This window comes from Phyllostomus hastatus, unplaced genomic scaffold, assembly GCF_019186645.2.
Source record: "Phyllostomus hastatus isolate PE091 unplaced genomic scaffold, TTU_PhHast_1.1 phas_scaffold_55, whole genome shotgun sequence".
NCBI classification, from domain to species: Eukaryota; Metazoa; Chordata; class Mammalia; order Chiroptera; family Phyllostomidae; genus Phyllostomus; species Phyllostomus hastatus.
In genome coordinates this window covers 13,067,894-13,209,448 of record NW_025334035.1, presented here as the reverse complement: position 1 = coordinate 13,209,448, position 141,555 = coordinate 13,067,894, and the positions used below count along the sequence as shown (strand labels likewise).

The 141,555-nt window shown below is 49.7% G+C and overlaps 2 protein-coding genes and 1 pseudogene across 4 annotated transcripts in view; 1 reads left to right on the top strand and 2 right to left on the bottom strand.

Moving 5' to 3' along the window:
- LOC123809392 (GRB2 related adaptor protein) overlaps positions 1-14,325 on the bottom strand; it is a 23,150-nt gene extending 8,825 nt beyond the window's left edge. The window contains exons 1-4 of the mRNA XM_045824547.1: positions 14,195-14,325; positions 13,898-14,106; positions 6,855-6,952; positions 2,286-2,408 (exon numbers count right to left, since the gene is read on the bottom strand). Of these exons, the coding sequence (XP_045680503.1) occupies positions 2,286-2,408; positions 6,855-6,952; positions 13,898-13,975 (299 nt within the window). The 5' untranslated portion in view covers positions 13,976-14,106; positions 14,195-14,325. The remainder of the gene's footprint in view (positions 1-2,285; positions 2,409-6,854; positions 6,953-13,897; positions 14,107-14,194) is intronic.
- Positions 14,326-14,899: 574 nt separating this feature from the next.
- LOC123809135 lies at positions 14,900-15,345 on the bottom strand (annotated as a pseudogene).
- Positions 15,346-58,295: 42,950 nt separating this feature from the next.
- EPN2 (epsin 2) lies at positions 58,296-139,377 on the top strand. 3 transcript variants are annotated; one of them, XM_045824284.1, is made up of 10 exons: positions 58,296-58,455; positions 97,766-98,588; positions 100,436-100,606; positions 117,368-117,480; positions 118,749-118,841; positions 119,768-119,942; positions 131,438-131,611; positions 132,211-132,297; positions 134,538-134,753; positions 136,759-139,377. In XM_045824284.1, exons 2-10 carry the CDS (start codon positions 97,994-97,996, stop codon positions 137,055-137,057), a joined length of 1,923 nt encoding a protein of 640 aa, XP_045680240.1. In that variant the 5' UTR covers positions 58,296-58,455; positions 97,766-97,993; the 3' UTR covers positions 137,058-139,377. The 3 variants fall into 3 exon arrangements, with proteins under 3 accessions (XP_045680240.1, XP_045680241.1, XP_045680242.1); XM_045824285.1 differs by lacking the exon at positions 100,436-100,606; XM_045824286.1 differs by lacking the exons at positions 97,766-98,588; positions 100,436-100,606.
- Positions 139,378-141,555: the final 2,178 nt, after the last annotated feature.

Genomic DNA, 141,555 nt, shown 5'->3' with positions numbered 1-141,555 from the left:
CTCCCAACTACAGTACTCCCATTTTTTAATTGGGAAGCAGAGGCTCAAAGGGGGTCAGAGCCTGGATAAGCAGCCTGTTTCCAAGGGGGGAAAGGGAAGTGAAGAAAGCTGACAGCTGGTTTACACAGTGTGGAGGGGATCAAGCTGAGCATAGTGGTCCCCCACTTGGGTGCCTGCCAGCCCAGACAGGGAGATGGCTACCTCCTGGGGTTCCAGGGTGCTGGTCACACCCCACCATGAGCTCATTACAGACAGGGGCAGCAAGCATAGTAAAAGTCACAGAGCTCACAGCGGGGCCTGTGGGAGCCAGGAGGTGTCAGCGTGGGCTACATCTCTGCAGAAAGGAACCTCATGTGGGCCGTTGCAGCCCACAGTTTCTTTGGAGTTGCCAAGGACACCATGGATGCTCCCCGGCCAAGTCTGTCTTTCTCTGCTTCACTGGGACCCCCGTGACCCCACACCCCTCCCCCAAGCTCCAGAGGAGCCCTCTGTTTTTTTGTCCTTTGGAAAATCCTCGAGCCATTGGCATGAGCCACATAGTCACTGGCAGCCACTGCTGCCAGAAGCCACACTGCTAAGCTCCCGGATGCGCCACTTGTCCTTCCTCCCAGCGGCAGCCTGGCCACCCCAGCACTGCGCTTGGCACTGTCAAGGCTGGCACAGCAGTGCCTCCTCCATGTGGCCTTGGTGCCCGGGCCTCAGCAGTCCTGACAGTTGCTATTGCTGGTGGTTCCCACTTCACAGATGTATGCCACCTCCCCAGCCCAGCCACTTTTCCTCCCCCAGTCCCCGTGGGGGAGGTGGTCCCCAGTGTCGGGGTCTCCTCTGGGGTCCTTGCCGGCCTCCCAGCACTCCTGCTGCTCCTCACAGCAGCCAGGGGCATTGTCTGAAAAAGGGAAGCTGATCACACCTGCTGCCCAAAACCTTCCCGTGGCTCCCTATTGGCTGAGACAAACCGGATCTCCATGTCAGGGTCTGACAGGCCTGTGTCTTTGACTGTAGCCTCTTGCCCTGTCCCCTTGACCCCTCTGCTCCAGTCGTGCCCCCCTCATGTGGGTTCCAACGCATCCTGAGCACCTTTCCGCCTCAGGGCCTCTGCACCTGCTGTTCCCTGTCTGGAAGGCCCTCCTCCCAGGTCCTCCTTCCTGGGGACCTGGGCAGCTTCCCCCTCTGGTTCCATAGATGCCACCTCCTCAGACGGGCTGTCCCTGAATTCATGTGTTTTCTGTCCACAGTTTCCCCAACTACGACATACACCCACAAGGGCAGCAATGCTGGTTTTCCCATCGTTATTTCCCCAGCCCCTAGGTAGCGTGGCACAGGGCACACCGCTGCACGGGTATCCCTCGGATTTAGGCATCTCACCCTGCTGGTCTGGCAAAAGGGAGCAGACACCATCACCACCAAGCATGCCTCCTTGGGAGAGCAATTGTTTTAAGCTGGTTATTTTTAATAAACAAAAGACTGAGGAAGAGCCTTTGACATTCCCTCAAACTGCTTAAAAGAACTTAGACAGAGGACCTGCCCGGGAAGTGGGCAGCCACCACAGATAAGTACGGCTTCGCACAAACAGATGTGGCAGACAGAGGAGCCGAGCTTGGCCCTTTGACCAGGCCCTCTCCAGGCCCCCTTGTTAAAGACCCCATTAATCATCTGTTTCCCAAATGTTTGGGTTGCCACCTGCACAGAGGCAGGCACAGAGAGGTTAGGTGACTTGTCCAATGTTACACAGCCAGAAAGTGGCAGAGTCAGAATCTGAGCCCAAGCAGCCTGGCCCCAGGGTCCATCCTCTCACCTGTGTCCCTGTAGAGTGGGACCCTGTAACAGGTACATCCTGAAAACCCGCCCTAGTGCCTTTGTGTCTCCTGTCCTGGGACTGGGGACAGGAAAACCGCTGGCATCCTCCTTCCTCCCTGGTGACTAATCTTTTCTTTCTCTCTTTCAGTCTTTTTTTCTTTTCTTTTTTAACGATGAATCTTTGATGGCTTCCTACTGATCCTAGAATAATGTCCAGACCCCGCCCCCCCCCAGCCTGGCACCTGAGGCCTGGCATGCAGCCCAAGCCTGCTTCCAAACACACCCTTACTGCTCTGGGCTGCAACCTGGGGTGTGTGTCTGCCCCCAACCCCCAACGGCCACCTGCTTCCAGGCATTTGCAGGGTGTGCCTCTCTAGGGATGCTGTTCCTGCCACCCCAACCCATGAGCCTGTTGCTTGCTTGGAGACTCAGCTCAGATGTTGCTGTCTGGCCTCCCTGTCCCATCCCCTGCTGTGGTCACCACTCACTTCACAGAGATGGAGAACTCCCCTGGGGAGCTCTCGCTCTCCCGGATCAGAAAGGCTCCCAGGAAGTTCCTCTTCATCAGAATCTCTTCGGCCAGCTGCCGGGAAATCCTACCCGAATACCACCTGCAGAGAGGGGGACAGGTGAAGGCTGTGGGGAGGCAGGGCTGCCTTCTTTGTGCCCAGGTTTTCAACATGGCTGACCCTCATTATGGTCCCGAGACACTGGAGATTGCCCCCATTTCACAGGTGAGGGACCTGAAGCACAGAGATGCGAAGCAATGAGCCCAAGATCACGTGCTGCGGCAGGCAGAAGCTAGGACCCAACCCCAGCATTTCAGCTCCAGAGTCCAATCCTTTCCCACCAGGCTAGGCAAACGTACCATTAGGAAAACATAAATAGTGAACAAGCCACAGTAAACTTCCCCCCAGACAACCCCAGCTGAGCTTTTCCATTTTAGATGATAGAGACTTAAAAGTGGAAAACAGAAAAAGAAAAAACAATGACAAAAACAATAGTAGCTTTGATCTGGTGATGAAGGATTTCACCCTATACCCATTTCACAGATGCACAGACTGAGGCCACCTAGACTTTTTCTCACAGGTACAAGTTTCTTTTCCCACTGACTGGACAGAACTGGGTATACAGAAAGTAACTGATAAATGCTTGGAGTCTTGCAAGAACACCCCCACCGACCCCAGGATCTGGGAGTGAGTGTCTGGGACCCCGCTTCTCCTGCAGCCCTGCGGCCCTGGTGGTGCGGCTCCAAGCACCTCCTCACCCCTACCCCAGCCCCTGCTGACTTGGGCCTCACCCACCCTCCAAGGATCCAGGTGGTCTCTGACTGGCTTCTCAGCCCCAGGCTTTCCACCTGAGACAGGGTCGGGGGAACTAAGACCCACGGCGGGACCAGGGCCCACAAAGGGCAGGCCTGGATCCTCCATTCCCTTTCATGTTTCCCTTCCATGTTTCCTCTCTTCTTTCAGCAAACGTTTAATGAACCTGAGCTTTGCCCCGGGGACAGGTGCGAGGTGGCAGGTTTTCTGTCATCTCAGGACATGGACATGCCCTCGAGCTGAGAGCAGAGGACATCACATCAGGTGCAGTGGCCAGTGGGGTCCTGTCCCCACCACTCCCCACTCATGCCCCACGTGCCCCCTGTCGACGAAAACCCTGGGGACCCTGCCCAAGAGCTGTTTGTTTCTGGTGACTAATGTGCTTGGCTTGTGTGCCAAGCCCCTGGCACATTCTCAAGTGATGACTGAGGGAGCAGGTGGATAAATAGCCAGCATCCCCCCACAATACTCTGGGTACCCCTGCTGTCTCCCAGCAGTCTGGTCACTAACACTCCCTGTCAGCTCCTTCCCTGCCCACTTCTGTCTCCCAGGTAAAGTCCCTGTCCTCAAATCAGGTCTCAGGTGCTGCTTCTGCAGGAGCCCACACCCTCAGAAGTGAAGTTCTAGCCAAATGCTGTCCCCAAATGGGTGAGGACCCTGGGGCCATCTCACAATGGGTGTCCCCAGGAGGAGCAGAGGCCAGGGGGTTGCTGTTGCTGAGTTTGGGGAACCAAGGCAACCTCCTAGAGAGCTCAGCCTGGGGCTCTGGAGTTCAGGAGTCCCAGGCACAGGCTCCTGGTCAGTGGGAGGTTGAGCTGTGCTCGGAGCTCCCGGGCTCATGGGGGCCTGGGAGGCGGCGCATGTGCCCAGAGGCCCAGTAGCACAGAGCGCAGGGCCTGCTGCAGGAGCAGGGGCCCAACAGGTCTCCACATGGGCGGTTCCTGAGGACCTGCATGTCTCCAAAGAACCCACAGAACCCCACAGGAGGCATCAGCATGTGGGTGGCTGTCACCCTCAAAGGGTTCTGCAACCGCACCCTCCAAGGAAGCCGCCCTGCCCCCACCAGAGGGAGACAGGGCTGGTCCTCCCAGGGCTCCTCCCTGGGTGGTGCCGGCACTTCCCGCTGCCCTCCAGCCCAGCTCTCTACCGCCGGTGCCACTCCACTGGAGGCCAGCTAGGCTTGTCCTCCCTTTTACCGATGTGGAAACTGAGGCTCAGAGTCGGTCAGGGATCACCTGAAAGGTTGTACAGCAAGTCCCTGACCTTGGACTCTACCCCAGTCCCAGCTGCTCTTCAGGGATCCACCAACCTCCCTGGTGAGCACCGTCAGGGGCCCACAGCACTGGCTGCAAATCCCCTTCCCCCTCTTGCGGCCATGGGGCCCTGGACAAACTACATGCGCCAACCCCACCCCCGCCCCGCCCCTATCTCCCCAAGAAGGCCCTCAGGAAGACGAGGGCACTGTTGCATGCAGTGTTTCCACTGCTGCCAACCTGAGGGGGTTCCCAGCCCTCCTCCACACCTCTGGCTGGGCCTGCCTGTTGCCCTCCTAGGCATACTTCTGCTCTGACTTGCAGGCCCAGCAGAGCGTGCCTTCCCTCTGGGTGGTCCTCCTTGACCCTCACTGTCCATGCAGCTGGGGCAAGTGCCTTCACGCCCTGCCCCCCAGGGGCTCCCTGGGCAGGCAGTAGCGGCAGTGGGTGCTCAGGGAAAGGGTGGGCCTGGTATGGGGACAGGGCTTTTGAAAACCCAGTCTTCTTCCCATCCCCACACCCTCATATCCCCCACACCCTCCTCACACCCTGGGGCCTGATGGGTGGAGTCAGGCACTGAGCTGGGATTTCCCCACCGCTATTTTGGGGCCAGGGCAAGTACTGAGGTTAGCCAAGGACAAAACTGAGCATGGCCTTCAGTAGGTTCGTGGAGACCCTGACCCCCAGTTCCCACTCTGTCTGAGATGGGAGTGGCCAGAGCTGGCCTCAGGGACCCCAGGGGCACTGCAGCCTGGACCCCACCCCAGCCCCCAGCAGTCCCAGCATTCTCTTGCCTCAGCTACCCCATCACCCGATGGGCCCAGCCCAGCACCACACACTCTCCTCAGCTCTTCTCCCCATCTGCTCAGGGCTTCTCAGCAGCTACTCACCTTCCAGGCTTCTGGTCTCGGCTAGATCGCTGCTTCTTCCAGGAGGCACCCACCAACTGGCCAGCCCCCAGGGATGGCCCTGCCTTGTCCCCACCTACCTGTGGATGCCAGGGAGCCGGACCCCTTCCCGACGTCACATAGCCCATAAGGACCCTGCAGGGCCTGGAGCCAAGGGCTGCAGCCCAGGGTGTCAGCCAGAGGCCGCAGCCTCTGTGGGAGAGGCTTGGGTGCCCTGAGCCTAGGTAGAGCAGGTGGGACCCTGGGTGGGATGGGGCCTTGCCCAGTACATGGAGCAGGAGGTGTGGCAGCTTTGCAAGTAACTCAAAGACAGAGACAGAGGAAATACCCTCAGGCCCCACCCTGGCCCTGCACTCCCCTCTCCCCGACACTCACACATGCACGTGTCTCCCAGGTGGCCCACCCGGCCTGCCTGGCCTGGTCACTTGCCTCCATATCTGACTAACTCCCTCCCCAACTCAGAGGGCTCCCTGGTGCCCCACCACCCTGGGCCTGGTATTTGAGGCCCTCCCTCCAGTCCCACTGCCATGGGCTCTCCCTCACTACTTCCCCTGTCCAGCAATGTCTTTTTCCTTTTCTCCTTAGCTAACTCCAACACATCCTTCAAAGCCTCCTCCTTGCCACCTCCTCATTGCCACCTCCTCTGAAAAGCCTTCCTCGGTTAGGTGCCTCCATGCTGTCTGCACTCCAGGGCTGTGCTCTTTATGACCTATGTCTCCCACAGGACAGGGCTGCTCCGACCCCAGCCTCTCACACATGTCCCCAGCTGCACCACGGCTAGCTTGTGGTGAGTGGCTGGGAGCAGCTATATTTTGAGGCTACCTCAGCTATCATTTCAAGCATATGTGGTGGGTTTTCCATAGATTCTTGGCCCCTTAGACCTCCCATTCTCAGGGCAGTGGCGTTGGATGCTGCCTATGGACAGCCTGACTGGGGGCTTCCCTGGGCCAGCAGGTCCCCAGCCATGGGTACTGGCGCCCTGGACAGAACTGCCACTCTGCCCTGGCCCCAGATCCTGCCTGACCAATGTCCAGCTCTCCCCTGTGCCCCAAAGGCAGGGCCCACAGAGTCTGCTTCCTGCTTGCCCTCCACCGCTCCACTGCCAGTGGACCTCTTACCCTCAACGCAGGGCTGAGCTGGCCTCTTAGAGAGATCTCCAGACCCCCCAGAGGTGGGGCCCTCAGCCCTCCTTGTACTTCAAAAGGGGCCCTGAGGAACAGGGGCAGCGGGACCTGCCCAGGGCCACCCTGCAGGCAGCAGCCCAGATGGCTGAGAGCTGGGGCCATCCTGTCCAGTGCTCTCCTGGGCATTCTCTGGCATTCAGTCCGCAGTCTCGTGGCCTGCACTGGCCCTGACCCCGCCACCATTTTAGACAAACCCTTGAATCTGCATCCTCTGTCCCCAGCTTGGAGTAGAGCCCAGAGCCCCAGAGAGATGGATAGGGGCTGGGAATGGGGAGGTTTTATGCTTAAGGGGTAGACCAGGCAGCATCCAGGCCAGGTGGGGACATTTGGTGGTGGTAGTGGGGGTGGGTGGTGGCCTGAGGTCGCAAGGCTGGGGTGATGGCAACTTACGGGTGGGGCTTGATTCGGATGTAGTTCTTGGGAATAAACCCCTCGGTGCCCCGGAGCTCAGCCTTGTACCAGTTCTGGTCATCCTCCATGTTCAGGATCTGCAGGCAGGAGAGACACTGACACTCAGTCTCCCAGGAGAGGCAGCTGTTACCTGCTGTGGGTTCGTTGCTCAAGTGCCCCGGGCTTCACCAAGCTAGGCCTGGGGCCTGTTTCACAGAACAGGGGGTGGGGACCTGGCCGAGGTCACAAGGGCCATAGTCCCAGATAGCCTGTCCCCAGGGGTCATCAGGCACTAAGCTATTGGCATGGGCCAGAGTCCCCAGGGAGCTCAGACAGCCTCAACCTGAGCTCAGTGCCCTGTGGTAGTCACCTTGAGTCACTTGCATTTAAACAGCACGTCTAGTCTGAATTCAGGGGTGACAATGCAGCAGGAGGTGGTGGCTTTCAGGCACTGGGGAGCATGAGGAGCAGATGAGGGAGACCTTGGTCTGGGCTGAGGCTGAAGCCTGGCCTGCTCAGGTCACAAGGGCCCTCATCCAGGGTGTCAAACCCCTGCGGCCCCACAGTTGGGCCCAGAGGAACTGAAACAGCCAGAGTGGGGGTGGCAGCCGCTGCAGTGAGCGACTGATTGGCTGTGGGAGAAGCAGGCAGGCCTGCAGCGTGGGCACAGCGTGTAGCTCCGGACTCCCTCCTCCCTTCCCTGGGCGAGCTGCCCATGCATGGCCCTGGCTCTCCCATGAGCCTCTGAGGTCATGATCACCAAAGGCTGTTGCTCAGGTGAAGAAGCAGACCTGGGGGTTGGGAGTGAGCCAGGCCAGCAAGAGCCTGAACCCTGTGGCCTGGGGTCTCAGACTCTCACTGCACCTCCCACTTTGTCTCTGGACCCAAGCCTGGAAGCAGGGGCATCTCTCCTGTGAGTCTCCCAGCAGGTCCCAGTTCCATCCTAGTGGGGACACTTGCTGACAGAAAATGCTGGAGGTAGGACAGCATCCCAAGGAGAGTGCACCACGAGAGTCAAGGCAGGGGGTGCTGGCACAAAGGCAGCTGCTCAGACAACTTGTTTTTGCCAAGAGGAACTGGGATGGACTTCCTTGGGCCCAAGCCAGGGCCCAAGCCAAGCCCCGAGCCATGCAGGCAGGCACCCCTCCCTGCCTCCCATCTGTCCGCAGGCCCTGCTGGGTCCCTTCCTTCCTGCCTTTGCAGCTAGAGCAGGGTCAGCAGCCCTGGGGACAGACGGAAGCAGGTGGCTGACTCAGGAAAACTTGCTCAAAACAAAACAAATCTTCCAATTTATTAGAAAATTAAAGCCTGTGGGCCTCCTTCCAAAGCCACAGATTCAGCAGAGGAGCCCTGGAGCCCGGGGCTCCAGACTGCTCTGGCTGCCCCTGGCTCCCTCTGGAGCTTTGGCCTGTTCCATCCACTGAGGAATGGGCACATCTGGGGCCTGCGCTGCATGGGGCAGTGTCTTGTGAACTACGAAGTCCTGTGTGGATGTGTTGGAGTAATCATATACCTGATCGAGGCCCTGTTTTGTTGTATGTCATTCTGGTTTCCTATTATCCTTACTCCAAGGACCCAGAAATGTTCTCACTGTTTATGTTAGCTGAATTCTCATTGTCAATGTGGTTCAAAAGCTCTGGGCCCTCTGAGACATGGGCACTCCCACAAAGCAGGGAGAGCCACACCTCCCTGGGGAAACCCTGGCCTCTGCCCCATGGCGCCCTCTGCCCAGGATGCGGTGCTCCTGCCCTGGGCCCTGGGCAATGCAAGTGCTCATCTGCTGTTTACTGAACACTTATGGCATGCCAGGCGCCGTGCTAGGCTCTAGCAATACAGCAGGAAACAAGGGGCTTCCACCCTCCCGAACACAGGTAACAGTACAAAAGGAAGAAAACAAGTTCACAAGGTAAGAATATAGCAGTAGGTGGTCTGAAAACTCCATAACAGGATAGCACAGACGGAGGATGTCTGGTTGGGGGCAAGGAGGTTTGCAACAGGAGTCAAGAAATGCCTCTCTGAGGAGGAGACCTGAGTCACAGACACAGACAAGAGAAGATGTAGGGGTGGTGTACAAGGCAGAGGGAACAGCCAGCCAGTGCAAAGGCCCTGCAGTGGGAGCAAGCCCTGTCCCTGGAGCAGGAAGGAGGCAAGTGCATCTGCAGTCGAGGCAGGAGGGGCAGTGAGAGCAGATGAGTGGGGCGAGGCTGGCAGGACAGGCAGGGTGGGAGCATGTAGGTCTTGCAGTCCAGGGGAAGCAGTTCAGGTTTTGTTTTAAGAGCCTCTGGGTACCATCAGGGGACAGCCAGACTCTGAGTTATGGTTGCTGTGTGGAGACTGGGCTAAGGGAGGGGGACAGAAAGAAGCTTCTCTCTAGCCCAGGAGTTGAGGGTAGAGACCTGGGGGCCATGGTAGAGGGGTACTGAGAAGCACAGGATTAGGTGTAGATGTTGGCAGAGTCCCTGATAGGACTTAACAAGAGGGTGCATGCGAGACAAACAAAGAGTGGCTGAGACAACTCTGAGGGGCCGGGCCAAGGCTGGCAGGCTGTGGCAGCCGTGCACGGCTGTGGCTGTGTACGGGGCTGCAGGGAGGCCAAGCTCAGGGTGGCTTGTACAGGGTCTGAGGTGCTGTTAGCCTTCCCTATGGAGATGCCAAGGCAGCTATGGGCTCCCTGAGTCTGGGTCTCGGATGCCAGGTTATCCATGGACAGATGGGGTGAAGCCACCACCCACATCTCTCCTCCATCTAGAAGCAACAAGGTGCTGTGCACCCCGAGATGCCCAGCCTGTCAGGGAATGGGGCTTTGTTTCAGGGAAGTGATGTCTGGGGCCATTTTTCCAGGACGGATGGAGGTGCCACCAAGTTTCCCTCTAGGACCAGGGCTGCGAGTTGTTTGCCAAGGCTCCTGGGGGCTGGGGCACCTAGCGGGCACCTCTGTGACCGGGCCTGGCCCATGGGCAGCAAGCACTCAGGGAAGGGATACACCGTGCAGTCAGGCTGCACCCCAGCACCACCTGGAAAGGGCTGGCCCTCAGACCTGTGCGCGGGGCCCTGGCCCAGGAGAGGAAGGGGCCACAGTCACATTTTTATAGTTACCAGAAAGCAAGCCCCAGACTAGTGTGGGTGGGCAAGGTGCCTCGGGAGCAAAACTTAAGGGAGCTCCAAAAATCTCAGGGATCAAGATCATATTTAAGACAATATGTTAAAAAATAAAAATTAATACTCAAACTCTGAATATGGTCATTAGTTAATAATTTCTCAACATGGACACTTAGTGTAACAAATGTACCAGCACAAGATGCTCCCAACCAGGGGAGCTGAGTGCAGGCAGACAGGTGTCCCTCTGCACCATCTTCTTGATTTTTCTGTAAATCTAAAACTGTTCTAAAAAGTAAATCTATTTAAAAATGAATGCAAAGAAGATCTGCCCAAGATCTGAAGTAAAGGCAGTACCTGGCCTCGCACCTGCCCTGCCCTGCCCTGAGAGTGGGAGGGCAGCGGCCCACGCCCAGCCCCGCCAACAGCGACCGACAGCTTTTTGGTTGTCGGGACTTGCTTTCCAGTCTTCCAAGCACAACCCCGTGCACGACGGTCAGCTTTCCCTCTGCGAAAGCAATGTCTGTTGGTTATTTGTCTAGAGTTGACTCTGTCAATGTACATACATTTACATTCTGCTTGATGCCACTTAACATTGTGTCATGAGCATATTTATATCATTAAACATGCTCCCCAAATCACATTTTTAGGGCTGTGTCATATTTTTTGCCATTGCTGATCAGGTTGTCCAGCTTGGTTCCATGCGACAAACCGTCACCAACATTCCCCTTCCTCGCTCGAGCCATTCTTCTCTGCGTCCTGCTTCCAGCTGACGAGCTCTCTGTTTACTGGTTTATCTGGCCTGTGGCCCCAGTGACTCTGTGTTTTCTCCCCACTGCGTCTCCGAGACTGAGACCGGACCACCGCATACCCGTGAGTCCTGAGGCGGAGGGCGCACACACATCTTGGCTTGTCTCAGTTTCCCAGACACACGGTTCTGGGTCAGAGGGCGTGGAGATTTTTAAGGCATTTTATGTTTCCCAAATGCCCTTCAAAATGATTGTGTCACTTTACCCGCCCACCATCACATGCGTAAAGGTGCACATTTTCCCACAACATCGACAACCTTGGAGATTGTTTTAAAAATGGGATTTTGCTTATCTGGTGTCTTTTGTCGCGGTGACATCGGCCGCATGCTCGCATCGCTTCTTTGGCAGTTTTCCTTCGCCCATTTTTCTATTCTGCAGTTTGTGATTTTTCTGTTGACTTACAAGAACTCTTTCCATATCAAAACCATTAATACATTGACATTTTTTGTCAGGCATTTTTTCTTAGTTTAAGCCACCTTTACTTCTTATCCTGGAGACTGCCACAGCCCCTCCCCCACCCTTCCGTGGTAGCCCTGAGGCACCCCCGGCGAAGCCCTCCCGTGGGCTGGCGCACTTCCCACTCTCGGTGGCACCAGGCTTTCGAGATCCTGCTGCCGCCACCCCAACCCCACCCTCACCTCCTCCCCCACTGTCCGCTCTTCAGCCACAGACCTTCCTCTCAATTTCTCGCACTTGTGAGCAGGTCCTGCGTCTGGGCCTTTGCACTGGCTATTTCCCAGCCCAGAGCTCTGGGCTGTTTGCTTGGCCACCCTGTGCATCCCTCAGGGATCGCCTCTTTTGAGAGGCTGCCCTGATGACCCACTGGTCACTGAGCGTCCCATTTCCCTGTGTTGTTTCTTCAGTCTACCCAGCACCTCGTGATGCCGCTCACCTTCTGGAGTGTCAGCTCCAGGAGGTCAAGGGCTTTGCCTTGTTTGTTGCTGTGTCCTCAGCACTCAGAACAGTGCCTGGTAAACAGCAGGTGCTCAGAACTCAACAGGGAACAGATTGGTGGCTGGCTACCAGAGGCAAGGGCTGGGGAACGGGTGAAGGGGCCAAAGGTACAAATCCCAGTTATAAGGACACTAAGTTCTGGGGACATCATGTGCAGCAGGTGACCACAGTTAGTCCCTCTGTGTTGTCTGAAAGTTGCTGAGAGTAGATCTCAAAAGTTGCCACCAAGAGAAAAAGTGTAACCATGTAAGGTGATGGCTGCTGCCTAAACGAACTGTGATGATGGTTTCACAGACTTGTGTCAAATCACCAGGTATACACCTTAAACACACTCAATCTCATATGTTGGTGTCATCTCAATAAAACTGGGAAAAATAGCCCCACAAACGTTTGAGAGAAAATGAGGGAAAAGGCAGCCCTCCCACTGCCTGCATTCCTCTGTCGTTTTTTTGAGCTTGAAAAGTCCCCTCCTCGTTCTCCACCCACATGAGGGACAAGTCCCACTGGGAGGGCAGCCCCTCCACCCCCCACCCCCACCCCCCACCCTCGACTCTGCTAACACTTTAGCCCTCCCTCCCTTTCCTTCTCATTTCCCTTGTCGTATTGAAAGCCTACTATGTGCTGGCACTGTTTTAAGTCCTGCAGCTCCAGCATGATCCCCTGGCCGGGTAGCTCAGTAGGTTGGAGCATTGTCCCAATATGCCAAGGTTGAGAGTTCAATCCCCAGTCAGGGCACATACAAGAAGCAACCAATGAACACAACAATAAGTGGAACAACAAATCCATGTCTCCCTCCCCTCACACTCTCTCTAATCAGCTGCGATGACTAATGACTCCCTTCCTGACCACTGACCCATCAGTGGAGACCGGAACCCTGAAAGGGCACACCTGGAGAACTGATGCATATTCTGCTGAGACCCTCCCCTGAGACCTCCCCTAAGGTTCCGCCTGCAAGAAAGAGATAAGCCCCAACATGTGGTTCAGTCGGTTGGGTGTCATCCTGCAAAGTGAACAGTTGTGCATTCGATTCCCGGTTGGGGACATGCCTGGGTTGCAGGTTTGGTCCCTGGTGGGACGCATATGACAGGCACTGATATTTCTCTCTCTCTTTTTCCCTCCCTCCCCCTCTCTGTAAAACTAAAATTAAAATCTTAAAATTCTCCTAAACTCTAAGGCAATGGGCAGCTGGCAGCTCACCCTAGGCTAACCCCCTAAACCTGTCCCCAAGGCCCCCTTTTCTCTGGCTTCTCAGGGAGCTCAGGCAGCCCAGCCTGGGCTCTCCTGTTGCTTCTTCTGTGTAAGGCTCTTCCATGTTTCATTGTCCCCAGCTTTAATAAATGTGCCCCCATAGTCACTTGGACTCACGTTGTAAAATCTTTCCTGTAGGAAGTCAAGAATCCACACACTGCAGCCCCGCTCCAGCCCGGTCCCCTTTGCAGTAACGGGGGCACATCCCGTCAAAGGCCCACTGCTGCTGTGCAGACTCAGGCCCTGGGGCAGAGGTGCCTTTCTCAGCTTGGGGCAGCTCCAGTGCCCGAGTCTTGGCATGGCCACTCCTGAATCCAGCTCCTTAGCAAATTTGCAAGCAAAGACTTTTCCGGGGAGAGAGACCCCCACAAACCCTTCTGCCTGGACCACCCTTGGAAGGCTGCAATGCTCATTTCAAAAGCCTGAGCAAACAGAAAGAAGTGATGGTAGGACTGACTCTTTTCCCTTTTCTCCATTCTGCTGGGAAGCTCATTCCTGACACTTAAATCACAGCCATTTTTACCCCAATAAGTTAATGTGTGTACTTTTTACTTTCCGAAGAACTTCCTCTTTCCTCCTTCTTTCCCTCCCCCAACATCTCTCTCTCTCTCTGTCTCTCTCTCATTTCAACAACTATCTTCTTAAATTCTTCCCTGGAATACTGGGCATTGAACCAACTCCTGCTAGGTGCTGTACTCATGTCTCCTCAAATCCTCACACTGGCCTTCAAAGGAGCCAGTCCATTTCCTCTCCATTTCCTGGAGGGGGAACTGAGGCTTGGAGGGAAGAGGTGGCTTGTCCTGAGTCACACAGCTAATGACTGGAGAAGCTACCCGTTTTCCTCCACACACGGGACTCTTTTGGGGGAGCTGTCCTGGGCCCCTGGTTCTTAACCATCCCTTGTGGGTCCCATTCAGCCCACTCTGGCCGTCCTACCTTAAGTGTGTCCCCCTTGTTGAAGGCCAGTTCGTCGCTCTCTGTGGCCTGGAAGCTGTACAGGGCCACCGACTCCATTCTGCTGCCCGGGAGCCCAGCAGCCCAGTTCAGAGCAGGGCTGGCAGCTTCCTGCTTCCTCTGCAGTCGGGGCTGTCTTCCTTTGTTTTGAGAATGTGTTTGTTCTTTTGAAGCTGAGACTGAAACTGCCCCTGACAGGGGAGAAACAGGAAGCACAGATATGTCACAGAGCCGGGTGACTGGGGTGGGAGGTATAGGGGAGAGGTGGCCCACCCTTACCTTAGACCCTGAGGCAGGTGTGGCTCCTGGGGAGTCTCCAGCAGCCCTGAGAGTAAGTCTCTCTCCTTGTACCCATATCGTAGACAGTGAAACTGAGGTCTCCTGAGGAGAATGCTGCAAGGCCATCCTGGCACTCAGGCATTGGGCCTTGTGGTCCCAGCCACCCCCACCCTTCACCACTCTGTCTGCCACCTTTGCTAAGCTCTGGTGCCTCCGTGACTTCCCAATGCTTACTACCTCAACCCCAAACTCGTTTCCTGGCATTCAAGGCCCTGCCAAGCCACTACCCCACACACCTGTCCAGACTTACATTTATTTCTTTCCTTTTTTTTTACATTGTACTATCATGTTAAATTTTTAATAATAAAATCCCATTAAAGATTATCTGTCACATTCACGCCATAATTAGCTTTCTACAAACAGCTTTGCTTTCTGTGTACAAATCAATGTCAATGAAATTAAAAAAACTGTACTAGGCAAAGAACTTTATTAACCTTTGTTTCAAACTTTATTCCCAGGCTTCTTCAGCTTAGTTAGCTGAAAAGGATGGCTTGTGTATAAGCAAAACCTGGAAAGAGCTACAGTAGGCAAGGGACTAGGGCTTAAAAATATGAGAGAACTAGATTTTGTCAGATCCATGAACGGAATTTGAATATAAATGATATAAAATAGCAGGTCTCAGTAACTTCTTCAAGTTTATCCTCTTCAGAAGTTGACTCTATTCAAGTTTGCTTCATTCTTGGAAACCTCTTCAAAACTCTCCAGAAGAGCAGGAACTTCATCCTCCTCCTCTCCTGTCGCAAATGGTGCTTTTCCATCCACAGGTTGCCGAGGCAGAGCTCGGCCGGTCTCCTCCAACGGATGGGCTGTGTGCACCGCGCGGCGGCCAGAGTGTTCACTGCCGGAGGTGCGTGACCTTTAGGGTTGTTGAGGTCAATTACCATTCCTTCATTTGTGAATACATTTACCTCTTCAATACCAGAGATATTGCTCACCCCTCACTTCTGTAAGGACAACTGAAGATTTTTATCATCTGCTGAAGCTGTTCCGTGAACCCCTTTCTTCTTTCTACAAGCAGTTCCTTTCCCACCAATGTGCCCATATGCCCACATTCAGGTGTGTTTCTCCCGGCTCAGGATACTTCCTTCCATCTTGTTGGGGAGGGAACGTGGCTGCGTGGGGACGGAGGAGCCCAGCTTGGTGCTCAGAGGGTCTTGGGCAGACCAGCCAAGAATAAGCGTGCACATGGGGGGACGTAGGGTGGCAGCTGGGGCCACATGTTGTCACTCACCTTCCCTCCAAGCAAACCTGGGCTCAGCCCCACAGGGGCACACACCACACTTTCACATCGCTCCCCCAGCTTTGCACTTGCAGGTCCGTCCATCTGGGGCTTCTCCCTCTCTCTCCCTCCGGGAGACCCCCACCCATCTATCAAAGCCCAGCTCAGAACCCCAGCTCCTCCTTCCCAGCAGCAGACAGACAAGGTCAGAAAGACCTGCAGGTGAACCTGGACCTTTGCTCTGGGATTTGTTACAAACTGTGTGTCTGCATGGCGGTGCTGAACCGTTGTGTGAGTGTGGGGGAAGCGATGAACATGGGGCAGGCACTGTTTTCTCTGGGGAAGAAAGGAGACTCCACCTGAGGGGGGACAGCGAGGAGCCCTGCGGTGTTCGGTGGGAATTAGGCGGATCGGTGTGAAGCAAGATTAATTTTTCCGGTAAAAAAGTTTTTCTTCCTTCATTTATGTCAATATGGTTACATCATGCTTTCCTATTTTATCAGTGGGTAATAATCCATTACTATTGTTGTGTTTTTGATGCTTAAATTGTCCCAGTTTGGGCCAGGGGGACCCCCTTCGAGCCGCCTCCTTGTCCTTGTGACAGGTCCTCATTGTTCCCTGCATACTCGCCAGCTCTCTGACGATATGTTCCAGGCTCACCCAGGACTTTTTCTGCCCCAGCCCTGGAATTGGCCTTCTCTCCAGAGAGATGGAGGATGGAATTTCTAGTGGAAAATGGTGTTTTGGAACCAGGACTGAGCTGGTGCTACGGGTGCTCAGTACTCTCCATGCAGGTGTCGTTGCCCCTGGCCCATCTCTGCAGACAAAGGGAGAGAGAGCGTGAGAAAAAAATATATATACTCATTATGTAAACACATATACACACAATTTGTGTATATTCACTTTATATATGAACGTATTATGTATGTTTTGTATATATATATATTATATGTATAAAGAAGTTTTAGCCCTGGCTGGTGTGGCTCAGTGGACTGAGTGCCAGCCTGCAAACCGAAGGGTCTCCAGTTTGATCTCCAATCAGGGCAGATGCCTGGGTTGTGGGCCAGGTCCCTGGTTGAGAGCGTGCGAGAGGCAACTGGTCGATGTGTCTCTCACACATCAATGTTTCTCTCCCCCTCTTTCTCCCTCCCTTCCCCTCTCTCTAAAAATAAATAAATAAAATCTTTTAATAAAAGAGTTTTAGTAATGTATTTCCTAGGGAATAGAGTATGTCCATATTTCCATATTTATGTCTATGTGTATCTCAATGGTTATGAATAATAGATTAAAAACTGGACTCCAACAGATATGAATTAGTGAATGCAGGTGAGGGGTATATTGGTGTCACTGTACCATTCCTATAGTTTTTCTGAAGGTCTGAAATTTTTCTACATAGGAAGTTGAGAAGATGTATGTGAATCTGCAGTTATCTCAAAATAAAAGGTTTGTTTAAAAAAAAAGTTGAAGGGAAAGAAGGGGAAGATGGCAGAAGCTTGTCCCCAGCTCCAGAGCCCCACGAAGTCTCGGCAGGTGGCACTGCCCGGGCTTTGGCTTAGCCCCGTCCTGGAGCTCTGACCCCGCTCACCTCCCTGCCCCTCCCCATCTTCCGCCTGCCCTGGACCCCAGGGCGACAGGATGTTACAACAGGACTCTTTCCGCTCAGCTTCAGCTGAGGCTTCAAGGCCTCCACACGGTGCGGTGGTGGTTGGGATTTACCCCACCCCAAGGCTTAGGTGCCGCAGGCAGGAGTGGGGGGGGGGGCTTCCTCTGTGAGGCAGCACCTGTCCTCTGGGGCTTGTGTGCCAGGTGGCTGGTTTGGTCTGGTTTTCAAGGTACTTTTTCTGTGCCAAGTCATGCACTAAAAGGCAAGCTGTCCTCCCACGAGCCTATGGCTGGTAAGTGGCAGGACTGGAGTTCAAATCCAGACAGCCTGGAGCCCGGGCCTCTGCCACAGCTCCTGGGCCACGTGCATGGAGCCTCGCCTGGGGCTGCCTGCGCCCAGTGAGTTCAGAGAGCCATGTAGGTGAGTGGCAACTCTGTGTTGGAGGGCAATGAGCCCAATTCTAAGACCAAACAGGACCCTACAAATAGGACTTGATTGGGAGGACCCTTGAGGGGTTCAGGCACCCAACCTGAGCGTGGATGCTAGGCCTTGAGTGAGGGGACATTGGGGCTGGTAGCTGGTGGAGCACCAAGCCTCTTCCTGGGAGCTGCAGCTGGGGTCCCCACAGGCGGTCCCACAAAAGCTGCCACAGGAAGAAAAAGTCAGCATTGGCTGCCGGCCATGGCAGGAACCAGGTTCGAAAGACTGTCTCAGTGCTAATGGGGCAGGATGGAAAGAAACTCGGAAAATTCCTTGGCAAGTGGACTAGGGAAACCGAGGCAGCCAAACAAACTGGCTGGGCAATTTACAGCCAGATACAGAAAGTCCCTAGGCGGAAGGCCCCAGGTGCCTAGCAATGGGCGAAGCTGCTGCCAGACCTCGCCCCAGGGTGACCCCAGGGGAGACCTTTCCTGCTGGCCCTGCCATTTACACCTGTCAGTGCAAGAGACATGCAAACTAGTAAGGATTTTTGTGAGTTTATTGGAGCCAAATTAATGACAATTGCTGGGAAACAAAATCTCAACAGATTGAGAAAATGCTCTAGAGAATGGCCATTTTGCTCCTTGATTTATACACGGCAAGAAAAGGAGGAGCCCAAGGGGGTTCCTCGAAGTCCACTGGTGATGGATTGAGGGGCGGGAAGAAAGCAAAGTGGGGAAACCTCTGGGGTTGGGAAGAAAGTAAATAATAGACACATCTTCTACAGAGGCAGGTACAGGATAATTAATAGTTAACAATTAACATGATAATAATAACAATGAGGGGATGGAGTCCTGAGCTTTGGTGGGAGGTTGTGCCCTGAGGGGTCTGGAAAAAGGGGTCACTCAGACCTTCCAAAGGCCTGTTACGGCAGATGCAAAAAGACAACAGACAGGGTCAGTTAGGGTAAATACTGACCTTTGTCAGGGAAGATGCTGACCTAGATGTAAGTGCGGCCCATCACTCACTTTTAGTTGGGAAGTTTTCATTTCAAACCATCCTGTGTGGTTACTTTAGCCTCTGAGTTTGCAAGGCTGCCACACAGGCCTCTCCTGAGCTTGTCAGGGTTAGTATGTGGCCCCCTTTTCGTCCACAGGCCCCCTGACCTTTCATATTACTGGTCATTTGGTTTAGACACCGCCCCACCCCTCTCCTCCCTGGAGACATCATCTAAGCCTAAGCCGTGTTTCAGCTCCAGGCCCAGAAAAGTAGCAAAACCAGGTGGGCGAGGCCAGGACCAGCTGTGATGACTAATGGCCCCCTGAAAGGACACACCTGGGAAAGCTGGTGACTCTTCTATGGAGATCCTCCCCTGACAGCTCCTCTGAACTCCCAACCTTTAAAAACCCTCCAGACGAAGGACCCAGTGCGCTCTGTGCTCTCCCTCCTGGGAGTCTGCGCCTTTCTTCGCCCGACAGGAGAGCACATCCTAAACTCTGAGGGCCCCCATGAGACTTGCAACCAGGTGAGCAGGGTCTGCAGCAGCTCCTCCCAAGCTAGCCGTTCTAGGGAGCCAGAGCAGCCTTGCCTGGGCTCTTCTGTTGCTCCTTCTATCCTAAGCCCTCCCCCAGCTTTGAAAGATGTTGTGAAACCTTTTCTGCACAAAGTCTAGAATCCACACACCTTTCAGCAGAGTCCCTCCCTGGCGACACTTAGACCCTACCTGCTGTGGCAGGCTGACTCACAGTCCAAAGACACCCAAACCTTGATCCCTGGAACCTGGGAATGTTCCCTCACATGGTACGGGGATAGAGAAGGTGGCAGCATGGCTGATCCACCCCAAGATGTGCCTCAGTGGTAGGTAGATTACTTTGAACCAAAGGCAATTTTAGTTTCAGGTTCAAGGGAAATTTCTGCCCCTTCCTTCAACTACCTAGAACTTGACTTAGGGATTTTGTGAATAATAAGAGATTATCAGAGATAAACTTTTTTAAAAAATTATTTTATTGTTCAATTACAGTTAGGGATAAACTTTTTGACCTGCCTATACGTTCATTGAGACTTCTACTTACTAAACATCTGCTCTTGTTATCATCCTGCAATTGAAACGGGGTGCAAAGCAAAAAGGACCCCAATATAGAGCATGTTCCCCGACAGCCCATGGTTGGGGGAAGGGGAGAAGCAGACTATATGGCTTAAGATACATTTCACAACAATGGCAAGGTGGCAACTGTCCTGACTGGAAGCTGTGCTGCCACCCAAGTAAAAGGTCTACATGAGCTTCAGAACATATAGTGCCTAGTATGAGGTCACATAGGAAGCTCCAGGTCAGCATTTAAAAATTAGGGCAGCCAGCCATGAGGAGGGAGCCCCGAGAGAGGGAGCCATTCGGTTTGAAAAGATGTAGAAGGGCTCCCCCTCCCCCATCCACCATGAGGTCTGGTGTGAAAGGAGGTGCCACGTGGTTTTGGGTTAAGAGCTGGAGTAAGAAAGAGGAGACCTGCTGGGAAACTGGCCCAGAGAAGGTGCAGTACAGCTGATGGGACTGGAAACTGCGGGAACCTGCCTGACCAGGCTTGGATCAGTGGGTGACGGCTGGAATGCTGGTCTGGGGCCAGCAATGTGGAGCTGCGGACTTCTGATTTTCTGGGAGCTGGTACCTCTGCCTGGCGTGTTCTGAAACTGGCCTGGGCTGGTGAAGGGAGGCAGGACTATGAGTTTCTGGGTATTTTCAAAAGAGTGGGACTTTATGGCAAGAAGTCTGCCAGTATTCTGAATCTGTACAAAGTTGAAACAAATCCCCTTTCGTTTTTTACCAAACTCTTGCATTGGGAGTCACGCTTCTTGGTGGCAGGCAGTTGGACCCCACAGCTGTTCCAGAACAGCACAGGCTAGGGTTCTGAAACACAATGACCCTTTGAAACCCCCAAGGTTCGTTACCTCATCCCTAGTTCAGAATGCCTTACTTCTGTGCTCCATGTTCCCTTTCTGTCTCTGAACCTCTTCCCTTAGTCATGTGGGTCTGACTCTCTCATGTTTCCCGGGTGCATGTCTATGGGATTATTAGACTAGCCAAAAGAACATGAGGGTGGAACTGCATAGAAGCTTCATTTCTTTGATATGTCCTTTTCTCCTTTTCTTCCTTTTGACTCAAACTGGCCTCATTTAGCACCCTGATGTGCCTGCCTCCTTCTCTCTTGCAGGACCACCCACTTAATTATTAAGCCTTAGGACCGTGAGGTCAGATCAGCATCACATAATCTTAGGAACAAACTTCTGGTCTGTTGACCCCAAAGACAGAGTTTTGGTCAAACTGGAGATGACATCTAGGCCTCAGCTGTGTTTCAGCCCCAGGCCCAGGAGACCAGTACGACCAGACAAGTGACGCCATTGCTGATGTTAGGACCAGCTTCCCTGACCAGGGGTCCCCCACCCAGATGCTTACCCATCAATAGAGATCATGACCCTGACCAGGACCCTGACTCCCTTAGTCGTTGTGGCTAATGATAGGTCCCCTGTGTAGCCATCCCCTGGAAGCCATAGGACAGCCAGGTCTGTAAGTATTAGCCTGTCTTCCTGCGTGTACCACTTCCTGGAAATAAACTCTTTCTTTGCTGCACATTCCTGTTTGTGCCTTATTGGACTCTGATGTGTGCGAGCAAATGGACCTGTTTAGTCTGGTAACAAGGGAATTTTCATGCATATGTGGTTTCCCCATGCACATGTATTAAAATATTTTCCTCCTGTTAAAAAAAATTCAACAAAATTGACAAAACTTTAACTAGATTGAACAATAAAAAAAGAGAAGACTCAAATTACTAGAACCAGAAATTAAAAAGAAGACATTACTACTGACTTTACAGAATCAAAAAGGATTATAAAGGACTACTATAAACAACATCAACAAATTAGGTAACTTAGTTGAAATGTACAACTTCCTAGAAAAGCATGAATTATCAAAACTGTATCAAGAAGAACTAGACAATCTGAAAGACCTATAAATAATGCAGTGTTTGAAGTAGCAATTAAAGGGAATAAAAACTATCCACAGAGAAAAGCCCAGGCCCAGATGTCTTCATCACCAAAATCTTCCAAATATTTAAAGAAGAATTAATACCATTTTTTCACAAGTTCTTCCAAAAAATACAAAAGGAAAAAACTCTTTGATTGGTTCCTTCCTCTGAGCTCCTGGGGCCACGCCCAGAGGCCCCGTTGTGCAGCCTCAGCAGCTGGTGTCACTGCCCTCCCTCCCGGCCTCGTCACCCCAGCTCTGCAGCCCAGAAGCCACCCACCAGCCACTCACTCCGCCGGCCCCACTATTCCTCCATCAAGGGTCACTATTCCTGAAGCCTCACTAACTGCACGTGATTTGGGTCTTAAATTACATATGAAACTATGATTCATAGAAGAAATTTTACTTCTGGGTATTTATTTGAGAAAATAAAAACACTAATTTGAAAAATATGCATCCCTTTGGCATTATTTACAATAGCCAGGATATTGAAACAACATAAATGATGAATGGTTTAAAAAAATACATATGTATATGTATACATGTATGTAAAATGGAACATTATTCAGCCATTAAAAGAAAGAAATCTAGCCTTGGCTGGCGTAGCTCAGTGGATTGAGCGCGGGCTGGGAACTAAAGTGTCCCAGGTTCGATTCCCAGCCAGGGTACATTCCTGGGTTGCAGGCCATAATCCCCAGCAACTGCACATTGATGTTTCTCTCTCTCTCTCTCTCTCTCTCCCCCCTCCCTTCCCTCCCTTCCCTCCCTAAAAAAAATGGATGAATAAAATCTTTAAAAAAAAAAAAAGAAAGAAAGAAATCTTATTTGTGTACAGAACTTCAGGGCATTATGCTGAGTGGAATAAGTCAGGCAAAGACAAATACTGTGTGATAAAATTTACATCGAATGTACACCAACTGAACAACGACGAAAACAAAAACAATACGGGGAACAGATTGGTGGCTGCCAGAGGCAGAGGTGAGGGGGGACAAGATGGGCGAAGACGGGCATGGGCACAGACTCCCAGCCAGAAGGCAGACGGGTGATGGGGATGGGATGCAGGACATGGTGGGGATGGCTGAGGAACCGTGATGCGTATTTGAATGTTGCTAAGCGAGTGAATCTTAAAAGTCCTCATTACAAGAAAAAATGTTTTACATAATACGAGTGCTGTTGTAGGTTATATGAATGTCTAATTACTATGACATTCACCTGAAGCCAATACAATATTGTGTGTCAAGTATAATTGAAAAATAAGTTTAAAAATTAAAAAAAAAAAGGATGCCCTCTTGTTAGCCCAGCAGTTCCAGACTAGCTCCAGCCTGACTAAGCCTGAGCATCTCTCTGGGACCCAGAGGGTGAACCGTGCCTTCCCCAGTGAGGTCTGAAGCGTTCCTGTGCATCCTTCCTGGAGTACTTTCCTCAGCACTAGGGCAGCATATGGAATTCCCTTACAGGTACTCTTTTATCATAGTTAGTAATTTATCAGAGCAAATTTCTCCTGTTTAATCTGCGGAGTCCATTCTCCCGATCAGACTGCTGCATTCGGTAAATACATCCTTCAGGCCTTTCTGACAAAAGTACTCAATCATAAAATCTGGCTAGCCTACAGATGACTCAGAACCTGATAAGCTGTGTTAAAAGAACTGGATATGAGTAGTTAATGCATTTTGCCACAGAACTAAAGCTCAACTGGCAGATGCATGGCTGCAGGACAGAATGTGAATATGTTGTAAATGTTGAAGTTAAAAGCAATGCAATTTGCAAGGACTCGGCCTAAAAGAACCAGTCACCTTATTTTTTGTTGGAGAGAGCTATTCAGATTGTCTAAATTTTAAACAGATAGTTAGAAAAAAAAACTCCAGATTGTTAATGACTTTTATGAACTGCATATAACCCACATGGGGATTCTTTTCAAGGGACTCATGTTTCTTGTGCTTAAAAAAATTGCCCCATACTTGAACAACAATTAAAATTTTTAAAAATGTTATAAAAAATTGTCCCAAATTCAGGATTTATTGTATCACTCTTACTTTCCACCTTCTAAATTCCAGTGAAATTGCTTTTCAGGCTTTCATGTTAAGAACAACGCAGGCTGGATCCTGGCTTGCTGTTGGGCATGTTGAGGAGTTCAGAAGGCATCCCTGTTGTGCTGACCTCACAAGAAGGAAGATGAGCAAACTGAAAACCTACAGCTCTTCTTAGATCCCACAGGCGACTGAGGCCACAGGACAAACCATGACCCTCAAAACTGGATAGAAAAACAGGCAGATACAGAGAACCACTACTTACTGGAGCAGAAGCCAGGAAGAGAAATCTCTGGGGACCTGCCATCAGAGTACGGAAGCTTGAACAGTAACTGATGGATTGCTGGAGGCCCAGCGGACAGGTTTGAGAGTTAAAAACTCCAGGGGCCTGGTCAACAGGGGCCTCCACATTTTCGTGAGCTTCACCTCCAGGACATCAAACAGGTTCCCACAATGAATATTGGAGAACTATTTTCTTGTGCTTCCAGCAGAAGGAGAGCAGAGTAGCCACTTGGAAATATGATGGAGTGTTCTGCTCTTCTTAACTAGGTGACTTGCTATCTTAACAAGGCCCCAACACTTATCAGTAGGGCTCCTGTAATAACAAGTGGTTACAATGAGAAGAACTGCACATCTCAGACCTTATTTACTGTCTCTAGGGGACCCCAAACACAACAGAGAAGACAAAAAGAAGGGCACCCATGGAAGTTTTAGCCTCTGACGCCTACAGCTACAGCACACAGCAAACACAGCCTGACCCCCAGCCAGATAAACCTCAGACTGAGAGCCTAGTTTGCTCTGTTATTTCACTCAATACGTAACGTATGGCTACGGCTTTCAACAACAGTTACAAAAATTTGCAAGGCCTACTAAGGACAAAAACACAGGTTAAAGAGAAAGAGCAAGCATCAGAACCAGACTCAGATATGGCAGAGATGTTGGAATTATTAGACCGGGAATTTAAAAAAACCATGATTAATATGCTAAGGGCTCTAATGAAAAAAGTGGACAACATGCAAGGACAGATAGACAATGTAAGCAGAGGGGCACACTGTAAGAAAGACTCAAAAGGAAGTGCTTGAGATCAAAAACAGTAAGAGAAAGAAGGAGTGCCTTTGATGGGCTCATCAATAGAATGAACACAGGTGAGGGAAAAAAATCAGTGAACTTGAAGAAATGTCAATAGAAACTTCCAAAACTGAAATGCAAAGAGGAAAACAGGTGGAAAAAAACCCCACAGAACAGAATTTCCAAGGACTGTGGAACAACTACAAGAGGTATTACAAACACATCATAGAAATATTAGAAGAAGAAGGAAGTAAGAAAAGAAATATTTGAAGCAACAATGATTGAGAATTTCCCAAAATTGATGTCAGATGCTAAACTGCAGATCCAGGAAACCCAGAAGCATGAAGCAGGATGAACACCAAAAAAATACATTCAAGCAGGCACATTGAATTCAAATGGCAGAAAATCAAAGACAAAATGAACCTTGAAAGAAGCTGGGGGTGGGGACACATCTCACCTAGACAGGGACAGCCACAAGAATTATATGAATTTCTCTTCAGAAACTATGCAAACAGAAAGAGAGTGTGGTGGAATATTAAATTGTTTAAAGAAAAACCCCCCACCAACCTAGAATTTTATGTCCATGAAATTATCCTTTAAGAGTTAAGAAACTATAAAGATTTTCTGAGACAAACAAAAATTGAGGACATTTGCCATTCCAGAGACTTTGATTTATTTAATATGTGGTGGGTCCAGGCATGGGTATATTTTAAACACACCTCTGTTGATTCATTCTGCAGCTTTTTACTGTCTTATGGGATACTCATAAACTCTGCTCAGCAATGAGTCCCATGCCTGAAATGTCCTCTTCCTATTTTCTGATGAAACTAAATATACCACATTTCCCACAGTCCTCATACAAGCCTTTTTGTTATGAAGTCTTCCCAGACCATCCCAACTATTAATGATCTTCCTCATTTCAAGATTTCAATAATGCTTACAAATGGCACTATAAAATCCAGTCCTTAATTCAATTGACATGTACCAGGCACTTGCTTAGCTACTGGGGGTCCATATGGAGGGGGGAGGTATTTGAAGCCAGTGGATTTTCCTTATAAGAAATGTTAAGCCCTGACCAGTGTGACTCAGTTGGTTGAGTATCATCTCACAAAACAGAAGATCACTGGTTTGATTCAGTCAGACCATATGCCTGGGTTGTGGGTTTGGCTCCCAGTCAAGGAGCATGCAAGAGGCAACTGACCGATGTTTCTCTCCCCGTCTTTCTTCCACCCTTCCCCTCTCTATATAAATAAATAGATAAGTAAATAAATACATCTTTTTAATTTTAATTTTAATTTTTAAAAAGATTTTATCTGTGTATTTTTAGAGAGAGGGGAAGAGAGGGAGAGAAACATCAATGGGTGGTTGCCTCTAGTGCACCCCCTACTGGGGACCTGGCCTGCAACCCAGGCACATGCCCTGACTGGGAATCGAATCGGCCACCCTTTGGTTTGCAGCCTGCACTCAATCCACAGAGCTACACCAGCCAGGGCTAAATACATCTTTTTTTACAAAAAGAAATGTTAAAAAATTCTTGAAATTGCTGGTGGGCAACTGAAGATAACTGTACTCAAACATCAATAAAAAAAGAAATTATTTGGAATAAAGAAAAATTATATAGGTCAGAAGCTTGGTTCTACATAAAGAAAGTAAGAACCTTAGATTACAAATCAATGAGTTTTGGCTGGTGTGACTCAGTCAGTTGAAGCTGTGTTCCATAACTGAAAGGTTGTAGGTTTGATCTCCAGTCAGGGTGTGTATTGGAAGCACTAATCGATGTTTCTTTATCTCTCTCCACCCCCACCTTCCTCTCTCTCTAAAATCAATAGAATATATCCTCAGGTGAGAAATTTTTTTTTAAAAAAGGATAATAAAGAAATACAATGAACAGCTCTATGACCCCAAATTCGAGAACTTCAATGAAATGGATCAATTTCATGGAAGACATAATCTACCAAAACTCATTTAAGAAGAAACAGATCATGTGAATAGGCCTATATCCATGGAAGAAATTGAATCAATAATTAATAACCTTCTCAAAGAGAAAGCACCAGGCTCAGATAGATTCACTGGTTAATTCTACTACACATTTAAGGAAGAAATTATACTAACTCTCTACAATCTCTTCTAGAACATAGAGGTAGAGGAAATACTTCCCAATCCATTCTATGAGGCCAGCATTACCAAAACCAGACAAAGACATTCCAAGAAAAGAAAGCCATGAATGTAGATGAAAAAGGTCTTAACAAAATATTAGCAAATCAGCTCTGGATGATGTGGCTCAGTCAGTTGGGCATCATCCAACAACAGTGAAGGGTCACTGGTTGGATTCCAGGTCAGGGAACAGCCTGGGTTGTGGGTCTGGTCCCCAGTCAGGGTGCATGTGAAAGGAGGCCAACTGATGTTTCTCTCTCACATTGATGTTTCTTCAGAAAAAGAAACAACTGATGTTTCTTTCTCCCTCTCTTCCCCACTCTCTAAAAATAAATAAATAAAATCTTTAAAAATATATTAGCAAATCAAATCCAGCAATGTATAATAATTATGGGCTTCTGGCTAAGATGGTAGAGTAGGTAAACACAGTACTGATATCCTCTCATGACCACATGAAAATTCTAACTAAACTACAGAAAATCTATTATTGAGAACAACCTGAAATCTAGCTGAGAAGAAGTCCTATAACCAAGGATATACAGAAGGAGCTACAATAAGACCGGTGGGAGGAGTAGAGACCCTGAATGGGCTGGTCCCACACCCCGTTAAAATTCTGGAGGGATATCTCAGATGAAGAATTCTCCCCTTGAGGAGCAAGAGGTCCTAGCCTCACACCAGCGAAGGGTTCCAGTGCCTGGAAGAGAAGTCCCCGTAACTTCTGGTTGTGAAAACCAGCAGAAACTGTGGCTGAGATGAAGGGCATGTGGAGTCCCAGACGTTCCTCGTAAAGGGCCTGCACTAACTGACTCGGGCTTTGAGCTCCAGAGCCCCGGAAGCTCAAAAAGCACCAGGGACATACAGGAAGGAACTGAATTGTCTGGCTTTAGGGAGAGGGCTGAAGGGACAGCTTTCCCCAAGAGAGAAGTGCTGACAGAGGCTATTGTTCCTCTGCTAAGCCCTCTCCCTGCAGAGCCAGCAGACAGATGCCATATCTGAGTCTCCTTCCATCTGGTTATCACTCTTCATCCTGTTCTGGTGATTACCTGAGACCCTGTTCCATCCAACTTATGATCCCACGCAGTCCATTTCCAGGGCTTTTTAAATACAAATAGCCTGTCTTGGCTCATGGTGTGAACTTTCCTAAAATCTCTCAAAGGTTCACAAACCCTAAGCAAGTAGCACCTGGCCTCTGTGTGCCCCATACTTCTTGCTAAGTGTCCCAGGCCCAGCACTAGCAGCAGGTGGCCTTAGTCCACAACTTGGCCTCCCTGGAGTATCTCCAAGCCCAGCAAAAGTAGCAGCCATCTGCAGATCATTTTGTAGCTCATGCCAGGTGGCCCTGGGCAGGGTACAGGAAGCAGCTAAACTTGGCCTGTACCTCCTAGAAGGCCCCTGAGTCAGTGCACCCAGTGGCCAGCTTCAGACCACACCAAAGCACCACCCAGCCACCTCTGTGAGTGACACACTTGAGTAGACTCAGTGAGCAACAGAGCCACTGTGAAGCGAGTCCTGCTCCATGGGGTCAGTCCTTACACACAGCTCCTCCACTGTGGTCACAGCTGGTCCTCATAGCTGATAAGCCTGGGGGATCAGTCCCTTCATTAACATGCCAACAGCAATCAAGGCTCAGACTACAACAGGAGGGTGCACACAGTTCACACAGTGGGCACTGGGAGTGCTTGGCTCGGGAGACTTGGGAAGCTGAGCCACTGGAGCCTACAGGACACCTACTATATAAGGCACACCACCAAGAGATGGAGTCATAGCAGCTCTATCTAATACATAGAAACAAACGCAGGGAGGCTGCCAAAATGAGGAGACAAAGAAACATGGCCCAAATGAAAGGACAGAAAAACTCTCCAGAGAAAGAGCTAAATGAAATGAAGGCGAGCAAACTACCAAATACAGAGTTCAAAACAATGGTTATAAGGATGTTCAAGGAGCTTAGTGAGAACTTCAACAGCATAAAAAAAGAACATATAAATCATAAAATAGAACCAGTCAGAAATGAGGAATACAATAACTGAAATGAAGAATACACTAAAAGAATTAACAGCCAAAATTAGATGAAGTAGAGGATGGAATCAGCAATTTGGAAGGCAAGATAAGTGAAAACACCCACTTAGAAGAGCAGAAAGAAAGAAGAATTTTAAAAAATAAGGATAGATTAAGGGGCCTCTAAGACAATAGCAAGGGTACAACATTTGCATCATAGGGGTACCAGAAGGAGAAGAGAGAGAGCAAGAGATTAAAAACTCATTTAAAGAAATAATGACTGAAAAGTTTCATAACCTGGTGAAGAAAAAAATCACACAAGTCCAGGAAGCACAGAGAGTTCCAAACAAGATGAACCCAAAGAGGCCCACTCCAAGACACATCATAATTAAAATGCCAAAGGTTAAAGATAAAGAGAGAAACTTAAAAGCAGCAAGAGAAAAGCAGTTAGTTACCCACAAGGGAGTTCCCATAAGATTGTCAGTTGATTTCTCAACAGAAACATTGCATTGGCACAACATATTATAAGTGATGAACAAGGACCTAAAATCAAGATTACTCTACCCAGAAAAGCTATCATTTAGAATTGAAGGACAGATAATGTGCTTCCCAGACAAGAAAAAAACTAAAGGAGTTTATGAACACCAAACCAGTATTATAAGAAATGCTAAAGAGTCTTCTTTAAGAAGAAGAGATAAAAACATGAATAATAAAATGGCAATAAACACATATCTTGATATGTGTTACTTTAAATGCAATTGGATTAAGTGTTCCAATCAAAAGACATAGGGTGCATAAGAAAAGAAGATCCTGCCCTGGCTGGCGTAGCTCAGTGGATTGAGCGCGGGCTGGGAACCAAAGTGTCCCAGGTTCGATTCCCAGCCAGGGTACATGACTGGGTTGCAGGCCATAAACCCCAGCAACCGCACATTGATGTTTCTCTCCCTCTCTCTCTCTCTCTCTCTCTCTCTCCCCCTCCCTCCCTCCCTTCCCTCTCTAAAAAAATAAATAAATAAATAAAATATTAAAAAAAAAAAGAAAAAAAAAGAAAAGAAGACCCTTACATATGCCACCTGGGGTGGGGGTGGGAGGGCTCCACCCACAGGGCCTCCCCGGCTGCCACAGATGAGAATAAGTCTACCAAGACATGATCTGCTTGGGGAGAAAAGGTGGCCAATCTCTCAAAAGAGGAAGGCCAGGAACCTTTTCCTCAGTGAGATTTTATTGGGTTCAGTTTGCATAGGAATACAGGTAAAGCTCATCAATCATTGTCAGGCAGTAAGGATCAAACAATAGATAACATTCAAAGAACTACCAGGGCTTATTCTGAGTCAGGGTCTGTTAGCCAAGGGGCTACAAAACTTTGGGAAACAAACTCATTTCCTGCTTGGACCCTTATTATTTAATTGAGGGCATTCTTAGCAAAGCAGGTTTCACAGGATTTTACATATTCTTTCTCAGGCCTGATCACCCGGGGACCTGCCCTTTCCAGCACAGGGCTGCACTGCCCTCTGTCATTGTTTCAGGCTTAAGTCAGGCAGGGGAAGTAAGGCAGCCAAGAGATTAGGAGACTTCTCACAGACAGAATGAGGACTCGGGCTATGTCAAAGCTGAGGGGCAAGGGTCCATCACCCCCTTTTTCTATAGCCCCCCAAGTCCTTCCCTGGGAGCTCCCTGTGATCACACCTGTCTTGGGTCATTCCTCGAGGAATCTTACCCATCACTGGCTAACTGATCAAGCACTGGGGATCAGGCAGGGTGAAGTAAAAGGGGCAGAGGCAGCACCCCTGCCAGGGAGATAAGCTTTGTCTCCTTGGTGGCTTATGGTCCGAAGGTTGCTCACTCAGACTTATCTATGGCAGGGGTTACAGCTTCTGGAACCAGGCAGGGCTGTTCCCAACAGCTGCCTATGAGACTCATTTGAAATTGAAAGACACACATGGACTGAAATTAAAGTAGTGAAGAAAGATATTTCTTTTTATTTTTTATTGTATTTTTCCATTACCATTTAGTCAATCACCAGGAAAAAGATATTTCATGCAAATGAAAACAGACAAACACAAAAAGCTGGGTAGCAACACTCACACCAGACAAAATAGACTTTTTAAAAAAGGCTGTAATTACAGACAAAGAAGGACCCAGTAATTCCACTTTTGGACATTTATCCAAAGAAACCCAAGACACTACATGGAAAAGACATATGCATCCATATATTCATTGCAGCATTTTTTACAATAGCCACGATATGAAAGGAGCTAAAGTGTCCATGAATAGATGAGTGGATAAAGAAGAAGTGATGCATACATACAAAAAGAATGAAATCTTGCCCTCTGCAAACTGTGGATGGACCTAGAGCATGTTGTGCTGAATGAAATAAGTCACGCAGAAAAAGACAAATACCATGTTATTTAACATGTGGAACCTAAAAAACAAAATAAATGAACAAGCAGAACAGAAACAGACTCACAGATACAGAGAACGTTTTGAAGGTTGTCAGATGGCAGGAGTAGGGGTGGGGGCTGGGTGACAAAGGTGAAGGGATTGAGAGGCACAGATTGGTGGTTACATACAGGACAGTCACAGGGATGTAAATAAAGTCCAGCACAGGGAATCCAGCCAGTAATAGTGTAATAACTGTGCATGGTGTCAGGCGGGTAGGAGTCTTATCAGGGTGATCATTTCATAAGTTATATAAATGTCTAATGACTGGGTTGTACACCTGAGATTAATATAATATTTTGTTACTGTAACTGAAAGGTAAAAATTATTTTAAAAACTAAAAGTAGAAATACTGAAAGCCCTATCACACACACACACACACACACACACACACACACACACACAAGCATTACACATCATGACCAAATGGGATTGTTCCCAGGTATGCAAGGCTGCTTCTACATTCAAAAATTAATTAATGTGATTCATTATACCAACATGTTAAAGAAGAAAAGTCATGTGTATTGTGTTATTTCTAGGTCTTGAAAGTAACAAAACCATGTCTTTTCGAAGTCTCCTTATGGTTTTTGCTGAAGGGTGTCTTGCAGTCATGTGAACCACAAGGCCGGCCCAGGTGTGATGTTGGTCTAGAAAGGGGAGACGTCTGTGGGGAGGTCACCAGGGTGCAGTGAGCTCTCCCAGCGTTTCTAGTCCGTAGCATTATTATCAACAGGCTGAGAATGGTACAAAACAGGAGAGCTATTCCATGTTCACAGACAGGAAACTGAATAGTATCAAAATATCACTTCTTTCCAACTTGACCTATAGATTCCATGTAATCTGAATCAAAATCACAGCATATTGTTTTGAGGATATCAACACAAAATAACTTGATTCTAAAGTTTATATGAAAAGATAAAAAACCCAAAATAGCTAATACAGTATTGAAAGAGAATAACAAACTTGCAGGACTCACATTATCTGACTTCAAGAGTTACTGTAAAGCTACATTAATCAAGACAGTGTGGCTGTGAAAAAAGAACAAATAGACTGATGGGACGGAATAGAGAGCCAGATATAGACCAACACAGATACTGTCAGCAGATCTTTGACAAAGGAACAAAAGTGATTCAGTAGAGAAAAGACAGTATTTTCCACAAGTGGTCCTGAAACAGCTGGATATCCATACGCAAAAACAAACAAATAAAAACCTAGACACAGACTATATACCTTTCACAAAAATAACTCAAAATGAATCATAGATGTCAATGTAAAATTAAAAACTGTAAAATGCCTGGAAGATATCACAGGAAAAAATCTAGATGACTTTTCCAATTATATGACATTCTGGGAAGGGCAGCACTATGGAGACAGAAAAATATCAGCGGCTGCCAGGAGTTTAGGGGGAGGAAGGGGGGGATGAACAGATGGAACATAGGGGAATTTTCAGGTGATGAAACTATTCCGTATGGTATATGTCATTATAAATCTGTCAAAATTCACAGAATGTAGAACACAGAGTGAAACCTAATGTAAACTACGAAAGTTATTTAATAATTACATTTCACTATGGCCTCATCATTTGTATCAAATGTACCATGCTACAGTGCAAACTTCTAATAATAGGAAAACATGCGTGCGTGTGTGTGTGTGTGTGAGAATTCTCTGTACTTTCTGCTCAATTTCTCTGTAAACCTAAAACTCCCCTCACAAAAGTTTATTAATTAATTTAAACACACACACAAGCAATCCATTAACAGTACACAGAAAAAAATAGCATGATTTTGATACCAGTCTTAATACTCGTATCTGTGCACCTAACCATTGAACCTGTAGAGATGAGATGAGGCTGAGTAGAGAAAATTCTGTAATGATATTCACGAAATATAAAATCTCTCTTATGGTGATGATTTATTGCCTATATTCTTTGTACTTTCTCAATCTTTGTTTCAGTGTCGAGTATGTATTACTTCTATAAAAAACAAGTCATATTTATCTAAAGTAAAAAAAAGATGAAGTAGTATGACATTTCTTGCACCCCTGAGTTTGTGGGCAAATATTCATATCTTTATATTTGTATGTATGTGTTTATAGCGAAAAAAAAAAAAAAAGACCTCAAAGCTTTATACTGATATCTCCTGTGCTTATTGATGAGGAGTCATATTATAGGTAGCTTTTTTAAAGTGCATTTTTTCTTTTTCTTTCTTTCCTTTCTCCCTTATTTTTAATCATGCCATTCCACTGCTCACAAGCTATCGGTATCACACACCTGCTAAATAAAAATTCATCAAGTTCTTTTAGCTCACTCATTCAGTCTGACCTGTAAAATTGGAGAAAAACGGAGTCATAAATGGGGTGTATTATTGTTTAATCCTTGCAGGACCCCTTTTGCTGGGAGAAGATTAAAGCTGAGGAACGAGAGTTCCAACCCACGCCATCCAAGTGCCAGGAGTCGCGGTTCTTCCCAGGGACTCCGTTTCTTTGTCCTTGTCCCCAAGCAGCGCCTACCTACTCACAGCTTCTCAGTTGATGGCTGCCTCTGCCATCTTGCGGCAACTCGTGGGATTACAAGTCTGCGTCTAGTCGGAGGCGAGAGGGTGTCAGCCGCTGGGGGGGCGCAGGGAAGGAGGGACTCCTGCTGATTGCCCAGGCCGCGCAGACACAGGACCCGAGAGAAAGGCTGAACCCAACACCAACACCCCCCACCGCGCAGTGCCCAGAAGCTGAGACCACGGCAGAGGGAAGGAGGTATGGGCCGGAGGCCGGCTGCACTGCGAGCCAGAGAACCGGCCTGGCCCCTGGCCCCCAGGATGCCTCTCTGCCGCGGGGTGAGCTGCCAGGGCAGAGCCCTAAGGAATCTGGGGCTCCCAGACCCAGGCCTGCGCCAGGCAGCGGCCGCCTTCCCCTTCCATTCTCCTGAGGCTCTCGGATCTTTTCCTCAGCTCCCGGAACTATTACTGCTTAATAAAATTGTGCTACAGACAGGTGATTCTTTTAAGGATTTCATTTAAAATGTCAGTAAATGTACTTCTCTTAAGTGGAAAATTTGTGTCTCTTTACACATACAATGAAACTAAGATAAAAGCAAGGCAGTGTTATTGAAAGCTGTTGGATACTGTTTTTCACGAAGACCGTGGATGGCCTGCTCCTTGTTCAAAGGGAAGATTGGCAGTGAAGCATCACAGAAGGGTTTTTCGAACACATTTACATTCCTGCCTAGGAGACATGCACGGAGATGAAACAAAATTGTCAAAAAGTAATGCCCTGGGACTTCCGGCCAATCTGGAGGCATAGGTAGACACACTGTGCCTCCTCGCACAACCAAAAGAAGGACAACAAAAATTTAGAAACCAAAAAAAAACAACCAGTACTGACAGAAAACTGAACTGTATGGAAGTCCGACAACCAAGGAGTTAAAGTAGACATATCCATCCAGACCAGCAGGAGAGGTGGAGTCAGGCAGCCCAGTGGAGAGGGGTTGCGGCAAAAATAGCGGTGGCTGGAAGACTCCAGGAGCAGGGTGGTAGTGGGCGGACCCAGCAAGGCGGCAGCTTGTGGAGGGGAGTGGTGTGCAAGGCAGCTGGCAAACTGGGTGGACCCACATTCTCATGCAGATAAACCAGGCAAAACTGGGGAACCAGACAGACCTCAAAACCCAGGGCCCCAGCTCTGGGAAATAAAGACTCAAAACACCAAATGAAAACACCTGTGGGGGTTGAGGTGTCGGGAGAGACTCCCAGCCTCATAGGAGAGGTCCTTGGAGAGACCCACAGGGTCCTAGAATGTACACAAACCACCCACAAGGGAATCAGCACCAGGAAGGCCCAGTTTGCTTAGAGGAAGCGGCAGAAGTGATTGAAATCTGGGAGACGGCAGAGCAAGCACCTTTGTTCCCTCTCAGACCCACTGCCCCACATATAGTGTCACAACCCAGCAACTGGGTTACCCCACCCTGGTAAACACCTAAGGCTCCGCCCCTCACTATGTAACAGGTGCATCAAGACAAAAAAAAATGGCCAAAATGAAAGACCAGATCAAAGCTCCAGGAAAAATACAACTAAGTGACGAACAGATAGCCAACCTATCATGCACAGTTCAAAGCACTGGTGATCAGGATGCTCACAGAATTGGTTGAATTTGGTCACAAATTAGATGAAACACATTAGATGAAGGCTACGCTATGTGAAATGAAGGAAAATGCACAGGGAACCAATAATGATGGAAAGAAAGCTGGGTCTCACATCAATGGAATGGATCAGAAGGCAGAAAGAAACAACCATACAGAAAAGAAGGAAGAAACAAGAATTCAAGAAAATGAGGAGAGGCTTAGGAACCTCCAGGACATCTTTAAACATTCCAACATCCAAATTATAGGGGTACCAGAGGGAGAAGAGGAAGAGTAACAAGTGGAAAAGTTATTTGAACAAATAATAAAGCAGAACTTCCCCAATCTGGCAAAGGAAACAGACTTCCAGGAAGTCCAGGAAGCTCAGAGAATCCCAAAGAAGTTGGACCCAAGGAGGAATACACCAAGGCACATCATAATTACATTACCCAAGATTAAAATGAAGGAGAGAATCCTAGAAGCAGCAAGAGATAAAGAGACAGTTACCTACAAAGGAGTTTCCATCAGGCTGTCAGCTGATTTCTCAAAAGAGACCTTGCAGGTAAGAAGGGGCTGGAAAGAAGTATTCCAAGTCATGAAAGGCAAGGGCCTACATCCAAGATTGCTCTATCCAGCAAAGCTTTCATTTAGAATGGAAGGGCAGATAAAGTGCTTCTCAGAGAAGGTCAAGTTAAAAGAGTTCATCATCACCAAACCCCTATGATATGAAATGTTAAAGGGACTTATCTAAGAAAAAGAAGATAAAAAACATGTACAGTAAAATGACAGCAAACTCACAGCTATTAACAACCACACCTAAAACAAAAACAACAAACTAAGCAAAGAACTAGAACAGGAACAGAACCACAGAAATGGAAATCACATGGAGGGTTGGCAACAGGGAAGTGGGAGGAGGAGAGAGGGGAAAAAAGGTACAGAGAATTAGTAGCATAGATGACAGGTAGAAAATAGATAGGGGGAGGGCAAGAATAGTATGAGAAATGTAAAAACTAAAGAACTTATAAGTATGACACATGGATATGAACTAAAGGGGGGGAATGTGGGTGGGAGAGGGTATGCAGGGTGGAGGGGAGTGAAGGGGGGGTGGGACAACTGTAATAGCATAATCAATAAAATATATTTAAAAAATAATACCCTATTTTCCTGATATTTCTATTTTATTTTATTTTTATTTTGTAAAATATCAAAGGTAAGTAAATGTATAAGTATAAAAACTGTTGGTGGGGGCTTTAGCTGAGTGAGGGTACATGGAAGCTTTATAGGACTTCTCACTCTCTGCATGTTGGGAAATTGCAAATTAAAGAAATTTAAAGAACAAACAAACCTGGTTTGGCCCTGGCCAGGTAGATCAGTTGGTCAGAGTGTTGTCCTGATACACCAAATTATGGGTTCGACCCTTGGTCAGGGTGCACATAGCAACCAAGCAATGGAGCATAAGTAAGTGCAGTAACAAGTCATTGTCTCCCCCACCCCCAATCAATACATTTAAAAACACCGGTTGGATTTAATACATTGATTTTACAGCTTACTAAGGGGTTACATCCTATAACCAGAGAAACTTTGAAAAGATTTGTAAATGCCCTAATACCATGCAGATTTCACCTGGATGTAATCAGCAGATTGAAGGAGAATTAAGAAGGAAATGCCTTCCCACTGTAGTTAACGGTCTCTCAAGGTGGCCATCACCAGTGTCTCCCCTTCCTGCACACATCAGGAGGTGAGGTCTATTTTCCCGCCCCTGAAATAGGGCTTGCCCAGACCCATAAGGCACACCAGAGGTAATGTGGCAGGACTTCTGAGTCAGGAGAGCTAGAGTTCTATGATTCCCACCGCTTGAAATACTCCTTGGCATGAACTGCCATGTTGTGAGAAAGCCCGAGAAGCAAGGTGGAAAGATCCCTGTGGAGGAAGCTGAGGCTGCTAGCTAACAGTCCCGGTCCACGCCTGCTTCCAGCCTTGTAGTTCCTATACGTGCTCATGGCTTCTCATCCCAAAATGTTGCCAGATCAACCACAGGCCACCCATATAAAATCTATTTTCAGATAAATAACGAGTCATTCTTTAGGATATATATGTCTCAAGTATTGCATGGGACATACATATACCAAAAATTATTGTTAACCAGTAGTTCAAATTTAACTAGGAGGACTGAGTTTTTATTTCCTACCCTCAGCGGCCCTATACCTCAAGCACCCAAGTGCTCTCTTGGGTTGCAAGAGCCCAGGTGAAGGGTACAGGAGCAACCTTCAACCCAGGAAGACAGGTGCCACCTTCCCAGCCCTTGATGGGACAACTCTGGGGTGTGCTCTACCAGTGTCTTGCAAACCCCAGTGGCACTGAGCAGCAGCTGCTTGCAGCAGGGACCTGATCTCTCTTTGCTCTTGTCTTGTCCCCACCTTATGCCCCACACCCCAAGAGTCACCTCCCAAAGAAACTCCTTGCACCAAAATTCTTGTCTCGGGGTCCGCTTAGGACAACCTAGTAACAGTAACAGTTCAATGAAGATTAACTATAATCAAAGTTATGATTGCTTCCCCACATCTGCTCCCACAGGGGAGGAAAGTCAACCCAAATGTAGTCATCACGGCTACCTTTTTTTGAGCACTTACCGGATATATGCTCCAGATGTATTTCCGGGTGTAATCAACACCCTATTAAGTCGATTTTATAGATGTGGAAACTGAGGCATTGAGTGGTCAAGTGATTTACTCAACATCTTACTGCTGGGAAGGAACAGAAACAGGATTCCCACCCAGGAGGTGGGGCTCAGTACCCATGTGCTGACCACTAGTCCCCCATGTCTCTCCAAGCCCCAGGACGAAATCCATGCTCTTTGCCCTTTGGCCTGGTTCTCAAGGCCTTTCCTGACCTTGTCCCTGCCTGGCCTCATCCTTGCCACTCACACTCCCTTCTCCAGCCACCTTGAACCGCCTAAAGAACCTCAGTGCCCTGTGCCTTTGCATCTCCGTCCCTTCTGCCTCGGATAGCCTTCATCCTTGCAGCTGCCAGCCCCTCTTTGATCACAGGAGATGTTTCCACCTCACAGGGTGGGGCCCCTGGTACGGACATGGAGGTGGACACACCACAAGGACGCTTCAAAGCAGCAGAAAACCAAGTTAAACACTTTCAAGAAAGATAGGTCAGTTATTGAGATGTAATGTGTTTCACTTCGTTACATAATATTTCGTTAATTCATTGTATTTACTCACTTTATCCTCTTAGGAAAGTTTTCTAGTGAAGTCTCACGTGCACACAGGAAAAGGCGCCACCCTCTGCGGACAGGTCGAGGACTTTTCATGGAGCGACCAGCACCAGATCAAGACACAGAATCTGCCCAGCTCTCTGCCCACACTGCGCCCGCCTCTCCAGCACACCCCAGGTGTGACCAATGTTCCTGACTTCTCACAGCATGGGCCAGCTTGTCAGGTTCTGAGCTTCTCATGGGTGGCCTCAGTGTGCCCTTATCTGTCTGGCTGGGTAGCACCTGTTCTGCTTGCTGGGCTGTCTGTGGTGTGAAGAGGTCGCCACTTGCCTGCTCCATGTGCTCTGCTGATGGGCAATTCAGTTGACACCAGGGTGAGGCTATTATGAACAGTCCTGTAAACATTCTAGAACTTGCTTTTTGGTGTACACTCCTGTAGGTGTTGATGCTGGGGAACTGCTATCTCAGAGGGTGGCACTGTGCTCTAGTACACTGAACACTGCCAAGCTGCTTCCAAAGTAGCCATACCAGACAAGGAAGTTATCTTACTTGTATTTGGTTAAGACCAATCTGTTCCACTCTGACTCCCCATTCACCTCAGCTTCCCTTGCTTTGTATTTGTAGAGTTATACTTTTTTAAAGGGCATGGGCATGGTACTTTATAGAAGCCCCATGGCTGGCAAAGCGTGGCTTTGTAGATGCAGCAAGGGTGTGAGGGAGCAGAAGAGGGATGTGGGCTCTGGGGGGGCGGTGGGGGGGCAGGCTTAGCAAGGGGACACAGGTGCAGGGTAGGGCTGCCTTGCACTAGAGTGTCTGGGCAGAGGGGGTTTGGAGCTGTCGGGCTGAAGTCCTAGTGCATTCTCCCAGGGAGTCCAGGGGTTTGCTGGCAGATCAGATGCAGAGAATGAGAGAGATTTCTTGCCCTTAGCAACCGGCAGGAGGGGGTTTTACAAAGATGGAAGACAGCGTGGAATGGGTGTGGGAGAGAGATGGGGAGCTGGCTTCCAGATGTGGGGATGCTGGAGCTTGGGCCTGGAGTTCAGGGGCGATGACAGGTCTGAGGATGACATTTTAGGGATCGTCAGGGCCCAGCTGCTGTTTGGAGTCTTTATACTGAGCCCCTCCCCCCTCGCACCTCAGAGTCAAGGAGGACACAGGAAAAGCTTGGGTCAGAGAGAGGAGGAGGAGCCCATCAAGGAGGCCTCGGGAAAGTGGGAGGGGAGACCTCTGGGAGGAGTGAAGAGCAGTGTGCTGCTCAGTGGTGCCACCTCAGGGCAGCCCGTGTGCTGTGGACGCTGATGTCTTCATTTCCCTGTGGGGCTGCCCCTGCATCTCACCCGAGTGTCACCTCAGGCTCGTTTGGTCCCCTCCCAGTTCGTTTTTAAGAAATTTCTTTTCTTTTATTGATTCTAGAGAGGGGCAGGGAGAAAGAAAGGGAGAGAAACATCGATTGGCACTTGCCCCCACCAGGGACCAAAACCACAATCCAAGCCTGTGCCCTGACCAGGGACCGAACCCACGACCTTTCTATTTGCCAGGGCCTCCCAGTTCATTTCTTCACAGCACTCAGGCTGTGCAGGAGGACTGACATCATGCTTTGTTTATTGCCTGTCCCCTCTGCATGTACTCCCTGGGGCAGTGACTTTGACATCTTGTCACTGCTGTGGTCCCAGGGGCCAGTTCAGTACCAAGCGCATGGTAGATACTCAGGAAATATCTGGGAAACACATTTTGCACAAGAGGAAAACGAGGCTCAGAGAGGGAAGGGGATTTGAGGCTACGCGGTGAAGGCAGGAGAGGGATTTGGGTCAGAGGGCGCTCTGATGCTCTTGCGGGCGTTTGGACCCTCAGACTCGGCAGGGCGGTGTCTCCGGCGGCTCCGCTACCTGGAGCCTACGACAGAGGGCGCTGCCCACGCGCAAACCGCGAGAGGAAGGGCAAGGCAGGCTGAACTCCTCAGGGAGCAGACTGTGCTCTCTGGGGCCGAGGTTGGGGCAGGATGGGACATCCAGGGCAGAGAGAGGCTAAGGGAGCCCGCCCGCACACCTTCAACAGCCTGGGCAGGGAGGCAGGGTGAGGAATCCTTCCTGAGGGGTGTTTCACCTGCATCCCGGAACGTAGTGGGAGGGGCAGTTGGGGAAGGGCGGGCCAGCAGAGCCAAGGTCAGGGCCCCAGGGGCATGTCTCCAGGACTGGCTGAGTGCACCTTGGGCAGGGGGCAGACATCTGTCAGAACCACATGACTGCTTCCCTGCCAAGCTGCGCGCAGCCAGGCCCTGACGGGTCTACAGGCCGAGGAGGAGATGGAGAAGGTGCCAGCTGGGCGGCTCCCCAGCCCTGTCCGCCCCCCCACCCCTCCCCGCAGCACTCCCAGGGACGCAGGCACTGGGCCTCTCCTGAGAGCTGGATTGGAGCAGCTGCCCTGAGTGAGCGGGTGCTGGTGCCTCCCCTAGGGGGGTTGCCTGCCAACACGAGCCCCCCAAGTCCCAGCTCCATCCACCCTGCTCTGAGGCCATCTGAGCCGAGGGCCTAGACAGTGTGATCCATCTATGTCCCATGGCAGGGTGCCCTCACAGACTAGAATTAGGGCCTGCAGGCTGGGGGTCAGGGCTGGCAGGGGATGGCCTGCACTCACTGCCCACCAGAGAGGCCAGGGAAGCCCATCCTGAGAGGGGAGAGATGGAGGTGGAGAGAGGCAGGGGGCCAGAGGGCCTGGCAGGGAGGCAGGCGCCATGCACTGTGTGGTCTGGATTTAGGGGTGCCTCTCCCCAGGTGTCGGTCTCATCACCTGTGGGGTAGGTTTCAGGGAATGGTATGAAACCCCTTCCAGGTCCTGGATCCAAGGTCAACAGGAAGGATTGGCTCCTAGGGCCCCCCTCCCAGAAAAGTGTCCCTCCTCCCACTCCCTGCTGCAAGATCTTCCAGGAACAATGTAGTCAATAATGATAACAATGATGGTGATAATCTCTCTCTCTCTTTGTTATGTTCATATTTCTATATTCCAGGAACTTTCTTTTCCTAAGTGATGTACACAATTTATTAGATCAGTTAATCCCCCAACAGTTCCATGAGTGATGAGCAATTCCTGACCCCCCTTTTGCAGATGAAGAAACTGAGACCCAGAGAAGGAGGTGAATTGTCCAAGCCGAACAGCTGGGCATGAGCAGTCTGGCTCCAGAGCCTCTGGTCCCTTAGTTCAGTGAGTGCCCCATCCCCATACCAGGGATTAAGAGACCCCAGACCTCAGCCTGCTCTGAGCACAGAGAGGTCTCCCCCCAGGCAGACGGATGGTGGGGGGGGGGTGTGAAGGGGACCTCCTTCAGCCCTGGAGCACAGCTGACTGTGGGATGGCTGGGATGGCTCCTGGCTGCCTGGACACTGATACCAGAGTGGCAGCTGTGGGTTAAAACCCCAGCTATACCCCTTTCTGCTGTGTGAGTCCAGGCAAGTCACCTAGCTACTCTGTGTTCATGACAGCACCTCTCTTAGAAAACTGTTGTGAGGATTAGATAAAACAATTCAGGTAAAGCACTTGACTGCTCCTGCCCTATGGGCTCTCCTTGGGTACCCCCGTGTCTCCGAGTTTTAGAAGTGCTCTCTTCATGTGTGGTAGCGTGGGCAAGAGACCTGGCCTCCAAGCCTCCATGCCATCATGAACCAAAGCTTGAGTTCTCCCACTGGTTGTCTGGAGTTGGTATTATTAGTCCCATGCTAGAAAAGAGGAAATGGTGGCTCCAGAGCAAGAAAAAGGACCACAGGAGGCGTCTATGGATTGAGAGGAGGTGACCTCCATGTTAGATTGTTAGATACTGTAAATTGGAGGAAAACAATCTAGTGCAAGACACTGTGTAGTATTCACTCACATTTGAGTTGAAAAGGGGGTGGGAAGAGAAAAAATGTAGGTAAATTTGCCTGTAAGTGCATAATGGATCTCTAAGTTTTTAACAAGTGATTGATTATATCATTTATCCCTGCAGAGGAAAGGAAACTTTGGGTGAAAGGAAACTTTTTGCTGCATATCTACAAAATACCTAACAGGGATATTTTTGTGTGTAAGTTCTCTGTAATGAGGGCAGGAAGGGGAAAATAAACACATTAACTCTGCACCTCAAATTCCATCACCACCAAGGGCAAGGCAAGAAAGGTGAATGAGTGAAAGAATCAACTATGTATATTAGGGAGTGGTGGAGACTGAGCCAAACAGTCTTGTTTTACACAGCCCTACTCTGCACCAACAGACTGTTGCCCTATGAAGTGCAGCCCAGAACTGCCAGAGCTTTGAATTTCCAAAGAGAAATGGAATGGGGTTGGACGAGGGAGGAAGGCAGGGGCGAGTACAGAGATCAAGGCCAGGGACTGGTGGGGCTTTAGGGAGACGGAGGGGAACGTGTGGCACACACCACGGGCTGGCGGGCCCATCTGCCCTCCGTGTCCCTCTCTGCTGTTGCCTTCCACTTTAGAGGCTGGACAAGAGAAATGACTTGCTTTTCCAGTCTCTCTTGCAGTTAGAAGCAGTCATGTAACACAGTTCTGGCCAATTAGATGAAAGGAGTCTGGGGGTGGGGGGGGGGGGGTGGTTCTGGGAAATTATTTGTCTTCATGATAGAAAGGGCAAATGCTTTCAGTTAACCTTAACTTAACATTCCTCTTACTTCCTGTCTTAGATGTAAATGCGGATGCAGTGCCAGGAGCAGTTCAGCCACCTGGCCAACCACAGGAAGAAGCCGAGAGAAATGAGATGCTGGCCCCAACAGCTTTGGCCTGGTCCAACAGTGCCGGCCACAGCGGATCTCCAAGCTCCCTGTGCTGGGGCAAAATAAACTCCTGTTGTCTAAGCCACTGTGATCTGGCTACTATGTTTTGTAGTCAAAAACACACTTGAAGCTGGATATTTGATAAAATTGGGAAAAAGAGGGAAAAGGAGAGGTTGAGCAGGGGTCAGTGAAGGGTGAAGTCAAGGAAGAGACTTTTCTGTTGGAAGGTGGGGAGGCCCAAGCATGCTTCTATTGTAATAACCAACATGTATGGAGCATGCACTACATGCCTGGGCACAGCGATGTACACAGGTGAACTTACTTCCCACCACAGTCTTCTGAGCCTGGTGCAGCTTTATCCCCATCATGTAGAGAAGGGGATTTGGGTCCACAGAAGCAAAGTGACTTGTCCAAAGTCTTATGGCTACTGGGCAGTGCAGGCAGGATTTGAACTTGGGCAGATCCAGTCCAGCCAAAGGTGAACTGGACTCTGACTCCTCAATCAGCGGAGTGGGTGAGTAACTGTGAACAAACAAGTGTGCCCGCCCGTCTTGGGGCCTCAGTTTCCCGCGTGTGAAACAGGGCTGCCTGTCTCACTCTGTCACGACACACAACGAGTCTGCCTTTCCGAGGCCCCTCTTGCGAGGGCCAAGGCCAGAGGGGGCAGCACTGGAGGTGGGCAGGAGGCTGAGTGCGCTGGCAGGGTGGGCCAGGGGTGGTGTGCTGTGCTCCCTGGTGCTGTGGGTCAGTCAGTCAGGCCACCACCTTCCCTTCGGACTCCATCTCCATGTCCCTCCACCCTTCCAGAAACCCTGCCAGGAGCAGCGGCCACCAGCTGGGATGGAAGCAGTCTCTGAGTGACCCAGCTCTGATAGGGGCCAGGGACCAGCAGACAGCAGCCTGGCCCCAGCAGAATTGCTGAAATGCTGGAGGCTATGTGGCTCCACTGGCCTGCTCTGCGCCTCAGCGTCTTCCTCTATGAAATGGGGACTGAAGAGCACCTCCTGGCTGCTAAGAGGATTCACAATGGTGATCACAAAGCACGCTGCCCCCACCACCTGCACCATGCTGGGGGAGGTAGGATGCAAGGCAAGAGAGGCACATGGGGAGGAATGTGCAGACCATGGCTCCCTCCCAGGCCAATCCCACTTCCTGCTGCCCAATTCCAGCCCCAGGCATCTCTGGGCCAGCCTTAGGAAACACCAGATCCCGCCCCACTCCGTCCTCTGTCACTGGCCTAGAGCTGCATTCCACCTACTCCCCTGCTTCTCGTCCACCACCACTTGCCTAGTCTCATCTCTCTACCAAAGGGAGTGCCAGCCCTGCCACCACTGAACCTTCCAGACTGCCTGTGCCACCTCTTTCCTTTTCTCCATCTCTATTCCCTTCCTGGAAAAGACCAACGGAGGGTGCAGGGCTGGGCTCTAGGTAACTGAGCTGCCACACCCATGAGGCAAGGCTGTTGTGAGGCAGAAAAAGACTGGGAAAGAGTCTGGAAACCTGGAACAGGAACCAGGAAAGCAATCAGGGAAGGCTACCTGGTTAAGGTGACATTTAAGTGTGCACTGGAAAAGCAAGGCATTAACTAAGGACAAGGGTTCATCCAGATAATAATTCATAGATTCAACAAGCATTTATTGAGCACCTGCTTTTTGCTAGTCCCTGTGCTAGGCCATGGGATTTGGGGTTCAGGCAAGAGGCAGCATAAGTTTGTGCTCTGGTGCGGTTTGGGGGGGTTGGGGAAGGGTCCTAGGAGGGGGCAAAGGAGTAAATACCATCTCACCAACTGGGCTCAGAGCTACTGAGCAAGAGCAGCATAAAGGGAGGTGAAGAGGGCCCCATGCTGCTCTGAGGGAGGTGGTCAGTAGGGCTTCTGGCCCTGTGTGGGGGCGTAGGAATGACTTCTGAAGCGTGAGCTGGGATTGCTTAAGTGAAGAGGGAGGGGTGGGAAGGAGTTCTAGATGGAAGAGACAGCAAGTGCAAAGGATGGAAGTTAGGAGGGTACAGTAAGGCCCCGCTGCTGGAGCTGAGACCCCAGGGGTGGGGGTGGGGGGACAGTGGACTAGTGGCTCCATTTTGACCTGTGAGGCTGGCGAGAATCAGGGCAGTGACTGATTTGCCCAAGGTCACAAGTGGAGGGGGGGCGGTCCCGCTGCTGCACCTTCCTCTAGGAGCAGCTACCAGCCTCCCCTGCAGGAGCCTGTGTGGGGTACTGTACCTCCGGGGCAGGGCTCCTCAGAGGGGACAGCCAGCTGTCAGCAGGAGAGGCTGCCCTGGGGGTGCGACCGTGGAAATCGACGTGAGAGGGTGAGGGCTGCGGCTGCCCTGATGTGGTTTCTCTGGGGCCCCTGTGATGCCAGCCTAGGCCCTGGGCCTGCCTCCTGTGGCTTCTTTGCCCACAGAGAGCCCTCGATCCGCACGTTCTGGCTCCCAGAGCTTGGGCCGGGAGCCCTGGTGAGACTCTTCCGGGTGCCTGGACCTCCCAATCACGCCGACAGAAGGGCTGCAGCAGCGCCAGCCCGGCCACACTGCAGCTGTTGGCTCCTCTCCTTCCCTGTTTCATGCCCCCCATGCCCCTTGAGGTGATTTCTGGTTCACATCCAAACAAACACCTTGCACTTGAGTCCTTGTTCTCTGGGCTTCTGGGGGCACCAAATGCAGACATGCAGTCAGCTGGTCTTCAAGTGTGATTGAGCTGCTACCCTGAGCCCTGTTCCCGAGCACATGGGATGGGCTCTAGGAGGCATTTATGTGAAGGGGTTGGGTAAGAGCTGACTCTGGGGGCAGGCCCCCAGTCTCACACCTACGCAGTCTGTGAGCTGTGTGTCACTTTGCCTTCTCACGCCTCAGTTTCCTCACTAGCAAAAGCAGATCATGATCGTGCCTTCCTCACCAGATGGAGATAGAGGTTAAGTGAAATAACGACAGTAAGTGTATATATAGGTCAGGGGCTGCCATAATGGTCTCTATGTGGGCATCGCTGTTATTGTTGGGCACCTCCTCCACGCTGTGACCTTGCACAGAGGGGTCAACCTGCGAGGCCTGGTCGGTCTTGGCAGCCACCTGTAGGTACTCTCACACCTCTGCCTCACAGCAGCACAGCAGGGGTGGCACCAGCACAGGAACCTGCCTGGGGCCTCCCTGGGGGCCGGGAAGAGGTTGGTGCTCCCTGCTAACAGGACGGCTGTGACTCAAGTTTGCAGGACCCAAGTCAGGAGGAGGCTGGGGTAAGCCAGCACTGAGAGAAATCCACGACCTCTCTTTTCTCAGAAATGGAAGAATGTTTGGCAATGTCTGTATGTGGTGCAGTTGGGGTTGGTGTAGCCAAGAAGCAGCCAATGACAGGCCTGGAGTTACTTACACAGCTGGCTAGACAAGAGTGCAGGACAATGCCTGGCCTCTAGCATCAGCTGGATTTCAGCCTGGGCCTTGACACCTCAGCCTGGCCACAGCTGCCACTTGGTCTCAATCCTTGGCAGTGGAGGGGATGCCCAGGCTGGCACAGGAGTCTGGAGTCCAGTGGCTGAAACGAATGAGTCCTCCAGCCTGCCGGACCTGGAGGTCTGTGAGCACGTCTCTGGATCATTCATTCAGTTCATCCAACCTGTGCCAAGCAGCCACTGGGTGCTGGGCCCTGGTCTAGGTGCTGGGAACAGACACAGACAGAAAGTCCTGCCCTCTCAGAGGGAGGGGAGGGAGACAAGAGCAGAGAAATCAGTGTGTAACAGTGTCAGATAGTGATCAATGCTGCCAGCTTCACACAACTGCAGGAGGAGGGTAGAGAGGGGTGTGGGGGAGGGGAGGAAGGCACCATCTCAGTGGTCAAGAGACAGGCTGGAGGGAGTGAAGGGGCGTCTGCATGTCTGGGGAAGAGCAACCCAGGTCTAGGGACCAGTGAGGGGATTGATAAGGGAGGCTCGGAGTGGGATGGGAGAGAGTGGGGGGCGGGGCAGGGTAGGCAGGGCCTTCCAGTCATAGGAGGGGCGGTAGATTTGATGCTAAGTGTGATGCAAAGTCTTTGGAGGGTTTGATCTTATTTGGTCTTCCTGACAACCCCTGCTGGCAAGGGACAGTGCCCCAAACTACAGTGAGGAAGCCAAGGCTCTGGGAACCTGGGTGCCCACATTTAAGGTTTTCCCTTTACCAGTGTTGCAACGCAACTTGAACCTGGCTTGCACTTAAATCTGCTGTCTGTGTGAGGTGCCAGGGCAGGCACAAGCTCCTCCCTACCTGACAGTACTCAGTTAATCAGGGGCTGACCGAATGGCTTCCACTAGGGATGTCTTGTCTTCCATTCTTGACTCAACAAACATACTCTGATATTACATTATGTTCTGTGGCCAGAACCTTGCAGTGGTAAGAGACACAGATAAGTAAGGGCTAGTCCCAGCCTTCCCTCAAGGAGCTGCCAGACCACAAACTGCCAGAACCTAAACTGTCTGTCACCATCCAGTGGCAGGTGCTGGGATGGTGAGCAGCCAGAGAATGCCCTGAACGTGGCCCGTGGCCATCAGAGAGGCTTCAGTGCAGGTTGCCGACTGAATCCTGCAAGCCTGAGTGCAGCCAGGCCAGCTGCTGGGAGGGGCCTGGCTGAGGAAGAGGGAGCTCCTGTAAAAGGAGCAGCACACAGGGGCGCTAGGTGGAGAGCATGCACAGGCTGCAGAGGGCCTCCAGAGAGGGTGGGGTTGCAGTGCAGGTTGGTGGGAGCAGTGCCAACCGAGGAGCCCAGGAAGGGCAGTGAGTGCCTTCCCCATTCTGGAGCTCAGGTCCCAACCTGTTCGATGAGTGATCGCTGGTCCCTGTTGGCTGAGTTGTCCCTCCTGCCTTTGTCTGAGTGAGTGGGGGACTTGAGTCCAGCAGCCAGATAAAAGGGATGAAAGTACAATTTTGTTCTCATCTTTCTTTTCAGTGCCTCTCAGATACAAGTATATTTACAAAATTTATGACAATATTTGTTTTATTTTCTATTGCCTCTATTTCCCTTGGATTAAAGAAGGAAAGAAGAAAGAGAGGGAGGGAGAAAAGGAGAGGGGGGGAAAATAAGAAAGGGGGGACAAAGGCAGAAAGAAGAAACATTTAGGGAAATTTTTTCTTGCCTTTTTTTTGGACTAAATGAGCAGACCTTTACATATGCTCACCCCTTGGAGTCACTGGTCTGCTGGCCTCTTTTGGGACCCCCCACCCCATGTCTCACCATTTTGCTGCTGTGTCTGTGTCAGCCTCCCGCACAGCCTAGTGGTTTCTGGGTCGGTCCTGCTTCAACTTCAGTGCCCAGCAGCACGTAGTAGGGGCTCAGGGAACTATAGTTAAATTAACGAGTAGAGGTGAGTGGGAGGAGCAGATGGCAGGAAGAAACAGTTGGAATATGATTTCCAAGGTCACTGGATAGACTGATAGCTCCTGATACTCCATTTTATCAGCCTTGGCCTAGGGCCTCTTCCAGCCCTGGGCTGGCCTTCTTGGATTCTCCCAGCGACACTGCGTTATGAGTGTCTACTCTGCACTGGGGCCTGGAACACATACTTCCCTCTCACCATCTCAGTGCCATCTCAGTATCAGGGTGCAGGTAAAGATGCTTGAGGCAAAGAGAGGAGCAGTGACTTGACTGAGGTCCTCCAGCTGAGAAGTGACCAGGTCAGAATTCAAACCCAGGCCCCCTTGTCCTCAGAAGCTATTTTTAACCACCGGTAAAGTCCCTGTAAGGGACCAGATTATGAGTGTGTCTTCACAAAGGGGAGAGTATCCAAATGGAAAGACTGTAGAATTCAAGCAATTTTCCCAATATATCAGAATGTCCTAATTCTGTCCCGCTTCCAAAGAGCCCTGGATTCTTCTTAGGGCAGCGATTTCACCGGGTATACTGTGGCTCAGCAGTGCACTGCAAGAATTTTTAAATCATGTGATACCTGACTATGTAGGTGGGGCCACTGACCTCTTTTCCCTTAGATTGTCAAAGAAAAGAATGACAACAGCCAACACCACAAAATTACACCTATTTTGGTCAGATCAGCAGTTTGCTGCACTCCAGAATTTTAGTAATTGGTTTGTGTGTGCCATGAGATGAGAAACGTGGACAGTCTCTGTCTTGGGCCTTCAACTTTTTCGTCTGTGGGGTGTGTTGTGTGACAACACTTTGGGCAGGGCCAGCCTCCGGAGCACGACAGCGGGGGCAGGAGCACCCCGATTCCCTGGGAACGGCCAGGGGTTTGGGCTTCCGAGCTCGCCACAGCTCTGTGTGGCCCCTCCCAGGCCTGTGTACATCCTTGCTGCACAACACATTCATATCTTGGGCCTCCCCACCATCGTCTAAAGTGGACAAGACAGCAGTTATCACCACCCTGTCCAGTTTATAGTTGAGTAAACTGAGGCTCAGAAAGCCAGAGTGATGTGCTTTAGGTCACAGAGCTGCCAAGTCCTACCTTGCACGCTGGTTTTCATCATTCCAAGTCTCTGGGGTATTGCGCATAGTCCTCTCACACTGGCTTGTGTACCATCTTTGTAGCGCCCTCAGTTTGCTCTGGAGTCCTTTAGGCTTCAGGCTCTCTCCTTAGTCCACCACTCTCTCTGTTTTTTCTTCTGGGGAAGAGGGGGGATGAGGACTGGAGACAGAGGGAAAGGGAGGAGCAGAGCTACAAGGGCAGCAGGCACCCCACCCTCCCCCCACCTGCACTGTCCTCATATGACAGTGGCAGAGACTGAGTGATGGCCACAATATTTGGGTTAAGAAACATACAAGACTACTTGAAAACTTAGGTCCTCAAAAAGGTGAAACCGCTTCATGATTGGAGGAGCTGGGGCTTGAACCCTGGCTTTCTGACTCCCAATTTTATGCTCTTGGCATTGGAGAGAGGACCACACACCTTGAAAGTTGACTGTCATCTCAGCCTTGATTGGGACTTTTGCCCAAGATAACCAAAGAGTGTGATGCAGGCCAGGAGTCATCAGGCACAGAGCAGGGATCCCGCATTGTGACACATCTTCTCTTTCTTCTCTTGGTATTAAAGACAGCAATATTTATGGAAGAGAAATAGAAAGTGGTTTACTATTATGCATATAATATGGTTGGGAGGGCACTGGATGAGTAAAATTAAGATTTAAGAATGACTTTAACAGATATGTATTCAGAGCTGAATCAATATCAAGGCATAATAGAGAAGTGCTCAGAATGGGGAGTGCATTGCACAGCTAAAAGCCTTGGTACGTCCCCTTATGAATGGAAGCACAGGGTAGGGACAACTGTTCATTCATTATTGCATGATTTAAAACAGGGATGGAGACGGTGTCAGGCAGGGTTCTTTGGTTAAGAGCAACAGAAATGGATTCTAGTTAAATAAAGAAAAAAATAGAAGGAAATTTGAGTTTAATGGAAAGAAATGGAGTAACTCAGAGAATCAAAGGCAAGGCTTGAGAAAGCCACCACCTTGCAAGGCAGATCCAGGATTTCAGCAGCAAGAATTGATAGCAAGCTTCTGAGGACAAAACTGCTGTGGGGTGGTCCACAAAGGGAGGTCAGATGCTGAGCAGTTAGTCCAATGGAAGACCCCTCCCGGTGGATAGAATGTGACTGATGGCATCCAAACCCTCAGAGAGCTCACCTGCAACTGGCAGGTGGGGCCTGACTGAACAATAAGTAATTTTGCTGAAGTAAACTTCAAATCCTATCTTTGAATCTGAGAACCCAATATAGGTTGGGGATACCTGGCCTTGGAGTAACTGATAGACAAAACTCTGCAATTGCTCTGTGAGAACCTCTAACAGGAAGCTGCAGATAAATTTACACAGGCGTGCAAAGACATGTGATCAAGGACACGCTAGCAGAACGCAGGGGATAATGTCTGCCATTCACTGGGGACTGGATAAATACACTAAGCCATTACAAATAAGGCAGTTATCTTTATGTTGAAGTGGAAGAATCTCCAAGAAATACATTATTAAGTGAAAAGAGGTTATTACCATTTGGTTAGAACAGGGTGGGGATGGATGTATATAAAGCTGCAAGTACGCACAGAATACCTGTTACACTGAAACAGTGGTTGTCTCTAGGGAGGGGGACTGCAGGTCTGCAGGGACAGCAGGAGGGATAGGTATTTTTCACTGTATGTTCTGATATACTGTTTGAACTTTTTCTGTGTGTATATTTTGTTTTTAGCATCACTTGAGGACATGCTTATCGAGTTTAGAGAGAAGGAAGGGAGGAAGAGAGGGAGAGAAACATTGATGTGAAAGAGAAACATTGGTTGGTTGCCACTTGTACCCACCCCAGCCAGGGACCAAACCCGCAACCCAGGCATGTGCCCTGACTGGGATTTGAACCTGTGAGTTTTCAGTTTATGGGACAACATTCCAACCAACTGAGCCACATTAGCCAGGGCTGTGCATGTATTTTTTTTTAAACACTTTTACTTTGGAGTGATTCAGAGTTATAGAAACGTTTCAAACATAGCAGAGAATTTTCCTCCACCCCATACCCTAATTGCTGTACATTACCATTGTCTCTTTGTTAAAACAAAGGAACTACCATTGCTACAATACTACTAACTAAGCCATAGAAATTATTCAGATTTCACCAGTTTTTCTACTAATCTCCCTTTTCCGTAATAAGACCCCATCCAGGACACCACACTATTGAATTGTCTTAGTCTTCTCTCATTGGTGGCAGTTTCTTAAGGTCTCTTGTGTTTCATGACCTTGGCGGTTTTGAAGAGCACTGGTGAGGTACTTGTAAAATGTGTGTGTGTATTTTTTAGGATTATTTTACAATATATTTATTAAATAAAAATAGAGACAGAAACAAAGAGAAAAAAGATATGGAAAGAAAGTGAAAGAAAGAAGGAGTATAAATAAATGAAAGAAAGAAGAGGAAAAGGAAATAAAGACATTGAGGTTTCTTTCAAAAGAGAGCTCTGCTAGAAGCAATAGTGTCCTTCCAAAAAGGTAGGCTGAGGCCAGCCTGCCCCAACATCTCTGGTTGCCTTTTCCTCTGGGCCCATCTGAACTGGGGGTGTGAAGTGTATCTGTGGGGTGACAAAGAGGGCTCCACCCAGCTCCAAGCCTCCGTGACCCTTGGCACCTACAATCTCATACACAGAGAGGGCCTCTTGACTGCTGCTTTTATCTAAAATCCTGGGTAAAGCTCTTATTGGTTTGGCTTCAGTCACATGCTACCCCTGAACCCATCACAATTGCCATCAAGATATGCATTCTCACTGGCCAGCCAGGGGTATACCCAAACTCTGGACTGCCAAGAGTCCAGAGAGGGGCTGATCTCTACAGCGGCAGAGCAAGCATAAATATACGTGTCCACAGCACCTTCCAGCTATTTTCTCCTGAGTCACCCTTCTCTCCCAGGCATCCTGCAGTCCGGCTGAGCTGCACCACTGGTCTGTGGTTTCCCACCTCTTTGTCTTGGCTCAGCCTGTCCCCCTCCCTGGTTGCTCTCCCCCACTCTCTGTATAGCTAATAATTAGCCATCCCTCAAGACCCAGCGCAAATGCTGCTCTTCTGGGCAGACTTCTCTGTTATCATTTTGAGTGGTTATATTTCAACTCTTGACCTGAGCTGAAATCTTGATGAAGGTGGTGTGTGTCCAACTTGTCTGTAAATTTTTTGAGGAAGCAAGTCTCTGACAGAAGAGGAGTGTGCACATTTCTGAGAAGGGGCCCGGAGATGGTACCACTCCCTGCTCCCACGGAAAGCTCTGCCCTGCCACTCAGCAGCGGGCCTCCAACTCCTGTACTCTCTGCACCTCGCTTCGCTTGTCTGTAAAATGGTGACAGCAAGAGCACCTGTCGTACAGGGTGCGGGTGACTATTCCCTGAAGTAATGCGTGTGAGATGTTTAGTCCTTGTGGACCCAAGAAAATATTTCAAAGAGTGGCTTTTCTTGCTTGGAATCTTCACTGCTAGAGGGGGAAAAGCCTAAAGATGCATGGTCAATAAGAAACAGAAATGTTGTGAGTAGAAACTGTATATTACCATATTTTGCTGTATATAATGGGCACCCACGTTTTTGGCCCAAACTTTCAGGAAAAAAATCTTTTGTTTTAATTTTTTAATTCATTTACTTATTTATATTTAGATACTTGTTTTTTGTATTATAAAGGAATTTTAGAATTTTTTGAACATTTTTGATACAAGAAATTTTATGTAACAAATAACTACAAAACACAAGGACAGATATAAGGCATTTCAGGTACTACCCATGTAAATGCACATCCTTATTTTCCCCTCAAAAATTTGGGCAAAAAGTGTGCACTATACATGGCAAAATACAGTAAGTGGATGCTGTGTTTTTAGAGTTACACATACCACCTTAGCAAGGAAAGCTGATGCAGGTTATGGAAACTTGTCCTTGAGATGCAATGAGAGCTTTGGATGAAAAGCATTACATAAATCCCAAGCAGAATGAACAGTTTATTGATTGATTTAGTAAATATGATAAGTATAAAGACTGGAGTTGTCAAAAAATTAAATGAAAACTCTTTGGAAATGGGGTTGATCGTTACTGTCAGGATCTGGGTACAGAAGAAACTGGTGGAAGAAGAAAAGGGAGTCCATCAGAATGGCGGGCATTGCTGCGCACCTCCCCGGTCTGCTCTGCCTCCTGTACCTCTGCCCCTGACTCCTGGGCAGGGCCTGACTGGCCTGTGCCGATCACCTTTATTCGACATCAGACTCCTTGCGGCTGGCTCCAGGATGAGCAGGAGATCTAAGTTCTTCCAGTCAGAGCAAACCTCAGGGATTAGTTTGCTGGTTGGGACACAGAGACACTGCTTCTGGGTGGTGTGGCTACTGATGTAAAGCAAGAATCTGCTGCAGCCAACTTAAAGCTGGTCAAGACACCAGCTGAGGAAAGCAGTAGCATGCCCAGGAAGCACGTATCAACAATGTGGAGCCAGGGCCTTGGCCACATTGCACCTGAAGTCCCAGCTCGGAAGATTTTATTTTAGTTAAAAGAGCCAATTGATTCCAATTATCATTTCAGCCAGTTTAAATTGTGTTTTCTATCAAAATAGTTCCAACTGATGTATTGGCTTGTGTGTTAAAAAGTCCAGGATGAAAGCTTCAGGCATGGCTGGTTCAAAGTGCTCAATGGCAGCAGAAATCTGTCTTTTCTCTCATCTCTGCCCCTCATTGTGTTGGCTTCATTCTCAGCCCAACTCTATCAGTGTGGAGCTGCTCTAGGCTTAAATTACACCAGCTCAGTAACCTGATGGAAAGAGAAGTGTCATTTTTTCAATGGTTTCTACAGAAGTCCTGGTTTTGGGGTTCACTGGCCCATCTTGAGTCATATGACCATTCCTGAGCCAATCACTATGACTAGGGAGAGATGTTCTGATTGGCTTAGCCTTGGTTATACACCAATCTCTGGGGCTGGAGTGGAGGGGGAATCTCTCCCCTCTGCCTATTCAAATTCTTCCTAAGAGTCTGGTTTTGAAATCTGACAGGACTGGGTTTTCTAGCATTGCCAGTTTCTAGCTTTGTGATCATGGGCAAATAGTTGGATCTCTCTGAACCTCATCTGTGAGTTAAGGACAGTGATGGTCTCAAATTCAGAGTTGTGATGAAAAAGAAATGAGATAACCTATGCAAAGCATTTGCACATCGCTCACTACTTAGCTGTTACTGTTAATGTTACTACTATTTCCTAGATCCGGCGCCTCCACTTCCAGAAAGTTTGCCCTGATCACTCCCTCTCCATAAACTAGAAGGGAACTTCCTTCTTGAGCTCTCACAGCCCTTCCTCTTAAGATTCCCCTTGTAATTTCAGAGCCTCAGTTCCTGCTCATGTTCATGACCTCCCTGACCTTTTAGACTTCCAGGACCTGCAGGGGCCAGAACAGCTTCTTCTCTGTATCTAAATAGGAATCACCGCTAACACCTATCTAGGGCTTTACAGTTTCCAAAATATTTCCTCCTCTACTTTTTCATTCTGAACTGTAGTGCAATCCTATAAGGTGGGAGGGATTATTATCCCATTTCCAAGATGGAGAAACTGAGGCCTGGAAGGAGCAGTGGTGTGACCACGGTCAAGCAACAAATCAGTGGACAAGAACTTAGGTGTTTTTGGATTTCCAGCACAGGGGTCTTTCTGCCAGATATGGTTTTGAATCTAGGGCTCACCCCTGGGACCTCCTTCTGCACCCTTACTCAGTGATGCTTTTCACTCAGCACATCTTCTTTCCCTGCCCACAGTTCTTTCCCCCCTGAAGCCTCCTTCCCTAACTCTGGAGATACCCCTGACCTATAGAGCCATCTCCTTCTGCATCTGAAACACAACACTCAAGCCAGCCCCAATCACTCTGCTTCATTATGCATCTGGAACCAACCTCCAAGTCCTAGGAAGGGCAGATGAGTGTCTGCTCTAGCTCTGTGTCCTGAGCTTGGACAGTCTGGCTTATCTGGCACCCACCTCTGCAAGACTGCTTACACGCTGTGGACTTTGCAGAACCTGGGTTTGAATCCCAGCGTTACAGTATGCTGCCTCTGACTTTCCGTTGGTAAAATGAGAATAGAGCTGCTGACCTTGAGGCTCCTCAGGAGGCTGCATTAAGAAAGGGAAGTGAGAGGGCAATATGTTTCAAAGCGGGTACAGGAAGGAGAAATGATTTCGAGGAATGAAGAAATGTTCTCTTTGATTGTGCACATATGTGGTGATCTTTCAGCTTCTGGAAACTGTCTCGCATGCTCCAGCCTGGCTCAATCTCATGCCCTCCAACTCGCTTCCTGGGCTGTAGTTAACTTATCATCGCTTTACCTGCATCCAGCTCTCTGTCCAAAGCTTGCATCTTATCTCTGTGACTACAACGACTTGCTAGCTAAGTGGGGAAAGGAATGGGTTTTGCATATAGGAAAACCAGCCTCACTGACCAAGACTTGGCATCTACCCAAGCCTCAATTTCTTAGTCTATAAAATGTGAGCAATAAGAATGCTCACCTTGCCCTGGCCAGTGTGGATCAGTTGGGCTAGGCGTTGCCAGTTCCATTCCCCATCAGGGCACATGCTTGGGTTTCTGTCTGGTCCCTGGTGGGGTATACAAGAGGCAACAGATCAATGTTTCTCTCTCACATCAATGTTTGTCTCCCTCTTTTTCTCCCTCCTTTCCCATCTCTCTAAGAATGCATAAATAAAGTCTAAAAAGAAAAAGAATGCTCACCTTCTAAACCTTCTAGGCCAGCACTGTTCGGTGCGTGGCAGCATCCAGCTACTTAAATTTATTAATTAAAGTTAATAAGGTCTTAAAAATTCAGATCCTTGGTCACACCAGCCTCATTTCAGTGCCCACATGTGGGTGGCATCACTAGCGAACATCCCATCACTGCACATGGGAGGTGGTCAGGCAGTGCTGGTTTAGCTCATCTATGTAAGGCACTCAAGCCTGAACTGGGCACCCAGTATGTGTTGGCATAATTCGCCTGAAGCTGAAAACTTCCTGAGGCTAGGGGCCATGATTTCATGTAAAGTTCTTCTCTTCCAGAAGGGCTAGGAAGGCCCAGCAAACAGCTGTGGTTTACAAGGAGTGTTGGACTGGCTGAGTGTCTTCTCCAGGATGGGGAGCTTGGGTTCCTGCTGCAAAGCAGGCAACATAAAACTTAGTTCACTCTCCTAGAGGAGAAGGGACACTGAGCAGTGGGAGGGTCAGGGAGCCCATCAAGAGCAGGAGCAAACTGTTGGAGGAGTTTCTAGCATCTAGAACCAGTGTGGGACTTTTCAAAGAGAAAATGGCTGTGTAGGATTGCAAATGTGTTAGTTTCTTTCTCTTTCTCTCCCCCGCCCCCTTTCCTTTCCTCCCCGGTCTTCTCCTGCTTATATCTTTGCCAGAGAAGGGAAGTCTAGTCTAGATCTCAGCTTGTGAGAACAGAAGGGACGCCTTGGTCCATCTGGCTCCTCCATAGGGAGGAGGAATTTGAGGCTCAGAGAAGTACAGAGACTTGCCTAAGATCCCTTAGTGAGTGAGGGCAGAGTGAAAGTTCTGGACACAGCTTCCCTGAAACCAGAGTTTGGCATAATGTTGATGTCACCTGGGCAACATGGATGGTGCTGTCTGCCAAGCCCTGATCCATTCCCCAGATCTGCTGGTAGGAGTCTCTGAAGTGCCTACCCCTGCTGGAGCAGGTTTGGCAGAGGTGAGGTCCTGAGAAACTCTCCAGGGTCTGCCTTTTCCTGGCTTTGTATTTGTCTCCTTCAGTGCCAAGCATCACGTAGGGCACATAATAGGTGCCTTGTGGGTGCTGGTTGAATCTAAAGGAAGAGGCAATTCCTGTTGCTACCTTGAGACTGTGAGGCCGTGTGAAAGGCCAAGGCTGCACCAGGGGTATCTAGTAACCGCTCCTGTCGGGGCTATGCACCTCAGGGCCAGGAGGCCCCACCTTTGTAGTGTCACTACACCTTTGGTAACCTAGTAAAGCCTATGCATCCCTTCTCAGAATAATTTTGAGCGTGTTTCATTAAAGTATAACACACGTACATTAAAGTGCACACATCTAAAGTGTACATCAGTTAATTTTCACAAAGTGAACACTTTTGACCCTGGCATCCAGCTCAAGAAACCAAGCGTGGCCAGCGCCCCAAGCAGCCCCCTCACCGCTCCCAGGTGTCTCCTGCCAAGAAGCCTCTATTCCAGCAATAGTTACGAATGCGTATTGCAAGGCGCGAGAACGGGAGTTTTAGCTTAGGATGCGGCTGTGTGAGTGAGGAAGGGTGGCGAGGAGTTGCGGGATGTGTATAGGGTGGAAGGGGATATTCGGTGGACCTGAGTGAAGCTGCGGAGTGCATGGTTTTGGGGTATGAATTTGCCAGGTATGTGTGGCATTTGGGATAGTCGGGACGCATGTGTCGGGGCTAAGAGGTTGTATAGGGGATTTCGCAGTAGGTTCCAGCTGTGTGGTGGTGGGAAGGTTGGGTGGAGGCTGCAGCGGACTGGGGCGTGGGCGGTGCTACTGGACTAGGCGGTAAGCGCGGGCGGGGCCTGAGCTGCACGGGGGGCGGGGCCAGCGGGCGCGCGCACGCAGCCGGCGCGCCCCCTCCCGGCCGCCATGTTGGCTGGTGTGTGGGTGTCAAACGGAGCTGGACGCCGTGGTGGCGGCGCCGGCGGCTGTGGCTCCCAGGGCTCCGGTCGCTCCCGCCTCCCCAGCGCTACTGACGGCTGTAGCCGCGCACCTGGGCCGGCCTGAAGGAGCGGAGGTGAGCCGGGTTCGGGGACCCTCCCTCGCCCCCAGGAGCCGACGCCCCCAGAACACAGGCTCCCCGGGAATCGGCCCCCCAAGCATGCATCCCTGCAGCCCAAGCTGGGTCTGCGCCTCTGGCGGGACCCCCATCTATGGAACCAGACCTCGCCCCACAGGCTCGAGCATGGCCCCCTCCCAATCTGGATCCCTCTCTCCGCTGCAAGGACCTCCCTCTTGCCCCCGAAACACACACATACACACACACACATACACACGCTCACTTGCACACATTTCCTATCTGAGAGCTTTTCATTTTCTATCCGGCGAGTCTGGCGCTCCCCTGATCCTGCCCCAGCTCCGGGAGCCCCTCCTGGTCCTCACCCTCTACCTCTCAGCTCGGAACAACCCCGCCCGTTCTCCCTAGATCACTTTCCGCCCCTCCCGGCTTGGGTGCCCCGGTTCTCCGGAGCCGAGTCTGCTCTCCCTCTCGCCCCCGTGTAGAGCCCGGACTCCATACCTCTAGGAATTGGGGGAGGGGTCCTCTGTGTTCAGGATCCCAGCCCGACCCCGCTCTCCTTCGGGCTGGAGCGGGGCTCCCTTCCCCTCCCTAGGGACCAGGCTCCCTCCCCTTCCCACCCCCACAGCACAGCGGGGACGGGGGCGGCAGAGCCGGGCTCCAGCTGCCTTTGTTCCGCGTGGGATGGTAGAGACCCCTCCCGGCAGTCCTGCTGGGCCACTGCGTGTGGGTGAATGGGTGCGTGGGGGCCCAACTCTTCAGTCAGCTTGCGTAGAAAGAGACCCTTCCTTTCTTTCCCAGTGGGGCGGCTCCCCGGGAGCCGAGCGCGTCGGGAGAGGCTGGTCCTTCCTAGAGGAGTCCTTGCCAACAGGTTTTTGTTTGCGCCCTGGAGTTGGCCAAGTGGCTTTGCAGAGGGGGCTATTTTCTCTCCAGAAACCCCAACAGGGGTCTGTGAAAGGCCATTCCTCAGCCCAGGGGCTCAGTGTGGGGCCCCTTCACAGTTTTGCTGCCCTGGGAATGCATCTGGTCTGTGCTTGAAGACAGGATGGAGGCTTAGCCACCTTTGGGGTTGAGATGGGGAAAACTGAGACCCAGAGATGCAGTGATTTGCTCAAGGTCACACAGCGATTCTGTAACAGTGCCAGATCTACAAGCTCCCCCTTCCAGGGCTCTCTCCATGGCATTTTAGGTTTTTGTTTGTTTGTTTTTAAGAGAGAGATGTTCAGGATTATCTCCCTCTTTTATTTTTACCATTCACACAAGAACATGGTCAGGAGAAAATGAGAATTAAGTTCTTAATTTCCATTTCTAGAATATGCCCTGTAAAGAAGGGCTTGGAATAGAAAGTTAAAATGATTTTGAAGAGTGAATTTTAATATCTGTGCCCTTCTGTCTCCCTCCTACCCTCCAATTATTTGTGTATTTTGTAGCTCTAGATACCAGATGACAGGTGCTGACAAAAACCATGTACTGAATCCTGCACAGCAGTGATTGCGTTTGCACTGATAATTGAGTTTTCCTCTGTATTTAAACATTCAAAGGGACTGCAGTTTATTTCTGAATAGTACTTGTTCCAGTGTTTGTGTTGGGAATAAGTGATTGTGTTGGAGAAACCACATCTTCTCACCTTTCATTTATCTGTATTTTTATTTGTACATTTTAAAAGTTTATTTGTTTCTTTAGTTTTAATATTGAGTTAGTTATCCTTACCAGTCTCACTGGGCTATTCTTTTAGAAGCATTGAATGAGATACTGGCTGTTAAAGAGTTTGGTAAAGTGCAAATGATTGTTAAGGCATGACTCAGGACTGCATCCCTCTAGCCCCTGCACCAGGAGTGAGTCTGGACTGTCCTGTGGGATGTACTGATCTCTTCTGGACTTACACAGGCTTTTTGCCTCCCTGAACCCTGAGCTTGGCAGGTAAGGGAATTCTGTGGAGAACTCTCTCCCAGCAAGGTGTGTTGTGCCAAGCACCTGTGTGAGGTGTGAAAAAAGGTAAAACTTCCAAGTCATGGTACCTACCTCGCTAGGATAGTGTATGCAGCCTTGAAAAATGACCTATCCTTTGTAGACATTCTCTGTAGAAATACACTTGCCTCTTTATGTCTTCCATATTGTAATAACGTATGAACTTCCTGAGAGTCAGGATTCTGATGAGTCCTGCAAAAGTAGATGAAAAGTGTTTGGCGCTCTCCTTTGTTTTATGGCTTGGCTTTCCCTGAACTTAAAGGGTAGGTGGTGGCAGCTTCCGCTGTTGTTCTTCCTCCTTTACTCCCTCTTTTCTTCTTCTCCATTTCATCAGGAGGAGTGGGACCTTTCAGTTCTTCGTGGACTAAAGCACTAAGAGATTTTCATGGATGGGATTGTCATAGTTATACTCTTGGGAAGCACATTAAAGTTTTCAAAGCTTTTTGGTATTTGTTCTCATTGTGCCCTGAACATTCCTGTTGGGTTGGTGGGGCATGGGTAACCATGGCAGTTGTTATTTTATGGCATGAGTACCTGGTGACTCTGAGCCTTGGAAAAGTCAAAGGACTTGGATTTGGGGAATTTGAGGTTAGTGAGTCTGTGAAGAATTATCTAGTCCTACTCCCAGTTTTCTGATGGACTTTCAACTGCTATCTTCAGTTTAAACAAACTTTCGCCAAGCCTTTGCCAGCCAGCTGCATCAGCGTTTGGGCCCTGCTAACTTCTCTCTGAGCCCTCACTACCCCAGACAGTCTGTTGGAACACTTATCATGTTGTCTGGGTTTCCAGGGCTCTTGTGACACTGGTATTTTTGAGATCAGTGACTGTCCCGCCTTTCTTTGTTTCTCCAGCACACAGCTCTGTCTCTGATCCACGCATGGTAGGTGCTCAGTGCAGATTTGGGTTGTGAATAAGTGGTCCTGGGGGCAAGGGAACAACATTTCATTGTTCTTACTACGGGCTCCACTCTTCTGTCTTGTTCTTGCAAAAAACCACTGCTCTTTGTCCAGCAGTCTTGTATCAACCAGGTGGGTATTATCCCCAGGCTGCAGATGAGGAAACTGAGACTCAGGAGCTTAGGTCATGTGCTCAAGGTCACTGACCCAGTAAGTGATGGAGCTGTGATTTGAACAGATCTGCTGGATTCCAAAATAGTATACCTATTACCTTATTTGAAAAACCCAGCTTCGTAGGAATGAAGAGACTTGCTTAAAGCCCTACTGATAATAGACTGATAAGAGACTGTGAAATGATGTAATTAAGATTAAGGGTGAGTCTTGGCCAATGTGGCTTGCTTGGTTGAATGTCAGGCCTGTGAACCAAAAGGTCATAGGTTTGATTCCTGGTTGGGCAAATGCCTGGGTTGTGGGTTCAGTCCCCCGTCAGACCATGGGCAAGAGGCAACCGATCGATGCTTCTCACCCTCTCTCCCTCTTTCCTCTCTCTCTAATAAATAAATAAATAAATAAATACATAAAAAAGGAAAATAAATTTGTATCTCCTACCTCAAATAATATCTATTTTTTTAAAAAAGATGGCGAAGCCCTGGCTGGCGTAGCTCAGTGGATTGAGCATGGGCTGTGAACCAAAGTGTCACAGGTTCGATTCCCAGTCAGGGTACATGCCTGGGTTGCAGGCCATGACCCCCAGCAACCGCACATTGATGTTTCTCTCTCTCTCTTTCTCCCTCCCTTCCCTCTCTAAAAATATATAAATAAAATCTTTAAAAACAAAAAGTAATACCAAACTAGTAAGAATAAATGTTAAAGTTAGAAATACAGTGTGACTATTAAAAAATTGAAGTTCTAAAAAAAAAAAGATGGTGAGGGGAGAAATCACATTGTTGAAATGACTGTTTACAACCATCTTTTGAGTTTTTGAAAATTGACAACCTTGCTGATAAGTTAGTGGAATTTTCTTTCCTCTTAATTAGCTTGTTCAAGCTGTCTAAAAATAGAAACTTAGAAAACAAAAACATGAAATAAACTTGCATGTGGTTTTGTGAGTGTATTCAGTGGCATCCATCTATGGGCTTGTTTGACCATACCTGTTTTTTAGTCAGGCAGTCAAATTTTTGATGCCTTGAAATGAAAAGCTGTTACAGCAGCCTTTTTTCCCCCCTTCATATAAAATTGTATTTTGTCCTTACATATAACATAGGATTACCACCCATTTGTGAATGGAAAACCTGAGGTCCAGAGGAGAGGTTAGGTAACTTTCTCCCCATCATCAGTATTTATTGAGCATTTATGGTGTACTAGGCACAACAGGACATATAAAAAACCATTGTCTCTCCTCTGGAGAAGCTTCCATTCTAAAAGAAAAAAATACACCTCTTCTGTTCTGTGCTTTTGCACGGTACTGAAAAAGTAGTCTGTAGGGTGAGCTTTTCATACAACTTAGCTCCATTACTTAAAGAAGAGAGGAAGAGGAAGAATTTAAAGACACACTGCTCAGGATAGGTAGCGTTTACAGGGAGACAACACAGTCTCCTCAGCTAAGGAGAGATTTGCTGGAGGAAATAGGATGAGGGAGGTAGTTCGAGGGATGCAAGCAAAGGAAGCAGGGTATCCTCAGACACTGAGTGGAGCCGGAAAGATTATGTGGCCTTTTTTTCCAAGTGCGTGGCCACCAAGTAGCAATGGTTGGTGACAAGGCAGAAGGCTAAAAAAGGTAATCTTGTACACCTGACAAATAGAATAAAGGCTCAAAGCTGAAGACAGGCTGTAAGAGTATCAAGAAATTCTTAAAAGCAAAAATTATTTGGAAGCACAAAACAGTTAACAAACACTATTCCATGTCATGATGGGCCAAGAACACTGTGGCTTCCGAAGTTAGCAAATGCCATATTCTAAATTTTAAATGGAGCACCTTACTTTTTTCTGATCAATCCCCCTACTTCTCAAAAGCAAAAGAACAAAAAGCATCCCAACACCTTTCTTTGGGGGAGGGTGAAGGAGTATGGGATGTGGTTGTAAGCAATAGTTGTTATATTAGTAGTTATTTTGTTATGATAAACTTTGTATTTAAACTTGGTAAAAGCCCATTGGCTGTCAAGGGGGAATAAGGGATAAATTTCCAAAGATGTACAACTTCCTTTAGAGAAGTTTCAGGACCAAAAGACTAATTTACAAGAAAAGCTGTAGAGAAGTCATTGAAAAGTTCTTTCATGAAACTTTTATTCCACTTACATGAACTTACACATGTATTAACCATTATGCTTAGATTGCTCATGAAAATTTCAAAAGACATTAAACAAAGCTAGCCATCTCAGTTATTTCCCTGCTAACTTTTTACAAAATATTTTATTTATTTATTTTTAGAGAGGGAGAAAGAGAAACATTGATGTGAGAGAGAAACACCGATTGGCTGCCTCTTGTACACGCCCGACCAGGGACCGGACCTGCAACCCAGGCATGTGCCCTGACCAGAAATCAAACTGGTGATCTTTCACCTTGTGGAACAACGCCCAATGCACTGAGCCACACCAGTCAGGGCTCCCTGCTAACTATTTTTATAGCATATGCATGTTAGGCAAGTATCAAAAAAAAAATCATAAAAACAACAACAACAAAAAAACCCTAAAAAATACATGGGTCTTTCTATTTTACTCCTGTGCTTGATATACTTGAGGTAATGAGGTCAAGCAACTCATTTTACTGCATGTTCTACATTTGTTCGTAGGTTGCCTAAAACATTTATATACAAATAAAATGAGTGTAGCACAAATAACAAAAGCAGATAGCAGGCAACTTTACAAATGATGGAGTGTGAACTGTTTCTGCCCTTGCCCAGAGTACAGTGGTCACAACTGAAGGAATGCTCGTGTCTGTAGTCAGAGGTGTGCACATGGAGACTGAGTGCCCCCACACATACACACACGCGGTTCACCGTGTGCTGCCGTTTCGCCAGGGGCCATCTGTTTCTGCTGTGGCCTTCCGAGTGCTCCAGGAGCCCAGGTCACTTCTGAGGCACTGGCGCAGCTAGGAGTCTGTGACTCCCAAACCCAGGTGCCTCCTGTTCCTCCAGCTCCTGTAGAAAGTCCCCCAGTGTGATGGGTACTTATTTAAATTATAATATAAGCTTGTGATCTGAAAATCACCACCAACTCTATTTAGAAGGCTGGGAACTGTGAATTAGGAGATTTCTTCTAATCTTATGGTCTGTGAAAACACTCCATGTCAAGAATTTAATGGACAGCCTGAACTGATGGATGGTAGATTTAGGGTTTAATTAGAAAATGAAAGAAAGAAAAAAGACTTACTTCCTTTGAACCAGACCCACCACATTGTTAAACTGCTCTCTGCCTGTGCCTGTTAGGTGTTTTCTGGTGACTCATTCTCAGCATGCCCAGGTGCTGGACCCCGCACTGTACCTGGGCACAGAGAGTCTCCCTGCTGGTCCTGGTCCTGGCAGTGTCCAGGCTGTGTCCAGGCTGTACTTTCAAGCCCTCTGGAGACAGAGTGGGTCATTCAGTTCTCCTCCTGTTTGAAGCATTGCTAGGAGTTGGGTGCACACAGGGCTTCAAATGAAGGGACTACCTGTTTCCTCTTCATGGCAACCCCACTGATAAGTGGAGCAGGGAGAAGCAGGCTCATCCTGAGGGATGGCTGACCATCTAGGGATGATACATGATGTGATTTAACAGCATCTATAATTAATCAGTTCTAAGTACAGGATTCATCCTTCCTATTACTCCCACCCCTCTTAAGGTAATGTCCTCATTGCATCGTGGGGGCTCGGTAGCTGAGAGCACCAAAGGGTGCAGACATGTTGGCTATAAAGGCCATGCGACAAATAGCTTTAGAATCTGATTAGGTACATATTGGCCTCCTGGCTGTGGGGCTTTGGGCATTTTAGCCACTGAGCTTCAGTTACCTTATCTCTAAAGTGGGGCTAATAATAACCCCTTGGCAGCCAGGTAGTGGTGTTTCTTAGACTCCAGTGCACATCAGAGTCACCCAGGGCACCTGTTAGGCACGTTGCCGGGCTCCACACCCAGGGTTTCTGATTCAGTGGGTCTGGGGTGAGGCCTGAGAGTGTGCATTTTCAGCCAGTTTCCCAGTGTTGCTGATACTGCTGGTCTGGGGGCCAGTTTAGGAACCCTGGCACAGAGGACTGAATGAGGTGTGTAAGGGCTCAGCACCAGCTGGCTGTGCAGGGGAAACTGGAAAGCAGTTCTTTTCTGCTGTGACATACACCCGAGTATTGCTCAGAAGCTGGTGGTATGGCACTCAGGAATTAGTTTTCTCAAAGAGCTGTCTTCACTTTATTCTTCTGTGGTTGTGATTTGTACTGTGGTCATGGGCATTGTCACTCTGTGGGTCAGTCGGGATGTTTTCCTTAATGAAGGAATGTAAGGCATCAGTGCCCTCGAAGAGGCAATGAATTTCGGCTTGTGCTAAAAGCCAGTTCATTCCCATACATCCAGCAAGATATTCACTGTCAAGGCTTTTAGATAAGCACCCGGGAAAGGGCAAGGTGTGGTGCTGGGCATTGAACAGACTCCCACGGGGCTATAGGGGCTGGCCACTGGTGCTACTGGACGTCACTCCTTCCCCCTCACAGTTCAGAGTGATTTAATAATATTCTTTGGTGTTTAGAGTTTGGAGGAAAACATTTTTTCCTCCAGTAGTGATTGCCCATGAAAACCAAACATTTGAGAGGTGTGGGAGGGTGAGCCCTGCATGGTTTTAGAATGTCTCCTGTGTCAGGCCCTCTGCAACTTTGTTTATGTACAGGGTTTAATTTAAGTTTCACCATGACCCTGAAAAGCCTGAAAGCATGGCTCTTTGCATGTGTAAAAACTGAGGCCCGGAGGGGTCAGCAGCCTGTTGGGCTGCAGTCAATAAGGGCCTCACTTGTGTTTGCTGCCACCTGTGTCAAATCCAGAACCACGTTGTTTCCACTACCTCACTCTCTAGTCATTCCAGGTGCTTCCATTGTCTCACTGCACCCTCACAGCAACCATGGGAAGGAAGCCTTTCACAGGTGGAGCAGGCTGAGGCACAGAGAGGTCGAGCCTACTCACCTGCATCCACCTGGAATTCATTCCCATAGTTGTCTGATTTTGGAGGCTCGTGAAGCTGTTTCTGTGAACACCTCAACTTTCCACCCAGGGACACAGAATTCTGAGACCTCAAGCTGCCTGGATGAGTGAGCAGGGACCTGGAGGACTCCAGTCAGTTTGGCTGGGAGGAAGTCTTTGTGGGCTTATATAGTTTTTGGTGTTTTTAAAGCTGTGTGAAAATAACTGCCCAAATTGCTCTTCAAGGAAAGGTACCATTTCCTTTTACTCTGTAATCCTGAAGCAGTGCACATTGGTTCTTTAAACATGACTCATGGAAATTAAGTACTAAAAATCCTTTGGTAGTGCCATTGTTCAAATGTGATCAAATTCATACAGAATCACTTGATAGCCTTAAACAGTTGCATGTGAATAAAAATGCAGAGCATCTCCTTCCTCAGCAGGCAGTGAGCCATGACTCTCGTCACTGGGTCATTTTCTGGTCTCACAGTTCCTACAGAGGCTGGGGTGTGAGCACTTTCTCAGGGTTTGGAAATCAGTTTCCAAGCCAAGGGATGGTGAAGAGTGACGTGTCAATACCTGTCCTGCTCTCCTTGGAGGCCCTGGAGGTTTGGACTTAAATGTTTTGTTTCGTAAACTCGTTAAGACTCTGAGGTGAATGAAGCATGAGAGCTGAAGTTACCATGCACAGTCTGCGTCCTCCTCCCCGCACCCCACCCCACCACAGTCACTGTGATAAAGGAGTACTGACAGGCCAGAAAGGCATATTTCCGTTTGAGAGCAAGTCTTCCCCGAGTGCCCGTTTGATACCCAGAGTTGTCCTGGGTATAAGAACTAATACTTTGGGTCCGAAAATTTGGGAAACAGGATCAGAGAAATATTTTATGCTACTTTATGGAAGGCAGCCCTGTTGATATAGAACTATGAACATTGAATCAAAGACATTCTTATGACAGTTGGGCAGAACGTTTGGGTCAGCGTCTGGAAATGGGGAACTCGTGATGGGTATAAGTGAAATGCTGTGTTTCTTGCCACCAAGAACTTAGTCTAATTGAGAAGACAAAGGTAACAGGGAGAGAATAGGGTTTGAGCTGGACTTCAAAGGACAGGGAATAGTTTCAGGAGCAGAAGGCAGATGGGAGAGCATTTCAGACAGAGGGAACAGCAGGAGGCCAAGATGGGGTGGGCCTGGGCAGTACCAGCAGGCAGGTGGGGTGGGTGCCTGGTGTGGGCTGCCTGCTGGGGGTCTGCTGAGAGCTGAGAGACCACAGGGTGGCAGAGGTCTTGGGACCTGGTGTAGGGGAGCTCAGCATTTGGGGAGGGGCCCTCTGGCAGTGGCCTTGCAAAGTGGCACCATTTCTGTGGGCAGGGGTCTGGCCAGGCTGCAGTTCTGGAGCCAGCACAGGGGTGTGTGTCAGAGAGAGGGGTGACCAGCACACGGTTCTGTCTGTGGGGAGCTCAGGGCTGGTTTGGGGGTGTGTGTGTGAGCCCTTTGAGCTCGCAGTTTTCACCCTTGGGTGCATCTGCAGATCACGTGGCCCAGAGAGCTTGTTAAAATGCCTGTCACAGCCCTGTTCCAGACCGTGGATGTGGGAGCCAACAGCAGTTTCCAGAGTTCTCCCAATGATTCTGATGGCTCCTGTGGGCTGAAAAGCTGAACCAGTGGGCTCAGGGGAGCCTCTAGGAGTGTCATGGGTTAGAAGCTGGGAAAAAATGGAAGCAGAGAGAGCAAGAAGCCTTTGTGGTGATGATGTCCAGGTGCTGGGGCCCTGAGAACTGCGGAGTGACTGGATGGCTGGGGAAGAGGGGAGCGGCAGCAGAAGTGAAAGCAGATGGGGGCCTGGGCTAAAGTCTGCATTAGTCAAGGGTTGCACACAAGGTGAGGGCGAGAGAGGAGACTAGGACCCCCTGTTCGGGAGTTCCTCCTGAGCAGAGCACAGCAAGTTCTCATCCGTGCGTGCAAGCCTGCAGGCGGGTTCCTTCCTATATGCCTCATTGTAATGACTGCAGCAAACACTACTTGTAAAATTTAAAACTGCATTTCTTTAGGGTAATTATTTTAAGATGTAATATAGAGTTCCTAATTTAGGTAGATTCACTTTATTAAAGATTAAAAGTGAGGTTTTACCTGGTACATTTCATAAACACCACAATGCAATAACTTAGAGCAGTACAGAAAAATTAGTTTATAGGCCAGTTCACCCAGCCTTTATTTAATGTCTACTGGGGACACAGTATCATGTGCTGTAATCTGGGAATACACAGGTGATAAGTTCTTGCCCCCAGGCAGCTGTGGTCTGCAGAGAGTGGCTTCTGATGTGGGGACAAGTCCTCTCTCTGTCCCTGGAGAGGGAGGTCTATCTAGAGGGTGCTGTCTGGCTCTGAGAGTGAGCCTGGGTGTCAGAGAAGGCGTCAGAGTTAAGGATGAGTAAGTCGAGTCTGGAAGGAAGAGTGAGAATTCTGGGGAACAGCATCTTCCTCTTTGGAGGACTGCCAGCTGAGGGAACAGAGCTGTGACCGGGCCTCAGGATGAAGCATCGAGCTTGAGCTGAGCAAGGAGGAGGGGTTGGACCAGGGGCAGAGCCACAGGCTGACCAGGCAGGACAGGTGCAGAGCTTAGTGAGATTTGGGTTGGGCTGTGGTTTTCACACAGTTTTTCAGTGGCCAGTGCGCAGGTCCTCCACTCCACCTCTAATCCAAGCAGCTCTGCTCTGATCTGAACATGGGGAACTAAAAAAAGCTTATTTGGAAAGTGTTTCTCTGTTGTTTAAAAAAAAAATCAAAGTGCTCTCACTGCAGTGGGTGCTGAAGAGCCACTCTGGGCGGGAGAGTACCCAGTGGGTAGCTGGGAGGGAGGCACTGGCTCTCCCCCAGGAACCTGAAAAAGCTCTCGCTTCTAGTTGTTTGCGGGAGAAGGCAGAGTGGAAAAGGGTTCTGTTCCATCCTGTACTCCAAGCCAGTCTCAGGCCCCAGGGTGATGTCTAGGCAGTGTGCTCATGCTGTGGCTAACAGGTCTCTTGGGAATAGAACTCCTTAGAGCTAAGCATTTTTGTTTTCTAGAAAACCCTGGAGAGTTTTATGACCAGTTTGTAAAGGTACAGGACCTAGTAGTTAACCTGGAATGCATGCCAGAGAGTGTGTGACAGGCTTGGTGCTGGGTCCCCAGGAGGGGACCTGTTCTCCTCAGATCTCAGTGTGGACTGGGCAAAAGTGATCCATGCCTGATGTGTGATCAGTTTTGTTTGGATTGTATAGCGCTTCTTTTTAAATATTAAAATTCGTTGCTGTATTAGGTTCCTGTGGCTACTGTACCCAATCACCACAAATGCATGGCTTACAACAGTGCAGGTTAGAAGTTCAACGCTGGCTTTAGGGGCTAAAATTGTGTTGTAGTGGGCTGCACTTCTTTGGGAGGCTCTGGGGGAGGATCTTTTTCCTTGCCTCTCCAGCTTCCTCGATTTGTGGCCCCTCCCATCTTCAAAGCCAGCTCATCCCATCCTTCTCCCACTGCGTCACTCTGACACTGACTCCCACTTCTCAGACCCTTGGGATTGCCTTGAGCCCCTGGATAATCCAGGATCCCCTCCCTACTTTAAGGTCAGCTGATTAGAAACCTTAATTCCATCTGCTACCTTAATTCTCCTTTGCCACATAACTAGGATGGTGTGGACATCTTTGGGGGGCCATTGTCCTGTCTTCCACAGTGCCAACATGAAAATCAGAAGATCGCACAGACGTGCAGCTTCATTGACAAATCAGAACACTTGGCAGCTGGGGGTCTAAACTGTTGCCTGGTAACACTGGGTCAGCGCCAGTTTTGGCACTGTCTCTGGATAGGCTTGCGTCTACCAGTCCTTCAGAGCCCCCACCCCTCCCATGGTGCCCACTCATTTTCCTTCATTGCCTGGGCTTTGCTCTGGGAACCCTGGACCTTACACACACCAGTCATGGCAATGTCCAGCACTCAGCATGCTGGAGCTTGCTTACCACCCAGTTCAGTGCCCCTCTCCTTGCCCTGGGGCCCTCTCCCTGCCCCCAGGCCTTTGTGCCGAATCCTCCTCTGCCAGGCACACACCCATCCCTCCTCTCCATGCCCCCATCTCCATGTCCCCCTCTCCCTGACCCAGGGCTCTCCGTTGTAGAGCACCTGATACTATTTTTAGGGAGTGTTTGTACCATAATTCCTTATTTCCTGTCTCCTCCTTTTCTGGCACCCCACACTAATATTGGGTTGGCCAAAAAATCTGTTTAGTTTTTTTTCCGTAAAATAAAAGACACATTTTCCATTTTTACCAATAACTTTATTGACTTGGATTGAGTATGTTGACTATCTTCCACTATTGGCTTCTAGTGTATACACACTAGAAGCCAAGGGTGCTCCCAAATATCTTCCAATGCACAAGACAGCCCCACAGCAAACGATTATTTGGCCAAAATGTCAGTAGTACCAAGAAACTTCTCAAACCACTTTTGACATGTTTGATCAGTCACAGCACCTTCTTCCTGCACTGTGTAAATCGTTTTTTGCATTTCAGTTACGTTTTTACTTTTCTTGAAACAATAAAGCATAATGCGCTAAAAATGTTACATATCTTCTTCCAACTTCAGTATTAAAATGGCTGCACAAAAATTCATCAGTGTTGTTAAGTTTTTTTAAAATGCAAGATGATAGCCCTGGCTGGTGTGGCTCAGTGGATTGAGTGCCTGTGAACCAAAGGGTCGCACTGGTTTGATTCCCAGTCAGGGCACATGCCTGGATTGCAGGCCAGTCCCCCAGTAGAGGCTGCATGACAGGCAACCACACATTGATGTTTCTCTTCCTCTTTCTCTCTCCCTTCCCTTCTGTTTAAAAATAAAAAAATCTTTAAAAAATGCATGCTGATATGACAGTTGTCGCCATACAGTCTAACAAAATTGTTTCAAATAAAGTTAAAGACAGCTACGTACTACTAGAGCAATCTTACCAAAAAAACTAAACAAACTTTCTGACTGACCCAATACATCCTTTTATCTTCCATGTCTTGCATTTGTAAAAAGCAAGTCTTTATAATGTGCCCTTGGAACAGCATCCATCAAGAATCAGAATCACACAGCTAGGTTTTAGGCGAAGCCACATACTTTCCTCCAATCTAATTCTAGCAGAGAGGAGAAACACGAGGCAATTGTGATATTAATGTCTAGGGGGGGTTACATATCTAGGGGGAGGGGCTGGCAGCATACAGCTCCCTCTGACCCTGGCCTGAAGGGGAGCTGTGTCTGCAGTGGACAGGTATTCTGGGGGGTCTGCTAAAGGCATTTTAGTGAGAGGTTCCCTCATTTCCTGACCTGGCCTCGACCCAAGTTGATAGCTGAATTTAGGGCAGGCAGCTCAAAAAAGGTCTAGGCTAGACACTGCTGAGTGCCACTGTCTGGTGGTCTCAACTGGGGCCTGGTGACCTTCTGAGGGCCCCTGGGTGTGGCCTCCTGTGGATGGGCTCGCCCTGGTGGCCCTGCACTGGGAGTCTTGGCAAAGGGTCCCAGCCCAAGTCCCTGGAGCTGGACGGTCTAAGTTCTTTACCCAGCATGTCAAAGGTCTTTGGAAGCCTGCTTGAAACAAGGTAAAGTTTCTCACTAGGGAGGATTTCCAACATAAAAATAGACTAGTCTGGTGTACCCCATTCCTCAGCTTTAGCAACTTCAGTCTAGGTCCCCCCTACCTCCCACTGGATTATTTCAGCACAAATCTCAGGCCTTTCTTAGGTGACAAATGCTTCAAGTATGTGCCTCTGACAGATATGGGCTTTTTGGAAACTTTATTTTTTAAGTCAACACTGACTACCAGAAGTTTTTACTTTGATTTAATAGGTCTGGGGTTGAAGCTTTTTTTTTTTTTCAGTTGTGGAATAATCATCTTTGTACAAGATCTTGACTTAGGTTGAATTTTATTAGCATTTACATTTGGGCAGAACAATGAAAGCTTTGCTATTTTAATTTTTTCACTGCAAAGTATACATAAAATTGACCATGGAGATCATTTTAAAGTGTAAAAATCAGTGGCACTGGCACACTTCCAGCACTGTGCTGCCATCAACACTGCCCCATTCCTGGGTTTTCACCCCCTACAAGGAAACCTGCACCCTCCTGGCCATCACTCTGCACACCCCTCTCCCTCCGGCCCCTGGGAGACCATGCACTTGCATTCTGTCCTTGTGGACCAGCCCGTGCTGGACATTCATGCAGTGGAGCCATCCTGTATGTGAGCATAGTGTTTTTCAGGTCCACCCACGCAGTGCCTGGGTCAGTACTTCATTCTTTTTATGGCCAAGATGTGGATAGACCACAGTTTGTCCATTCATCTGGGGGCAAGCACCTGGACTGTTTCCACTGTTGGCAATTGTGAGTAGTTGCTACTTGAACTCATCAGTGCTTGACTTTGAAATGCAGTGATTTGCGTGGATCATAAAGAAAATATCATGTATGTGGGAGCAGGAGGGTGATTTACTCTTGATTTCATCACACATTAAAAAGAACTTATTATTACTTAAGTGTAAGGTACATAACAGAAAAGCACACAGGACATAATGTTGGTACATAAGTGGCTCAGAGGTCTCTTCTGATTGTCTTTGGCTTTGGTGGCTGTTAGGTCTGTTTCCGAGGCTGCCTTTGGGGGGGCAGACCCTGTTAGGGCTGAGAGACCGCAGCTGTGGGCCTGAGGGTGGTCAGTGGCCTCTGAGCACTGGCCTCAAGGGGAATGCTCAGCAGTTTCTGGGACTTGGCCCTGTCCCGAGCTGTGGGGACAGATTCGGTGTTCTTGGTGTTTTCGCGACAGTCATGACTGAAGAGCTTGTTTCCTGGACACCGAGTCAGTGCCATTGTTTACATAGTGAAGCAGAGTCTGTGCCTTGTGTTTTCATGACAGCTTCCTGGAGTTCAGAATGGCAGGTTGGGTGAATTGCTATTGCTGTCGCTGTTGGTGGGTAACCAAGTGGGTTTGGGAACATGTTTTATATGCAGGCAATGATTTCCTTGGGGGTTTATTTCCAGCAAGGAGTTTGCAGACAGCCCTAAGTACCTGGCGCTGACTTGAGGGCACCCTTCTCAAGGGCTGCTGTGAGGTGAGAAGTGGCCCACTGCTGCTGCTTAGGTGGTGAGGTCACTGTGCCCTGAACACAGTTTGCACTGCCTGATGCTGTGCGTCTCTGTTAGAGGCCATGAGGGAGGCGGCTGTGTCAGGTCCCAGGTCGAGGAGAAGATTCTCCTGTGACTCTGGTTTGTTGCCATCCCATAGACCAGAGATTTTCAACCAGTGTGCTGTGGCAAGAATTTGTAAAACATGCAGTACCTGACTAGGTACTCAAGGGCACTGACCTCTTCCCTTAGATCATCAAATGCAACAATCACAACAGCCAACACAACAGTAGCTGTCCCATGTGAATGACTCAAAATTGTGCCTGTGTTTTTTTTGCTGGAGTGGCAAAAAATATATTTTTTGGTGTGCCACAGAATTTTAGTAGTTTATCTGTGCCATGAGATGTAGAAGGTTGAACATCTCTGTCTTAGACAGTGAGTCCTCTTTGCGTGGGCCACCAGGGAGCTCAGCGCAGAGCCAGTAGTTTGCCTGCACTCTAGTGTAGCCTGTGCTTCGGGCTGAGGCCTTGTTTTCTGGCTTCGCTCTCCGCTCCTATTTCCCTGCTGACTGTGTTTTTTCATTACATAGCAATCGAGTGGATTTCTGTAAGCAAGTGATTCTCAACTTGTCTACTTTACTTTAATCAGAATCACCTGGGGAAATTCTTTTTTAAACATGCCAGTGCTCCGTTGCCACCACCTTATGTTTTAATTGTTCTGGTATAGGGTGTTTCCAAACTCTCCAGAGGTTCAGGTATGTGTCTCTGGTTGAGAACTGCTACGTTAGGCCATTTCACATCTTGTTAGCAACAAGACAGTGATAAATAGATTAAAAAAAAAAAAAGAGGGAGCCTGGTACAGAGAGGCTGAATAAAGAGGATTCTGTAGCTTCAGTGGTTTTCTTGAAGGTGGAAGCAGTGGGAAAGCCTGGAGTGGCTCTTCTTCTTGGCCAGAGCCACAGGAGCCTGAACTCCAGGGCACGGGGGTGGGAGGGAGCAATTGGAGGCTGTGCTCTTGTCACAGGTGTGCACAGGTAACCAGGTTCTTAGTGATCGGGACAAAGAATTGAACCGAACACCTAGAGTTCATAGAAGAGAACATGGGAGCAGGCCAACTCCAAGCAGAGATTGACCTCATGGGCTGGAGGGACTCTATTCTTATAGGGAGGATTCTTCCTGGCTAGTTTTAGTGGGCTTTTACTGAGTATATGCAAGTAGTTGCATTACTTTAAAGCTATTGTGCATGTGGTTTCCCATGATCCTTCCCGATTGGCCACCAGGGAAGAGGGTCCCACAATGCTACCGAATTAATCCCCGTTTCTCCTGGGGTCCCCCTGTACTAGGTTCACCGTTCCCTAAGCCAGAGAATTATAGCTCTCCATGTTAGAGATTGGCGAAAAAGAAAAGAGTTATTTATTCAAGTTATACAGACTAAAAGTAATGACTTAATGTCTTTGTTAAAATCCCAAAGTCCCTTGAAACACCCACAGTCCTTCCTCTCCCCTTTGCCCAGTCTGGGGTACCGTATCTCAGGAAAAGAAATAGAAGCCCGTGGTTTATGCAGCTCTCGGTTTTCCCTAGTAATTTGTGCTCAGCTGGCAGGCCTTCCTTAGTTCCCAGCACCATTGGTTGTGTTGCCAGGATCTCCAGCTAAAGCCTCATGGTGATTCTTCTTATGGCTGGTGGGGGGATGATCCCCCTTTCTGGGAGAGCGACGGCAGCGGCAGCAGCAGCACCGAGAGGGCTATCGCGGAGCTCATCGTGTCCTGGCCAGAGCAGTTGGCTGCAAGGTTGGCTGAGCCCGAGCGGTGAGAGCGTGGGTGCAGCATGCGGAGGCCTGGTGGTGGCTGCAGTGGCAGGGCGGTGACCTCGTGCTCCCGAGTCGCTTACTGGTGGCCCCTTCTCGTGGCCTCGGCTGTAGAGCTGGCTGGGGCTCGGAGCCGGGTGGTAGAGGAGCCGCAGGCGGCTGCACTGCGGACGGTGTCTACGCAGCTGCGGGAGTCCCCACTCTGCTAAAGCCGCGTGGTTCTCTCTCCTCATCTGCTGCTGTCCTCCCTGCACTGCCACAGCTGCATGGTTCTCTTCTCAATGGCTGAGGTCCTCCCCACTCTGCTAAAGCCGCATGGTTCTCTCTAATGGCTGCCGCACCTGAGTTTAAATCCCCGCGCTGCAGCCCCATTTCCAACTCCTTCCACACTTGGCCTCACATGCCAGAACTCATATCATTCCAGCTTCACTGGGCTGCCATCATGAGTCTGGGCAAGCGTGGCCCCATGTCATGGAGCCAATCTTCTCTGAACTCCCACGCAGGCACTGTAACTCGGGGGACCTGCCTCCCAGTTACATCTTGGTGGGGAAGTTACTTCCATTCCCCTGGCTCAGAGGTGGTCACAGCTATTTAACATATCTATGCAACCAGTTAAAGGTTATAGATATGCTAAATGACCACACCAGAGGGTAGCTGCAAAGCTGTTGCTATGCGAAACAGCTCTCAATGGCCCTGCTCCATTTGTCCCTTCCCCTGGGGTGGAGGGTGAGGACATTTTATATATTTTTCTAATATTTCCTGGACACCTTGAGTTCTGAACTCCATTACAAATCCTTCTTTTGGGGACCCTTTGGCTGCACCCTCCACTCTGAAGGCCTTGGGCCTACATAATGGGAGTGCAGCTTTGCAGTAAGGTTTTCTGGGCTTTTGGGGACCCAAGTCCCATATTTGGGACCTAATTTATGCTTAACACTATTTGCTATGGAATGTAATTATAGAGAAGACCCAGTGTATAAAAGAAGTTTTTAAAGAGATTTTATTTATTTATTTTCTGAGAGAGAGGGGAAGGGAGGAAGAAAGAGAGGGAGAGAAACATTAATTGGCTGCCTCTCCCAAGTGCCCCAACTTAGGACCTGGCCCGCAACCTGGGCATGTACCCTGACCAGTAATCAAACCTGCAGCCATTTGCTTCACAGGCTGGAGCTCAATCTACTGAGCCACACCAGCCAAGGCTGAAAATTTAAAACATGGTCTTTGCAACTAATCTTATACCTCCTGCACTTAAAAAGCGCTATCCCTGTCCTGGCCGATGTGGTGTGGTTGGAGCATTGTCCTGCAAATTGGAAGGTCACGGGTTTGATTCCCAGTTAGGGCACATGCCCATGTTGCGGGTTTGGTCCCTGGTCGGGGCGTGTATGAAAGGGAACTGATTGATGTCTGTCTCTTGTATCAGTGTTTCTTTCCCTTTCTCTCTAAAATCAATAAGCATGTCCTTGGATGAGGATTAAACAAATAAAAGGTAAAAAAGCACTATCCCTGCTCTAAAGAGAAAGCAGGAAATTAAGAAAGAAAACATTTTTTCTTGATTTAAAAGCATATATTTTATTTGCAGAAGAAAATGGCAAGTAGCACAAGAAATCACTGTGTAACCTGACTGCAAGTGTTGGTCAGATTTTAACGTTTGAAGAAAGAGTAACAAAGGTTTCTTTAAAGAAACAAAACCAGACCAATTATTCCCCACCACACCCACCCCAAAAGAAAACCAGGTTGTTTTCATTTAGTTCTTTTGCCTTTGAATAGAAACCTTAACTATTTTTCCTTCACTGTCTGATTATCAATAGTTTTCAAAGACTTGAGGCAGCTCTACCAAAACAGATTATGTGCAACGTAGTCTTTCCAGGCTGATTTTCTTATTTTGTATTGTCTCATGGAGAATGTTTAGGGTGCCTGTTTTAATGGCCATCAAAGAAAATTTAGGAAGTTCTTTCTCTCAGTTGTCTGTTCAGTCCCCAGGGGTCCTCATGGCCTTTGTGGCTGTCATGGGATGGCTCAGAGCTTTCCCTTGAATGCCTGTGCTGGGAAGAGGTCAGCTGCCTCCATTCGTCCCCTACTCCCTTCCTGTATGTGGTGGGGGCCTGTAGCTTCCAGAGGCTCCAGGAGGCCAGGAGGGAGCTCTGCTGGGGGAGAGGCCTGGCTGGGTTGATAGGGTCTATTCACTTGCCAGCTGGAAGCTACAGTGCTGGTGCCCAAGCAGGGGCGCAGAGGTGAAATTGTGTGGTGGGGAGGATGGTTTCAGGACTGGACGATGGAAGCACTGCACGCATTTCAGAGACTTTCAGAGGGGGGTACCCTAGCTCCTTGAGCAAAGCCACTTAATGCTCTGTGGGCTTCAGTTTCCCCACCTATGATAAAAAGTCAGAGAGAACCAGTAAGTGATATCCAGGGCCTTCCCTGTGCCCAAATGCTTTGGTTTTGTGTCTTTAAAACCTTCCATTCTTAGGTAAAAGCAGCATTCAAGCTGGCAGGTGTTCTGTGTTTTCTGAATGTATGTTTTTTCCATCTGGTGAAGTTAGGTTGGCTTGGCTTGCTGAGAAGTTTGTGGGTTTATCAACTCTCCTTTAAGGAGTCTTCAGGAAAAAGGGACCAGTGCCTCAGGAAATGTGTTTGCCTGAGGCTCACTTAGGTCACTCTGATTCAACCCAGAGAGTTGCTCCAGGTCGTAGGTCAACCCGGTCATTTCAGGGTGACTCATGTCAACCTGTGGTTGTTGAGCCAGTTCTACGCCAATGGGAATTCCCAATTTGGGGTGCAGTGAAGAAGGAAACTTGATTCAGTGCAAACAGCTCAAGTGTGACACAGCAGGGCTGCAAAAACAGCAGGGCTGTGAGGTAGTCCTGGGGCCTGGCCCCTTTCTGGCTAGACAGCTCTGCTTTACTCTGTTGCATTCTGCTCTGGCAAGGTAGCTTCAGTGTTTCAGCTTAGCCGAGGAAACAGTTATCAGTCTTCGGTGGAAAGGGGAAGCATGCTTTCCCTATAGCACGCTTTCTCCTGCCTATAGAAGCCGGAGGAAAGCTGGCTTCTATAGGCAGGAGTCCCCGCCCTGGTACTTGATTGGTCTGTCCTCATGCAAATGAGTACTCCAAATCTCCACAGTTTCACCGGTCCAAAAGACACTTTCCTGATTGGTTAGAATGGGAGCTGCCTTGATTGGTTGGTGAAGATGGTGATAAGGATATAGTTGTGCAGCTCCAGTTGGACAGGGAAAGTCTCCTTCCTGTTGGTTGAAATAGGATCCCAGGAACTCCTTTATAAGGGCTGCTCAGATGGCAGGGACACCGTGTGGGCAGGCAGTTCAGTGCAGGCTTCTCCCTGAAGTGTAGTTTGCTTGAGAGGCCCTGTGTAGAAATGGCTGCTACACTGGATTTTTAAATTTGAGCCCAGTTAGCAACCAGGTGCCCTTCTTAGTAGGTGTCTTCTTTCTCAGGGTCCACATGCATGGCATGTTAATGTCTAGAAATTTCCTTCTGGGGCCTTGGCATTGGTGGTGCATATGCATAGTCAGAGAGGTTGTTTATGCCACCCTGTGAGTGGGTCTCCCAGACTCAGAAAAGGTCCCTGACCTCCCGCCCATTGGTGTTAGGCCCCACTGACTGGTCACAGAGTCAACTCTGGTAAAAAGATGTCTGCTTTCCCAAAGACCACACACACTGGGGGAAAATGGTTCTGCTGTGTGCAGTGTTTAGTGCGGGGCCTAGACTTGTCAAATGAGGTTTGTACTTGTGTGCCACAGTTCACTACCAAGTGGTAGATATTTAAGAAATCCTTTCAAAAGAAATTTAAAGGCCAGCCTTGGCTGGTGTGGCTCAGTTGGTTGGAGCATCGACCAGTTACTGAAAGGTTGAGGGTTCAGTTCCTGGTCAGGGCACATACCTAGCTTGTGGGTTCAATCCTCGGTCCAGGTTGTACATAGGAGGCAACTGATCTGTGTTTCTCTTTCACATCAATGTTTCTCTCTCTCTAAAAAGCAATGAAAAAAATGTCCTCTGGTGAGGATAAAAAAATTAGAAAAAGAAATTTAAAGGCCACTATGAAGGATTTTTTTTTTCCATCTGGAAGAAAATAGTACTTTAAAACTTAAAAAGGGAAACAAATGTCTTCATTGAAAGGAGAAAAACCTCATTCTTGAACACATCAGCTTCTGAATCAAGATCTCAGAAATAAGAGGGGTTTTTGTTTGTTTGTTTTGTTTTGTTTTTTTAAAAACAAACTGCCCTGTGAATCTTATGAAAATAGAATTTGGAATTGGCCAGCCCAGTTCTCTTCTTTTAGTAGGTGAGGTGGAAATACTTTTGTTGTTGTTTTTGTTAAATGTGAGTACAGTGCCGTGTTGTGTTGGCTTCTTCTGAGCACAGAGTTCCTGCAGAGGGAAGTCTCCAGACAAATGAGTGTTGTTTCTTTGAGGACCGAAGCCTTTCCTTTTCATCTGCAGCTTTTGCTGCTCCTCTTTACACTTTCACACTTGCCCTGTGCCCGGGTTTCACAGAGGCCAGGCTGGCTGGGCTGGCAGCTGGTTGGGAGAGCTGGCTTCTGGGTGAAAGGCTGAGGTATTCCTGGAGTGAGGCAGATGGCATTGCTCTCGGGGGCCTGCCGTGAGACCGAGACTCCTCTCACCCCTGCATGCCTGGAGCAAGAGTCCAAGTCCTCTGTGACTGGCATCCAGGGCCCATTCCTGTTCGGTCTGTTTTCTTCTCTTCTGACTTCACCCCTCACTGCTTTCTCTCTTTACTGGCCAGGCTGGGTGCTGGAACACGTTTTGCCTACTGATCACTCACCTTGGCTGCCCCTTTGCATGCATGCACCTGGCCTGTATGTACCCTTTAGGCTTCCATTGTAGGGTATCATCCATCGGGGTTTTTCTGCTCCCCGTGGGTTGTGTCACAGGAGCTCTTTGCTGCTGGAGCTATGTCTGATTAATAGGTATCCCCCAGTGCTGTGCCCCTCCTCCTGATGCTAGATTGGAGAGACAGAGCTGCTTGGATCTGCACTGGTCCGTGGGGGTAGGGGAGTTGCACACAAATCTGTGGGCAGTGCCAGGAAGAGAAGCGCCAGGAGCAAGACAGCTCACATCAGCTGGATAACAGGTTGTCTGGGTGTGTGGACAGGTGGAGAACCCTATTCACAGCCTTCCAGGTGTGAAGTCTGAGAGGCCTGGAAGGGACAGACACAGGACAGTCCAGTGGTTTCTGGCCTCTAGATGTGGTGCAGGGCTCTGACACAGACTGGCAGGAGGAAGGAAAGGGAGAGCTGGGCTGACCACGGTGCCAGTGCTGCTCACAGCTCTCACTGCTCCGGTGTCAGCGACCCATTTGCTGAAGGCTTTTATGTGGTTTTGGTGTTTTTTTTAAATGAGCATGAGCCTTTGTTTTTAAGTAATGCTCTTTGATTATGCAGTTTATTCACATTGTTCTAAAATGAAAAGATATTAAAGTATACTTTGAGAAATCTTACCCATCACCTCTGATCTCACCTGCCCCATCCTCCTTCTCCCTAATAGTTAACACTCTTCAGTAGTTTGAATAGCTTTCCACTGTTTCTTTGTGCATATAAGCAAACAGAAATTTATATTTTTATTTTTTTCTTTTTGTTAAATAAAAGCCAGCACACTATACACACTGTTCAACACCTTGTTTTTTTACTTGCTAATGTAGTCTAGAAATTTCCATGTCCACATGTGGAGGATCATTGACAGTCTCCCTTTAAGCTATTAGTATTGTGAAGTTGTTCCTTATTTTGGAGGAACACAAGTTGTTACTTTTGTTTTAAATCGCATTCCCTATACAAAGGCATTTGGGCATGTTTCCAATATGCTGTTTCCTAACACACCTGCAAGGAGTAATCTGATCTCTGTGCTGTCTCTGCATGTGCAGGTGGATCTGTAGGGTAGCATCTCCCAGAGACATTGCTGGGTCACTGAGAAAACACATTTGTAACTTTGATAGGTTCTGCCAAGTTGCCCTCCACGGGGTGATTCCACTTTGCACTCCCGCCAGCAGGTGTGAGTGCGTGTTTCCCCGTCACCTCGCCAACAGAAGGTGTAGTCAAACGTGGATTTCTGTCAACCTGACAGGTGGAAAGAGTAGCTCAATATAGTTTGTTGTCATATGTTTAAGGACTGTTTATACTTTTTAAAAAAATATTTAACTTATTTATTTTTAGAGAGAGGGGAAGGGAGGGAGAAAGAGAGAGAGAGAGAGAGAGAGAAACATCAGTGTGTGGTTGTCCCTCATGCGCCCCTACTGGGGACCTGACCTGCAACCCAGGCATGTGGTCTGACCAGGAATCAAACTGACAATACTTTGGTTCTCAGGCTTGTGCCCAATCCACTGAGCTGCATCAGCTGGGGCAGACTTTGTGTGGACTTTGCTTGTTTTTCTCTTGGGGTATTTGTTGGTTATTTTTCTCAGTTTTTGTGAATGGTTCATCTTTTTGGAAGGTTAGTTCATTGTGATATGAATTGTTAAATATTTTTTTCAGGCTAGGAATTATTCTGATCTAGTCACATTCTTTAAGTCTCCCCTACCCCTGACCCTCCAACCCAAGTTTCCTGTGTTTGAAGGTTCAGACTGTGGCCTTGGGACAGAGTCTGGTCACTGTTGGGACAGAACAACTCTGGTTACTTCCAGGATTTTAAGTTAATTGGCCACAGACACGTTTTCAGCACGAACATGCAGTAGTGTGGACGTGTTTGTGTCGGGATGGGCTACGTGTTGCTGTGGAAACAACCAGTCCCTCATATCACTGTGGCCCAACACGAACAGGCTTATTTCTTGGTTGTGCTGCAGGTCCCGTGCATAATCATTAGTTGTTCGTGGAACCGGGATGATGGAGGCGCCATCTTCTTTTGGTGGTGGTTGTTAACAGCTTTATTGATACATAGCTTATGTACCATGTACTACATTTTGGTTCTGTAGTTTTTAGTATCTTTAGAATTGTGTACCCAGCAGCCTAATCTTATTTTAGAATACTTCATCAGCCCAAAAAGAAATCTTGTAGCCATTCAACAGTCATTCCCCCAGCCTCCTCCTCTTCCCCCAGCCTCTGTAATTATCAGTCCACTTTCTGTCCCCGTGGATTGCCTATTCTGGACATTTCTTTGCAGTGAAATCATACAATATGTGGCCTTTTATATGTCTGGCTTCTTTCACTCAGCATCATGTTTTCAAGGTTCCTTCATGTGGCAGCATGTGTCCAGTCTTCATTCCTCTTTGAGGCTGAGTGATCTTCCATTGGATGGACACACCACATTGTATTTGCTGCTCACCTGTGGGTGGACAAGGTCACTCCCCCGTTCTGGCTACTACAAGTGATACCGTTGTGAATATCAGTGCGCAGGTTTGTGTGTAGCCATGTTTTCCCTCCTCTGGGGTGCATAAGGAGGCTTCCATTTTCACCACCCTATTGAAAACGACATGTGGAGAATTGCACATTGGCTTTTTAAATGTTTGACAAAAAGTGACACACACACACACTTCTATCAAATTTTACTGGCTAGTGTCATAACTGACCTCAGAGGGACTGGAAATGCAATTTTTTCATAGGCCCAGAAGGATGTGAACTGGAAGTATTTGGTGCATAGAAGTAATTACTACAGAGGAGAAGAGAAATGGACATTCCTGGGAACCAAGAGACTGATTCAGAAGGGGTTCATTAGCTCATTAGTAAGGTGGGAATTCCAGGGTGGACATTATCTACAAGTAACGGTTTGATCTTGAAAGCTGGTTGGCAGAAAGACCTTGAATATTTCAAGGAGCAGCTTAGAAGGATGATGACTTTGGAGAGGAAAGGGGCAGCCCCATGGAAGTAATGTCTAATTGGTTTAGGACGGGGCTCATCTGAGTTTGCCCAGGAGGCACTGTGGTTCAGAAAAGTGAGTGCAGACTCCCCCCACACTCCAGCTCTGTGACTTGGGGTGTAACTCGTCTTCCCTCTTCTCACGGGTAAAATGCCTCCCTTGCAGAACTGTAGCGCATAGTAGGCACTGAGTAAATTACAGTTGTCACTTGGGTGAATGCGACCCGCAGCAGCCTCGTCTGCGGTCCCTGAGTGAGCGTGCCTGACCTTTCCTGAGCCATCAGTTAATGTTTTCCTTGTGAGGCAGGAATATTCTTGTGGCCTGGCTCTTCCCCGTGGCTGAGGAGGAGGTTGGTGGCGTTGACGTGGCTGGTGAATATTCCCAGGCAGACTACTGGCAGTTCTTCCTCAGCCTTGGGCACAATGAATTTCTAAACCTGGTTTTTTTCTGGGCACTGGAGACACTGAGCAGACCTGTGGATGTGTCATTGTCAGTGCTGGAAATGCAGCCCTTTATTATTATTTTTCTAAACAAAGCAGGACAATGGCAATGTAAACATTACTTGAACAAAAGCATTTGGCTATTGGAGATATACCCAAAAGGAAAATAACAGCTTCCCTTTTTTTTTTGGTTTTTGTGTTTTGATATTTGGCAGCATTCTAATCTTTTAAGAATTAAAAAAAATCTATGGTATGTGAACTGTGTTTTGTTTCTGCCTGTTAAATTCAGTGTGAAATGGACTCAGAAATCTCCCTGCCCCAACCCCGCCCCACCAGCTTGCTCCCAGTTTTGCTTTTCTTTTAGAGGAAGTGACAGCGACCAGCAGGGCCCGAAGCAGGCCTGCCAAAAGCATGGGGGCAAATGGGACCCTGTGGTAGAAGAGTCCCACCAGCTCACCCAGCTCCCTTGTGTTTGTCACCTGTGAGCCTCGCAGGCTGTCATGCCCATTTCCCAGAGGAGGGAACGGGGATTCACCCCGGAGACTACCAAGTGGTGGGGAGAGCAGTCTTCTTTCCACCCTACCAAGCTGTTATTTCTAAATCACAACGGTATCTGCAGGCCGTGTTTTATGTTCCATAGTACATTTGTGGCTCCTTGATTTGGAGTTTGGAGAGGGAATGGAGAGGAACAGAGAGATGGGGAGGGGGCTGCTAGCAGGTGGGGGTAGATGGGTGCCCTCTGAGTCATTCATTCCTGTGGCAGATGTGTGCCAGGCACCATGCCAGGCCCTGTAAGACAGGCAGCATTCGGAGACAGTTGGGGCCTGTGTCCTCCGAGGGCCCATAGTCCAGAGGTTGTGGGAGGACGGAAGGAGAGGTGAGAGGATGCTGGAAGCCCAGGTGGCAGCAGGTGGTGGCACCTCCAGCAGAGAATCCCTGGAAGAGAGGAGAAGGGGTGCTGGTGGGGAGTTGGGGGTGGTGGGTTCAATTCTTTCTGGAGACTGGAGGTAGAGTTGGGGTGCCACATGGCATCATCTACAAGGGCATCTGTGTCGTTTGTTCATTGGCATTATTAGGAGAAGGCGTGGTTCTCCCAGCCAACCCCTGCTGAGCGTAGTGCCCAAAAGTATGCCTCTCAGCATATCCTCTGGTGTCTTCTCTGTCCCTGTGATTGTCATTGCTCCCTGAAACCTCTCCACTCTCCCCTTGCCTGCACTGGATGGTTCTCCTGACTCCACAGCTTGACTGTTCCCCTACCCCCGCCAGCACCCCTTGGGCTTTGTTGATGGACACTCACCACCTTCTGACCTTCATCCTTACCCATTCTCCACTGCTGTCCACAGTCCCCTTACCTTCTCTCAGAGGCATGTGCCAGCCCCAGGCCCCCTCTTTGCCCTAGGTGCCAGCTGCCACTTGGCCGTCCTCATCCTCCATGACTGTCTACAGTCACACGTGTCTGAAACAAAGCTACTTGCTCTGCTTTGCTTCTCCTGAAATCTGCACACCCTCCCCACATTTGCTCTCTGTTAAAGGTACCTATGTTCTCCTGGCTACTCCCAGCCCCCTTGCCCAACCCTGCACTGACATTTGGTCGTCACAGCTTGGTTCTCTTGTTCTGTGTCTAAGTCTGTTTCCTTTTGTCATTCCCCTGCTGCATTTGGGCCCTAGTCTCTTCTTGTCACATCTGTGTGGGCTTTTAAATGGTCTTCCTGTCTCCGTCATCTTCCCTTTGGCCCCAGCCCTCTTCCCCTGTTGCTGCTTGGTCAGGATTTCAGGAACACCGGCCTGACAGTGTCACTTCTCTGCTTGTAAGCAAAACAGAAATCAGCTAGCTTCACCTTCAGCAGTATTTGCTAAAATAATTTTTTAAGTTGTACACAGTTGAATGTTACTAATTTTAATAGTTCTTTATCTTGAAAATGCCATAGCACTTTGGCAGTTCCTCAAAAAGCTAAATACAGAGTTATCATATGACCCAGCAATTTCACTCCTCAGTGTATGCTCAGAAGGGCTGAAAGCATGTGTCCATGCAAAATCTTACATACAGATGTTCCCAGTAGCCCAAAATGGAAACAACCCAGATGTTCTCTGCCTGATGAATGGATAAATAAAATGTGGTGTAGCCATACAATAGAAAATTATTCAGCCATGAAGAGGAATGAAGTACTGATACAGAATGCACCATGGATGGACCTTTAAAATATGCTAAGTGAAATAAGCCAGGCACAAGAGGCCATATATTGTATACTTTCATATATTTAAAATGTTCAGAATGGGAAAATCCATAGAGACAGGGATTCGTGCTTACTAGGAGCGGAGGGAAAGGGGCTGCTCTCGGGTGTGGCTGCTAACAGGTAGATGCCATGGTTCTTTTTGGTGATGAAAATGTTCTGGAATTAGTTAGCGGTTATGGTTGTACAACATTGCAAATACACTAAATTGTAAGTGTGAGTGGTATACTTTAAAATGGTGAGTTTTAGGTTATGTGAATTGTATATCAATAAAAATAAACAAGAAGACAGCCCCCCCACCCCACCAAATGTCACAGCAAACATACCAGCACTATTTGTGATAGCAAAACTGTGGGAGCAGTCCAGATGTCCATTGACAGGAGACTGAGTTGGGAAGGTGTTAAAATAGGAATATATAGTCAGATATTATATATTATATACAGAAGTGAAAATGGATGAACCACAACTAGTTACACTTAGTAACATGGCTGAATCTCAGAACCATTACTACTAAATGATAAAAGCAAGTTATAGAAAACCATATGTTGTTTAGTTTTACAGTACTTTCAAAATTTTTAAAACTTTTCTTTAAAGATTTTATTTATTTTAGACAGAGGTGAAGGGAAGGAGAAAGAGAGGGAGAGAAACATTAATGTGTGGTTGCCTCTCGTGCATCCCCCTATGGGGACCTGGCCTGCAACCCAGCCATGTGCCCTGTCTGAGAATCGAACCTTTGACCCTTTGGTTCTCAGGCTGGTGCTTAATCCACTGAGACACACCAGGCAGGTGTTTTCTTTTCTTTTGTTTTTTTTTTTTTTTAAAGCAAGGAACCAAAGAACTGTGAACTTGAGCAGTTTTCCTGTGGAAGAAGGAGGAGGTGAGGGACTCCCTGCACACGCATTGCAGTCCTGCCTTAGGCCTGGGGGCCAGGCTCACAGGTGCTCATTTTGTTTGTGCCTCTCATGTAGTTCGCACCTACTGTCTTCCAAGAGTGCCCAACAGTGCATAACAATGTAGAAAACAGAGGAGCCGCAAGAAGTCATTAGGGCTGGCTCTCGCTTTTTCTGGGGCAGATTCTGACATTTAAGAGTTAGAAGGAGCATTTCCTCCTAATGTTGCCAGTCAGCGTTGCAGAGTAAATAAAACACTGGGAGTGTCTCCAGCAGCAGAGGAAGGAGGGAAATAATATTTTTATTCTGTACCAAAAATGGAAGTTTACCTTTCAGCATTGAGACTCTTTTTTTTTTCTGAGTGGTATTTCAGATGACAGCTATTTCAAAAGAATGTAGACTTCTTGGGTTGTTAAAGTTGATGTGACTGATTTAGTAGCAGACAGTTATAGCCAGAGAGACATCATTTCTTAAGCATGTGAGTTCTGAAGAACACATTTTTAAAAATAGTTTTGGAGTGTCTGTGGTATTTCAGACTTCTACCCTGACTGATTCCATTGTATTTCCAGTCTGTAAAATCATACACATTTCAAGGGGAAGCTTGCTTTGAAGAACATTATAGCCTCTTGCCTTTTGTTGGCCTCACAGTATGGAGCGAGGTGGCCAGGGTCTGACTTTGGCATGGCACTACCCCTCTCTCAAGCCTCGGCTTCTGCACACAGAGAGCCCTGAGGCCCTCACAGCTCCAGCGTCCTTGCCCCTGCTCCCCTGACTGGTGAACTGGCTGGGGAAAGACCCCTCTGTGGCCAGCTGAACATGGAGGGGTTAGGAAGACAGTTGCTTCTCTGCCACCCCCTGGCCTCTTAAATGTTTAGACAAGAAGGGCCTTTCTAAAGGCCTACAGATTCAGCAAGGACAAATTCATTGTTCCTAAGACTTGGAGCAGTGGATTTGTTGAAAGCCAAATAGAATAAGAAATGGGGACTAAGAAGATGGGACCAGAAGCCAGAGGTCTGGGATCAAATCTTGGTGCTACCACATGCTGGCACCAGTTACTTAACCTCTCTGTGCCTCAGCTTCCTCCTCTGTAAAATGAAGATGATAATAACAACTCCCTGTAAGACAGTTTGAATTCAGAGTCAGAGCATAGGCTTGTGTGAAGTTATTTGAACATGCCTGGCATATCATCTGAGCTCAGTTAGTGTAGGCTAGCTTCTAGTTAGCGAACCTCTCCCATTTTATATTACTCTTCTAAGTCTATCCTGTCATGATTACTAGTATCAAAGAATTAGCATGTCTGAGACTCTTCTTGGAAATGCTTGCTATGAAGAAGAAGAGCTGGTGCCTGTGACCATGTTTAACAGCTCATATGTAGGAGCAGAAAAGAGTTTCCTGGACAGCGCACTCGCCAAACTGGGCGGTGACTTCTGCCCAGCATGCTTTTCGTGCAGTGCTCCTGTAGGTCTTCATCTCCTGCCTTGGAAGTTCTCTCCAAGCTGTCCTAGGGATATGCTGAGAAACATTCTTCCAGCTGTACCGGCTGGGGTGCTGGGGAGCGGAAGCAGATGTTTGGACACTCACTGCTTGCTAGTCCCTCTCAAGCCCTCCTCACAGCAACCCTAAGCAGCAGCTGTCATCACTGCCATTTGGCAGGTGTAGAAGTAGAGGCTTAGAAAAGCTCACTGACTTGCCTCAGGTCAGCCAACTGAAAGGCAGGGTGTAGACCTTTGTGGTCAGAATAAGAAATACCCACTTTAGCCCTTGCCCGCTGACCCCAGATGGCTGGCTCTGCACCCAAGCCCTGGCTGGCAGGGTGTCTGGTGGTCTCTCTGGCACACTTGCTGCCCCCGTGTGCAGTCCCCTGGCTCTGGAGGCTCTTTGTTCGCATGGGGAGTGTTCCTTGAACTGTAGGTCCAGACAGCCTGTGTCCTCAGGCGGACAGTCAGGGAGGGGGTGCAGCAACTGTTTTCAACTCAGGTGACAGATCAAAAGGCAGCCAGGGACTAGGAGATTCCAGGGTTCACTCTGGTGGTCTCTAAGGAGACAGGATCGAGGATAATTTTTTTTTCTTTTCTTTTTTTCCTCTGCGTTCATTCACTTAGAAAATGTTTATTGAGTGCCTGCTGTGTGCCAGCCCCTGCTCTGGGCACTCGGGGTCAGCAGTGAAGATGGGCAGGGCCCTGCCTGTAGAGAGGGCATGAGGGCCATGGAGGTAAACAAACATGCAGGAACACGAGTGAGAAAATGTCCCCTAGAGAGGAGGGCCCTGCCAGGAAGTGAGACTGGCGATTTGACAGAATGACAGGTGGTTCTGAGGGGGCGATGTGTCAACTGAGATCTGAATGGTGAGAAAGAGCCAGCCTAGTGGCTGTCACAGGGAAGGTGGCCAGTGGAGGAAGCAGGTGGGTGGAGTGCAAGGCAGGAGCCAGTTTGGTGTGTGGGTTCCTCTGAGGAGACAGTAAGTGGATTGTTCTAGTGACAAGGGAAGTAACTGGAAATAGAGTGTGGCCCCTCGGGGACACATACAGAGTTAGCCTTCAAGTCTTGTCCTTCCCCAGGAGCAGGGGCCAAATTCAGGGTAATTGGCTTATCCTGTGACCTGCTGCCAGGCGAGGCTGCCCTTTGGGCTCTGGGGCTCTGGCTCACAACCCTGTGCTTCTCAGTGTGTGGGTGGGGACCACCAGACATCAGCCATCGTTACCTGAAGCCCGTGGAAGTAACTGCCTTGGTTGCCCCTGGAAATCTGCCTTGTTCCTCTGTAGCTGCCAGTGGGAGGGTCAGCTGTGAGCTCCCAGAACTGCTGGTTTAGGGGCAGAGGTGAGCAAACGACTCATTTTTCTCAAGGCTTTGGATTTATATTCACACAGTGTGGAAATACCTGTTCCTCACCTGCAGGGTTTCTTTTGGCAAGTGTCTTGAGCTCCTTTTGAGGAAAGTGTTAGGTTGCTGCTGTGACCTAACACATCTGTGGGATCCTGGCAGAGGGGATGCACCACTCCCTCCCTTCACCTCCGGCCCCTCCCTGGTGCTGCGGGAAAGGGTGGCAGCGAGGCCCGCAGCACCACCACCGTGGCCAGCCAGGTCTGAGGTAAACTCAGAACGTGGGAATTCTGGGTTTTCCCACGCAGCTCTGCATCTTTTTTAAAATGTCTCAGGCTGGAAAATTGTACTGATCAAATTGTAATGCATAGCTTCGCCCTGCTTCATGGGACAGGGTGGGTGGGTGAAGCCATGAGATGCTCTGTTCTGTGGTTCCCAGTCTCTAGGGGGCATTGCCATTTGCCGTTGGTGGGTATTTCCAGAAGCCGAGTCACAGCGTTAGAAACAGAGACCCTCTGGCCCCAGGCTCACACACAGGCTGCCATTCTTGGAGGAGGAAAGGGTTCTGAGGGCTGCTGTGTGCGCTTCCAAAGGCCTAATGGAAACCCTACCTTTTGGCTGGGTGCAGAGCCCCCAGGCTAAGAGAAACATCCGCTGCTGGGCTTGTGGCTAGAACTCTACCTGTGGCAGGGGCTGGCGGGAGGCTTGGGCTCTCTATAACACTGTGGAAATGGCAGGGAAGTGAGCCATTTGTCAGAAAGGGGGTCTTGGGAATTCAGAGTTTGTGCTGCAGAGTGGTCACAGTGCCAGACTTAGACCCCCGGTTTCTTGTGTCCTAATTCGTCTGTTCTCTGTCACACCACAGTTTACTTTTTGGTGTGGTTTTTAAAGAATGCTGTCCCTGATTTGTCATTTGTAAAACTACTTGGAGGAGTAGAAGAGAAGTGGAGGGGCATTAAAGAATTCTCTCTCCATGATTATGCACCCCCTTGCCCCAGTCATCACTGGAGGGAGACGTAGCTCATCACACTCCCATTTCTTAGGCTGGGGGAGTGAGGCTCAGGGACTGCAGTTGATGGCTGGAGTGCGGCTGGAACAGCCAGAACCAGGTCTCTTGAGCTTGGGTGCTTGCTTCTTAGGGCCTTTAAAAATGGCTGCGTTTCAGTACCGGTGTAGCCTGCAGCCACAGGCTGCTATTCCCAGAAAATAAATGGTTGGAGCACGTTGGTGAAGAAAATTGAAGTTTGTTGTGTGTGCTTTTAGTCGTTGATTTCTGCTTTTAGAAAAATTAAGAACAGGTGAAGTCACGGGAGATGTCTGAAATCCAGTTCGAGCTTTCCTGTGCTTGTTCCCGTGACTGTCAGATCCTGAAGGAAGCCCCCCAAGTGGCTCTTGTAGGAAGACATCCTGCCTTGTCAAAGGTGGCATTGTCCAGCACAGGGCGCTGCCCAGTCAGCCCTCCACAGCTCCATCTGCCCGCAGGTTGGTTGGCACGGCCCTCAGGGCCCTTCTGCCTGAGAAGGGAGTGCAGGGACAGTTTACCTTCTCTGTTATCTACCAGTCAGCTCTAAAATGTTTGTTTTTCCTTGAAATCCTTTAAATGTGTGTGCAGTTTTTTTAAGCCCATGTTTTGGATAGTGATATTAAGTTTGATTCTCTACCCAACAAGAAGTCATTGGAATTTAGATGCCCACATTCAGTCAGTAAAGAGGACTTTTTTTTTTTGGCGGACCTCACTGTTTTTCTGGTGTGTATAAAGCAAAGGATTTTTTTCTTTCCTTTTCACTTCTCTCGTTTGCATAAATAGTAGCTATAAGCTCTAAGTTATTGCTAGCAGGCTGATATGGAGTCATAATAGACCTTTCTTTTTAGGCTGAAATGATTACTGTGGAGAAAGAATGTGGCAACTATCCATGTTGTCCTGACTGGACCACAGTCTTCTGGAGGGCCAGCTTAGTGTGGTCATGTGAGCTGCGGCTCAGCCTCCTTGTAATGGTCCTGGTTCCCTTTTTCCCAGTGGGAAGACGGAGATGTTTCCTCACTCATGGACTTCGTGCACCGGGAGAGTAAAACCAGCCAATCAAGGCTTGCGAAGCATTTCACAAGCTTAATGTTAATATATGTCATACAGTGATACATGGCACTCGCCTCAGTAAGCCTACCAACCACCCTGGGCGCTGGGCAAGAGTGTTGCCTCCCCTAAGCATTACCCCCAGTTACTGTGTGTCTGGAGTTGTGAATGGTATCCCCGGGAGACTGTGGCATATGTGGCTCGTGGGCTGTGGAGACCATGCTGCAGGAAGGGTGGCTGTGCCCTCCCCTTCAGCCGTCCCTGGCATCTGCCGTGAGAAGAGTGAAGAGCGTGTTGAAGTCACAGGAGGCTATCACACCCGGCAGTTTGAACCGCTCTCTGGGCCGAGGAGTTGGCCTCCAGCTCACTCAGTGACACTTGCTGAGGATGAGTGGATTGGCACGGCCGCTATTGAACGACTTGGGACTGCTAGGTTTGGGGGAAGGGTGACATAATTATTGCTGTTCCTTCATCACTGGTCTCAACCCCAGACCCCTGAAAAGCCATGGTCAGATTCTCCCGTCAGAGAGGGTGAGCATCTCCACAGCACACAGTCGGCCATGGGCCTCACAGTCACAGAAGCACAGTGGCATAGAGCCCCAAGAGCTTTGACTAGGGGCCCACCCGTGCCACTCCAAACCACGAGAGCCTCTTCTTCCTCCCATGATGGCTATTCCAGCTTCGGAAAGAATTTCCCCAACTGGCTCTGCAAGCCCTTGGAGCACATTTTTTTATGGAATTCTTCTTATCTCTAGGGGCCTCACTCTAGCCTTGGAATTTTTTGTCTGTTTGTTTAGTTTTCTTCTGTTCGCTATTTTCTTAGTCTATTTTCAGGCTCCACTGTCTTTTGAATTCTCGTATTTTCAAATATGCCAGAATTTTTCTTTCCCAGCTTGACCCTGCAGATGTGGTTATTCAGCTGTTACTTGATGGTCCATCGTCATACGCCGCTTTCAAAAACAGCGACAATCCCAGGCTTTGACCAGGGTGCCTGGACTTTGAGGAGTGATTAGCCTCCCAGGCAGGACTGGCTCCTCCTTTAGCCAGAGTTTGCTGTGTCCATGGAGGGCCTGCTTTTGTCCCTGCACTTCTAGTGGCAGGCCTGCTGGAGGCCCCGGGGCGGCCAGCCAGTGCTCCATGCATTTGGTTGTGCAGCTTCCCTCCTCTCCGGGCTCAATGCACAGAGCTCATAGTGGCAGATGACACAAACACATGTTGCTGTTGGTCACAGTGACTTGGTTGGCCTGTGCAGCTGTGAAAGTCCACAGGGTGAATGGCTTCAGGCACAGATGGACCCTGAGGCTCAAAGGATGGTCTGTCTTTCTCCTTCTCTTGACTCCTTGCTTGCTTCTGCATCAGCTTCAGACTTAGGTAAACCCTGGCCCTGTGGTGGCTTCCAGCAGCCTAGCCACCCTGCTGGTTTCCCATTAGTTTCAGGGCCCGTTCAGAGAGGTCTTCAGGTGGTCTGGTCTGGATTGTCCAGCGGCCCCTGATCTAGGCACTCTGGCTGGGGCCCATGGTGGCCTGACTGACTGGGCCTGGGCTAGGCCTGCTCCTGGCCACTTCCCCCGGAGACCAAGGCTCTTTCCAAGACAAGAGGATAGGGATGGCACCCAGGCAGAAGATTCCACCTCCAGGAAGTGTTCTTTGGCTTAGAGAACCTTCGCTAGCACTGGGGACTAACGTAGAAAAGTGAATGTCCCCTTCCACACTGAATAGTCTGTGGCTGTTATGGTGGCATCTCCAGAGGTCCCCGGGGCTGTTGGAAGGCCTGACAGGCCACACATTACCCACTGGGAGACTTTCCCGGACCACTGGTGTGTTCTGTTTCTGTGCTGTCGGTTGGATTTTATCAACTTGTTGTGGTGACCAGTGTTATCTCATGCGCTTCAGAAACCTTGATTCTTAATAAACGAATTATTAATTAGTACTGTTTCAAAACAGGCTTTTCTGGGCTGGGGCTGGAGCGGGGTGGGGTTGTGGGGTTGTGGTGGTTGGGAGCCCCTAGTCCTCTCATCTGGGGAAATTAGTGGACATCTTCTGGTTCCTGTTGCAGCTCTTTTGGTAGGTGCCAGAATATTTATTTGCCTTGAATAGTAAGTCCTAACTTGAAGTCATGTTGCTGTCTCCATTCAAAAATATTTAAAGTTGGAACAGAATTATATAAACTTACTTGATTTATTCACCACTTACGGTAAAATAATTCTAAGTAATTCCTGATGATAGAAGTATATTTCTAGCTCTGGCTAGTATGGCTCAGTTGGTTGGCGCATCGTCCCTCACATCGAAATGTTGCAGGTTCGATTCCCAGCGAGGACTTGCCTAGGTTGTAGGTTCAGTCCTCAGTCAGGTCATGTATGGGAGGCAACCAGTCGATGTTTCTCTCTGTCTCTGTCTCTTTCTTTCTTCCCCCTCCCTCTCTTTCCCCACCCCTAAAATAAAAAAACATATTTTTAAAAATTAAGAAAAGACATATTTCTAAAGGCATTTCTAGTTACTGATGTTCTAATGGTATTCTTTCAGTTGTCAGTAAAATTTATGAAAATGAGTCCTTCCATTTTTTTTTTGTCTTTTAGCCTATACTTTAACAAAGTTTATTTTTCTTTCTTGTTTTAACCATGTCCCCCTATCTGCTGTCCTCCCCATATCTGCCCTGGATGTCCTTAGTAAGCGATTCGATGTTTCTGAACCGGCTGTGTTTCCCCAGGCTAGAGTGAGGAGGCCCAGAAGGTACCAATTATCCTGTTTTAGTTGCTTTTGCATGTATATTAGTTCAGGCTCAGCAAGTGGAGAAAAGAAAAATGGCAAATTGAGAAGGAAAGTTCAGAAAGTAGAGCATGCTAACTATTCAAGAGAGTGAAAACAAAACAAAACTCAGATTCTGGAAATAACACAGTATGTGTACTTGGCATGTTGTGTATTTGGGGCTGGCTTTTGGAAGGGTATACCTGGCTGGTGATTTTGGGGAGGGGAAATGTTTACTTATGGCCCAGACTGAGGTTGAGGGGGAGGTGTTTTAAAATAGGAAGACCGGGCTCTGAGGCGGACATGGACAAGTGCAGCAGCCACTGAGGTACACGTCTCCTGCCGCAGCAGCCCAGGAGAGCGGGGGCGCAGGCTGGCCCCGCTGCCGTCCTGTAGCCTGCTCATGCGGCACCGGGTCAGGTCTCTCACAGTGAAATCAGAAGTTTGATTGGCAGAGTCTTGGGTGAGGCCTGTGACCCATGTGGTCTTGAAAATAGTTTCTTAAAGGTACCGTCAGTGTGCTTTCTCTGATCAGGAGTTTCTTATCTCCAGGCGTCAGCCTTCCCACCAATGTTGGTCCTGAAAGTGGCTCTTGCCTATAGCTTTAGGAAAATGGCAGGCAATCATTCATCTTATATAGGGTTTATATTTTATTCTGGATATAACAAATATTATATTAACCTTTTCCCTCTTCTTGAAGCCTAACCAGGTCCAAGAGACTGCTAGCAGATGTCTTTGCAGGCTGAGCCTGTTGGAGGGAGCACCTGCCTTGGCCGCAGCCCTGTGTCTGGGCTGTGGGCGCTCTTCCCTGGCCTGTGCCTAGGTCGGTAGCAGTACCCTGGACCTTGCTCACAGGAGCCGCAGCCTCTCCTGTGCTGCCAAAGGCCTGGGAGGACCTGTGGGTGCCCTGGTGGGGTCTCATGGCCTCTTCCTCATCCCCCGGGGAGGACACCGGGTCCAACTGCCTGGTCCACCTCCGAAGGGGGCAGTACTAGGGAAGGGGCAGGATAGCCCAGGGAATCCTTTCTCCCTTGGGAAATTGCTTTTTTAAATTATATTTTCAACCATTTGGGACCTTTTTCCCAGGACTGTTTATTACTCTCATGCTTAGTTGAAGCTGCTTTCTTTCTTGGAGGAAGATGGCTCGGGTCTCTTCAGGGGTAGATCCCAGCTCCCCCTGCTCCCCCTCAAGAAGTGGGACAGTCTCACCTGCTGGGCAGGTGAGATGGAATAACGAGCAGAAGTGTCCAGCGGTCCTGAGTGTGAAGCGAATCCAAGTGCTACTACTGATGCTGGCAAGAGTTTATGTTTCTATCTGGGAGGTGCTCATTAAAAACTAAAGTGTCCTTTTTTTTCCTTTTTGAGGCCCATCCCACTTCTGCCAGCAGGGAATGTTGCTGTGAATGAAAAACCTAATTAAAATCAAGTGTACACGTCACTGTGAGAGTTTTTATTCCTGGTCCTTTGACAAGCTTTAGAGGGTTTATGAGATCCCACCAGGTAATGGAGAGGCAGAGTACACCTGCCTTCAGGTGAAGCCCTGTTCTTGGAGGCCGAATTCTTGTCACCTTGGAGCGTGGCCAGAGCAGATGTATTTATTGATTGTCACCTGGATGAAATGTTACGGGCTGTCTTTCCTGTTTGTAGGCTGCATGAGAGGAGTGATCACTGATGGCATTTCCTGTGTCTTTCCTGCTCCTGACACCTTTTATTGACATATTCTTTCAGTGTGCCCATTGCCTGTCTGAGATGCTTGACAAAGGTGGGGGCTATTCACAGTCTCTCTGGCAGAAGCAGTGCAGCGGCTTGAGGGAGAGAAGGACCACTGCAGGAGGAGGGAGGAGGGGCCTAGCCAAGTGGCCTTGGTCTGTTCCAGGCCTCAGCTTCCTCATCTGTGCCAGGGGAAGAAGAACATTTACCCAGAAGGTTTCCTGAGCATTAATGAGACGGCCTAACCCAAAGGGACACAGGTGGTGGGGGATGGGGTATTGGGGCAGGGAGGGCTTTGTGTCCAGACCCCAGCTGTGTGCTCCTTCTTTGGAAATCCCTAGAGTCTTTTGGGCCTTTTCCTCATTTTATAAATTGAGGAACAGCCTACATCACTACTTCCTTTCCATCCTCTCAACTGTCCTCAGCTTTGAAGACCACACTGAGGATTATTTCTTGCAAAAGTCCTATCCAGGCCTGCCTTTGCAGCCCCAACACCCAGCTGAGTTGTTTGCTCTGGCTTTGCATCCCCAGATCCCCTGCACTCCATCCCCTGCCAGACTGTGGCCATCCTGAGGGAAGGGACATCATTTCCAATCCATGTCTTGAAGAGAAGCTGATTGAAACGGGTTTATGTCATGTCAGGCACAGTCATAGGTGCTGGGTGCTCATTGATGAACAAGACCAATGGGGGCCCTGACCAGTGTGGCTCAGTGGGTTGGGCATCATCCTGTGAACCAAAAGATCACTGGTTTGATTCCCAATCAGGGCACATGCCTGGGTTACGGGCCAGTCTCCGGTTGGGAGCATGTGATAGGCAACCTATTGATATTTCTCAGGCACATCGATGTTTCTCTCTCCCTTCCCTCCCTTCTCTGTAAAAATGAATAAATTTTTTTTTAATTAAAAGACAAGACTAATGGGGGTTGCCAAACTTGTGGACCAGAGCCCATTGTCAGAGATGTAGGTTTCACTCTAGCTCAGTAAATGCTTCTTTCCTGAAGAGGGAATAGCTGTGTTTGTGGCCTTGGGCTGGGTACACCAGTTAATGCATAATTCAGAGCCTCAATTTTCTGCTCTGGAAATGAAGGGATTGGGTTAGAACCAGATAATTTCCAAGGTGTATTATACAGCTCAGGCCAGATGCTGGCGACTTCTGAAAGCTCTGTGGGAGGCCTCAGCTGTGCTCTAGATGAGTGCTTGGGGACCTTCATAAAAAGTCAGGAGAAAAGTGCTGCTCTCGGAGAAGTCCGGGGGCAGCTGATATGGTGGGCCACAGGCAAATAGTTGAGCGGATGCAGTGAGGGGCTTTAGTGTTCCCGAATTTGATGTCAAACCTGCCAGGCCCAGCCTCTCCTGACACTGATCCCTCTATAGCTGGTTTTGGCCATACGGTGAAAATAGAACTCATAGAAGAGCTCTTGTCAATGGAAGAATTTTGAAAGTAGAAAAAAAAACGTCATGTTTACTTCTTTTCGTCCAAAGATTTAAACTTGAGTTTAAATTTTATTCAATATTAACCTGTAATATTGATTTTACTTTTGAAAGAAAGATGGAATTTCTTTCATCCTAGGAAGGCTAGAGTAAGTGCAGTGACAGCCCTGTCCTACTGCAGGGCCTGCCACTCCCAGAAAGGGCTCAGAGGCGCTCATGGCCCAGTGAGTGTTTCTCTTTCTTTCTCTAGGTCATGGCTTCCAATTTCTCAGACCTGCATCTCCAGCAGAGGAAATGACTGTCAGGGATCTTGCTCCAGAACCATTACAGAGACTGAACCTTCGCAGGGTACAAACTTGCCCAGGACAGGAAAGTTTCTCTCTTTGACGGGCTTTACGTTTGTAAGAAAGAAAGAAAGAAAGAAAGAAAGAAAGAAAGAAAGAAAGAAAGAAAGAAAGAAAGAAAGAAAGAAAGAAAGATGACAACTTCGTCTATCAGACGGCAGATGAAAAACATTGTGAACAATTACTCAGAAGCTGAAATAAAAGTACGAGAAGCCACCTCCAATGACCCATGGGGCCCATCCAGCTCTCTGATGACCGAGATCGCGGACCTGACCTACAACGTGGTGGCCTTCTCAGAGATCATGAGCATGGTGTGGAAGCGGCTCAATGACCATGGCAAGAATTGGCGGCATGTGTATAAGGCACTGACACTGCTGGACTACCTCATCAAGACGGGCTCTGAGCGGGTGGCCCAGCAGTGCCGCGAGAACATCTTTGCTGTCCAGACCCTGAAGGACTTCCAGTATGTTGACCGTGATGGCAAGGACCAGGGTATCAATGTGCGTGAGAAGTCAAAGCAGCTGGTGGCCCTCCTCAAGGACGAGGAGCGGCTGAAGGCTGAGAGGGTCCAGGCCCTCAAAACCAAAGAGCGCATGGCCCAGGTTGCCACTGGCATGGGCAGCAACCAGATCACCTTTGGTAGAGGCTCTAGCCAGCCCAACCTCTCCACCACTTACTCGGAGCAGGAGTATGGCAAGGCCGGGGGATCGCCAGCCTCCTATCATGGCTGTGAGTAGGGGAAGCGCTCCTCACCCTTTGCTAGAGCATGCTGGCTGCAGATGCAGTGGTGCTGGGCAGCAGGTGGGTGGGTGCCCTTGGGTGGAGTGAGATTGCACATCTGTCCTTCATCTTAGCTTCTGGGAGCCCAGACAATGGTGCCCTTGATCTATTGCAAAGGGACCGATTTCAGCCCCTTGGCTGCTTTGGCTTGGGTATCTCAAGACCCTCTGCTGCTCTGAGTCTGACACTGTACATCTAGGCAGGCCTGGCCTGCGGGGAGAAGGCCAGTGTGGAGGCAAGGGGCTGGAGGGAAGGGATTGGCCTGTGCACACCAGTGGGGAGTTGACTAGATTTGGTAGCTAGGAGGAGACAAATGCTGTTTCTGGATAATCTTGTTTCTTTAATGTCATATCAATGTTTTTTTAATGACTAGGCTACAAGTCTCCTGACTGGCTTGGTGTATTGTCTACTTGAGCATCACAGGGCAGGAGATGGTCTGTCTCTGTCTCACTTGAAGAGGGGGAAGGCAATGCCTCTGCAGGTGTCACGTGGGCAAGACCTCCATTGCCCACATTGGATAAGAGTTCCTGGTGATTTGTTTGCGTGGCTGGGTCTGTGCTGGGTGGGGCTGCTCTGTTTTTTCATTTTGTTTGTTGGATTATTCAAGGCCCCTCATTCAGCAGAGGTTTGTGGAGGAAGTGGAGTTCAGGTGCAGTCCATCAGTGGAAGCCAATCTTGGAGCAGTGTTCGCATCCCATTTGCTCCCTGACAGCCCCAGGAATGGCATCCTGCTGCCTTCACAGTGTGGTGTTGAGACAGGGGGCCTGGTGGTCTGTGGGGGTGGGGGTTGGTAGTGGGGGATGCGAACATGTGTCTTCTGTCTGTAAAAATAAAAGTGTAGGTCCCCATACCCTTTCTTTTTGGAATCACTAACCGTATTTCAGCAAAAAAGAAAACATTTTTTAAAGCAAGTTGTAGTTTGACAAATCCCTGTCAACCTTGCTTAGTCAGTGGTTCTGTTACCAGAATACTTATTAACATTTCCTGTTTTTGCAGGTTTCAGTTTGACATTGTACAGCCACCAGTAGCATTTTGAGAAATGTGTCAAATAGAAGATTGGCATAGTGGAGTCACACTTTGTACCTCTAGGAACTGGAAGTTATTATCAAGTTTAGGGAGGTTAGGGTTCTCTTGTCCCATTGTTTCCTGACTTAGTTTTACACTCTGCAAAAGTTGTGATCTTCATGAAAGTGCTTGAAACAAATACACCCTTCGTCTCCAGAGGTTGTCTTCAGTGACAGGGCCCCCAGAAATAAAGATTGCTTTTTAGGAAGCGAAGTTGCTTGTTTCTCTCCAGGACCCTCCTTCCACCCCCTAGAAAGGCCCCCAATGGGTTGAGATGGTCTCCCAGCTCCTTAGCTTCTTCCTCTTGGGGAAGTGGCGGTAGTTATGCTCAGTGGCCACCACTGCTCCTTTCTCCACCTACCTTTCGTAGTCACTGTTCTCAAGAAGCCAGAGGATACAAAGCGAGGAGCTGAAATAGTTTTCTATTTCCCCAATAGTTTGTGGGATGTTCAGGTGCAGGGGAGAGGCATGGGGCACAGGAGCCCTGGGCGTCTGGGTTGGGCCTCCTCTTGGTGCTGCTTGGCCTGGCACTGGCTGACTGCTGCTGCCACAGTCCTGCTCGGGCAGTTTCTGTGCCCTCAGACCTTGAGGCCTGCTGAGTTCAAGGTCAGAATGTGGTGGGTCAGCAGGCTGTTCACCACCTCTCAGAGCATCAGTTGGGCCTGGGCCACTCCCTCCCCCTCTAATGGCACGTCTCTCTCTGTATGTGTGTGTGTGTCCCTGCCCCACAGCACCCGAGGCCTCGCTGTGCCCGCAGCACCGCCCAGGGGCCCCGCTGGGTCAGAGCGAGGAGCTGCAGCCACTGAGCCAGCGTCACCCCTTCCTGTCGCACATGGGGCTGACCTCCCACCCAAATGGTGACTGGTCCCAGCCCTGCCTCACTTGTGACCGTGCAGCTCGAGGTGGGACGGTGGTTTGCTTTTCTCCTTCCTGGAAATGCTGGGCAGCTTGCTGGGGGTGTGCTTGTCAAGTCAGTACAGCCAACTCTCTCCCTGCATCCTCTGGGCCCTGTGGCCCAGCCTTCGGTTCACCAGGGCCCCTTCTCTCCTCTCCCGTAGGAGCGCAAGCCCTGGTTGCTCCCCTCACACTCCCCCACATTACTTGGTAGAAGTTCTGCTGAAGGCTTAATAGGGGAGCTGCTGTTTGGGTCAGGCATGGGGTGGTTGTTCATGCTCTTCTCGTGACCCTGTGCCCTGAAAAAATTGGAAGGGGTTCTACTCTCTGCCAGACCCAGGGGGGAGTGGAGGACCAGACCACTTGGCTTGTTGAGCCCGAAAGGGGTGGTTTAAATCTCACAATGCTGGACAAACCTGGGGGCCTGGGTGGATAGTCTTTGGAAGCCATTGTCCTGGATGCGGTGATACATGCCTTGCTGAGGACAGAATGGGATTGTTTTTGCCTCTCAACTGCTGTTCTTCCTGAAATCCCCATTACCATGGTAAACAGAGAGTTAGCTGTACTGTCAATTCTGGGTCACAGTGTTTGAAGATACCTAATTCAATGGGTAATTTAAAATGGGGCTTCTCTTTTGACTAATTAATAATGTATCCTGGTCAAAGTCTACAACTGTTGCAGGTTAAACTGAAAACAGATTTCACTGTTGCCTATAAGAAAATGCTCTCAACCCATTCTACCTTGGGTCCCAGGTGGGGTCCTGTTGCAGAGAAGAGAGCTGGTGTTGGAAGGGGTGCCGACAAAGAGCCTTTGTGCAGCTCCCGGGAAGGTGTGGCCAGCCTTTATTCAGCCCTGGAGACAGCACTGTTCATTCATGCCTCATTAATATTACAGCTTGTTTGACCCGGGTGTTTGTGTGATCACTTTATTTCGCTCTGGGATATTTCCTTCGTGTCCCCATCTTCCCCAAACAAACAGTTATGCAGAATTTTGTAAGGAGGCCAGCTTTGCACTGTAGAGAATGTGAAAGATCAAAACAAAGTGTGTTTTCAAGGAGCTTCCAAGTGTGCCCAGTTACAAGTCTGTTTCTCTCACCAGATATTTGGGGCCATTTCCAGCAGTTCCCAGTGCTCCTTAGAACTCTAGGAGCCCCTCCTTCCCTTTGCTTTTTCCAGGCTCTATCGATTCAGTAACTGGTAAGGTCCGATTCAGTAACTGGTAAGTTCCATTTGAGTCTTAGTGGTTAACTTTGTAATCACCTGGCCTTCCAGCTCTCCTGCTGGCAGTCTGGCCCTCCTGAGACATTTGCATATTAAAATCAAGCTCGCAGACCTGCCGTGGGCATACACTCCTTGTGGCTAGGAGCAGACATCCTGTCCCACCAGGCCCTCTCCTCCACTGCTGAACCTTTGCCCCTGCCATTCCTCCCACTTGGGGGCCTCCCTGCACATCTGGTATACAGCCCATGTGGCTTTCTCTTCTCCTTAGCTCTGGTAGAAATTAAGGCTAAAAATGAGTTTTGTTTGCTTGTTTTTTGACAATTTCTCATCCCCCAAGTGAGTTTTGGGCAGACAAGTGTTACATGGTGTCACGTTTCACCCTTCAGCTGTTTAGTGTGTACATTGCTCTCCACATGTCATACTCTCTCCATGGTGGGGCTGTCGGGGGCAGGACCCTGTCCTGTGGGTCCTTTCTGTTCTTTATTGGCACCTAACAAAGTGTTGAGTGCAAGGTCAGTGCTTAATATGTGCACATTGGTAGGTTTGCATTGAACTCTCTGGCTTGACATCCAGCAGTGGAGATGTCTGACGGATGCCAGTCATCCGGACATGGCCTCGTGAAATGCAGGCTGGGGTTCCGGGGAGATGTTTGTGAGAGGCACAGTTCAGACCCCAGACCCCTCACGGAGGCCCGGTTGGCACAGGCACAGACCCAGGGCAGTGACAAGGGAGGCCAGTAGCCAAGAACAGCCCTTTGTGGGAGAGTGGGCACCACAGGGAGGCTCTGGCGCTCTGGCTGTGGCTCTTACCCACAGTGACTGTGGTGGCATTTGGAGGAGGCTCCCTTTTCCATCCCGTATCCACTTACCCTCCCTGAGCGCCCCCCACCCCCAAACATAGATCTGTAGATCTGGCTTGGAAACTCCTCCATTGTGCTCCTTCTTCTCTGATTCCATGGTCTCAATTCAAGACCAGCTTTCTGACTGGTCTCCTTGCTGTTAGCCTCCCCATTCTTATCCCCCCCTTCAGCTTTATAAATGATGTGTGGGCCCCAGGTCTCAGAAAACTCGTCTGGATCCCAGAGGTCCCCAGAGGGTGCAGCCCAGGGCCTTTGACATGACAGACAACTCCCTCCCCTGGAGTTCTTGACTGCCCTCTGCCGCCCAGGTCTGCGAGTCTGTGCCGGGGCCCTGCTGTCAGTGAAGCGGCCCCAGCTGCACTATGGCTCCTGTGTTCACTCATTCCATGTATTAAGTTCCCACTGTGTGCCTGGCACTGTGCTGAGCATATAGCCCCCTGCCACTACTAATGGGAAGAGAGACAGTAAACATAAGACATTTTACAGCATGTTGCCTGATGAGTGCTTTGTGGAACAGCAGACAAGACCCAAAGCAGCCCAACTGAGTATGAAAAGTGGGGGTGGTGGTCTGCAGTGTTACAGAGGGTGTCAGAGTGAACCTCTTTGAGAAAGGGATGTTGGAGCAAGGATTACAGGAAGAAGAGGAGGAATGAGCTGTTGAAGTTCTAGACGAGCATCCAAGCGGAGGGCTGGAGCAGCAGTGCAAAGGCCCTGAGGTGGGAGTCTGCTCTGGGTATTTGCGGAACTGGAAAGGAGCCAGGGTGGCTGAGGTCAAGGCCAGGCCATAGCAGAGGGCAGCAGGGAGAAGTGTAGGCCTGGTGCTCAAACTGGCTCTGGCAGGGAGCTGCTCTTCCCATTCCCAGTCCATCTCAGACTGATACTTTTGTATCAGGGTTTAGATTTTGTAGCAATGTCAGATGCTGCAAAAATTTGTAAATACTTTCTCTCACTGTATTTATCTTGTCGTGTGCCATATGCTAAGCAGTCTGGTGTGGGGCCTTTGGGCCACATTGCAAACTCTTTGGCTTTTACTCAGTGAGCTGGGGAGGCAGGGGTGGGTTTGGAAATGAGGAGCACCTTGATCCAATGTAGGGATGAGAAGGCTTAGGAGGAGCATCTGGCTGTGTTGGGTAAAGTGGGCCCAGTGAGACCAGCCAGGAGACCACTGCTCTTCTACCGGTGGGAGGTGACGTACCTGGATTGGAGGGGCTGTGGAGACCTGGGTGTGATAAAGGAGAGCAGTAGGATTTGCTGGGGGACTGGACCAGGGCGAGAGGAGTTCAGGACAGCTCTGACAACAGCCAGCTCAGCAAATGGGAGGAGCCACTGGTACCTGTCGTGAGGGTGGCTGTGAGTAGAGCAGGGTCGAGCAGAGGTGGAGTCATGTTCTAGACGTGTTCAAATGTCTACAGACAAGCAGGTGGAGGAGTGGAGAAGCTCAGTGAAGTCTAGGTCTTAGAGTTCAGGGCTGAAGATGCCTTCTGCCTGCCAGCCTCCCCAGGTACGAACTTGGGCACGCATCCTGGCCTCGTTCCTGGTGCACCTGGTGCATCCATGGCTGCTTCCCCATCGAAGCTGGCTCTTTGGCTCACTTTGTGTTTCTTGATTGCCTCACTTGATCCTGGTAAGTGGTCAGGACTGTTGTGTGTAGGCGAGGCTGTGGAGCCCAGAGGAGGCTTCTCAGGCTAAGGGATTGGGGTCTGTCCAAGACCACACAGACAGGGCAGCCAGTTTGGATGGAGTCAGGGGTAAACAGCCCACCTGTTCCCCCACCCTCAGCTCTGTCCACCCTCTCACATTCTGCAGGGCCAGTAGGGACGCTCAGTCGGCTGTGGATAAATTATAAATGTTCTTGGGGCGGCAGGAACCCACATCAGAGGCACCACACAGGCCGGGAGAGTTCTCCCTTGTGAGTCAAGGTGGAAGCCTGGAACGTAAAGAGTACCACTGCCCTCTGACATGGATGCCCTCTCCCCACCTCTGTGCTTCCACAGAGGGGCTAATGAAAGAAGCAAGAAGTGCCCAGCTCGCCTTCTCGGTCCCTTTGCTGAGCCTCCCAAGCCGGTGTCTGGAACTGGAGTGGCACTCGCCTTGCTGCAAGTGTGGCTGGGTCAAGTGTTGCTGGGTTCCTTGGGCTTCTGGGTAGGACATCAACTGTCAGCATTCGCATTCTTGGACAAAGAAAAGAAAAGGAAGATGGAGAATAGCAATCCTCATTGTCCCTTGATTCCCTCTGGTGAATTAGGACCAACCTGAAGTCCCACAACTGAAGTGGGCAGTAGTGTGTGGTGCATGGGGTGAGTATCGCCACCTGTGCTCCCATGTTGTCCTGATGGACCCCTGTCTTGGCGACACCTTCCATCCACACTCCGGCTGACATGGAGAAGTGGTGTGGTTCAGGCCTGCTCCCAGGGGAATTTCAGCACTTCCTCAGGCCGGCCTTGCGTGTTGCCAGCAACTGCACATGTAGGGCTGCTTCCCTCATATGCCGTCAACAGTGATTCACCACACGATTACTGGAGATTAGGACCGTTTCATTCATTTGCCCTGCTTCCCTTAGAAAGGATTGGAGTTGGCTTACATAGCATATGTAATACCAGAGGATTAAATAGATGCCAGAAAAAAAATGGGGCAAAAAGAAAATAAAGATAAGAAAATAAGGTAAGTCCAGGGTCACATGTAACTGCTGGAAATGAATTCAAATTTGACTTTGAACTTCCCAGCCTAAGAGGGCAGTTTCTCTTCAGTTGCTGGAGAAGTCTGGGATCCGGATGAGATGCAGGGAGGCCCGGTGCTCCGTGTGCTGGAAGAGAAGCAAGGCCTGAGAGCAGCCGGCCGGGCCTCTGTGCGGAGCGTGGGCTCTGTCCTCACATCATCCCATGGCCAGCGGCGCAGCCTCTCCCTGGAAGTGGAGGCTCCCTCACCCTCCATGGTGATCAGCCATTCTGAAACCCATCAGAGAAATTCTGAGAGCTGGATACGTCGTCTCTTTCACACGCGTGCTTCAGAAGGCCCCAGAAACCATTGGCCCGCTGGGACTCCCTGGGGAAGCTCGTCCTCTGCAGCGTGGAAACTGGGGTAGATGGAGTTGCCGTGGCACCAGCTCTGCCAGCCGGACCGTGGGAGTAGAGCTGGAGTGTATACATACAAGGAAGAGAAGGTTCATAAGAGTTAGACATCTGAGAAAGGGAGTCTTCTATAGGTCTATTTTGAAAAGTTGAGGATGTGGGGAAATACATTAATTGCTTTAAAAAAAATTAAACCTAGCCAGCAGGCAGCTCAGAAGCCCTCCTGGGTATGGTCTTGGGAGGAGCATGGAGGTGAAGGGGAGCGAAGCTCTGAGGTGTGGGGCTGAGTGACTGCCTGGGAAAGGGGTTGGGGAACATGCCCAGGGTGGAAAGGTGTTTGTTGGTGCTGGCCAGGCTGATATCAGAAAAGGCTTGAGACTGCCAGCCCTCAGGGGCCTTCCACTTGGCTTTGGGCTGCATCTCAGCATTGTTTTCTGAGGGGAGTAGACTAGGAATTTGGTGGGAGATAGGATTCCTTTGACACTTCATTTTGCTGAGGGATATTATGTTCTGTGAGCCGTGGGAGCCCTTCATCATGGCAGCAGTGAGTCCCAGGGACAGAGGCATGCACTGGGGTGTCACCATTAGCTGACTCTGGAGAGAGTTTCTCTCTCTCCAGGTAGGAGACAGCATCCCAGAGGGAGCTGGCTGGTGAGGTCAGCAGACACTGGAGATGGCAGTTTTGTGGACACCTCTGTCCAAGGGTTAAACATTGAAAATGCTCATTCTTGCCACAAGGGCTTGCATCATCAGTGGGACCTGAATGTGCCAGGGTGAGGCTGCTGGACCGCCAAGCTACTCCAGTCAGCCATTGCCCAGGACAGCTCTCCCTTGTGAGTCATCCTTCTGTGTCTGTCACCGGCCCGGGGAGGTAGGGAGGCTGTGTGGTTGGTGAGGATGAGGTGGACTCAGCACCAGATCCACTTGGTCCTCGGGCCTGAGGCAGACTGTGAACTTGGGTTTTCTAGAACTCTGGCTCTCCTACCTTTTTTTTTTTTTAAATAAAAAGTGGTTTTTAAAGAAAAGGTAGTTTTTAGATTGTTCTACAATGTGTTTGAATATTTAGTGTACACCTATTTAGTGTACACAGTTGAAATTTTGTGATTGTGTGATTTTTTTTTCTTTAATGGTTGTTAAAAGCAGGACTCCCGATTTCAACTGTCACTTCATGGGGTCCCAGACCCTAAGGAGAGACTGAGACACGGTTATCACAATTGCTCATTAGGGCAAGTTTGGTCATTATTAATTAAATGATTGATGTTGACTCGTGCCACAGAAAATTGAAGTTATAAATACAATATTTATACCTATGCACTTGTCTTTAAAGCATCCTTTGTAGTATAGGTAAATATTTTTTAAAAGATTTTATTTATTTTTTAGAGGGGGGAAGGGAGGGAGAAAGAGAGGGAGACAGAGAGGGAGGCAAACATTAATGTGTGGTCGCCTCTCATGTGTCCCCCACTGGGGACTTGGCCTGCAGCCCAGGCATGTGCCCTGACTGGGAATTGAACCAGCGACCCTTTGATGAGCAGGCTGGCACTCAATCCACTGAGCCACACCAACCAGGACTAGACTTTTATTTTTTTTAATAAACTGTTAAGAATGGAGTAATAAAAAGGGAAAAGGAAAGTTTAAGTCAGGTTCCATAACACAGTCACACAGCTGTTACGGTGTCTGATTCCTGGGTGCTTAGTGGCTAGTTTTAAATAGCTTTAAGGGGAATTTACAAATTATGTTAATAAACACGAGAGGAAAGGTTTAAAAATAAATTTCTCTTTGTATGGGAAAAGAAAGAATATAATATACATATACATATCATGTTATTCTGCTTTCTTCAGAGTACTTTTCACCATCTGAAATCACCAGTTTCTTTTCTTCCTCACTGCGCTGAAACACACAAGCGGCAGCCTTGCCGAGGCTCAGTGTACAGGCCTGACCCTGGAGAGCTGTTTGGTAGACACTTCCTGAGTGAATGGTTGCTAGAGAAGCCTGATTTTTTGAGGGGGGGATATTTTTATGTGATGTACTCATCTCTCTTGGTGCCTGCCCAGGCATTAGTCTTTTGAAAATACACTTCGTAGGTTTTTTCAGCAATACAGAAACATCATACATATCTGTGTAGTTTCTTGATGCTTTAAAGTTGAGTTTAGCAGCAGTACAATTCATAGTTGTAGTTTGTTCCTTATTTGCCAGCTTCCTTTTTCCCCTAAGCCGCCAGCTTTCAAGCTGACTGTCCAGGAGCTTTGAATGTCCCATAGTGTCCTGAAGCCGGGACCACTTTTCTGACCAGTCCAGTGGGAAGCTCTGGGACAGGCCCGGCATGACAGTAGATTCAAGCCCCTGGTGATTACTCAGTGTGCCTGGACTGAGCACCTCTGCACAGGTGGCTGATTTAATGTCAGGTGTCGCTCTGCTGGAGGCTTTTTCCTCCCTCTCCCTTCAATCGCTGTCCAGTAGTGGTCCCTTCGGGAAGGTTTTAGTCAGTAGGTAGTCTCTGACCTGCAGCAGCTTGGAACCGATGACACCAGTTGAAAGAGCCCCCTCCTGCTTCCTGGCAGTGGGAGGGCTAGTCCCGCTGGGTATCAGCAGGGGAATGGGTATCAGCAGGGGAACCAGCACCCTCCAGTGGGCCACACTGGGGTCACAATGAGGTCACGGTGGCCTGCTGCTCCAGGTCCACCTGGTGAGTGTGGTGTGGGTGTGAAATAAGAAACTCTGCCAGCTCTTTCATTACAAAAGTAATGCATGTTCATTTCTAATAGTGTAGGAAATGCAAGAATAATAAATATCATAATTTTATGCTATTGTTCACATGTTAGTGTACTTCCTTCTGGACTTTTTTTTTTAAGCATTTCTTTTTTCAGGGTTGCAGTTACTGTAGATGCAACTTTACATCACTGCTTTTTTGTCCCACAGCATTATGACAGAAGCGTTCTCTCATTTCTCCACAATCTGTAAACTTTTCCACATCTAGACTCAGCATTCTGCTGAGTGAAGGCTCCTCAGTCTTTTGCACCTGATGTTGGACAGTCAGTCATTCACCTGACAGCGTGGTCAGTTTCAGTGCCGGTCCCGCCACCTGGGCTGTTAGCGTGGGCAGCCTAGAGCCCCCATTGCGAGGTTGCATTGTGGCATCGCCTGTGGGCAAAGTAGGCAGGGTCTTTATCTGGAGAGGAGCTGATGGCCAGATCAAGACCTACACATCCCCCCAAACCCCATCCGAACAGCTCTGATCACAGGTCTGACTGGTGTCCCACAGAAACAACACACTCAGCGTGCAGATGACAGAACAACAGTATTGTGCAAACATCCTTCATAGCTGCAGGACATTTTTAAAGCACATTTTTCAAAATGTTACTTGTTCATTTGCTCATTATGTAAGTGCTGTGTGCCAGGGCTGGCACTGAGTGGTGAAGGGGCTCTCCGTTAGCTTTTGAGCTCCCAGGGCCTTGCCCTCGATGGGCTTCCCATTCAGGAGAGGCAGGCACGTGGACATCGCACCAAGTTCAGTGCCTGGGAGGGGCTTCTGTGACGGCTGAGCGGCTCCAGGCCTGTGCCTGTGAGACAGGGCATGTATGGGCCTCAGAGGACAGTGCCATGCCCATGGAGGGTGCTGTCAGCTGACTCCTTCCTGCCAGTTTCCAGGAGAAATAATGCAAGTTGTAGCCCAATTTGCCTTTTACTTTTCTGGGTGCATTTTCCAGGTTGCTTCACAGTTACACTTCTTTTTAAAGGTTAAACCTGAGGTAGGTTACTAACTTCTGCAAGTTTAAGTGTTTTAATCTGTACAGTGGGGTTCAGGATGGTACTCTCCTGGGCAACGGTCTAGGTCACATATGCTGACATGCACACTGCCTTGTGGGAAGAGAGGGCTCCAGACCAGACCTGTCGTCACTGCTGATTGGAGCCTGCTTTTAGGTTCTTGGTGGGTCGTGTGAATGATGTTGTGGTAAATATCCTTGGGTGGAAAGCTTACTTTTCTAAGGATTCTTTAGATTGTCTCTTCAGTGTAGAATTCCCAGAAGTGAATTCAGATGAATAGGGAAAGTGTATGAGCATCATTCTGTCGCTTAAAACTTCGAAGATGATTTTTCCCAGATTGTGCCCATTTGTTGGCCCCTCAGCCATGGATGCCAGTACTCAGACGAGAGCCCCTGAGCTCAAAATGGGTGCCGTGATTTTTTCAAAGGATTATTATTAATTTGATGGGAATTACTACCAGACACTTATTTTAAAAGTGAGTTTTCTGTTTATAAGTATTACTCTAAGACAGTGATTTTCAGCCTACTTCATCTCATGGCACACATTAACTAATGACTAAAATTCTGCAGCACACCAAAAAATACATTTTTTGCCGATCTGACCAAAAACAGGTATAATTTTGATTCATTCACATGTGACAGCTATTGTTGAGTTGGCTGTTGCCATTTTTTTTATTTGACAGTCTGAGAAAGAGGCCATTGTCCCTGACTCAATAGTCAAGTATTGCAAGAGTTAAAAGTTCTTGAGACACACCTGCTCACTGCTCTAGGAGATTGCTGTAGGCATTTAACTTCCTTAAGTTTTGATTGAATTAAAAAGAGATATATTCTGTCTTTGTTGAAATTCATGCCTCACCCTGTGGCTCCTCACAGCTTTGGGTGCCAGTGTTCAGAGCCCCACCTCCTGTCTCCTTCCCTGCTCCTGACTCCGCCCACCAAGAAGTATGGGGACCCCTGGGAAACAGTGATGAAGAAGAGTTGCTCAATGTTTTGGACAAGCTCTCTCTTCCCCACCATACAGGCTGGTGATCTTGTAATAGAGAAGGCTTAATCTGTAGCTCAGGGAGAACAGCAGAAACTTGTTCTTTTATTTCAGAGGTGGGATGGGCTTGGAGTCATGCAGACAAATGAAAAGGCTGCCCTTTTGTCTCTGCTCCACCTTCCCCTGGTTCAGTCTTAAGCCCCACTCCTTCCTGGAACCTGGCCCTTGTTCTGGCACTGCCTCCTTCTTCCCTGGGTTTCAGCTTCTATGTCTGTAAACTGAGGTGGCGACAACAGTGCAGTGATGAGAATGTGAGGTGTGCCATTGGAAGTCACAGCCATTGTTTTCACTGGAAACAAAACTTGAAAATGAACTGGCACTGCCTGATCTCTGCTCAGTGCCTGGAGCAAGGCTGCATGGCTTGTGCCAGGCCAGGCTTTGAACAGGCGCACAGTGTGGAAGGCACAAGTACCGATGGGCGGGGTGCAGACCAGGCCCTGAGGGGCCCACCTGGCAGGTGCCCACTGTGTGCTTGCAGAGCACCTGGTCCGCTCCTGGTGCCCAGGGGTGGGGTGGGGGTGTCTGGGGTGAACAAAGCCCGAAGAGCCCCTGCCCTGTGGTGTGTTCTGATGGCACGGTTGGGGAGGTCTCGAAAAAGGAGGCAGCACTGGGGCTAACCCTCACAGATGAGGACAGGTCTCGGTCTGCCATTCGAAGACTGGAGGGGGAGTGGACAATCCGAAGGCTGGGAAGAGTGGGAGCGTTCTAGGAATGAAGTAGTCTGGGGAGATGAGTGCCCAAGGGCAGCGTGGCCCAGCCAAGTGATCCTCCCTGGGGAATGAAGAATCAGGAGGGTGTGGAGTGTTGGACCCTCCTGAGTGATGAGGACATGCCCATGCCATGGGAGGAGGGCACTGAGATGTGCCCAGGGAAGGGCATTGACCTGGCAGCTGCCCAGGGTGCTGCTGCAGCACACCACACCTGGAGGCTTAAACAGCAATGGTTGTGTCACCCTTCTGGAGGCCAGGAGTGCAGTATTGGTGTCTGCAGGGCCACCCTCTCTCTGAAACCTGTAAGGGAGAAGCCTTCCTTGCTGCCTGTTTGGTGATGGCCATCAGTCGTTGGTGTTCCTTGGGCCAACAGCTGCTGCGTTGCCATCCCAGCCCCGCCCATCATCACATGCATTCTTCCTGGCGTGTCTTTACCTGTATCTCCTCTTCTCTTTTGAGGACACCAGTCATAGTGGACTAGGGGCCCAACCTGCTTCAGTATGACCTCATCTTAGCAAGTTACAACACCTCTGTTTCCAAATATGGTCACATTCTGAGGTCCTGGGGGTCAGGACTTCAACATTTCGTTTTGGGGGGACAATTCTATCACAGACCCTGGTCAGAACAAAGCACTCCTAGTGCTGACCATACACCTCACAGCAGCATCACATGCTGCACTCTGCTCGTGAAGGGTAAGGTCGGGCTGCAGGCCATTGTGGGCCAGGCCTTGGGCTGGATGGCCCAGGAGTGTTTCCAGGTATCATAGAACCTCAGCTGATGCAGAACCCAGCCACTCCTCACCTCCTTCGAAGCTACACTCCTGGCTCAAGTTTCCCCCATTGCTCCCTGGACCCGTTAGATTGTATCACCGCTCTCCTTAGACCTTCCCAAAGGCCCTCTGAGGGCCCCTGGAATGGCTATGGCTCTTCCAGCTGACCCCTTGGCACTCTCTGCCTATTCCAGCCTCAGAACCCTTTACCCTTTGAGCGACACTCCCTCCCGCTCTGGAAGGGGAGCGCTGGGCACCGTGCATGTGGGTGTAAAGGACGGGGAGGGGGGGTGCGTGGGGGAGGGCCGGCCCAGCTCAGAGCCCTGTTGGGAGGCTAGGAGCAAGAGTGGCACTTGGCTCTAAGACTTGGCTTTGTGTTCTCCTGCTGCCTATGAGTCATTCAACCTCTCCGGGCCTCAGTACCCTCCTCTGTGCAAAGGGTTGATGATGAAGAATAAAATCTTCAGGGTCAGACTCTCACTGGTTAGGCGACCTTGGGCAATTCACCTCATTTCTCATCCCTCGGCCACGGTCCATAAGTTAGAGGGGCAGTACCCCCTTGTAACTGAGGGTCTTTTGAGATGCTAGTAAGTATTGTGCAAGTGTCGTGTGCCAGTGCTGGACTGAGTGCTTTTCACATTTTAACTCATTCAGTCCTCACAGCCACCTGCGGAGGTGGGTACTCTGTCTCCATTCTGCAGGAGAGCAACCTAAGACACCAGGAGTTCCTACCTCGGTCTAGCTCAGGTGTTGAAAGGTGGCAGAGCCCAGGTCTGAGCCCAGGTGTTCAGACTTGCCCTCCATGCTGGGCTGCCTGCCTCTCTCAGGTCAGAAACCCTCAGCCTGGGCCAGGCCAAGGCAAGACACACCCACACAAAGCAGCGCACAGCAAGGGATGGAGGTGGTTCCCTGCGGCAGTGCCGAGTGTAGCACGCGCATACACACACACACACACACACACACACACACACGGAGTGTGCATTAAGGGGGTTTTCTGGGTGAGATCACAAGAAAATGCCAACAGCTGTGTGTCCTCTGGGGAGAGGGGCAGCTCTCACTTCCTTTCTCGCTGACACATTGAAAAGAAGTCATAGGCATCCTGCCCTTGTCCCGTCAACACTTCAGACCGCACCTCTTCCTGAGGAGTGAGTGACACAGCCAGTGCCACGCCTAACCAGTCACTACAGTCTCATCTAACAGCCAGCGCATAGGCAGTTTTGCCAGTTGTCCTGAAAGTATCTTCCAGCTACCCTGCCTAAACCTAGCTGCCGCCCCACCCCTGCCCAGGCCTGCATGTTGCATCTGGTGGTCCTGTCCCTTTAGTCTTATTGCAACGAGTTCTTCTTGTCCCATGACCCTAATATACAAGAGACCCAGCCAGTGGCCCTACAATGTCCCTTGGCCTGGGGTTGTCCATGCACTGCCTCGTGTGGGGATTGGCTCAGTCCTCGCATTGTACATCTACACAGTGGGAAACAGATCCAGAGCCTGGACTGGATCTTCCATTTCATAAATGAGCAGCAGGCAAGAGCACAGAGAGGTTAGGCCGTTTGTGTGTGGGCTCCCAACCGGTGGTCAGTGCTGGTGGAACTAGAACCCTGGCGTCCCAGCCAGCTGACGGGCACAGGGCTGTAAGCAGTGCTTGAACACTTCTTGGGCCCCTGAGGCCTGGCAACCTTGCATTCTTGCTGCAGTGTCATGTGCCTGTATGTCCAGCATCAGCTGGGGACACATGGAGAGGAGGCCCTCAACCTGCACGGGGCCCAGATACCAGAGAACTTTCCCCTGAGTCATGCTGGTCACCTCAGAGAGCCCTTCAACAGTGAAGTCCTGTCCCACAGTGTCTGCTCCCACTAATCAGCATATGTGATTGTAGAAGCAGCTCAAGTACCTTCTAGGAAAATTGCAAAACCTAGCTGGTGAGAAGAGGCAATTTCCTGTTTTTCTATTACCTTGATTGCTTTGCTTTCTTTTTTCAAAATTGTTCTCATTGTTTTGGGAGGTGTTTAGGAAGTGGCCCTGGGCCCAAGGTGCTGCAGGCCTGCAGGCTCAGCCCAGGCCATCCCTGGGGCAGGAGGAGAGGCGTGGGGGCTGGAGGCCTTGGTCTGTCTGCATGAGAGCTCTTCCTCTCAGGCTGGATTTTGAGGCAGATATTGGGCTTCTTCAGGCTCTCTGTTCAACCCTTCCCCTCAGGCTTTCTCAGGCAAGGTGAGCAGGCTGAGAAGGATAAAAATGAGGCCTATGTATGTTTATAATTCTCAGCCAGAGCAAGTGAAGCCTATGAGCTCCTCCCACTGGGATCTTGGTGGTAGGAGGATGATGATGATGCACTTGATGCCCCTTTAGTGATGAGCTTACACTAACAGCTTCTGCTCTTCCCTCCTGAGGGGCTGGGGAAGTGAGCAGCCAGCTGACCCAAGACTAGAGAGCCTCTCAGCATTTGCTTTTCCAGAGGTCCCTGGGAGTCATGAACCTTCAGATCCTCAGAGAAGGGTCAGGGCCATGCTCAGGTGGCCAGAGGGTTCATTCAGGCCCATCTCACAACCACATCTGTGTTCACTGTCATGTGCATGGGCACAAGAGGCCCTTTGTGGGCCTGAAATGCTGTCACTAATGCAAAAACATCTCTGTTGGAATTCTGCCTCACAGCTGAGACCTCCGTGTGCAGCTCGCTGATAGTCAGAGCTGGTGGCTGTGAATTCTGCCATGTGCAGAACTGAGAGCCATTCCTCCGTTTACTAAAACCACAGAGTTTAGGGGAATCCCCTTTGTCTTTAATTTCCACATTGATGTGGTAAGCTGTTTCCGTATGTGCCAGCTGTGCATTGTTCTAACAGCGTCGGTTATGGTAGATATAAACATGTACATTTGCATTTGAAGCTAGCCTGGCCTTGCAGATGTGCTGAAAGGCTTGGAGGATGAGGGAGGCCTTGTTTTTCCAGGAGGTCGCTGCTCAGAGCCCTGCCGCATTCACCCTGGGCTACTGAGCCAGGCCTGCAGCGTGCAGCCAGCACAGCCTTCCCTGCCAGGCTGGGGTCAGTGCTCAGAGCGCTTTTGGGGATGTGGCGTAGGGTGGGATGGTGTCTCCTTTGCTCACTGGTGAGTTCCACTTGGTAGTAAACAAACGATGCCCGATGTGCTGTGTTTGTTACAAACTGGGTGTTTTTGTGAAGCAAGCCTCAGAGTATCAGGAAAGAGGCTGGGGACGGGCAGTCCGAATGGTCAGTGATCACACAGGAGAGTGGCATGCAATTGAAGAGAGTCCCTCAGAACCGTTTCCCACAACTGTCCCTAGAACCATTCTGAACAATCCCCCCAAGTATCCCCTGAATTGTCTGGCTTCCCTAATTTCCACTGGTCAGGATGGTGCTTCCAGAGCATGAGGAAGCCCAGACCCAAGCACTGTGATGGGCGTAAGTGATGTCTCAGAACAAAACCAGCAGGATGGCTGCCTTCGTGTTGGTACAGTTTTAAGAAATCAAGTCATTAAGAAGGATTTGAGGACATTTTGATATCACCTAGCTTTATTTCTAAAGAAATGCTTTGTAAAATATTGTGGTGATACACTAGTCTGGGATGCTATTTGATTTATTTAAAAGAATTTTTTTATAATAGCAGCTTTTTTGGGGGGCTCTTTCATGTAGTATAGACTAAACATGAGGCAATTGGTTGGTGACTTTTTAAAATTTATTTTTTGATGGTTCTTTGGTTGGCAATATGTCATAGCAAACACACGGTGCCTCATAGCACTGAATTGGTCTGAATGAAATCTTGTGCTTGATGTTTTATGTGTTTTTTAATCGTGTGACAGAGCAGTGCCACTAAGGTCTCCTGCCCTGCACTGCCCCAGCCCCCTGCCCAGAGCAGCCCCTCAGCCTCGCCTGGCTCTCCTGTGGATCGCCCCCATGGCCCTTCCTGGATCCAGCCCTCCCCTCCTGAATTATCCAGAGCCCAGCCACCCGGAAACCTCCTCTGTCAGGATTCATTCCCCACCTTCTCCTTCTCCCAGAGAGGCAGATCTTAAGAAGCAAGCTAAGATTGAAGATTTAGGCAGAAGCACGATTTAGGCAAGTCTTGATGGTTGGGTTTGCTAGAATGGACATAATGAAAGAAGTTCACAAACTAATTCACAATTAGAGTATTTTCCAATAATTCCTCATCAGCCGTGAAATTGAATTCCCCATCTGTCTGTCCATTCATCTATTTGTGTATGCATGCATCTGTCTAACCATTCCGCGGGTGTTTGCCACTGTGCTGTCCAGCTTTGTGAGTGGGTGTCATAGTGGGAAGACAGGCCTGGGCCTTCCCAAGCAATGAACCTTCTGCCATGACCCACCAGAGTGCAGAGTGAAGGCAACTACAGTGAGAGAGAGAGTGCTGGCCCAGCCCAAGGGAAGGTTGTCCCAGAGGCCCGGGAGGGGGAGCTGAGCTCTGAGACCTGAGGAGGAGCAGGTGGGCTAAGGGAACAGCATGCACAAAGGCCCAGAGGGAGACTGAAGGCGGAACACCTATGACAATGGTTCCAGACCTCTTTCAGGTGGCAGACCTGGTAAAAATTTCTAGGAGATGGGCACCCACTTAGACACGTGCTCCCAAAGCTTCATCCCTCATCTCAGGAGGCACCTAGACTCTCTGATGCACAGACACGCCCACAGCCGGTGTGCCAGCATTTCTCACACAGGGAGGCCCAGCCTGGTTGACCACGGGTTGTGTTGTCACTGCTTTCCTTAGGGTTTATTACAGAGCTAGAAGTACACATCTCATCCCTTCCTTATTAGCTGTCTTTCCAGGAGCTGCTTACACGTGCTTAAATGAGCATATTTTTTTTTTCAAGTCAGTCTACAGTTTTGCTTATAAAAAAAGGTTTCAGGGTTATTGCACAATGTTTGGTCTTTGTTTTCCATGATCCTTACTGCCATGAGATACAAAATGAGATTCTTAAATGCTGGGGGAGTGTTATGTGGAGTTCTCAGACCAGAGACGCCCTGCACTTGTTTGACTATGCTCTCTGATGCAGCTTTTCAAGAACCATACTCCCAATCTTTTAACAAATGAGCTCCTCTCTTCGAAGCAGTGCAGCTCTGCAGTGAAGGCTGAGGCTCAAACCCTGGGGAAGCTGGCCGCTGGGTGTGTGCCTGAAGGCATCTTTCCTTGGTGACACCTCGTGGCAGTTGTGAAACCACATTTGACATTACTTGGTTTAAACCTTGAAATGTTCCCACACCTTTTAATCCCCATATTATGGAGGTATTGCCAGACCTCGTGGCTGTGAGATGGGGAGGGTCTCTGACTTGCCTAGGTGACGACAGAGTACCAACCTGTCCTTTGCCTTCCCCACAGCCACATCCCCCCGGGTGTCCTCTGAGCTGGAACAGGCCCGGCCCCAGACGAGTGGAGAAGAGGAGCTACAGTTGCAGCTGGCGCTGGCCATGAGCAGAGAAGTTGCTGAGCAGGTTGTGCCCTGGCCCTTGAGTGATGCCCTGTGTTGGGGGGGCCTGGGGCACTGTGCTCCACATTTTGGATGTGCTGCCTGAGATACGTCTTGTCTGTCACCTACTTCCCCCAGTTGGGGAGAGATCCTACGCAAAGTTATATTTAGGAAAGGTTTTTAGGAAGTCGTTGCCAAGAAAGGGACAAGCCAGTCAAAAGTGCTTCCCAGAAACACTTTCACAGACATGGCCCAGCCTGACAGAACCTCCCTGAATGAGCTGAGAGCCCACGGACTCCTGGAGGCCTGGTGTGTGGGCTCACAATCAGGTTAGCCCGGCAGACTGGTGAGGTGGGTCAGCGGCTTCTGGCCCCTGGAAAAGAAAGGCAGGGAAACAAGGCTTGGAGGGAAATGCTCGAAGAAATAGGAGTGTTTGTATTTGGATGATGGAAGTATGTGGAATTTTAATTTCTCTAGTTCCCACTTTTCTTTAATAAAGATGCATTTGTTTAAAATGGAGAAAGAGACCAAAGAGTGACTGAAATGACCTTTCAGAATTGTCAGCCCTTCAGCTGCAGTTACTGGGGTGTCCACTGGCCTTTCGTTAAAAAGGCCAGGTGGAGTCAGGGCCTGTAGGCGGTGGGGGGCGCAGGTGGGGGGCTTCTCACCTGGAAGTGGTGTTTACAGACCAGGTACTGCAGATAGTTAGAAGCACACATGGGCCTGCCCATTAATTAATAATGTATTTATGATTTATTGTAGTTATATTTACTTATAACTTAATTACTATTTAAAAGCAAGTACAACCCAGTCTTTTGCATATGGTGGCTATAATCATTTTTGTTAGAAATCATAGGAAATATACAGTCATTTTCTGGAAGTATACACAGGGGGAGGTGGGATGATATGTAATTTTCATAATCTTTTAAATTTCTTTCTGGATTATCAGATCTTTTAATTTCATATGGAGACATATTGCTCTTATAATTGGAATTATAAAGCCATTTTCATTTTGAGAAAAATAAAGGTTGAATAAGTATTCCCTTTCCCCACTTTGGTGGTGCCTATACCCCAGGTGGGACCCTGAAGCTGGTAGAAGCCACCCAAGGGCTGTGTGGGATGCGAGCAGGGAGTCACCTAAGAGTCACTGTGTCTTATAGGTTGCTTCTGAACCCTCTTTTGAAGTGAAACACAATACCATCTTGCCTTTCCTGGTTCTGGCCAGGGTTGCTTTGTTCTGTACAGTGATGTCAGTGTGGTTACCGCCAACCTTACGGTCATTGTTACCCACAGGAAGAGCGCCTCAGGCGGGGTGATGATCTCAGGCTGCAGATGGCTCTCGAAGAAAGCCGGAGAGACACAGTTAAAGTTCCAAAAAAGAAAGAGGTGAGTGCTTCCCTGGGAAGGTAAGTGTTTCAAAACTGTCCCCAAACCCACCCCTCAGTGTGCAAGTGACACTCAGGGAGCTCTCAGAGGAGCCTGTGTCTGTTCACTCAGTGAACAGCCCTGAAGCCTGTGATGAGTGTCAGTGAGGTGAGGGCTCCTGGCCTCCTTAGGCCACCCCAAGAGAAGTGGGCGTGGGCAGGGGCTGAGCGGCCCAGATTCGCACTTTCTGCTGACCTGTCTTTCCGTCCCTCCCTGGGAAATGGCAGGTAGGGGAACACCTCCCACCCCTCATTCCCCCCCCACCCCCCCACCCCTCATTCCCCCCCCCACCCCCCCACCCCCACACACACAGTGGGGCGGCTCTTAGTTACAGAAGCTAAGCGTCAGGTATTCTGGAACCATTTCTTGGCACAGGGTCAGCCCTCACCAGTGTTGGTCTTCCTTACCATTGTCATTTGTATGCCAGACTTCCTCCTTCGAACCTCAAGGTGACCGGGACATGGCTCTGCTCCAGACAGGCTTGCCATCCAGTCAGGATTCAGGCCCCTCACACCATGTGGCCCCCGGAGTGTCCCTGACCTCAGTCTTGGGAGAGGGAGAGAGACAGTCCCCCGGAGCGGGAGCCCTGGGGAACGGCTGGCTGCTGGGGGAGCAGCAGGCTGCGCATTCTGGAGGGAGGGGGCCCTGGGCCAAGTGTTGTCCTGCAGGAAAGCCGGGAGGGCTGTTAGCAAGTGAGTGCCTCAGTGGCTGTGGGGTGTTGTGGGGCAGAGGGGCATGGACGGAGCAGCAGATGGGAATGCTTTGTCTCCGTGGTCCTCTCAGCCCATTCCCAGGGGCCTCTAGTCTAGTAAGCATGGGGAATATTGGTGGCTGTCACATGTTACTGCAGCAGAGTAAAACCTGTCCCCTTCTTTTTGTCTCCAAAGCCTGGCTCCTACCCACAGCAGACCACTCTGTTGGATTTAATGGACGCCCTCCCTAGTTCAGGCCCTGCCACCCAGAAAGCAGAGCCCTGGGGCCCATCGACCTTGGCTAACCAGACCAGTCCCTGGGGTGGGCCAGCGGCTCCCGCCAGCACTTCGAGCCCCTGGCCATCATTCGGTAAGGACCCCTCATTTGTCTCTCATGCCTGCTTGTTGAATGGGTGAGGGAGGGCAGGGTAGAGCTTCTCTCTCTCCTTCACCTGGCAAGGGTGGAGCGGGTAGTGAATGTGGCTGATGGTGGTTGGGGTCCAGGTTTCTACGGTCCCCAACTGTGATGTCCCCCAGGCTGCCCTCCTCCAGAGAAAAAGAGCAGCCTTCCTTCCCATTCTGTTTTGGATGGTTTTCTGCTTTGGCAGAGGGAAAGCTGGCTTCTTCTCTGCTTCCCATGAGCATCAGAAATGGCTTGTCCCACCTCTGGGACATGTCAATGCTCTCAGTCTCAGAGTTGTACCCAGCACCCAGGTGAAGAAACTGTAACTTGCTGTGGAACATGTAACTCAAGTTGCTATAATTAGCTGGAAGCTATGATGTACTTAACATGACTGCTAATGAAGGGGGGATATGTTTACTCTAATTCTTTTTATTTGTCATTGAAGCAATAGTCAATCTACTAGGCTAAGTGGATACTTTATAGTTCTGTTTAATGCCATATGCAACCAAGTTTGTAATAAGAGATTTGGACTGTGAGTGGATCATGACTGGTTTAATCTGGGTGGAGATCTTGGGTGCATGGGTTCCCTGATTGCCGCAAACAGGGCTTGACCTGCCATGCAGCCTACACTCTGGGAGTCCCCTCTGGGTGCTCTGAGTCCTGCTGGACCTGGGAGATCTGTGGGCTTTCTGTCTAGAAACTTTGAATTGTATATTTTGTGGCTACTTGCCCATATCTGTTGGGGTCTCTGTTTTCCCAACTGGAACCATCTTTTATATTCAGCTGGGTCCCCTGCATGTTGGCCGAAGTGTGCCAAACACCAGGCTCTGTCCTGGCCTGCAGGCACCCGACACAAACAAGTAAGGGTCCAGCCCACAGGGTTCTGGGCGGGTGCAGACAAGGTGGGGACAGCAGCATGGCAGCAGCGTGTGCGGGCTGGGCCTCGGTGGCAGGCTTTGAGAGCATCCTGGAACCAGCCTGTCTCAGGAGGGGGGTGCTTATATCTATAATAGGGGAGCAGGGGGCTGGGAGGCAGGCATCTTGGAAGAATCTACGAGGAAGGGTGCGAGCAGCTGGGGGCCAGGACAAGGCAAGTGTGCTCCCAGCAGAAGGCTTGGTTTGTGAGAGGCATGAGGGCATGTGTGGCATGAGGTGTGCAGTGGATGCGGGTGTGGGGCCTCCCTGGTGTAAAGTGGGCATCAGGGGGTTGGGGTGGCAGTGTGGGGGTGGGAGCCAGAAAGCAGGAATGGGTGACTTCCTGGTCACTCAGGGCCTGGCCACTTTGCCAAGTGCTTGGACATTTCCAGAGGACAGTGTTGGCTCCAGATGTCCTTGGGTGATGTTGTTGGCCTTGGGGACTCAGACAGAGCCCCTCACTTCTTTGGCAGGAGTCCTCTGGTCCTTGGGGCAAACCGCAGGCCCAAAGGTCTGTAGTCCTCCCTCACCAAAGGCTGACTCCGAGGCTGCCAGGAGTGTGATCCACAGTCCACAGCTGTATGCTGCACCCCCAGGGAGCCTTGTGGGGTGGAAAGTCTTGCTGAGCACGTGTGTGAGCAGTGACAGTAGGGCCACTGGACATGCCCACTGGGTGCTGCCTGTGGGGACAGCAGGCCCTTCCAGACAGTGGTGTTGATTTTATTTTTAAGTTGAAAATAGTTCTGTAAAGGGATGGCCCCCTTATGTTATGGATAAGGGTGTCATTCAGGAAAGACTATCAATCCCTTTTAAAATTGTAATTGCTCATTAAACTAATGGGCCGTTTTTTAGTGCCCAGAAAAGAACAGGGCCACTCAGGGAGGAGCCGGTGAGATTGAGAAGATTGCACATTGCTGAATCGGGGGTCGATTCTGGGGAGGGTCTTTGGTGGCTGAGGGGGTGGGAGGGAGACATACTTTACCTTTCTGCTCTTTTTTTTAAAAATTGTTTATGTTACTGGTTGGGAGAGGTAAACGTTTGCCCAGCCCTTCCTAAGGTTGGTGGACAGGTCTGTGTCCTATGTATGGGCTGAGCTGGGACTGGAGCCTCACAGCGAGCCAGGCAGTCTCCCACCAGTGGTGGGGCAGGGCTGCTGCAGTGGCGGGCGGTGGATGGTGGACGGGACTCACACACCTGAGGCAGCTCAGACCAGGCTCCAGCCAGGTGCCAGGGAGCAGCTGGGGAAAGGCATCTGGCGCTCAGAGGCAGACAAGCATTCTGTGCGAGGCCACGCACATGGGCTTACTCTTCCAGTTTTGTAAAATCAAGATAAGCCTCATGCAGCACGATGTTCATCATTTTAACCATTAGCCATTCACAATGTCATGCAGTCATCAGGACCTATTCCAGGACGTTTCTACTATGGTGACACCCTGTTCCTTTCTGCTCACTCCCTGCTGCCCCTTCCCCAGCCCCGTAGTTGCCGTCTGCTCTCTGTCTCTGGGTTTGCCTGTTCTGGGCATGTCACATACGTGATGAAATCACACAACATGTGGCCTTTGGGACTTGTATTTTTCACTTAGCGTGTTTTCACAGTTCATTTACATACCAGTGTGTATCCGTACTGCATTCCTCTTGTGGCCGAGGAGCATTCCATTGTATAACACTACATTTTGTTTAACCATCTAGCAGTTGGTGGATATTTGGGTTATTTCTACTTGGGGGCTGTTACAAATCCACTTTTTAAAAGAGAAAGTTGAAACCTGAATTTTTGAAATTATTGATTTTTAAATATTGACAATGATTTTAAAAAATTAAGGACATGTTTGGGATTAATCAAAATACATCTGTAGGCAGCCACAGAAGAAGGTTCATGGATTATTGCCATGTCCCAGCCCAGGGCCCTCTCTGGATCTGATGCATTTAGCATTTTTACCAGGGACTTGAGAAACACGCCCCCAAAGCCAAGAAAGGCTGTTCATCTTCTGGGGTCACACGACAAGTTGGAGGCAGGCTCTGTGCTAGGCCCCTCAGCACTGGGCCCATGTCCTGCCCTGGCCGGCCTCGAGGGCTTCAGTGATGCATGTCCTGGGTCGTCACCTCCATCTCCAGCATGGGGAGGTAGGTGACTGGTGTTAAAATGTTAGCTTTTTAACTATTGTTTCTGGGCACTTACATTTTCATGTAGTTGGGGTCATAGTGCATATATAACTGTGTGTGCGTGGATAGGTGGATAGGTAGGTAGATGGGGGATTCCGCGTGCACTATAGGGTGAGCATTTCCAGGCATGGTCAGACACTTGGACAGCGGGCTCCAGCTCCAGCAGGTGGCCCAGGGCTGCACCACCCTCCCCCGCCGCTGCTGTTGTGTATGAGGTGGTTTTGCACTTGAGTGTGCTGCTTTCAACAGTGCTGCTCAAGTTTACCAGAGCCTGGTGGCAGTCCCCTTGCTTTTGTCTTCCAGACCCAGCTCCAGAGCCAGGTGTACATGTCAGGGTGACGGATTCCTCCCTGGTGAGATATGCTCATGTGTGTTTCAGGGCCGCATCACCACCCTGAAACACATTCATGAATTAGAAAGATTAGAGGTTCTCTTTTCAAATGCATTGGTGGCACCCTCTGGATGAAAGGAATGCTGTTCTGAAAGCCACTGTTCGTAGTGAGCCTGGTTGGTACCTTTGCTTCCAAAGCAGCACTGGGGGTGGCTTGGCCAGCCTGACTGGGAGGCAGTGCTGAGGGCCAAGAGGAGGGAAACTGGAGCCTGCTGGGTCAGCAGGCACTTCCTCTGCTGCTCAGACACACAAAGCAGCCCACCTGGAATGAGGGGGCTCACAGCCTGGTGACTAAGAAGGCCTTGGCTGGCTCAGTTCTCCTCTCTGCCCCCCTTTCACTGCCTGGGCCAGGACAGAGGCCGCCTTCCGCTCTGGCAGCAGCAGGTGGTGCTACGGGTTTCTTGGTGACTCCCGAGATGGCTTAGTTCTGTGACTTCCTCCCTGTGCACATGAATATTAATGTGAGAGGCTGGGATGAGCTGGGCTGGCCAGTGGGAGGCCACGGCTGTGTGCTCCCTATGAATGGGCCTTCAGAGAAGAAAGCCGGAAGCTGCTTGATCTTTCTGCCCTGGATTTCATCCTCCTTTCCTCTCATTCACTGGAGCTTTCAAAAGCATTTATTTATCAGTGTGTGGCACGATCCGGGCCCTACTGAGGATGTGGAGGGCAGAGCACAGAGGAGCCTCGCAGTGGATGTACTGTCCATTCATGGAGGAGGACAGAGAGATGTCAGTAGGTATTCTCAGGGACACACTTGCCCTGCCTCTGGTGCCCGCTGTCCGCAGGCTGGTGTATGCACCTGTAGGAAGGTGAGGGGAGCATTCTGTCCCCAGGTTAGGTTTTCAGGAAGGGTGGTGCCACAGTGTGTGGCCTCCTGTAACTCCTGCAGGCACATGGTAGAGCAGAAAGTCAGCATAGAGCTCTGTGCATATGAAGGTCCCCGACTGCCAGTTGCAGGACAGAAACCTGACAAAACTCCCTGAGGCCAAGCAACTGGATTGTCCATGGTCATCTGGCTGATGTGGGGTCAGCAGGGTTTGAACTGAACTCATCTTTCATTCACCTGCAAAGCTCTCTGAGCTGTGACCAAATCTGCCCTTGTGCACAGCATGGCAGGACAGGAGCAGGGTTCTTTTCAGGCCACAGCTTGTTGATTTCAACACTGCGCATCACAAAGGATGCTGATTTTTAAAGTTCTTGGCCATGCTGTTTTTTCTGTTGTTCCAGAGGGTTCTAAAGGGGAAGCTGGGCCTGTGGAAAATAACTGGAGGTATCAGAAGAGACTCTTGAACCATTTCAAGGTGGCTCTGCACTGCAGTGGGGCACTTGGGCAGAAGCCTTGCTGGAAGCCCAGGATGATGGGGACTCAGCGTGATTAGTTTTATGCAGCCTCACATGTCAGCATTCATATGGGAAGAGCCCTTCCAGGCAGGGTGCATACTTTGTTTGAACTCTTAGTTTATCAGCTTTGGGGGAAGCAAGTGATTTTAGATCTTTATGGTCCCAGAGTAGGTCCAGATGGTGAAGCAAGTGTCTTTTTTTTTTTTGCACACACACGTGTGTGCAGTCACTGGGGGGCTTGCCTGTATGAGATCAGGAGGGCAGTGCCAAGGTCCAGGGCTTGTCTCTGCCCGGTGGGCTGCCTGCATGCCCTGAAATGTCTGCTCCCTACTTTACATTGTGTCCCATTGTCTACTTGTTTATTCTTGAATGTGTGTCTCAGATGTCCCTGCTCAGGGAGGTGTGGTCCTCCAGTCTGGCCTGGCACATGGCTCAGAGATGATCCCTAAGACACAGATCCTCTTTATACTGCCCCACACAGTGGGCCCTTCTCCTCTTCCCTACAGCTTCACAAGTGTGAGGACCAACTGTCTTGGGTGCCCACATCACGCCCCCAGTTCATAGCCTAGGGGATGGGGAGGGTTCCTCTGTAGCTCCTGTACGTTTCTAGGATTTGGTGGTGAGGGGTTGGGACTGGGGAACTGTGCAGATTGACTTTGTTGGTGAAACCCACTCAGACTGAGACTAGTTAGGGGATAAGTCTAAGGAAAATTGGCATGTTTTTCAAGAAGATGGGGGAGTGTTCTCCTGAGGAAGGTGAAGAGGAGGAAAAGACAGCAGCTCTGTTGTGCAAGGCTGAGGTGCCCAGTGTGGTCAGGGCTATGGGGGACAAGTGTGAGACTCTCAGTCCATGTCCTCTGGGCACAGACTAGCTTAAGGGATGGGGACCACATAGCAGGACCAACGAGCTCCTGACGTGAGCTCGGTCCATTCTTATGGCTACTGGTGAGTGAGGCGGAGGCTGAGGCAGGCATAAGTCCATCTGGTCCACAGGGAGCCAGAAGCAGTCTGGCACCAGGTCCCAGGTCTTCGTCTGGGGGAAATTGTATGTCCTCTCCACTGCTTCCTGGACGGCTCCTAAGACATTTCCCAGCTCTTCTGACTGGCAGTCCTGCTCTCCTTTAGAGGTGACAAAGTCAGCATGACAAAGATGCAGTTTCCCCCACCCTACTTTCCTCCAGTCAAGGTGGAGAGCCATGGCCCTGTGAGGTGCCCTGTTGGGAGCAGAATGAGGCCCCATCACCGCTGTGTGGTTCCAACTGGGGCCAGATTCAGTGTCCTGATCTGCCCTTTGTCTGTCCAGCAGAAGAGGGCCCAGGGAAAGCAGGCTTAATCATGGAGAAGAGGGTCTGTGTGACATGCTGGGAAGACCAGGAGTGAAAGGTCAAAGGAGGTCCTGGAGGGCTGTGGTTCGGGGGCAGCAGCAGTTGACAGGTCATGAGTAAGCGACAGGCATGCATGTCCAGGGGCGGTGGGAATGGAGCTTGCAGGCTGCAGGACACCTGGGGTGTGGAGGCTGCTGTGGCTAGCTGGGAAGCAGGGCCAGCAGCTCGCTCCCTCCCTGCATGGAGCTGCACTCAGCATGCTGCCAGCTCACCCTGCCAAAGGCAGAAGACAGCAGCTAGAACAGTCAGCATTTCAGAGATTAGAGGTGACAAAGTCAGCATGGTAAAACAGTTTGGCAGAGAGTTCCTTTCTGAAAGCCAAAGAGCCTCCTACCCACATGTCTGTACATGCACACTGCACTGGGGCTGTTAAAAGGGGCATGTGTGGGGATGGGGCCCAGGAGCTATCTGGTAAGTGCTCCAACAGAAAGCCAAGTGAAGGAATCAGGGAAGGCAAGAAGAGAGGGGAGAAGATGGTGGGTGTGTCCACTCTGTGTTTGGAGCAGTGGGGAGGTTGGTGTGGCTGGGGAAGTGTGGAAACAGAATGACTGTGGCTAACACACATCTGTTTGGAGTTCCAGAAAACTCAGTATTTGAAAAGACAATGACTGAGGCTTTTCAAGAGTTGTGTCAAGGTGCTATTTCTCAGATCCAGGAAGTTTAGTGAATCATAAGAAGGACAAGAAAAGAAATCTGCCCTGGCTGGTGTGGCTCAGTAGATTGAGTGTCTGCCTGTGAACCAAACGGTCACCAGTTCGATTCCCAGTCAGGGCACATGCCTGGGTTACAGGTCAGGTCCCCAATAAGGGGTGCATGACAGGCAACCGACAGATGTATCTCTCACACGTTGATGTTTCTCTCCTACTGCTTCTCCCTCCTTTCCCCTCTCTCTAAAAGTAAATAAATAAAATCTAAAAAAAAAAACCAACCCAAAAAGAAATCCCCTCTACACACAGCATCAGAAAACCAAAGAAAGAGACCATCTTCAATAATCGCACAGGGAACAGATGCTGTATGATTAAGGCATAGCCCTCAGACTGACAGCTGACTTCTCCGCAGTAATGTCAGGCTCCAGGGGACAATGGGATGATGCTGTGAGAATGCTGAAGGAGAGCTCTGTCAGTGGAGAGTTCAGTTCCAGCAAAGTCATCTTTCTTCCCAGGACAGTGGTGAAAAAAAGATATTTTAAGTTTTGAAATGAAAAAAGTAACTATCACCCCCTGAGAATCCTGTATTCAGTGAAGGTATTTTCAACAGTGCAGGCAAATAGTAATAGTTCCAGATTACAGAAAACGAAGAGAATCTGTCGCCAGCACATCTGCCCCACAGAAATGCGAAGGGATATTCTTTTGGCTGACAAAAAAACAGCCAGATGGAAACTCAGAGCTCCAGGAAGGAATGAGAAACATGAGAAATGGAAAATGATGTGGGAGAGTATTTTTAAAGTAGTAAGAATATGGGAAAATGGAATCAGCATGATTCATGAGCCCGTGAACTTGCTGTTCCCAGCAGTTGGAGAATACACATACTTCTCGGGTACGTGCAGGAGACTAACAAGAAACTGGTCCTGTGCCGGACAGATGGCAGTACACTGGGGCCACACTGAATGTGTTTTCTGACAACAGTGAGGTCAAGTCAGTAACAAAAAGTAACTGGAAAAGAGCCTACATGGGACATTTTTTAAAGACACTTCTAAATTATTGAGTCAAAGAAAAAGATATGAAAATCAGAATTTAGAACCAAATAATGTAAATATTTTTATATCAGACTTTGTGGGACAACTGAAGCAATAGTAAGAAAGAAATTTATAGCTTAAAGTGTTTACATTAGTCAAGAAGAAAGGTACAAGATTAATGAGGTAGCATTAGGGTTAGAATAGCATTACACCCAACTAAGCGGAAGGAATGAAATAAGGATAAGAACAGAAATGAATTAGAATACAAACTAATAATATCCACAAAGAAGTTTGTAATTGAAAAGAGTAATACAGTGGACAGCTATTTAGCAAGATTAATTTTTGAGAGCCGAGGAAAGGCACGGTGTTGGGAGTGAAACAAAGAACGTAACTGCAGACGCTGCCAGGGCTCAGCCCAGAGCACAGGCTCTTTGATGAGCTCCGCGCTTTCACATCTGAAAACTCAGCCAAAACGGGTGAATTTGAAAAGACTACTTAGCAAAGCTGACTGAAGAACAAGAGAAAGAAAACCTGTAAGTAGGGATAGTTCTATAATCATTAAAGAAATTGAATTAGTTTCTTAAAAATTCCCCTCACCCCTTAAATCTACCCAGGGGGCTTTACTAGCAAGTTCTAACACCATTCAAGAAACAATTCCGCTTCTACACAGACGCCTTCAGAGGACCAGAAAACAGGAAGCATGCCTGCTCCTTCGATGCGGCTAGCATCATCTTTGTGCCAAAACTGGAGAAAGAGATGTGAGAATAGACCTGTTGGGCCAGTCCCACTTACGAACATGGGTGCAAAAACCCTAAGCAAAGAAACAGCATCAAAACCAAAATGAGAAAAATATAAAAATGACATAGCACATTGTGAAAAACTTGATTTTCAAGGACCAGGTTCTCAGAAAAGGTATTACTGCACCACTCTAACAGACTCACAGAGAAAAACAATGTGACCATCTCAATAGAGTCAGGAACAGGTTGGTAACATCCTCAGCTATTCAGTGGGAAAGTCTTAGCAAATGTGGGATGATGGGGAACTGTCCGTGCCAGATAAAGGTCTTCTGAGAGGGAAAACACCTGTTATTTCAATGGCACCGCCTCACAGTGAGATGTTGAAAGTTGGCCCTGCAAGAACAAGACAAGGACACTGCACCCAGACCCGCGTCGGGACTGGCGGTGCTGGCTGGACAGTGGGACGGGACAAAAGGAAACGTGTGAGGATCACAAAGACTGCATTGTCATCGCTCGCAAGTCATGTGATCATGCACATGGACTATTTTAAAATGTCCACAGATGAGTTTATTAGAGTTAAGAGTTATTAGAATCATAAGAATAAACAATTAGGATGAATTTCAATGTTAGAATTTAAGAGTAGCAAGATTTCTGGATACCAAAATCAGTATATAAAATTAAATTGTTTTCTGTGTAACAATAAATAAGTAGAAAATGAAATTTCAAAAATATACCAGTCCTTAGGAATAAATTTTACAAAGGTTGTATAAATTCCGTATGGAAATAAAGGATGAAATTTAAAAAGTTTAAATTTTACGGAGACTATTAAAGAAGACAAGTAAATGGAGTGATATTTTGTGATTTGTGTTTGAAATACTTGCTGTTGTAATGATAACAATTTTTCTTAAGTTGACCTGAGATTCAATGCCATTTGATCAAAATTCCAACAGGGTTTTAATTTTTTTTTAACTTGACAAGATGTTTTTAAAATGACCGTGAAGAAGCAAAGGGCCAGAAACAGCTAAGGTTCTCCTGAAGGACACAGGGCTGGGATCTGCTGCCGCTGGTCGTCCAGACTGAGTGTCGTCATGCTGCCTGTGAGGATGGCCCAGAAGGCTTGGGGATGAGGCAGAGTGTACCTGTGAGGACTTGGCTTCTGTAGAGGAGGCCCTATGTGAGTTCATCACTCATACAGGAAAATGTGAGAGGATCCTTATTTTAATACCAGGCACAAAAGTCAAGTCACAAATGGATCAAATGTGAGAATGTGAAAGGCAAGCTGTGATTCTCAAACATTACTATCAAAGAACAGCTTTGAGGCTCCAGTATAAGGAAGGATTTTCTAAATGTCAGGAAGAGCACAAGTTACAAACAAAAACACTGATATGGTCTACTCCCTTACCTGTTCATTGAAAGATAAGAGTGAAGGTGAAGATATTTGCAACACAAGGAACGGAGTCAGGGCATAAAACATGGACAGACCTCAGACAAACCCATAAGAGAAAGTATGTGAAGGAAGGTGGTAATGAGGGGACAGTCTAGGAGGGGAGGAGGCCTGAGGACCTGCAAGCAAACATCGACACGTTGCACAGCTGCCCTGAGGAGCGAGGAGCTGCGATAGCCTTGGGGACATCAAGGGCCTCACCCACCAGGTGGGCCTTGAGCTCCCACACACTGGGTGTGCCTCCGAGTCCTGGGAGTGTGAGGCGGCTGACACCGGGAGACCCTTTTGGTCCCACTTGGTGGGGTCAGAGCCCGTGTGGACTTAGGTGGAGCAGAAACTAAACCAGACCGGTGCCATCAGCAGAATGCCTACTGTGGCCCTCTCTCTTCTAGAATGAAAAACACAGCCATGCAAATGAACACATCTCAGCTACCCCTCAACCCAGACGCATCTCCCAGATGAAACTCGGAGCGAGTGCAGCCTGCCACAAAAGAATGTGAATGGCACGTTTCCTTCACAGAAAGTTAGAAAGCAGGCACCGCTCGCCACAGCTCAGTGTGACCGGGACGGGAGACAGAAGGGCTAACAGTGTCTGGGGCGGTGTGCGGGCGCCCTCGGGGAGGCACCTCCTGGTCCCTGGAGAGCAGCAGTGGTTTCTGGACGTTTCCTCTGATGCTGCCTTGGGGGGAAGGAGACGCATGATGGGTTTGGTGTGTCTGCACACGTACATACACCTGTGTCTGTGTGCGTGCAGGACGTGGAAGACTCACACAGCAGATGGACACCTTACTTTGTTTGCTCGAGTGTTCTCTATCTTTAACACAGTGGTGGGTGACCCACCAAATCAGTTTGTCACTCAGAATTTGAAGATGTTCAGTTGCTTACACTGGGAGGCTGGTGAGCAGTTGTGGTGTTATTCCCCCTCTCCGTGCTGCACTCACCTGCTCAGGTGCCCTTCTTTCAAAGGCAGAGACCACTCAAAGCAGGTTGGGGGAGGGCACTGCCAGGCCTGCGCTTGGCGGTGGGTGCTGGGCCAAGCTCCCATCTGAGGGGAAGCCTGTGGACTCTGTGGTGGGGGCTTCAGTTTGGCTCAGGGAGCCCTTTCCGAGACTGGCTGTGGCCAGGAGCGTGGAGAGGTCCTTGGCAGTGTCCTCCCTGGTCCCTTCCCAGGGGACACCCTTCTAGGCCTTGCCCAGCCCTCGCCCTGGGTGGCAGGTCCCAGCACCATCCACCTGCCTGGGCTTCCGCTCTGTCTGGCTTTGCTGGTGTGGGGTAGCCTTTGGGTAGCTGCCCCTCCTGATACCGGCACACATCCTAGTGTGGCTCATGTGGCCCAGAGCATCCTTGCACTTCTCACCCCAGGTGCCCAGAACGTTCTGAGAGCCTCTCAGAGCCCTACCCCGCCTTCCTACAGGTGCCAAGCCAGCTTCCTCTGTCGACCCGTGGGGAGCTCCCCCCAGGGCCAGCATGCACTGTGTCTCCAAGAGCTCAGATTCCTGGGCCGCCCCGCAGCAGCCTGTCCCTGATGCCGAGAAAACTGCTGGTGCCTGGGCACCTGTCTCTGCTGCCGAGCCCTCCTCTGCCCCTGGTGAGACTTCATACCTCCTGGGCCCTGGGGGCCCCTTTGGGCCCCACCACTCCCCTCTCGTGGCTCCTTGGCATGGGGCCTCTCGGTTTGCCTCCACTTGCCACCCTCCCCTGCAGTGCCTGTCCCTGTCTTCCCTGTCCCTCGTGCAGTACAGCCAGTATGTGGGGCGAGCTCACAGGCTTTCTGGGCACTCGCATCTTCCTCCAGGGCTGCCTGCCCTCCAGACACTCCTCCGGGCACTTCCTTCAGGCCTCTCCCAGCGTCCAGACCCCACTCAGATGTGTCTTCTCCACCATTAGCCCTCCTTCAGTTTCAGGGGTCATGGTGGGAGCATTGGCAGGCAAGCACCCCAGTGTGTGCACTGGGAGGCCAAGGTCCCTGGCCTGATGCCCCCTCCCCAGCCCAGCTCCAGCCTGACAGCTAACCCTGAACTGAGCTGCCCCTTGCTCTCAGTGCTCTCCCCCAGAAGGCAGGGGAGAGCTCTGCCTCCGCTGTCCGTTGCTCCATTGCCCACTGGCCCACCCACGGGCGTAGACTGGGGAGTGCAACGTGGAGAAGCCATGAGGTGCCCACAGTCACTGTCTCTTGTGTTCCCCCAGGAGCCTTTGATCACTTCAGTAATCTGAATGGAACAATTAAAGATGACTTTTCTGAATTTGACAAACTCCGAACTTCAAAAAAAACAGGTATGTAAAGGTGGTTTCCATTAAGTTCTGTGCATTTGACTAACCCAGTTACTGCAGAAATGATAATCAACTTTCAAAACCTGTCCACTTCATACATTTTCTTTGCATTTTGACCTTGGGCGCCATGTCTCATGGTGTGGATTCACACATCAACAGTGAAGGGCCATGCGGTTGAGTTTTCTTTCACCCTCTCCCTGTGCTGGCCCTGGGCTGGGCCCCATGTTCCCCCTCTGGGTCACCTGTGTGTCTTGGCCTCAACAACTCCCCCCGACCAGGACTCATGACCTCCCTGTCCCCTGCCCCAGCCTAGCATGGGCTACCACCTCCATCCAGATCTGAGCTGTGGTTGCTGTCCACTTTCATCCTCTCATCTTCCCTCCCCGCCAGAGGTGCCAGCTTTTCCAGACTGCCCCTGCCATGGGCATCGATGGGGCATCTGTGCCCCACTTCCTCACCTTGTGTGGCTCCTGCTTAGCTGCTGTCCAGGAGACCCATGGTTAAGTCTCCAAGACCAGCTCCTTCCTGTGTGCTCCTGGGCTGGGAGGGGCCAGGGCAGGGGGTACAGCCAGGCAGCCTCTGTCCATCTCAGGCTACACCTCCTAGTCAAACAAAGCAACTTCTCTTCTCTCTTTCCTCCCTCCGCTTCTCCCCACCTCCTCCTCCTACCGCCTCCACCTTTCCCCCTGCTGCAGCCACAGGCCTGGCTGGCCCTGGTCCTAAGGTATGAGCAGCCTATCCCCTCTCAGCTCAGGGGATCAGAGGCAACTCAGAATGTGCTGCTTCTCGGGGTCTTTTTTTTTTTTTAATTTTTTTTTTTTTTTGCTGCATTCAAAAAGCCACAGAACTACATGGGTCTCCTCTGCAGGCCACAGTGCAACCTAACTGTCCTTCCTTGCTTGCCCTCGGTGCTTCAGTGAGAGGGTGGCATGGCTTGTTACATGGACAGCCTTCTGGGGACAGCCTTCCAGGGACTTGTATTTCCCCCCATTCTAGGAGTATTCCCCTTGTAGAAAATCTGGAAGTTTATGGGAAAAAATGAAAATCTGTGATTCTTTCTCCTACATTCAGCCACTGTTTCCTTCCAGTTTTTTTGTGAACTCTTAAATACAGTATGGCTCCTGGCTGGTGTGGCTCAGTAGATTGAGTGCCAGCCTGAGAACCAAAGGGTCACTGGTTTGATTCCTAGACAGGGCACATGCCTGGGTTTCAGGCCAGGCCCCCAGTAGGGAGCCACATGAGAGACAACCACACATTTCTCTCCCTCTCTCTCCCTCCTTTCCCCACTCTCTAAAAAAATAAAATCTTTATCTCTAATAAAATCTTTTTAAAAATTACAAAATAAATGGCTCTCTTTAAAAAAAAACAGTTTGGCTCCTCGTGTCAGACTTGAATCCTACACCTCACCCCCTTTATGGAATAATAAATTGAGAATGTTTTCTTATAACATTAAAAATTCTTTAGAAAATATTTCACATTTACGTAGTATGTATTGCTGAGCAATAATTTTTCTTTAATTCTGGGGAGGACATTTTAGGTTGATTTTAAGTTTTGCTAAAGTAAATAATGCTGTGGCAAACATCTTTGTGTTTAAATCCGTGTTCACGTGTTGCATCATTTCCTGGAGTTGGAGTCCTAGAAATGGGATTACTGAGCAGAGAGTATGACCATTTTTCAGAACCGGCGTGCCACACAGCTGCCATGCGTCTTGGCAGAGCAACGCCTTCCCACCAGCCCATCTCAGCACATCTTCTGTTGGCCGAATTTTTAAAAATAATTTGCTTTCTTCTATCAAGAAATTCATGTTCATTGTAGATAATTTAGAAAATGAAAACATTAAAAAATGTAAATTGCCCGTGCCTCGCCACCAACCCAGAATAACATCTTATTACGTTTGGAGGCTTGTGCTGTCCATACTGTTCAGACCGGCTTCTTCATTTGAAATGTTGATAGTCTCTTCCCTCCTCATCTGGTCTTCCCGCCTCTGCATCCGGGGCTTGGCCGAGACCTGCCCTGTGGCCAACTATTTGTCTCCAGCTTGAGGCTGTTGCAAATAACACTGCAATGAACATCGCCCGCACCCCCCTCCCCGCCCCCGGCACAGCCACTCACTCGGGGAACGGTGGGTCCGGGAATGTCTGCGTTGTGCTCGGGATGCTTCCAGGGTTGGTGGGCAGCACTGGGCACAGTCTCGGGGCCCACTCTACCCATCCTCCATGCCTGTGTGTGTCCTTGTCTTGTAGCTGAGGTGGTGGCCTCTCTGCCATCCCCCAAAAATGGAGCTACCAGCCCCGACCCCTTTGAGTCTCAGCCCCTGACCATCACCTCCAGCAAGCCCAGCAGTGCCCGGAAAACACCAGAGTCCTTCCTGGGCCCCAACGCAGCCCTGGTGAACCTGGACTCGCTGGTGACCCGGCCAGCCCTGCCAGCCCAGTCCCTCAACCCTTTCCTGGCACCAGGTACGTAGGCTTCCCAGCACTTCCTCTGCTCTTTCTCTTCCTGGGGGTGAGTTTGAGGCAGGCCTCTCTCCTCCACCTCTGCAGGCTCCTCCCACTGAGCCCCTCAGGTGAGCACTATGCTCAGGAGCACCCTGGGCCCCTCGGAGCTGGGGTGTAGTGGAGCTGGCCGGACACCTGGACAGCACTTCCTGCTCTCCAGGGCCTTGATGGGTCAAGTGTGAAAGTTGCTATTCAGTTCAAGGGGGGAGTGAAAGCAGCTCTTCCCTTTTCTTTCAGTTGAGACTACTTACTGAGTGGAAGCTGCCTCTAATTTGCTCAAGAGTACCCGCACCAGGGAGACTCTTGAGCAAGCGAGCAACAGCCCTGGGCCCTCGGGGGGCGGGGGGGGGGGGGTGCTGGGGTGAAGGGGAGTGGAGTCTGCTGCCCAGCAGCCCCCAGCAGGGGGAATGGAACTTGACCCTTAGTGGGCCATTCTCCAGGGACCCAAGGACCCTCTCTAACCCCAGGTTCTCTCGAGTCTGTCACTAAGGGATCAAATGTGATCCTGGGGCCGGGAAATCCATTCTCCTTGCTGGGGCTCTGTCTAAGACCTGCCCTCCACCCTTAGACTCTGTAGGGACTGGCTGGTGAGCCCCCAGCCCCTGCTTTAGTGCCCAGAGCACCGTAGCCCAGCCCCACCTTCCCCCTCCCTGGGTGCTCAGACCCACAGCTGTGGCTCCCGATATCCCTTATCCCCTCTGCCTGGAGCGCCCTCCCCTGTTCAGTGGGAGACCCTCTGACCTTCAGCACCCACCCCAGACAACCTCTTCCTCTAGGAAGCCTCCCTCCTGGCAAGGCTTTGGGGACCTGGAACAGAATTGGTCCTGAACTGGGTGAGGATGTAGTGGCCCACAGGGGAGGGGCTCCCAGGCTCTTAAGCCAGCGTGGAGCCCCTGTCCCTGTCCCAGAAGGGCTCTGGCTGCCTCTGCCCACAGAGCCCTGGGGGGTCCACAGGAGTTCTGCTAACAGGCTGTGTCTGTCAGGATTTCCTCCAGGCTTTGGGCGGGGAGCACGTCAGGGTCTTGGGGCAGCTGTGCTGCCTACGAGCAGGTCATGGTCCCTGGGGGCTGCAGCCAAGATGGAGGAGGTTTAGTCGGCTCTTCTGGACCTCCAGGGCCGTGTCCCAGGCCACACAAGTAGCTCTGGACTGCAGTCATTTGTGGGGTTGTGGCTCTAACCCTTCTAAGCTAGGGGGGGCCTTGAGCAAGTCACTGTCCTGCTCTCTAGTCTCAGTTGGGTCATGTCTGCCTGGGGGTGGTCTGCTGGAGGAGGGGCTGATGCAAGAGCATCAGGCATGTGCTCTGTGCTGTGGCTCAAGAACAGCAGTGGTGGTGACCTGTCAGGGTGTCCCTGCCGGGCAGCCCCAGGGAGCAGGAGCTGGGCTGCGCTGGGGACTCAGTGCTGGCAGCCCCTGCATTTTTGGACAGATATCCATAGGTGTTTTTGCTAAAAGAGGGAAGAGTTTCTTGTGTGAGATAAATTCTGGAAATACTGGGTAAGAGAGAGCTGCATCTGCTTCGTGACGGCTGGACTTCTCAGAGCCCGTGGGGTTCCTGGGCGCAGTGTGGGGCTGCCATTCCTGTCTTCCCCTTTGCTTTCCCCTCTTTCGGGCACCTTGTCACAACTCTGCTGATGGAACAAGGGGGCAGAGCCAGCTGCTTGCTGCAGCAGGGACCCTGGGTTCTAGCCCTGAGGAGGAGCTGGAGACCTCAGAGCCAGGCACTTTCCTGGCCCTGCCTTTTGCGGGCTTTGTGACCCTGGACAAGTCACTTGGCTTCTCCGAGTGCCAGGCTTCGTTCTCCTCACCTGGACAGTGGGTAGGCCTATAGTAAGCAGGCTGTCTGTCATGTGTCAGCTGGTGCTGCTGCAGTCTCTGCGGCACAGCAGGGACCTGAACACACCTGCCTTCCAACTTGAGGTGGGACATTGTTCTGACTGACCACTGTTCCTCTTGCTGTCTCCCCAGGTGCATCTGCAGCATCGGGCCCTGTCAACCCCTTTCAGGTGAACCAGCCCCAGCCGCTGACACTGAACCAGCTGCGAGGGAGCCCAGTCCTGGGGACCAGCCCATCCTTTGGGCCTGGCCCAGGTGTGGAGCCCCTGACCATGGTCTCCATGACCTCCACAGCCTCACACCCAGCTCTAGGGCCCAGCAGTGCCTCCCTGACGCCACTGGGCCCCACCACCATGAGCATGGTGGGTAGTGTGGGCGTCCCCCCGTCGGCGGCTCAGGCTCCTGGAACCACCAACCCTTTCCTTCTCTAGGGCCCAGGCCTGGGGCCACTGCAGAGCAGGTGCCCGGAGAACCTGTGCCCGAGGCCACCGAGCAGGGACTCGCCTTTGTGGAGTGGTGTCCAAGAGGTGGGGGTGGGTGCTGGGGCTTTCCAGGTGCAGCTTTCTGATGGAAGGGTTGTCTTGACTCCCCAGTCATCAGGCTGGAGCAGGGAGGGCTCACTGAGAGGGCAGGCCCAGCACGCGGCTCCACGCCTGGCGGCCCGCTCGCCCATCCCCAGCCTGCAGCCCACGTCACAGGAAAGCACGTGGACCAGCCCTGCCACCCTCAGTCCCTCCTTCTAAGTGCAGGGTCCTGGCTCCTATGGGGCTCACCCACTGGCTCTCCAGGCCACGGAGGAGGGGGCTGGGGTCCCCAGTGTCGCTCTTGCCTTTAGCCTCAGCCAGAGGGCCTTGGGGACACTGTTGGTCCAGGAATTGGGATGGCCACCTTGTATTTGTCCTTCGAGCCCAGCCCTGCCGACACCCCAGGCAGTCCCAGGAGTGGTGGGAATGAGGTGCCGGCTCCATTACACGCTGACCTTCTAGGGAAGTGGTTGTGCATAGTTGCCTCTGACTCATGTGAGTTTGGAGTGAGCGCCACCACCGTGGGATGACTCTTAAATTAAACCCACTAGAGCAAGCTTTAAACTAATCTGAGCATAACCCCGCCATGTGGCTCTGTGCTTGTACACATTTGCACAGATTTTGTTTAGTGCGGTTTCATATTTGAGTTTGCAGAATTATCTAATAGTCTTTTTTTGGCTAATATTTTTATAACGTGGTTCTTATTTAACTGTCTAGTTTTGATAGAATTTACCAGGTCTGGCTGAATGAAGATATTGGCATATATCATGTTCGTAGTTTAAATTCTCTTATTTATGGTTTTAACTCTGTAATTAAATTTAAATAGGAAGAGACAAAAATGCCTTATGGAAAAACTAAAGCAAATTCTTTATAGGAAAAAAGTATGAGAATTTGATTACACTTAAAAGATGATGTTTATTTAAAAAAAAAACTACAACAAAAAAAAACTCTAGCCTCCAGTTGCCTTTTCCTTTAATTCCCTTTTTTGGTGAATTACCAAACTGATTGACTTCCAGCCTTTCTGGCTAGATGCTAAGAAAGAGGCTATTTTTCTTACTAATACACCAGCATCAAGAAAGTTAAAAAATCTAATGTGTGAACGTGACTCATCAGTTGCCATCCGCGAGGCCCTCCGTTTACCACGCTGTCTTGAATGGAAGAGACAGACGTCTGGCACCTCGGGTGATCAACCTCCTGTGTGCTAGCCCATGCCCTGGGCATAGGTGGGGACGGCAGGTGTCCAGGGGCCAAGGTAGGTCTTTGCCTCTGGCTCCTGCAGGTCTCACAGCTGAGACGGGGTGAGAGCGCAGGGCTGGCCCTGACCCACCCCGCTGCTGACTCGATGCTGCAGACCTAAAAATCATCATCTCTTATTTTGGAGAGGAAGAAAAACATCATTCTCACACAGAATAGATATTTAACAAACATGCACTAATATTACCTCTCTCTCCCTTCCTGCTTTCTTCACCCCACCCATCACTATAAAAAAAGTATTAGGTCATGAATTAAAGACCAGAAAAGACTTGCGTACCCGCAGGGAAGGGACTTCCTCCCCCCAAACCCTTTGTCTGGTCAGCTTGCTTCACATGGCACTGAGGATTTCTTAACTCTAACCCCAAGGGCAGCTGACCACTCCCTCTGGGCGGGGATAGGGCCCCTCCACCCCTCAGGTTCTAGGAGGGGGTCCGACCCTCAGCACTGGGCACAGGAGAGCTGGAGAATGCCAGGAGGCATGCAGGCTGGTTCAGAACTGCCCTCTTAGGCTCCCCTCCTGTGTCCTCCTCCCCACTCCGGTGTTGCTCCCTGAGGTCTCATGGGGCCACCCGCTGGGGGCTCCTCCAGCCTGGGGGTGGGCAGAGCAGGTGGACTCGGGCAGGGTGCTTCCCCAGAGGGTGTGCCTGGCCATTCCCAGGTCAGTGGTTCTTTGTAACAGTAGCTCCTCCTGCAGTGCAGCCGCCAGGTCGCCGAGGCCCACAGGCTCCTGCCTCGCACACAGGCTGGTCCTTGGGCACCTCGTCCCTGTTGCCCGCTGCACTGGGCGTGAAGCCACCAGCCACTGCCGTGTGTGTTGTGCACATGCCATCATGCTCCCTCCTGGTGCGCACTCAGACAGGGGTGTCACCCTAGCCATTTTTCCAGTCCCAGGGGCTGGTAGCTGGTTTTGAACTTGTGTTGACTATTGATACTTATTTACTTGCATAAATATAATTTATCATTTGTACCATGATGCAGTCTCTGTATGTCCTTCCCCCCACCCTATCTTTACCAATCCCGGGACACAGAAGAGGGGTGAGCAGGCAAGGGAGCCAGGTCCTGCCTGGGACCCAGCCTGGCCTGTGGCTGGCAGGCCACTGGCTTTGTCCTGATGCCCAAGTGAGCCTCCACGTGTCAGGGGAGGAGAGCAGCCCCGCCAGCCCGTGTATTCTTGAGACAGTGACTGTCACAGCTGCTGATTCTTGGGCGGCTGTGCAGCTTTACTCTGGCTTGGCACAGGGTCCCTCTCCCCTTGGAACCTATGGTAGGAGGAGGCGCTGCAGCTGGAGGACAGGCTCCTTGCAGGCACGGGTGGGAGAGGCGTTGCACTGTTGGGCATATGTGACGGAGGCAGCGCTGGGCTGAGGAGGCGGGTAGGAAGGCGGGAAGGAAGGCGGGAAGGAGGCGTGAGGCAGGCCAGTGCTCCAGCCTCTGCTCTGGGGCCACTCTGCTCCAGACCTGGACCCTGGGCACCCACTCAGGGAGCCTGCAGAGGGTTTGCCAGAGCCTGAGATAGCTGGGGGTCCATGCAGGACAGGCGGCCCCAGGAGGCCTTAGGGGGCTCCTGGTCGGGCAGCTGTCTGAACAGTGACTGGGGACTGAGCTGTTTTCACCTGGTGACACTGCCACACTGCTTGCGGGTCACTGTGTGCGGGAATGAGAGTGCAGTGAGGCATGTGAGGTTTCTTAAGGGCCAGGCCGGGAAGTGCCTGACTCCCCCGCAGTTCTAATGCCTACCTGGTCTTTTGGCCCCGCCTGGGCTCAGAGGAATGAGGAAAAGCATTTGGGCTTCCCTGGTGCCCAGCGGGACTGGGAATGGGCTTGGTGAGCTCACGGCCAGTCTGTCCCAGCAGGGGCCCTCTGGTCATTGTTTTCCTCACACATGGATCACGTACCCCCTCCTAAGGGAGATGTACTTGAGCCCCGTCCGGACAGTAACCTACAGGGCCATGAGCGAGGACAGGTGGTGGTCATCTGTCACGCAGCAGTGAAGTTCCCCATGAGGATAAGGAGGACACACAGTTCTGCATTTCCGGGCTGCCTCCCCTGTGCTTCCTTCACCTGACTGTGAGGGCCACCCCTCGGGTTGGACACCTACCTGCTGCAACAAGAGCTTTATGACTTAAAACACTCCTCAGTTTTACCCCTTCCCCTGTGAGCTCCAGGAAGTTTCCTTTTCCAATCTTTTGATGCCAAACATGTTTGGATTCTCTTTTTTTGTTATCTGTGCTTGCAAACTGGCTGGCTCTTTCCTGAGCTCATCTCTTTCCTATGGCAGCATCCATAGCAGCCAACCCCCACCCCCTGAGCTGTGGGCTCAGCAGGTGCAGAGTCTGCCCAGGCCGGCACAGCTGTGCACTCTGCCCCCATTCCCCAGCACTAAGCCAGGGCACATGGGTTTGTTTTGTTTTCTTTTGGTTATAGCCAAAACCCACTCCCGATACCAATTTCTGTGTCGGAACAGAATAGGTGCCACGGGAACAAACCCCACTCTGTGGTGAATGCAGGAAGGTTTTCTCAGCATGCCCAGTGCGGGCATCCTGGCAGCTCCCGGGTGGTGTGCCACTTTCAACACCCGACCTCAGACACCGTGGGGAAGGAAGAGGGAGAAGGGGTGCTCAGGGAGGTTTTACATGGCTCAGGCCGCCATGCAGCAAACACCCTTTCAACCTGCAGTTTTCTTAGCCTGCTAGTCACACGGACCCACTTAGATACAAGGGGCCTGGGAAAGGCAGTCTTACAAAAACAGGAGAAAAAGGAAGTGGTTTGGGGACACAGCCTTGGCACAGTGGTGGCACAGTGAGCAGCTGGGGTGGGCTTGGGGGCCATCTACCCTGGCTATTTTCCGTGTAGATCAGGGGTGTCAAACTCCTTTTCATGGGGACTACATCAGCCTCATGGTTGCCTTCAAAGGGCTGAATGGAATTTCAACTCCTTAACAGTTGAGGAGTAGTTACATTTTTATAGTCCTAAAATTATTTTGGCCCTTTGAAGGCAACTGCGAGGCTGCTGTGGTCCCCATGAAAACGAGTTTGAAGCCCCTGGTGTAGAGGGCCACAGATGCCCACCCTACTCCCCTCGGCCTGGTACAAGCCAGGCCCAACCAGTGCTCCTGCCTGGATGGCCCTGCCACCAGGAGCTTCCTGAGTGA

What these genes read in the sequence shown, in the direction of transcription:
- EPN2 (XM_045824284.1), top strand. Translation starts at nt 97,994, where the DNA reads ATGACAACTTCGTCTATCAGACGGCAGATGAAAAACATTGTGAACAAT. An exon ending in GCCAGCCTCCTATCATGGCT is followed by an intron (nt 98,589 to 100,435) that starts GTGAGTAGGGGA and finishes CCTGCCCCACAG; the next exon opens with CACCCGAGGCCTCGCTGTGC. An exon ending in GAGCCCCTGGCCATCATTCG is followed by an intron (nt 119,943 to 131,437) that starts GTAAGGACCCCT and finishes GCCTTCCTACAG; the next exon opens with GTGCCAAGCCAGCTTCCTCT.